This window comes from Dipodomys merriami, unplaced genomic scaffold (genome assembly GCF_024711535.1).
Source record: "Dipodomys merriami isolate MVZ:Mamm:240054 unplaced genomic scaffold, mDipMer1.0.p SCAF_1141, whole genome shotgun sequence".
Taxonomy (NCBI): Eukaryota; Metazoa; Chordata; class Mammalia; order Rodentia; family Heteromyidae; genus Dipodomys; species Dipodomys merriami.
In genome coordinates this window covers 59412-178245 of record NW_027202429.1, presented here as the reverse complement: position 1 = coordinate 178245, position 118834 = coordinate 59412, and the positions used below count along the sequence as shown (strand labels likewise).

General features: G+C 53.9%; 2 protein-coding genes and 1 long non-coding RNA gene across 3 annotated transcripts; 1 reads left to right on the top strand and 2 right to left on the bottom strand.

The window, feature by feature from the left end:
- Window positions 1-5927: 5927 nt before the first annotated feature.
- On the bottom strand, window positions 5928-15646 carry LOC138822760 (uncharacterized). Its single transcript, XR_011370616.1, has 3 exons — window positions 15332-15646; window positions 13619-13774; window positions 5928-9784 (listed from the first exon to the last, which is right to left on the bottom strand). It is a non-coding gene; the product is annotated as an uncharacterized lncRNA (long non-coding RNA).
- A 106-nt stretch (window positions 15647-15752) lies between these two features.
- On the top strand, window positions 15753-18994 carry LOC138822759 (chromatin accessibility complex protein 1). The gene is made up of 3 exons (XM_070015702.1): window positions 15753-15988; window positions 17501-17627; window positions 18084-18994. Exons 1-3 carry the CDS (start codon window positions 15842-15844, stop codon window positions 18197-18199), a joined length of 390 nt encoding a protein of 129 aa, XP_069871803.1. The 5' UTR covers window positions 15753-15841; the 3' UTR covers window positions 18200-18994.
- A 13472-nt stretch (window positions 18995-32466) lies between these two features.
- On the bottom strand, window positions 32467-102598 carry LOC138822758 (protein argonaute-2). Its single transcript, XM_070015701.1, has 19 exons — window positions 102449-102598; window positions 70048-70243; window positions 59817-59937; window positions 54451-54632; window positions 52610-52746; window positions 50795-50929; window positions 50096-50183; window positions 48865-49012; window positions 48295-48414; window positions 48048-48170; window positions 46001-46134; window positions 45020-45204; window positions 43944-44103; window positions 42734-42824; window positions 40907-41101; window positions 39303-39437; window positions 35202-35303; window positions 33242-33441; window positions 32467-33073 (listed from the first exon to the last, which is right to left on the bottom strand). Exons 1-19 carry the CDS (start codon window positions 102468-102470, stop codon window positions 32965-32967), a joined length of 2583 nt encoding a protein of 860 aa, XP_069871802.1. The 5' UTR covers window positions 102471-102598; the 3' UTR covers window positions 32467-32964.
- Window positions 102599-118834: the final 16236 nt, after the last annotated feature.

The following is a 118834-nucleotide window of genomic DNA, read 5'->3' as shown; positions in this document are numbered from 1 at the left end:
AATGAAACGCCGAGCCCGCCACTGGGGGTCTCCAACTGGCCAATCGCTGTCTCCGTGCTCACGCCGCCCTGGCCACGCCCCCTCCCTCCGCGTTGTTTCTCCCACCACCCTCCACCTCTATTCCCCCCCCCCTCCCTGCCAGCTCCGTGGAAACCCCGGGGCAGCGAATCCGGGGCTGCGCCTGGCCGGGAGTGCGCATGCTCCCTGCTCGGCCGCACCAGGACTTCACGTTCCCGCGGCGCCGGGGAGGGGGGGAAGATTTGAAAGCGATTGGTTGGGGGAACGGAAGCCAGGCTCCACCTGTCCCCGCCCACCCCGGCTCAACGCCTATCACGAGCCCGGAGGCTCGCTTTTCCCGGCCCTTTCCCAGTACAGTCCCCGCCCCGGCGCTGGGGGGGGGGCGACCCCCCCTCGACACACGGAACCTGTCGTTTACTAGGCTGAAAAAAAAAAAGACCCTGGGAGTTTCCGGAAGTGACGCTCGCGCAAGCGGAAGCAGAGAGGCCCAGAGCCTGTTGCCCTGGAAACCGAGCGACCCGCTTACGTGCGCGTGCGTCACGGCTCCTCGCCTGCCCGCGGCTGCGGGCGGCCGGGGGCGAGGGGGCCCCGCGCGGCCCGCTCTTGTGCCTTCCGTGGCTCTGCACACGCAGGTGTCGGTCCGCGGCCAGGCGGTGTGCGCACGGACTCGGGGGAACCGGGCTGCGCCTTGACCTCCCCCAGCCCGGCTGCCCTCCCCCGCCTCCCTCCCCGGCCTCCCTTCCCGCCCCCTCCTCGGCGTCCCCCTCCCCGCCGCCCCCCTCCCCACCCCCCCCCACCCGCGGCTCTGCGGGGCTCTCCGCCGCCCCGCCGTGATGGCGGTTCCTCCCCGCCCAGCGGCCGCCGCGTCGGCTCTTCCCTCGTCCTCCCGAAAGCACGCGTGCAGGCCGCGCAGAACCGCAGTCCCTGGTCACTCCGTGACACGCTGTTTCCTTAGTCCAAGAATGAAATGGTGCCTTGGTTGCATAATGAAAAAGGAGTCATTTAACCGCGCAGCTCAGTGTAGAGTGCGGGCCTGGCAGGCACGAAGCCGGGGTTCGATTCCTGGGCACCACACAACAGAAAAAGCCCCACGTGGCGCTGCGGCTCACCTGGTAGAGCGCTAGGCCCAGGGGCAGCGCCCAGGCCCCGAGTTCAACCCCAGGATTGACAGAGAGAGAGGGAGAGGACGCAGTTCTTTGTTCTCAAGAAGCTTGCTCGCCAGGAGCGGTGGCTCTGTCATCCTAGCTACTCAGGAGGCTGAGATCTGAGGATCAGGGTTCAAAGCCAGGCTGGGTAGGAAAGTCCTTGAGACTCCTATCTCCAATAAACCACCAGAAAACCAGAAGTGGCGCTGTGGCTGGAGTGGTAAAGCACTAGCCTTGAGCTGAAGAGCTGAGGGACAGCGCCCAGAGTTCGAGCACCAAGACAGACAAAAAAGGAAAGAAAAAAAGCTTGTCAATTTGAAGAACAATTTTTAGGTTTTGTACTTTTTAAGAGAATTGAGGCCGGAGACAGAGATTGATGCCTGTGATCCCAGCTACTCGGGAGGATGAGATCTGAGGATCCAGGTTCAAAGCCAGACAGGAAGGAAAGTCCTTGAGACTAATCTCCAATTAATCACCAAAAAGAAAAAAATCTGGAATGAGATCTGTGGCTCAAGTAATAGAGCACTAGCCTTGAGCAAAAAAAGCTCAGAGACAGTGCCAAGGCCCTGAGTTCAAGCTCCAAAGAGAAAAGGAGAGAGGAGAGGGGGATGGAAGGAGAGAGAGGAGAGTGAAAGAATTGGGAAAATCCTGACAGATTTGAAAAGCTGCAGTTTCACATTTGGCCACCAGGTGCCATAAGAAGCAAGTCACTATTCAAGAAAACAAACACCTACATCTGGGCAAAATTAGGATCTAATTGCCTCAAATTGCAACAGAAACTCAGGATTTTGTCACTGTGTCAGGGGAGTCAGGTCACTGTGTTCTGAGTAGACCTGATGGTGAGGAGGAATTCACAGGAGAGATGTAAATGAATTGGCTGCGTCCTAATTCTTGAGTTGGTTGATTTAAGAACTCATTATTGTATTACCTATGCTTTCTTACATTGTAAATCTCCTATGTTAAATATATATTAATGTAATAATGAGAAATGTTAGTTGTATACATTATGCTTTAACTCAAAATTCTACATACTTTCTGTATATCTTTTTTTTTTTTTTTTTTTTGGTTGGTTGTGGGGCTTGAACTCTGGGCCTGGGCAGTGTCCTTCAGCTCTTCAGCTCAAGGCTAGCGCTCTACCACTTGAGCCACAACACCACTTCTGGTTTTCTGGTGGTATCACAGACTTTCCTGCCTAGGCTGGCTTTAAACTGGGACCCTGAGATCTCAGCCTCCTGAGTAGCTTAGAGTTATAGGTGTGAGCCACCAGCGCCTGACCTTTCTGTGTATTTTAACTATTCCAGAAAAAATTTTTATTATCAAAGTTGTACAAGAGGGATTCATTCTGAGATTTCCACACTTGTATGCAATGAGGTGAGTCAAACTCACCTCTCCTCCATCTCTCTCTCTCTGTCCACCTCGCCCATCCTAAAACAATTTCAAAAGGTTTAGTTTTACATATACACATAATATACATCCTCAATCATTCTCTCCATTGTCCATTACCCCTCCCCCTACCACCTCCCAACAAAAAGTTTTATTCTTCTGTCACTTTTTAGTGTCTATTGATTGTACAAAGGGTTTTCAAGTTGACACTTCATTATGTTTTAGTCATATTACTCCCTATATTGCTCTTTTCTTCCATACCCTTACTCCTTAATGTTCAATGGCTTTCTGTAACTTACCTTATCCTATCTTTATTTATAATGTATTCCATAGTATTTGTTCTGTCTCTCCTCTTGATTCCTTCAATTAGACCAATCATTACCATCACATTGTACACACACAGATATACATATACAGATATAAATATGTGTGTGTGTGCGCGTGTGCATGCATGCACTCCAGTCCTGGGACAGGCATGAGCCACTGGTGCCTGGATAAAGTGATATTTTTATTTTTTGGGGGGTCCGATCGTGGGGCCTGAACTCTGGGCCTGGGTGCTGTCCCTCAGCCCTTCAGCTCAAGGCTAGCACTCTACCACTTGAGCCACAGCGCCACTTCTGGCTTTATTTTTTTTTTCTGCTTATGTGGTGCTGAGGAATCAAACTCAGGGCCTCGTGCATGCAAGGCAAGCGCTCTACCACTGAGCCACCTTCCCAGCCCTAATGTGATATTTTAAAAGAACAAATTGAAGCCATATGTTTGGTATCTGTTTACTCAAGAGGTTTATCCACATTATTCAAGTAGATTATTTCATGTAGGGTGTGTGTGTGTGTGTGTGTGTGTGTGTGATTTCTTGTCATTCCCTTTTTCTCAAAAGCATGCAACTAGGATTCCAAAGCTAGTAGTGGCTCAAGACTGAAATCCTAACTCTCAGGAGACTGAGATCTGAGGATCATGGTTCAAAGCCAGCCCAGGAAGGAAAGTCCATGAGACTCTTATCTCCAATTAACCACCAAAAAGCTGGAAGTAGAGCTGTGGTTCAAGTGGCAGAACACCAGCCCTGAGTGAAAAAAGCAAAAGGAGGGTTGGGAAGGTGGCTTAGTGGTAGAGTGCTTGCCTTGCATGCATGAGGCCCTGGGTTCGATTCCTCAGCACCACATAAGCAGAAAAAGCCGGAAGTGGTGCTGTAGTTCAAGTAGTAGAGTGCTAGCCTTGAGCTGAAGAGCTGAGGGACAGCGCCCAGGCCCAGAGTTCAGGCCCCACAACTGGCACACACACACACACACAAAAGCAAAAGGACAGTTACCAGGCCCTGAGTTCAAGCCCCAGGACCAGCATCAAAAAGGGGGAGAGAGGCAATGTGAATGTTGTCCACCAAACACGCAGCAGGACTTGTGATGCTCCTGCCAGACACATATAACTTGTCCCTCCACTTAAGGAAACTACAGACAAAACTAAAGGGAGACAGTCTACAAACCATTTGGCCTATGATCCTCTTAAGAATCAAAGTATGAAAGTCAAAGATAGGCTGAGTCATGATTCCAGATTAAATAAGATGGAGACATAAGGGGCTGGGAAGGTGGCTCAGTGGTAGAGTGCTTTCCTTGCATGCATGAGGCCCTGGGCTTGATTTCTCAGCACCACATAAGCAGAAAAAGCCAAAAGTGGTGCTGTGATTCAAGTGGTAGAGCACTAGCCTTGAGCTGAAGTGCTAAGGGACAGCGCCCAGGTCCAGAGTTCAAGCCCCACGACCGACAAAAAAAAAAGTATATACTACCCCTCTACACACACACACACACACACACACACACACACACACACACACACACAAATTGGAATAATTAATGAAAGTGAAACAGAACATGAATACCTCATGCTAGTAGCCTATCAGTGTCAATGTCTGCTTGTGAGGGCACCTGGTGGCTCTATAGGAGAATATCCTTGTTTGTGGAAAACACACTAAACTCTTCAAGCTAACAATGGGGTGTCAGGACAGCCACTTACTGTAAGATATTCAGGAAAATAAGTTTAGCCAGGTGCCAATGGCTCACACCTGTAATCCAAGCTACTCAGGAGGCCAAGATCTGAGGATCATGATCCAAAGCCAGCCTGGGCAGGAAAGTCTGTGATATTCTTATCTCCAACTAACCACAGAAAACCAGAGTGGTGCTATGGCTCAATTGGTAGAACACTCGCCTTAAGCTGAAGAGCTGAGGAACAGTGCCCAGGCCCAGAGTTCAAGCCCCATGACCAACAACAACAGCAAAAAAGTATCACTAGCCAGGCACCAGTGACTCGTGACTGTAATCCTAGCTACCCAGAAGGCTGAGATCTCAGCATCACAGTTTGAAGCCCCCTGAGCAGAAAAGTCTGAGAAACTCGATCTCCAATTAACCAGCAAAAAAGCTGTACTGGAGGCATGGTTCAAGTGGTAGAGCACCAGCTGTGAGCAAAAAAGCCAAGTGAGAATACATGGTTCAAGTTCCAGTACTGGCATTAAGAAAAATAAGTAAATAAACATTTAAAAGAACCTCTAGAAAGTGCCTTCCCCATGCTCCACTCCAGTGGCTATTAGGACATGTGGCCTCTGTTTTGTGCCTGTGAAATAAGTGTCTCTGGGAGCCCCATCCAGTACAGAGCCATGCTTCCTGCTTTTAGCCCCTCTGATCTGACCACTGAGGTTATTTAAATACAGTGTGGTGACGACTGCCTTTCATGCTAGCATTTGGAAGGCAGGAGCAGAAGATTGTGAATTTGAGGCCAGTATAGGCTACAGTGAGCTACAAACACGTAACGCAATATAGGAATTTCAATAAACACGTTTTAGAAACTTGAGGCTAGGGTAGAGCTCAGTTGTCCAGCTCTTACCTAGCACAGGAGGTCCTGGATTCCATCCCTAGTACTGCAAAAGACAGAACAAAGGCCTTCATGGGTCGGCGTTCCAAGGAAAGTGCAACAAGAGCCTGGGGCAGACTATAGCCAGATTCTGTGAGCCCACCCTCCACCTGGCCTCCACGCCAGCCTCCATTCTAGCAAGAATCTGCTCTCAGTCAAACCAGAAGCCCTTCCCCTACAGAGTGACCCCCGCCTGCCAGTTCAGTTGGATTAACAAGCACCCCCCACCCACTGTCTCCAATTAGTGACCTTCCTTGCGGCCACCACACCCCCATCCCTGTGTCTTGCTCGACCGTTATTGCAACAGTCTTGGTTCTTATCACAACAGTTTTTTTTTTTTTTTTTTTGCTTATGTGGTGCTGAGGAATCGAACCCAGGGCCTCATGCATGCAAGGCAAGCGCTCTACCACTGAGCCACCTTCCCAGCCCCTCACAACCATCTTGAATAACATCTTCTTTTGTTGTTGTTGTTGTTGTTGTTGCTGTTTTTTAAAATTTTTTATTGTAAAGATACTATACAGAGGGTTACAGTTACATGAGCAAGGTAATGAGTACACTTCCTATTGAGCATTGTTACCCCCTCCATTGTTTTCCCCAAATAACATCTTCTTGTCATTGTTTGTCTTGTCAGTCTTGGGGCTTGAACTCTGGGCCTTGAAGCTGTCCCTCAGCCCTTCAGTTCAAGGCAGTAGCATTGGACTCTCATGGACTTTCCTGCCCGGGCTGGCTTTGAACTGTGATCCTCAGATCTCATCCTCCTGAGTAGCTGGAATGACAGGTATAAGCCACCAGTAACCGGTTCCTCCTGTTATTCTAAGAAGAGCTCCCATGTTGAGGAAGTCCATGTCTCTCTGACTATATGATAGCCTTCACTTCACAAAGAAACTCACGATAGCCACAAAAATCTACTGTCTTTTTTTTTTTTTGTCGGTCGTGGGGCTTGAACTCTGGGCCTGAGCCCTGTCCCTCAGCTCTTCAGCTCAAGGCAAGCACTCTACCACTTGAGCCACAGCGCCACTTCCAGTTTTCAAGTGGTTTATTGGAGATAAGAGTCTCATGGACTTTCCTGCCCAGGCTCACTTTGAACCACGATCCTCAGATCTCAGCCTCCTGAGTAGCTAGGATTATAGGTGTGAGCCACTGGCACCCGGCAACAAAAACTTTTAAAACAAATTATTAGTGACTAGATTAATCACTCAAATATAGAGATAAGGCTAACAAATTCCCATAAAAATTCTCTAAATTTCTCATAAATTATGCAAAACTACTCTATAATTCCTCATGAAATTCACCATATTTAATGATTTTGCCTCACTGTCCCTCCAATTCTTCTAAGTATTTTAAAACAAATTCCCACATCATGTCATTTTACCACCACATAATTATAGTATAAAATTTATAATTTAGGGGGCTGGGAAGGTGGCTCAGTGGTAGAGCGCTTGCCTTGCATGCATGAGGCCCTGAGTTCGATTCCTCAGCACCACATAACCAGAAAAAAAAAAAAGCCAGAAGTGGTGATGTGGCTCAAGTGGTAGAGCGCTAACCTTGAGCTGAAGAGCTGCAGTACAGCGTCCCGGCCCAGAGTTCAGGCCCAGGACTGGACCAAAAAAAAAAAATTTTTTTTATAATTTACATACAAGTATCACAAAATATGCACAATTTTATATACAACTGCAAATCTAATTGCATCTAACACGTTGTGCCTATTTATTGTATCAAATTGTATCTAATAAATTATTACTATCCTTGTAGTAAAAAAAAGGTTACTAAATCCAGAGGCTGAATGGAGATGGTGAATAGGGTGCACATACTCAATATGTGCTTGTGAAAACGAAACAATGAAACTTGTTGAAACTATGTTGAAGTGAGTAGGAAGGAGTGAAGGAGGGGGTGATGTTGGCTACCTTGTAACGAAACCCCATAGTTCAACTAATGCACCAAAAAAATGTATTGAAAATGTCACTAAACTGGACACTAGCTGGACACAAGCCTGTAATCCTAGCTACTCAGGATGCTGAGATTTGAGGATCATGGTTCAAAGCCAGCCTGGGCAGGAAACTTCATGAGGCTCTTATCTTTAATAAACCACCAGAAAATAGCAAGTGGCACTGTGCCTTAAAGGGATAGAGCCCTAGACTTGTACATAAAAGCTTAAGGACAGCGCCCAGGCCCTGAATTCAAGGCCCAGGACTGACCGACCCTCCCCCACCCCCATCCCCCAAGAAAGAATTAATGTTCTTAACATTGCACCCTGCAAAAACTAACATGAGGGATAGCTCTCTTTTATTCAGTAACTAAAAGGCCATAACATAATTTTAAAAGACATCTATTAAAGGGGAAACAAGAGAAGGGAGAGCTTGGGTCCAGCAGGAGCTAAAGTGATACCTGTTTCATTAAGGGATTTGGTGTGAGGTGAGCAGCTTTGTTCCACCACCTGCTCCCTCCACTGTCCTGATGGTTAATATCAACTGTCAACTTGAAAAACACCCAGATTAGTAAAGCACTCTGACTTTAAACAGATTGAGGCTAGACAGATTCCCAACATGCTGGCACCAGGAACAAATGATGAAAGGGAGGCAAGGCCTAGTAGCAGGAAGTAGTTGGGTGAAGGGGCGGAGTCACACAGGAGGCAGAGGATTTCTGTCTGAGGCAGTTCCTGACCAAAACAACAACAGCTAGACCCTACCAAAAACAGAAGACTACTCAAAAAGGGCCAAGGACGGGAATTTGGCTTCATCTCTGTAAGTAGAAAAAAGCCAAGATGGGGCTGGGAAGGTGGCTCAGTGGCAGAACGCTTGCCTTGCATGCCTAAGGCCCTGGGTTCAATTCCTCAGCACCACATAAGCAAAAAGAAAAAAGGCGGAAGTGGCGCTGTGGCTCAAGTGGTAGAGTTCTACCCTTGAGCTGAAGAGATGAGGGACAGCATCCAAGCCCAGAGTTCAGGCCCCACGACTGGACACCCCCCCCCCAAAAAAAAAGCCAAGTTTCCTATCAGTGCTGGGAAAACTCAAAAACTTGTACATTCATTCATACAACGCAATGCTACTTACTGAAGAGCTCATGCAACAACATGGACCTAACCCACCCAATGCTGAGCCAAAGCAGGAAAGTGGAGTTCATGAGACCTGGCTCCACTTACATAGAGTACTGGAACAGACAACTAATCTAAGGTGCAAAAGACCAGACACAGACCCTCACAGATGTCCTCTTCCTCCCTTGACATGCAGCAGCCCACAGCAGCCCATCTTCTTTCTCTAGGCCCGGAGTATTTTTTTTTTTTTTTTTTTTGGTCAGTTATGGGGCTTGAATTTAGGGCCTGAGCACTGTCAGTGAGCTGCTTTTTAGCACTCTACTACTTTGAGTCACAGCACTACTTCTGGTTTTCTGGTGGTTAATTGGAGATAAGAATCTCACAGCTGATTTTGGGCTGAGAGCCTCAGATCTCCATCTCCCCAGTAGCTAGGATTACAGGCTGAGCCATCAGCACCCAGCTTTTTTTTTTTTAAGCTAGTACTGAGTCTTGAACTCGGGCCTGGGTGCTCTTCCTTAGCTTTTTTGCTCAAAGCTGGTGATCTACCCCTGGTGCCACAGCTCTACCCCAAGCTTGTGGTGGTTACTTGGACTCTCCTGCCCAGCTGGCTTTGAACCATAATCCTCAGATCCCAGCCTCCTCAATAGCTAGGATGGGAGCCGTGGGCACCCAGCAAGAAGCCTTGCAGTCTTTTAGAGATTATGAAGACAAGCAATAAAACAAAGAATGCTGGTATAATTTGTCAATCTGTAACTTCTTGTTGTAGACTGTTGCATCCTTCCCCCAATACCTCATACCCAGTACCTCAGGGCATGTCAGACAGAGCCTTTGAAGAGGAGAGTGTGTCAAAATGAAGCCATTAGAGAAGCAATATGCCTGGTGGCATAGAAGAGACACAGATGTGTACAGAGGTCAGGGACACAGGGATGGCCACTGGGGACATGAGGAAAGACTACTACAAGCAGTGAGAGTGGCTAAGGAAGAAGCTACCTGCTGGTCCCTCCCTCTCACCTTCAACCACCACGTTACACAGTGCGCCTCTGTTGTGAGGCCACCATCTTGGCTTTGGCAGCCCTCGTAAACCATGTGTGTGCGCTGAACACTACCAACCACCTTCCAAGTGTAGATGGCTTCCCTCCAAGATGTAGAGATGTAACCCGCTATCCCCCAAAGCTGCTGACACCCCAATCCCTAGGGACCGAGACTCTAACCCTCGCCGGCAGAAGGGACTTTACAGAGATGACTAAATCCAAGATTTCCAGTTAGATGATCGCTCACCAGCCCCGAGGGCCCAGCATCAGCACAAGGGTCCCTAGAAATGGGAGACAGAAGAGTCAGAGAAGTGAGGCCAGCTGTGGGTGCAGCTCAGTCACAAATAGCGCACTTGCCTAGCAACCTAACGCCCAGGGTTGTACCCTAGCATTGCAAACTAGAGCGCACGCGTGCGTGCGCACACACACACACACACCCCAAAAGCAGAGGCCACACACTCACACACTGCTGGTTACGAAGGAGGAAGAGGAGCACAGGAAATGAAGACAGAGCCTCTGGAAGCTGGAAAGAGTGAACTGCATTACCCTACAGCTTCCAGAAAGAACAGCATCTACATAAACCATATTTGGGGCTTTTGACACCACATTTTTCCCCCCAATCCTGGGGCTTGAACTCAGGCCTGGGCGCTGTCCCTGAACCTCTCTGTACTCAAGGCTACCACTCTATCACTTGAGCCACAGCAGCACTTCCAGCTTTTTCTGTTTATGAGGTACTGAGGAATCGAATCCAGGGTTTCATGTATGCTAGGCAAGCACTCTACCACTAAGCCACATTCTCAGCCCCATCTTAGATTTTAAGATAACTAAATTTGTACTGTTTAGGCAACCAAGATCATGGTTATATGTTACAGCAGCAAAGAACACCGATATGACAAGCATCTCACAGTAAGTAGAGAGTCAGGGTTTAAGCAGGGTCTGACAGACCCAAAGTCTACCACCTCTTTCTCCCTGATGCCCCTCTGCCTGCAGCAGCATCTCTGTATTCCAGGGCTAGTGCAGACCTCTGAGATCTGTAGCTACCTGGACCAAACCTGCTCAGGGCTGTGGCCACTTACAAAGCAGTTTCCCCAGGGAGGTGCTCACTCTGCCTGGGGCCCTCGGTCCTTGCTTACACCACAGTGAGCCTGGACAGATGCTGCTATCCTTCAACCTGCTGGATTTGCACACCCAACAGGGCTGCAGCTCCAGCCCCTCCGGCACCAGGCCAGCAATTCATGTCCTGATGTTGGACACCAGCCCCTGGGACCTGTCCTCAGTGCTGCTTCTAATCAAAGTGAGTGATGTCAGCCCTGGCTGGGCACAGTGTGTATACCTGGGATAAATTTCCTTTAAGAGAGACATGTCTGAGCCAGAGTTGGGACAGAGTGGGCCAGCACTTGGCTTTTTTTTAAAGCAGATATATGCATTTGTGAGGAGAGCTTGGTCTGGGCATGAAGCCAGTGAGCTTGACCTCCTGTGTGCCCCACTTTCTCACCCATGATCCAGACAGAGGCGTGAGGCCATGTCCCGGCCCACCGACCTGGGCTCCAAGCACATTTGTGTCAGGACAGCTTCAAGGATGCAGGGAGGACTGAAAAGCCCAGGCAGGAAGCAGGAAGACATTCATCTGCTGCTGCTGCCATCCCAAAGGACTGCAAACCTAGAGGCTTTGACAGCCCAAAGTGCCCTTTGCTCATGTCACAAGTACCAGACCTTGGTGATGTGCAGGTGGCAGTGTGGACCTAACTCAGTGCCAAATGGTGAGTCAGAGCTGGGCTACAAAAGCACGTCTGGTAGGTGAGAGCTGAGCTGCTGCCTTCCAGTGCTGGCCTCTGCCCTTTGTGGGCCTCGGGCATTACCTTCCTTGGACCTCAATTTCTAGAGCTATCAGACAGAGCTATGACAGTCAGGGTTAGAGGAGTTGGGTCAGCACTTGCTCAGCACAGGACCCACTAGCCAGTCCATTGTTTCTCTCTTATTTTGCTGTTGCAAAGAGCCACAGAGGGGGCTGGGAAGGTGGCTCAGTGGTAGAGCGCTTGTCTTGCATGCCTGAGGCCCTGGGTTTGATTCCTCAGCACCACATAAGCAAAAAGAAAAAAGCCAGAAGTGGTGCTGTGGCTCAAGTGGCAGAGCGCTAGCCTTGAGATGAAGAGCTGAGGGACAGCGCCCAGGCCCAGAGTTCAGACCCCATGACCGGAACCCCCCCCCCCAAAAAAAAAGAGCCACAGAGGGCTGGCGTGAATGCTAGCGGTCCACCCAGCAGGTGTGACCAGCAAGCTCCTGCAGTTTTCCGAGCCTCCTTTTTCCAAGTACAGAAGGAGAGGTAAGGCTGACTACAGGAGAAGCTACATTCTGTCCAAGACAAGCCTGGCACAGAGCCTGGCACAAAATAGGGATTCTCCTCTGACTGGACCATCTCCCCGTCCTGAGCCAGGTCAGTCCTACCCTGTCCCATGCAAAGTGACTTGGTACATATCCCCCAGGATCCTACTCCCAGCACGGATTCTGACCCATGCCATTGCTCAAACACCTCCCACACCAGCCTCTGCAGTGATTTCCCTAGGGCATGCGAGGTCTGACTGACTGTGGGAGGGGGTCTGGAGGGCACAGCATTCTCCACCCAGGGGGCCACCTCCTGAGACATCAGCACAGGACTCACGTGGGGACTGGCAGGAGTGGCCTGCCCTTCCCACTGACAGATGCCAACAAATTACAGTTAAAGATTCTTGGCTTCAGCTGGGCGCCAGTGGCTCACGCCTGTCATCCTAGCTACTCAGGAGGCTGAGATCTGAGGATCGTGGTTCAAAGCCAGCCAGAGCAGAAACATCAGTGAGACTCTTATCTCCAATAAACCACTCAGAAATAAACCACAGCACCAGGAGTGGTGCTGTGGTTCAAGCAGTAGAGCGCTCACCTTGAGCTAAAGAGCACAGGGACAGCGCCCAGGCCCAGAGTTCAAGCCCCACAACTGACAAAAAAAAAGAAGATTCTTGGCTTCATTACAGCCTCCAGTTGTCTCCATCTTGGTTCTCGGGACCCCTCTCTGCCCAGTCCTAACCCAACAGCACATAAAAAAGGTTGTAAACTCAATTTGTGTGGCAGAGATGTACCACAGAGGATCAAAGGTAAGTCTAACCTGAAGCTCTATCTGCTTAGAGGTCCCTCTGGGCTTGACTGACCTGACCTTTTACTTTCTGAAGTCTTCCCAAAGCAATGAGAAGCGAGGCCATCCACTGGGCTGGTGCTCGCCATTTGCATTGGGACGGCCACTGTGGCTGCCTGGCCATCAGGGGACAGCACATTGGACAGCTGTCACTTCACCAGGGTATATGTTATTGAGGCTGTCTCAAAGTATCAGTACATCCATCTGATAACCAGATTCAGATTCTCATTGTCTGTTTGTTTCCTAAAACCCTTCCAGCGACCAAGTACAGGCATTGTAATGTGTAATCTAGAGGCAGAAACCTCCCCTAGACTTTTCACACAGAGGGACTTAATAGCAAGAACGGTTTTCAATGTCACTGGCAGAGCTGGAGTGCCAAGGGGGAAGGGGGGGAACTCTGAGCACCGCTCAGGAGGCTGCCGAGTGGTCTTCTGCAACAGCTGAAACCGAGGCAGACAAGCCACTTCCCGGCCCTGCAACCCTCACCAGTATGCTCTGCCCAGGCACTGGTGCCGCTGGTCAGCACTGGACCACCAGGCTGACTTCTGAGCTGCTTTTCCTTTAGAACTCTTAATGTTCTTCCGCTGTTCTCAGGACAAAAGCTAAACTTCTTACCCACCTGCATGAGCTGACCACACCTGGATTTCACAGCACTCGCACCTTTGAGCTCCAGTAACACCAGCCTTTCTAGCTCCTCAAATTGCTTCAGCCCTCTTCCTCCGTGGATGTCCTTATTCAGGAAGCTCGCCTCATGCTAACACATAGCTCAGCAGTACAGTGTTTGCCTGGTATTCATTCCCCTGGTCAAATCCCAGGTTGATGTGGGGCAGGAGACACGCATCTTGTCTCAGCCTTTTTGCATGGCCAGCTCCTTTGGTGTCTACAGATCTGAGCAGAAGGCACTTCTCAGAGCCTATCTCCAGCACAGTTTTGTGGTCCTCATCGCACTTACCTGTGGAAATGCTGGTATTTATTTTTCAACCTGCCATAGGCCTGAAAGGTCTGTGGAGATGGGAACATGGCTGTCTGGCTCACTGGCTGTACTTTTGGGCCTTGCAGGGCCTAACATGACACAGGATGCCAGGTCTGCATCCACACATTCAGCAACCTGACAGAAGACATTCAGAAAATAATTAATTTCATCCGTACTGAGAGAACATGTACAGACCTTTGATTTTCTTGTTATGATTTCCTAAGCAATACAGTATACTATTTACAGGGCATCCCCATTGCATGTGGTATGATGAGTTACCCTAGTGATGATTTAAAGAACGATATACAGGAGAACGTGCATAGGTTCTATGCAAACATTACTTTTTTATGTAGAGGGCTTGGGCACATGCACATTGCAGTTTGTTTGTTTGTGGAAGATCCTGGAATCAGTCCCCAGGGGGATACTGAGGGACAACTGTACTTTGTGCTCATTTATTTGGGCTACAACCAAGGCTGCAGTGGTTGAGAAGACACTGAAACTTAACATGCTTCCACCCAAATCCCTGTGTGACTTGCCCCTCCCCAGGGCTGCCAATTCAGCACATAAAAATCATCTTTCTCACCTCTCTTCTTCATATTATCAAGTTCTCTGGACTCTGCTTCAAATTATATCCCAAGACATACCACCTCCCCTGATTCTTGAAAAAGTTCTATCTGACCACTCTACTTTTCCATAGGCTTCAACTCGGGAAAGAGTTGTAGTTTTAAGGACTGACCTGATTTGGTCCCTACCTTCTGCAGTTCTGAGTTCCCACCGTCTTGGCACACTGGCCTCACTCTTACCATTGCTTGCAGTTGTGATCACCTTCTACCTGGTCTTTCTGAGTCTGCCCTTATGCTGCCCAATCCACTCCACTCCACTCCAACCCCACCTGACTCACAGTAAGCAGTAAGAGGAAGGAATCTTTTCCTTAAGCTTTTTTTTTTTTTCTTCAGATTTTTATTATTAGCATACGTTAGTTGTACAAAGGAGAATTCATTGTGGCATTTCTATCCATGCATTCAATGTATGCCCATTAAACGCACATATCATTCTCCCTTGTCCTTCTCGCTTCTTAAATTTAACTGTTTTCAATGTTGTATTTTCATATGAACATATAGCGAATTTCAACCATGTTCACCCTCCTCATTCACTCTCCCTTCCCATTGATAGTACCCCACAACACAGCCTGTTTTTCAATTCCGTTATTCTATTGTTTAAACAAGTTTCACCATGGCATTTCCTACATGCACATATTTCAATCAGAAAAGTCCCAGGAGAGACACGTGTGTGTGTGTGTGTGTGTGTGTGTGTGTGTGTGACAGTATTGGGGTGTGAACTCAGGGCCTCGTGCTCGTGCTTAGTGTTTTCACTCAAGGCTCTACCACACGAGCCAGAGCTCGTGCCACAGACGTTTCTACCAGGGATGGCTTTGAACCATGAGCTCTGGAGAGACTTCACCTTCCCGACTGGCAAGCATCACAGGGTGAGCCACCAGGGCTGGCTTCCAGGGTATCTTCTACAAGTAAGGCCCGGCCCGCCACTTCTCCTCCTCAACAGCTTCCCGCTCCCCGCGGCCCGGCTCCTCCCGGGGGTCGCTGGGCTCCCCGGGAGGCGTCCAGCAGGCCGGGCGCCCACACCGGTCAGGGCCCCCCTCCCCTTCCTCTCTCTTCCCACGGGGGTTCTCATCACCATGGCAGCGTGGCATCTGCTCCCCTCGAGAGCCTCGTTTCCATCTCTTCGCTTTTCTCTTTTCTGAGACCGGGTGTCGCCATGGAACCCCACCGCCTGGCTCAAACCCAGCCTCGCCAGCTTGAGGGCTGCAAGCGGCACGCCGGGCATCAGTCTTTACGTCTGGGGTTGGACACTCTGCCTCCCGGTCGGCCCGAGCCCCACCACAGCCCCCGGATAACTGCACAGGCGCACGCCCCGGCAGCTCGCCCCGCGCGGGGACACCCTGCCTGGCGGCGTTCCCAGTCCCACAAGCCAGGCGCACTCGGCGCTCACGGCGCCTGCGCAGGAGAAAGCCCCGCCCCGCCCCGCCGCCAGCCGGACTCCCACGCTCTGCGCAACCGGGAGGGGCGGGCGCCGGGACCGGCGTCTGCGCAGGCGCGGGCGCGCGAGGCATCATGGGCGCCCCGGGCCGCCCGACGACTCCCACGGGACAGCGAGGCCAGCCGCGGGCCGCCCGGGCGCAGGAAGATGGCGGACGTGGCCCTCGGCAAGGATAAGTGCGGGGAGCAGCGGCTCGTGTCGCTACCGCTGTCCCGCATCCGAGTCATCATGAAGAGCTCCCCCGAGGTGTCCAGCATCAATCAGGAGGCCCTGGTGCTCACGGCCAAGGCCACGGTGAGGCGGCCCGCGCGCCCGGAGGCGCGGCGTGAGGGGGGGCGCCAGCGCCCTTAACGCTTCGCCTCGCAGGCTCGGCCACACGGCCGGCCCGGCCGCCGCGCTCGGAGCAGGCGCACGCCGGCCTTTCCCACGACTCCGGGCGCCCCTCCTCCCCGCCCCGCCCCGCCCCGCCCCCCCGCGCGGCTCCCGCCGTCCTTCGCGCGCCTTCTCGCCGCCCATCCGGGCCCCTCCCGCCGTCCCTCGCGCCCCCGCTCAGCGTCCATCCGGGCCCCTCCCGCCGGGCCCCGCCCCGCGCCGCCCTGTCCGCCGCTCCTGATGTGTCCGTGCCTTGTTTTCCCCCGGCGCCGCCCAGCTCGTGAAGGAATCGGACCTGCGCCTCGAGGGGCGCTGCGCTCCGGCGGTTGCTTTAGGTCGAGGAGAAAGGTGGAGGTGGGGTCATGGACTCCGCGGGATCGAAGGTTCCAGGCGTGGGCCTCACGCTGGACCTCGGGAGAAGTGGAAGCCCGGCCCTGCGCCCGGGCAGGCGTGGCTCTGCCCCGGGCCCCGGCCGCCAGCTCCGTGGTGGTGGTGTGCGCATCGGTTATTTTCAAGGCCCAGTCGGCGTCGACCTCGATCCTCCTATTTTTGTTTCCCCAAGTAGCTGGGATGCGCTCAAGCAGCACCCTTCTGCCAGGGCTGACCTCCAACCTCTGGGCTCCAAGAAGCTACGTTTAAGTAGCGGAGCCACTGCACTCCAGCCCCCCTTTGAGACAGGATCTGCCTGTATTATAGCCAAGCCTGGCGTGGGACCTGCCATCCATGCCCTGCCCAGGCCCTAGTGCTGGGAAGACATGCATGCACCACCACGTTGGCACAAATAAAATGTTCTGAGAATGTTGTGCTTTTTCGACTGTGGAGACTGGTCATTCGACATTTATGACTCGTTGTTCTTAATTAGCTGTAAATGTTCTCCCTAAGGTATACACCTAAACTAGACAATGCCTGCTGGCTCTCCCTCCAACTTTGTCACAGTAGTACTTGATTTTTTTCTTAACTTCAAAAGGTTGTCCTAAAGGGGTCCCATTTAACGTGTCCATCCAAGTGTCCAGTACTTCCTGTTCAGTCACCTCTCAGTTGCACTTACTTTCTGATCTCATCTGTAGTGATTTACAGTAATTGAAGGAATCAAGATAACTTAATCCTAATGTAAATTTTAGTGAAATAACATATTTAATGAAAAAGTTTTAAAATCAGAGCCAGGCACTGCCTGTAATTCTAGCTACTCAGGAGGCTGAGACCTGAGGATTGCAGTTCAAAGCCAGCCTGGGCAGGAAAGTTTGTGAGACTCATCCAATTAACCACCAGAAAACCGGAAGTGGCTGTGGCCAAGTGGTAGAGCACTTGCCTTGAGCAGAAGAGCACAGGGACAGCACCCAGACCCAGAGTTCAAGCCCCACAACAAAAATAAAATAAGCACTCTGGCAAGTTCTTCATGAACACTTTTCATTTGACTTCTCCATTTTGTTTTAGGAGCTCTTTGTTCAGTATCTAGCCAGCCATTCCTACAGACATGGCAGTGGGAAAGAAAAGAAAGCGCTGACTTACAGTGATTTGGCGAATACTGCGGAGGAATCAGAGACTTTTCAGTTTCTCGCAGGTACTTAATATTGGAAGTTTGGGTTAAGAAAAAGCATGCTTAGTAGCGACAGCCTTCTTCTGTTCCACCTGAATCACACAGTGGGCTGCTGTCTCCAGGGGCCTTTCAGTCTTGAGTGTGTTTCTTATCCCCTTTCTCCACCCCCCTTCCCCCAGTCCCTTTATGAGGAGAACAGGGAGGGGGAGCTCAGGGTGCAGCTGCGGGTCGTAGGTCTATCCTGGGGCAAGCCCAGTCTGACTTGGGTAGGCTGAGCACATTGCTCACAAAAATCAATGGGAAGAGCACCATGGTCTGTAGCAAGAGTCAGGAAATGCTAGTTGGTGGCATTTGACCACAGGGGGTCTGGATTTCATCTCCTTCTGGAACCTATTCTAGAGGTCAGGAACTAGTCCATTGTGAAATGTGTGTGGCTGTGTTCCTAGCTCATCTGCTGACGGAAGCTTCTGTGTTTTTAAGATATATTACCGAAGAAGATCTTAGCTAGTAAGTACCTGAAAATGCTTAAAGAGAAGCGGGAGGAAGAAGAAGAGAATGAGGATGATGAAAGCGGTAATGAGGAAGCGGAGTCCTAAGCCAGGACAGATGTGCTGTGAAGGAAGGTCAGCGTGTAAGGAGTTGCGGAGTGCAGCGCAGGCCTCTGCACCCGGCAAGCCCCCCTGCTCTCCCCCCCTCCCCGCCTGTCCCCTGCTGCCGCGCTGCTTCCATCTCACACTTCCAGCACGCTGGATTTCCTGGCTACGTTGGCATCTCCTGCACCTACACCACAGAGCCCGGGGCAGACAGCCCGACAGCAAGCAGCAGCGATGGCCTGCAGCACCTGCAGGCCTTCCGGAGGCGTGCTGGCAGCAGGCCACAGCTGGCACCCAAGCCCTGATGTGCAGTGTTCACCCATAACACATTCTGAACTTAGAAACAACTGGAAAGGCTTTACTAAATATGTAGTTGATACATAGAATGTGACCTGTGAATTTTTTTAAAAAATTGACTATTCACTTTTTATTGTAAGAAAGTATCCTGTCCTTTTCTATTAAACAGCTAGATGTATTTTGACAGTAGGCCCTTGTTCTAATGTCAAACCTGAAAATTCTTGTAAAACCTGAAAGCCGGCATTTGTTGGGAGTGTGCTTCGGGGTAGATCGCTCAGCTGGCCTGGGTGCCAGCAGGGCTCCCTAGCTTCTTTTGTTCCTGGAAAAAAAAAATTCAAATTATCAAGTGAAATATAAAAAGCTATTTTCTCCACACACAGAAATTGTTCTTTAATATTTTTGTAAATTGAAGATAATTTCTCATGCTTTGTTCTTTAAATACTAATTATTTTTACCATCTGTAGGAGAAAACTATTAAACCCTACTTTATTTTTAACACGGCGAATGTCTGACTCCTATCTTTTCACCAGCTCTTTTATTTATTTATTTATTTATTTATTTTTTGTCGGTTGTGGGGCCTGAACTCTGGGCCTGGGCGCTGTCCCTCAGCTCTTCAGCTCAAGGCTAGTCCTCTACCACTTGAGCCACAATGCCACTTCTGGTTTTCTGATGGTTTACTGGAGATGAGTCTCACCCACTTTCCTTCCCGGGCTGGCTTTGAACCGCAATCCTCAGATCTCAACCTTCTGAGAAGCTAGGATGACAGGCGTGAGTCACCAGCACCTGGCACCACAGCTCTTTTAAAAAGGGGTGGAGCCAGAACCTGTGGCTCTCTCTTGTAATCCTAGAAACTCAGGAGGCTGAGATCTGAGGATCATATTTCAAAGCTAGCTGGCACAAGAAAGTCCATAAGACTCTTTTCTCCAATTAACCAGAAAACCAGAAGTGGCATTGTGGGCCAAAGTGGTAGAGTGCTAGCCTTGAGTGTGAGAGCTTAGGGACAGTGTCCTGGCCCTGAACTCAAGCAAGCCCTGTTACTGACCAAAAAGGAGGGGTTGGTGTTGGTGGCTCAAACTGTAATCTGGCTGTTCAGGAGGCTGAGATAGGGAAAATCACCATTTGAGCCAGCTGAAAACTTTTCAAGACCCCCTTTGCTTTGGGTCAGTCATGGGGCTTGAACTCAGGACCTGGGCTCTGCCCTTGAGTTATTCTGCTTAAGGCTAGTGCTCTATCACTTTGAGCTAGCTCTACTTCTGTTTTTTCGGTGGTTAATTGGAGATGAGAGTATCACAGACTTTCCTGCCCTCCCTCTCTGCTCTGAACCGCAATGGTCAGAGCTCAGCCTCCTGAGTAGCTAGGACCAGCGCCCAGCCCGAAGACTTTTTTTTTTTTTTTTGCTGGACATTTTTAAACAACATAATTCAGTCGGGCGTTGGTTTGCCCTAGCTATTCAGAAGGCTGAGATCTGAGGATTGTGGTTTAAAGCCAGCCTGGGCAGGAAAGTCTGTGAGACTCTTTATTTTGGTCGGTCATAGGGCCTGAACTCTGGGCCTGAGAACTGTCCCTCAGCTCTTCAGCTCAAGACTAGGGCTTTACAACCTGAGCTACAGTGCCATTCTGGTTTTCTGGTGGTTTAGTGGAGATAAGAGTTTCAGGGACTTTCCTGCCCGGGCTGGCTTTGAACTGCAATCCTCAGATCTCAGCCTCCTGAGTAGCAAGGATTATAGGCGTGAGCCACCACTGCCCGGCTTAAAACTTTTTTTGGTCGGTCATGGGGCTTGAACTCTGGGCTTGAGAGCTGTCCCTCAGCTCTTCAGTTCAAGGTGAGTGCTCTACTGCTTGAGCCACACCGCCACTTCCTGTGAGACTCTTATCTCCAATAAGCCAATACAAAACAGGAAGTTGGTGCTGTGGCTCAAGCAGTAGAGCGCTCTCGAGTGTAGGGACAGCGCCCAAGCCCAGAGTTCAAGTCCCACAACTGACAAAAAAAACAAAACCCCGACATACTCAAGTATCATCAGCCTTTTTTTTTCTGTCAGTCGTGGGGCTTGCATCCTGGGCCTGGGCGCTGCCCCTCAGCTCTTCAGCTCAAGGCGAGCGCTCTACCACTTGAGCTTGAGCCACAGCCACTTCCAGTTTTGAGTGGTTTTTATTGGAGATAAGAGTTTCATGGACTTTCTTGACGGGGCTGGCTTTGAACTGTGATCCTCAGATCTCAGCCTCCTGAATAACTAGGATTACAGCATAAGCCACCAACGCCCAGCTCATCAGCCATTTATGCATATAAATCCTAGGCAGGACACCAGTGGCTCATGCCTGTAATCCTAACTACTCCAGAGGCTGAGATCTGGAGACACTGGTTTGAAGCCAGCCCAAGCAAAGTGCTTGAGACATCTCTCCAATTAGCCAGACCCTCAAAAACAAGTAAGAAGCTCCAAGTTTAAGCTCTGGTGATCACTGGCAAAAAAAGAAAAAAGTAAATTTTGGTCTGGGCTGTAGCTGAGCAGTTAGAAAGGCTTACCTATCCCGTCTAAAGCTCTGGACTCAAACCTGTGCTTCTTGACTCGTCTGTGGCACCACATATACACACAGAGAATAACATACTTAAGCTGTTAAAAAAAACCAAAATACAGGACTGGATTTGGCCAACGAAGTACGGTCTGTGGACCTTTTTCTTCCCAGCACGTGGTAGCCGTGGCATCAGGTGTACAGTGCTTGTCTGGCACCCATATTTGGCACAGTACATGTGAGGTTCATTCCTAAGGTTGCAGGTGACTGCCCATTCCTTTTCATGGCTGTGTACAACACCACTGTGTATGGGCTTAGAAGTCTGTGTTACTTTCCTGGGAACATGACATATAGTGTCCCATTTTCAGCATTTCTGGTGCTGATGGCAATAAATGGCTCCCAGCACACACTTGCCTGTGGGCTTTGTCAAACTGGGATTTTATTTCACTAATCAGCCATGAAGCCTACAGTGAAGTTTACAACAACGGACAAAGGCTGGGAAGGTGGCTCAGTGGTAGAGTGCTTGCCTTGCTTGCATGCATGAAGCCCTCGGTTCGACTCCTCAGCACCACATAAGCAGAAAAAGCAGGAAGTGGGGCTGAGGCTCAAGTGGTAGAGTGCTGGTCTGCAGCTAAAGAGCTAGGGGACAGCCCCCAGAGTTCAGGCCCCACAACCAACAACAACAACAATAAAAAACGGCTGAAGTGTTTTCCAAAGAGGCCATGGCATTTCGTCTTCTCACCAGCAGTGAATGAGCTCCAGTTGTGTTCTGCAGAACTTGGCATTGTTTCATGCTTCACAAGTCAGAATCTTGGACAGATAACGTGATTTGCAAACATCTCCCAGCCTGTGTGTTATGTTGTGCACTTAACTGCATCATTTGAAGAAAATTTCTCAATTTTGAGAAATCAGTTTGCCATTTTTTATGATCAGACCATGTTGCTTGTGTTCTAAAAACTCACCGCTAGACCCAGTCTCAATCTAATTTCCTTCCGTGTTGGTCTTTGAAGCACTAGGATGATCAAAGCGACTGATTTCATCCTGAGCACTGGCGCTCACACTGTCATCTAGCTGCTCAGGACGCTGAGATCTGAGGACTGCAGTTCAAAGCCAGCCCAGGCAGACAAATCCAAGACTCTTTATCTCCAAGTAACCCCCCCAAAACTTTAAAAAAACTGAAAGGGTGGATAAAGTAGTAGAAGGCCAGCCAGAAGCAAAAAAGCCAAGTAGGAGCAGAGACCTGGAGTGCAAGCCCCCAGTAGTGGCACAAAAAAACTTAATTAAAAGAAAAAATGATGGGGTGGGGCTGGGAAGCTGGCTCAGTGGTAGAATGCATGCATAAGGCCCTGGGTTCAATTCTTCAGTACCACATAAGCAGAAAGAGCTGGAAGTAGCACTGTGGCTCAAGTGGTAGAATGCTAGCGTTGAGCTGAAAAGCTGAGGGACAGCGCCCAGGCCCAGAGTTCAGGCCTCACGACCAACAACAACAACAAAAAAGATTTCATAAGACTTGTCTTTCTGGAGACAAGTGTTAACAATAACCAATATTTACAGGTACTAGAGGCTGAGCCTCTGATCTCTACGCTGACTCCAATCTTTGAAAATTTCAAAGCACATAACTGTACACATGTGTCCCGAGGCACTACGGAGTGACAGGACTAGGTGGAAGTCTAGGCTGGATCACTGTGACTGCAGTGTCCCCATGCAGTAGGAAATCCTCTGCTTAGCAGTCAAGGCCCATGGCAGTGAATTTTTCCTCTAGATCTTTCCTCCTCATTCATGCTTCCTCCCGGTCTCATGGAGCTGCTGTGTGGAATCCTTCCTGATCCATGAAATACTTGTCACCACATACTGTTTTCACATCTCTTTCTCTTCGATCAGTATACCAGCTGTTGCCCATTCAGTAAATGAATTAAAAACCAAAACAATTGTGAATCAGTAGAGCATGGTATCAAGTGTTCCTATTAACAAGCTCGGGAAGCTGAGTTTTATCCTTAAAGCAACTTTCCTTTCCCAGAGCTGAGTGTTTCATTTTTTTTTTTTTTCCCAGGAAAGATAGCAGAAGCCAAAACCAGCCAAGAGAAGGCTGGAGACAGGGCTTGGTGAGAGCCAGCACCTGCCTAGCAAGGCCCTGAGTTCAAAACCCAATACCACCAAAGAACCCCTCCCCCGCCCCAAAAACAACAATAACAAACACAGCTCAGGAGCAAGGCCACCAGAACTCCAAGGAGGGCCAACTCCAGGCAGTGACCAGGTCAAGAGCTGTGACGTGAATTCGTCCCCACACAACGTGGCTCAGCCTCACTCACCCATGACGGGTGCGAGGAACAGCTTTCCACTCTGGCCCGTCCGTGCTTGCTGGCGCGGGGACACGCACTCTCCGCATGCCATGTTTGCCCTCACTCCTGCCCAGCGCATCCCTCGTCCTGTGGTGCCTTGCTCTGTCCAGCCCTGAGGGTTGCCCTGGGCGGCTCTGAGTGCCTTCCTAAAGTCACACAAGAACGTGAGAATAAACTGGAGGCTTTGAAGAGGCAGCTGTAAATATGAGGAATTTTATTTCATTTTTTTTTTTTGCTGACATACTATGAGGCAAAACAAAATTGACACCATACAAAATAACTTTATAAAATATCATTCACATCATATTTTATCAGATTTACAGCATCTGTGCATGTTAGGGGTTATGGAAGAAGGTGAAAAAACACTATGCCAAACTTTTAGTATTAGTTTATATACACACAGTAAGAAACAGAACAAGTAACTGTTAGGGTTTCCCATGAATTTATTGCAAAAATAGTGCAAACTACTTAACCTAGTAAGCTGTAAAAACAAACGTGAAAAGGACCCAGCTAAGCTTAGAGATGACGGCGGATGCTCAGTGTCCGAGCATTGAGCTTTCTTCACCAGGCGTCTCGTCTGCGTACAGCGCCCCCACCAGGCCGGTGTGGTGAGTGCTGCTGCACGGCAGTGGTACCTTTAGGGTCGTGCTACTCACTCAATGGCAACGCGTGAGGTCTGGGGTTGAAAAGTTAAGATGCCATGACTTTTAGCTTTGAGCTTAGAAGCAAGGTATCCACCCTCTGGGTGACGTAGAGAAGGGAACGGAGGAAGCAGCGTGAACCGAAGGATCTGGAAATTACTGTCGGCTGACAAGCATACTCTTCTTCCTCAGGTGTGCATGGGGAAAGTATTCTAAAGAGGGCCACCTTTTGAACCAGATATTGCAGTAAGTTCAAAGAATAAAACAACAACAACAATGAATACTAACTCAAAGTTCTCTCTCAACAGTCTATTGGGGTCCAAAAGCATGTATCTAAACAAAATAACAAAAGCAAAACAAATGCTACATGTAAAAGCTAAGGAAACAAAATGCAGCATATACAGGTGCTTTTTCTTGAGGTACCTATAGAATAAACTTAATCACCTGCCCAAAGTACTCTTGCTAGAGGTTCAAACAAAATGCTTCCTGGTGAGCCAATGGTAGGGCGTTATTATTACAGAGAAAGTGCAACAAGGCTGGTCTTTATATGCAGCATACTAAAGGATGATCTACTCTTTATAAAATATAGCTTACGTGTCAACATGATGGAAGTTAAAAAATTAAAAACATTTAACTACAATCATCTTTTTTTTCACCTTCCTGTTTTGATTTGTTTGAGATCCTGCGGCAATAGCTTCCCCAAATCTTTCCAAGTTCTGCCACTAAGGAATGTTGTTCTCTTGTAAAATCCACAGATGTCCTTAAAAGAGTAAAACTATATACTACAGGAAAGATCCCTAACTTTTATTTCTTATTGGTATAAAATCAAATTCTTAAGACTCCAAAATATTGTTACCTCCAAAGAATTGAGTTAAAAAAGATTGCCACAGTAGGAAAAGTCTAGAATTGTAAACTGCCAAATAGAAAAGCATGGAAAGTCATTGGCCTCCTATCTTTTTTTTTTTTTTTTTTAACCTGTCGGAAAGCTTTTCTAACTCATGGGCCCCGGGGCCCACCGCTAACCACAGCCCTCTACCTGCCTCTCCCCAACTCTGAGCTTGACCCTGCCTCTGTCCACACAATTAGCACCTCCACCAGGTAGGCCAGGAGAGACAAGAGTGCACTTGCTGCTTAGGAAACTAAACTCAGAAAAGGCCAGAAGAGGGGCGTGAGCATTAAAAAGAGCAAGGATAAAAGTACTTGTGATTTTTTTTTTTTAAGTTTTGTTTTGTCCTTTTTGGCCGCCCCCGTCACTGGCACAGAAAATGAAGTGACAGCTATAATACATGCAGAGAAGAGCTTGGAATTTATTATTCATAAAATGGTAAATTTTCCTCCCCTTCCCACAGGGGGTGGTTGGGAATCCCAAACACTGTAGCAGTTGGCTGAAGAATCTACCAAGTGCCTTCCGACTGCCTTGTTTCCCTGCCTGCAGTCACAGAAACGGTTTGCTTCTATTCTGATTTTCTTAATGCATCAGGGATCAACATAAAAGGCACAAAATAAATAAAACTATTATTAAATAAACGGAAATTATGATTTCAAGTTTCATGTGGAGTTACATCTCATGGTTTGGTTACTTTTTTTTTCCAATTTAATTTGACAGACTTAGTAAATAGCACCCAACTGTTTAACTGAGGTAGATCCACATTGTAAAGAAAGCTGGGTCCCCTCCATTTTATGTGTAAATTGAAGATGTTCTCACCAGAACAAAAATCCTTTTTTAATCATCTTGCAGAAGCACTACCTGAAGAAAGCTTAGGGCACGAGCAGGTCTGCAGCCCCTCCTCCCCACTGTCCTCCAGCAGCACGAATACACCTGGGCTGGAGAAGACGCAGCAGACATTCCAAGGTGACCTTGAAAAGGTCTCTAGACTTTCAGAACTGACCGCCACAGAAATGCACAATGGTCTGTTTTCACCAAGCAACAGGAGAAAAGGGAGAAAAAGCTTCTTCCCGCAGAGACAAGACTCGCTGAACTATGCTATAGCATCCCGATCTGAACTGTTAAAACTCACTCTGCTTAATATTTTTGCATACTCTGTAACTCACAAATTTAAGATCTGATTAAGGCTTAATTTAAAGTGGCATTACCACCTAGCATCATGCAATAATGGACATCTTCCTGACAAAGAATGGTGTCAAATCAAAGACAATGAGGTGAAGCCTCAGGATTCGATGGAACAGTTGCTGTCATTTTAGAATTTTACAACCTGTGTATTAAATGAGAACCTCCATCGAAAGGCCAATGCACGTGCAGGGTCGTCTGTCTGGGAACTCTGGTTTTCTAGATCACAAGCCCAAGACATCGCCACTGCCCACGACAGGCAGAGCACTGCCCGAATGGAGGACTTTTGCTACTGGACTCCCAAGAAAACAGTAAACTTTAAGTGGTCATAATGCATTTCGTTTAAAATGTCGTGGAAAATATTTGAGCATGGGAAAAACACAGAAGGGGGGAGGTCCACCATGGGACTTAGAATTCATTTTTAGTTCTTTTTCAATTATTTTACAAAAATAAAACTAGCAACTGATAAAACTGAAGTGTACCACAGGTCAGCAGATTTGGACTTGAAGCCACATTCTATTCTTGTATGGATAGCCTCTGTGCTGCACTGAAATCTACGATTATTCTCTTTATACTTCTTTTTTAAAATAAAAACTTGCTTGCTTCAACAGTTATAGAACATCAATTCATACCTTTAATAACTACATTAAAATTCACCACCAAACTTAAGACTCAAATTCAATTATTTGGCTCTGAAGAAGAACTAAGCTGTCCAGCGCCCTTCCTCTGTAGGCAGGGCTCTTGTGGGTGTGGGGTTTTTGTTGTGGTTGTCTGTTTTCCTAAGGAATTGCCCCACACTTGGCTTGCCTGCACAGTGACAGTCAGCTTGCAGGGCCTGCGGAGCTGGGGTCCTGCACACGTGGCTGGCGCCACGCCACACACACCTGAGCAGCCAGCGGCTCCCCAAAGGTCCCAAAACGCAATGCAGCGCAGCCACGTGTCCCCAAGTGCCCTAGCACCGAGCGGCAGCCATGCCCAGGGCACACATCAACCCTTCCTGCACTGTATGCCTGAGGCCGGGACACAGCGAACCTGGCCTTCCTGTACCTTCTTAAACCACCAACGGCACCAAGACCTTCCCAAGACCTTCCTGCTTCTTCAAACAATCCACATTCTGCTCAGTGTGGCGCGGCACCTGGACTGGACTGGACCCCACCCCACCCTTGGGCGGGACGAGCAAGCACAGAGGGCGGCAAAACACTTCCCAGTCAGGGAGCAGGGGGCAGAGGAGGGGCCTCCTGCCCCCCAACAGGACTCTGAAAGACATGGAGGACCACACACAGAGCCTGGCACTGACCTCCAGGGCTGCTGGGCTCTCAGGTCATCTCACTCCACCCGCTGTCCCCTTGCCTGGACACGGAGGGGTCAGCACAGCGCGGGGCGGGGCTGGGCCAGGCCAGGCGCTGCTGGGCGGTGTCTTAGCTTCAGCTGTGCACTACCACACCAGGAGGGTTTACCACACCGCCCGCCCGCCTACGGTCAGGGCCCAAGCGGGGTCAGGGCGCCTGCGTTCTCATTCAAGCCCTAAAAGAAGTCTTGGCCAGAGCGCTAGCAGCCCCAGTGCTCTCGTTCTGCTAATGCCCGTGGGCACTGGTGCGCACCCCTGGCCAGCGGCTTGCGCTGCCTGCCTCGATGCCATGGCCCAGGCACCCACCCCGCTAGGTGGGGCAGGGGCACAGCAGTGAGGGGGGCAGAAGACTCCATGGTCAGCCAGCCGTGCGTCCACCCACCCATCTACAGGGCAACTCATGGGGTGCTCGCGACGCTGCTGAGATAGACAAACACAGAATGCCAGGCAGCGGGGGGCCCGGGGGACATGTTTCAGACAGCAGCACGGACCTGGCGCTCCTGAACAGCCTCCAGTGCCTAGCACTGGTGGGAACTCCTACTCAAACTGCAACCCCCTGCTCCTCCCAGGGAAAGGGTGCTGGGCTGGGCTAGAATGTTAGCTCGGGCCCTGGAAGTCAAAGGGCAGCTCCTCCGTTGTGACGGTGACACCTGACACCGGGGAGGAGGGGGAGCTAGCTTCAACCCACTCACGAGTAAATAGGGGAAAAAAAGTGCTTTCTTACACGAAGCGTGGGAGCATGAAGGTAGGTGGGGCACAGGCTGCTTCACCGCTCTGCTCCTGGCCCTGCCCTGAGCCAGGTGCCAGCCCGGGGCTGGGGGCGGGGGGCGGCGGGGACGGCGCTCCCAGAGGGAGAGCCGCACAGCTGACCATGCTGGCCTCTCTCACAGCCGGGCACCGTGGGCGGGGCGGGCCCGGGGGGGCACAGTATGGCACACACATATCCAAGCCAGAACTGAACAGAGATGCTCACAATTCAGTTTATTCAGGCAACAATTTGGCTACTTTCAGTGTGGATAGCTACACTTATGAGCAAACATGGATTGAGAATTTAGAGGTAGCTTTTATATGCATTTGTTTCTTTTTAACTAAAAGGTATTTAGAAACCACCTTCTGTAGTTATTTGGCTTAGCCAATACATTCACTTGAGACAATAAAATGGCAGAACACAGTAAAAGAAGCAAAGCAAGGGCACCACAATGGCACTGCAATCACACACACACACACATATGCACACTCACACGTTCGCACGCGCGCATGCACACACACACACACACACAGGAGGTTTGGGATTAAAAGCTCCTTTCTGTATCTGACACTGGGCATCTCAACCAGACAGAGTTCCTGTGTGGACGGGAGCATGTACCCTGAAACCAGCCACAGGCCGGGGGCCCCAGCGGGCACCTGGCCTCTCTGAAGGCACGCCACCAATGACAGCTGAACAGCAAAGTGACGTCATGGCCCGCGTGGGCCATCAGCAGGGCCCTGCACCCGCCGGCCATCTCAGCCAAGGGGCTGGACAGAACCAGAACCAGGTGCCTGGGAACATGACAACTACGAGAAATGAACCCACGAAAAGCATCCAGAAATTCACAATAAATGCTCATACTCCCCCCCCATGCACCGATAGGAAACGAGGCCGGACCAGCCAGGCCATCACAGCTGTGGAGGCCCGAGGCCCAAGACCAGACCAGAAGTCCGCACGATGAGCATGTAACACTGAAATGCATGGCGCAATCACCGAAGCAAAGCCACATCCCCTATTCACATCGCCTGCCATGGTGATCGCTCTGGATCACTTCCCACAAGCACAGCAGGCGCAGAGAGGCTGTCAGAAGATCAGTGCAATTGTTCTGAGCGGAGAACTTTGCCTTAGAGAGGCAGCATGCATGTCACAGATACCCTGCGACAAGAGACGCCCCTGTACCACAGCAAAACACATCACGCGAGCGCGCTGCGGGCAGCAGGGGAGGAGGGCCTCAGTGACTCCAGGGAAGGGGTTAAAATATAAAGCGAGTGTTTGCATTCCGCAGGAGAGGTCCATGGATGCCGAGGAGGGGTGTCTCCGCTACATTCCTTTTCTCATGCACAAGAGATGACAAGAGGTCACAGCAGGTTTCGTATGGCTTGTCTGGGCCACTGGCATTCTCACTAGGCGGGTTGGGACGGACACCCTCACGCGCCTCCTGGGACTCGGCGGAGGAAAATGCCCAAAAAATCCTTGACGCATGCAGCAGGCCAAGGTCGTGCAGGGGACGACCTGTCACCAGCGAGGGCTGCCACCCGCCCCCAGGGGCTCCCGGGGTGGCTGCCCAGCCCCAAAGGCCTCCCAGAGACACTCGGGGGCTCCAGACTGCAGGACCTGTGGCTGATCTACCCTTAAACACATCGTATCAAATATAGAATTTGACTGAAAAACTGCCTTGCAAAAATAAAATTTAAATCACTCCGCAGACCAATGCAAAAGCACACTGCTGCATATATAAGAAAAACAATTCATCCAGAAAAATCACATCTGTGGCTTTCAAAAAATAAATCCATTCGGCAAACTTGAAGGTAAACATCAGGTAATTATAAAAGCTGGGGGAAAAAAATGACCTCTACCATTATCCATCAGGTACCACATGCACCGGAATACCCATGTAGGCCAAGTCAAGCCAGAGCAACCAAGGAAAAAATAAATAGCAACACTTGCATTTAAAAACAATAAAATAACATACAACAACAAGAATAAGAACTGCCCTGCCCCTGCTGTGAGGCTCAACCAAGGAGCGGAGCTCTCCCTATGGGGTAAACATGTGGGCCAGCGGGCGGACAGCGCAGCTCCTTCCGGCCTGGCCACCCCTCTGGGGACCAGCAACCCTGGCCCCAAGCCCTTCCTTCAGTTTGGGGGTTGGGGGAAGATGAGGAGTGGCCAGCATCTAAATATGGAGGAGACAAAACAGACTCTAAAGTAGTATCAAAAAAGTGTGTGTGGAAAGACTTCAGAACAGGAAAGCAAAGCAGCCCAGCCCGGCCGCCTTCACAGGTCTGGTAGGAAGCAGGGAGATGCGCAGCTGGCCCGCGGTGGGGGTGGGGGTCTGCTGTGACCAGCGGCTCTCTGAATGCCTCCCGCCTCCCGGGGTGCCGCACAGCCCGGCTACCATGAGGCGGTGCCAGGGGGAGGGGCCTGCGTGGCTGGGAGTCCAGTTCCAAAATCCAATCCAGAGGCCTCTTTTGAAGAGACAGGCTAAATCCTAAATCCTACATTTCCTCGGAATGAGTCCCGTTTCCTACATCAGCTTTCTTTCTTTCTTTTTTTCACATTCAGTTTGCTTGAAGCAAGGCACACCTTACCTAACGGTGGGGTGGGGGCAAAGCCTCGGGCCGGCGGCTACAGAACAGACCTAGCTTTGCAGTTCGAGACTCATGCTTGTGGGGAAGGGCAAAGAGCGGGGGTCTGGTAGAAAATTGGGAAAACAATGATTTACCTGAGAAATTGAAACTACAGCCATTTAATTTCTACACGGTCAACAGACGTGTACAGGTGCACAGCGTCCTCATCGGCTGCTGGCCTGCGGATGTTTTGAATATGCAAAGTTCCACAAAACAAGCACAGGGCGAGGCGAGGCAGCCACTGAAAAGCTGCTTTATCTTCAAAATACTTTTTTTCCTTTTATGCCAGTGTTGGGGCTTGAACTCAGGGCCTTGAGCTCTCACTTGGCTTTTTTCACTCAAGACTGGCATCCTACCACTTTCAAAAATGATAAAAATGAAAAACAAAAAACAACAACAACGAAGAAAAACTTCTGATACTTTTCTTTGCCAGCCTCTGCACTCTTTCCTGGGCGCTCAGATGGCACTGGGGGAGGGGGAAGGGGAGGGGTGAGCCTCAGAACCCTGGCTGCACAAGGATGGCTAGAAGCACAGATGACAGCCTGGCCCAAGCACCTGACCAGGACATTTGCAGCAGGCCTGGGAATCTGCATTTGAGCCAGGCTCCCTCCCTCTGGCCTCCCCCTCTACCTTGGAGAGGTGTTCCCCAGTGATTCTGAGAACGGCTGAGCCCAACCTAATTTCAGAGTCTAAAAGCTTACTGGTCAAAAGCTTCCCTCTTGAGGCCTACAGGCAAAGGCATACCCATACCCCCGGAGGACACACTCACATGCCACAGCCCCCACCACCACCTGGAGCCCAGGTGCAGGGGCCCGAGGAGGCTCCTGCCCCAGTGAGAGGAGGCTCACGGTGCCCAGGAAATGCCACGCAGGGGACGTGAGCAGGGAGGGGAGGTACAGAGTGCACAGTAGCACAGGGGACACCTGCCCTTCCTTAGCCCAAGTCTCACGCCCATGGGTACAAACACAAAGCGTCTACTTAGCACACCCTTCCACCATCCCTGGTCTCAAATGATGCACATCCTGCCCGCAAGGTCTGCGCCCTCCACCGGCCTAGGCACGGGGCTCATCTGCCAGGCAGGCTCCATCCCACCTCCAAGCCTGGCGAACGGAGCCGCCCGGCAGCTCCCCGCCTGCTTCGGTGCATAGATCTGAGGAAACTCGCCTCACCAAAGTGCACACCGCCCGCCTGAGGTCCGGGCTATGCGGCCCACGCCGGGGACAGACCACTGTCACATGAGCAAGTCAGCTGCATCTTCCTGTACGCAAGCACAAAGGGCCACAGAGGCACCAAGCCACGCCTGCTACGCAGGACAGGTCCCAAACAGCACCCCTAGTTCACAAAGGAAAACAGCGTCTACCTATCACATTAATACTGCAAACCAGATATATATTTTTTCTTTTACATTAAAAGACATTAACAGTGAAAAAGGATTGTACTGTATTTATCACCACAGACCCGTATTCTTTAGAAACTTTGGAAAATAAATGTCACAGTCCTGTAGGACAAATCTTGTGATTAGACTGTCGGTATATTGTCTTTCTTCTCTCTTTTTTTTTTAAATAAACTTTCATTAAAACGGCACTTGTCTGCCAATCTCTCTGGGCCATCACTGCTGTAAACACGCGTGACCCTCCCAGGCCGCTGCTCCGCGGAGCGCACGTGGCGTGTCGGGCGGGGGGCCCCTTCCCCCCCCCCCCCCCCCCCCCGCCACACGGAACTCAACTCTAGGGATGTCAGAAGGTTCAAGGCTTTAAAACCCCTATCGTGCTTCATGTTGCTTCCCTCTCCCAACAATTTCATAAAGAATCATGTGTTAAAAACAAGTAAATTGAATGACCAAATAAATTAAAATGTTTTAAAGCCCTGAGTTCATAAACTGGTTTTAGGGGATATTTTTTTTTTCTTTTTTTTTTTTTTTTTTAGGAAACACGGGACTCTATTTTAATAAGCAGCTTCTAGATTTTGGCAAACCATATTTCCTACGATAATGGGGGTCTCTTACAGGTCTGCAGTTCAAAATCCAAGTCTGAAATCTGGGACGGAAGGCATTCTGGAAAATGAAGAATTGAGTAACACCAATGACGTCTCATGTTCGATGCTGGCTGTGGCGGAAGGGCTGGGCGGCTGTTGGTCTGAGTAGCTGGTCTCGTGTGAATCCGTGGGCATCACGCACCGCTCAACGCTACACATCAGGCAAAGTACATGGTGCGCAGTGTGTCCTGGTGGACCTGGACCGCCTTGGCCAGGGCCTGGTGGTCGCGCCCGTTGCTCTGCCCAGAGGTATGGCTTCCTTCGGCACTGTGGGGACACCGAGGAGAGGGAGAGTGAGGCCAGGGTCGCAGCAGCTAGAATGGGAGCAGAGGCCCCAAGGTGCCGGCACCCAGGGACTCCGGTGCCCATTGCTGCCACCCACTCTGAAGACAGCCACCCCATCAAGAAGCGAACCCTCCCCGCCACAACAGTCACCTGTCGTGTTCTTTATCCACCAGATGGTACCTGGCCCGGAAGGCCACCAGGTGAGCGTAGTAGGCTGGCGCTGGGATGGACACGGAGCGCGTACAGCGCACGTAGGTGTGACACAGCTGGTAGGTGAGAATCTGCAGCTCATCCGAGGAGAAGCGATTGTCATCCCAAAGGACGTGGTAGTGAGAGGGCCTGCTGGTCCCCTGCAGGCCAAGCAGAGCACTGCCGGTCAAACACGGGGTGGAGGGGGCGGGGAGTGGGGGGGTGGCGGGGGTCCTTTCTGGAGAAGGCCACGGAAGAATGAATAACTAGATCAAGGTTCAAAGCCAGCCTCCTGGGGCAGGAAACCTGAGGACATTCTTTATACCAGTTAACAAGCAAAAAAGCCAGAAATGGAGTTGTGGCTCAAATGGTAAAGCACCAGCCTTGGAAGTAAGCAAAAGGTTCACAGTCTAGAGACCTTATTAAACCCCCAAAGAACTAAGGCAAGCAGGATAGGGAGTGTGGCTCAAGTGGTGGAGTATCTGCCTAGAAAGTGCAAAACCCCAAATTCAAATCACACTGAGACCAAAAAGGAGTTTTAATATTAAAAAATAGATGAACTGAGGACAATGTGCCTGGATATGTTAAATATTTTATGTTTTATTGATAACCGCAAGAAGAAAAAGCAAAAAAAACTCTCCGCTGAAAGGTGCACATGGAAAAGGATTTTCTAAAGGGAGTTCTCCCTCCTGGAGGAGGCCGTGGGGCCCGGCCCTAGCGCCTCCGCCCTGCCCCACTTCACCTCACCAGGAGGCCAATCCGCAAGACAAGCCTACAGCAGCCTATTCATCTGGCAGACGGACGGATGGAGAGGCTTTCTTTCCAGGCACACCCGACACTGCGGACTCAGTGCAGGCAGTCTACGTCTGAGTGGGTAGTTTGGCTCTCCAGGGCACAGCCACGCAGCGCCAGCCTGCGGGCCTTTCCACCAGCGGTGTGGTGTCCCTGTTACGAAGTCCTTGAGCAGAACAACAGGCCAAAGAGGCCTTGGAGGGAGGGGCCTGCTGGCCAGGACAGAAACCACAGAGGGTGGTCACAAAAAGGGCAAAGACTGAGAGCCCACACAGCCAGCCTCCACGTGGCAATCTTGGCAGCCTGGCCTCTGGACAGGACAAGGAGCAAGGAGCGGTAGCAGGACGTCTGTGCCCCTCCCACGGACACAGGTCCTGTCACACAGTCCTCTGGCTCTCAGGATGAATCCAAAATGGGCTGTGGGTGGGAAGACTTTATATTTTTGAAGGGACTGTGACAGTTCATAGCAAATTCTCAAGTTAGAGTAGGATGGGGCTGGATTTAAGTCTTTCCTTGGCCTTAGAAAAATCGAGAGCCTTCCATAATTACGTGGGCATACAGCCGGGGCGCCTCTCATCCCCGGGTGACGAGGCAGAGCTGGTGGCTCAGCTCCAAGGACACATGCGGCACTTCAGTGGTCATGCTTATGTGGCTCCCTCTTGGCCAGATGTAGGCGTCCCTCCCCTGGGAGCTCAGGGGAGCCAGTGGGTGCCCGTCTTCTGCGCCCATCACCCCGCCAGGGTGGTCTGCCATGCCCAGCCCGCATCAGCAGTGAGGACTCATCTTCTAGCTCACAAACTCCAGATATGCGACTTCCCTTATCCCCCACAAGCATCCCGGCCCTGGCCCTCACCGCTCGTGGGCCCCATCGCATGTAAAACAGGATGTCGTCCACGGGAGCCCGTGGGGGCCTCTGGTGGCCAGCCCCAACTTCCGCCCAGCTCAGATCCTCAGCTCCCAGGAGTCCAGCTCGGGCCTGTCCCCAGGCAGAGCACAGCTGCGCAGGGTTGCAGCCTTATCTGTATGGCTCACGCCAATTCCAGTGCCCAGCAGAGCTCCAGAGCTCGCCGCACACATGGACAGTGTGGCATATGCCACACATTCTGTCCACGGGGACCCTGGTCCTCACCTGGATGCCGGCGTGGCTGCACAGGTAGAAATCAAACTCTGTCGGGTGGGTGATTTTTGTGTCCACCGTGGTGCCTGCTGGAATGTTCCCACTCTTCCCAACCTGCAGCAACACAGCAGCCTCGTCAGATGTGGTAGGTGGGTGGGCAGCACAGGCGTGGCAGGTGGCGGTGGCGGGCACCACAGCGAGCGCCGCCTGTCCTCAGCTGGCCCGTGTGAGCTTTCAAAATGTGTTAATGCATTCGCTCAGCGGGGCAGTGCTAAAACAAAACCAGTACTGACAACAGAAAACACCCGCAAACTGCCATTTGGGCTATTGTTCCCATTTCAGGCTGCATGAGTTAAAGTGTAGTTTAATTCAGTACCCACAAGATTTTATGAGTTTTTGGTGATCACCGGGGCTATTTTGATCTGAAGCCAAGATGGAAACTGCCAGCCACACGCAGGGCCGGGGTCTTCCCTGCACTGATTAGGCCCCAGAGCACGCTCTCCCGGCTCTGGAGGCAGGAGGCAGGAGCCGGGCCACAGAGGGCCACAGATGTCCGCATTAGAGCCTCGGTGGTGCCAGCGGCTTCTGGAGGACAGGCGGTTTTAGAGCTCTCAAAATCAGATGGGGGAGAAGTAGTTACTCAACCAGGTAACTATGCAATGGCTCCGCCCCACCCCAAGCCAGCCACGCCCTAGAGAGCTTTAGTTGTAAATGGCTTTAGACAGCACACAAAAGACAGCCGCACTGCCGCGTGCCTCTTTACATTAAGTTCTTTCCAATTTTACTTGACTCTCAGGTGTCTAAGAAGGACTCAAGAATTTAGAAACTGCTGGGCGCTGGTGGCTCACGCCTGTAATCCTAGCTACTCAGGAGGCTGAGATCTGAGGATCACGGTTCAAAGCCAGCCCGGGCAGGAGAGACCGTGAGACTCCTATCTCCATTAAACCACCAGAAAAACGGAAGTGGCGCTGTAGCTCAAGTGGTAGAGTGCACCACATAAGCAGAAAAAGCCAAAAGTGGTGCTGTGATTCAAGTGGTAGAGTGCTAGCCTTGAGCTGAAGAGCTGAGGGACAGCGCCCAGGCCCAGAGTTCAAGCCCCACGACCGACAAAAAAAAAAAAAAAAAAAATTTAGAAACTGTGGCACCTTTGTATCTATCCTAGATCCATCCTACCCTGTCTGCACGGACTTAACACTCCACGCACACAGTTAGTGGAGCTTCTCACCCGTGTAAGTGTGAAATGGTCCCAAACTGGAAACATTTCAAATACCCACATGAAGACACAGGGAAGATTCTACACCTGACCCCTTGACAGGTGACAGAGAAAACACAGGTAAACAGAAAGACTGTGCACATTAATGACCTACTGTTTAGACCTCATTATGCACATGCAAACGCTAAAAAAATAAAGTACACACTACTCACTACCAGAGTATTGGATTGGCTCAGAGATTTTATATATAACATAAATGTATATATATATATATATATATATATATATATATATATATTATACATATATACATATATAACATACACATATATAATATATAACATATATATGTTATATATATGTATATCACAAACCAGCTACTGGCTGGTTTTGCATAATGTTACAATTTTGAGACATGTCCATGATACAGCTCATTAGCATTCCTTTGCTGTGAATATTAATATGTGAACAGAGTCATCATGTCTTGTGCTGTTGGACGGATACATCTTAATTTTTTTCTCATACTGCTAACAGTATAGCCATCAAATATTATTATTATAGCAAGTACTTATTTTAGTATAACAGAGTTCGAGGAGGGAGAAATGGAGATGAGAAACATTTCCTGCTCCCCACGCAGGGACTGGGAATGAGACTCCCACAAATGATTCTATTCACAGCTTCTTGGGTTCAGACTCATGCGTTTCTTGCAGTTACACACCCAGAATTGCCAGCTGGTTATCATTTGTACTCCCTTCCACAACACACACCAGCTTCTGCAGGGATGATGCCAGGGACGGTCCGTGTTGTGTTAGCTCTCACGACCTCCTGCTCCTGCCTGGAGGTGGGGCAGAGGCCAGCGGGGCCCCTGAGCATGAGCCCCAACGGGTGGGGCTCAGATGCCTGCGGGCAAACACACACAAGTTCATATTCTCTGTCCCTTGCAGCTTTGGGGACACGTCTCTCAGGATGAGCAAGCAACTTCCCCTCGTTCCCGGCAGGCTGTAGGGCTGTCAAGCTGGTTGTGCAGCGCTCTGGACACCAAACACTGGGACTGCAGGAGTTGATGACAATGAGTGGATTTATCTTCTTGAGCTGACTTTAGGAATATATAATTCCACAAACACCAATACCCGTTCTTGAGTGTCCAGATAGACCCACATCCCATGACTGCACGTTCTGTCTTCTCTGCAGCTGTGGCTCCTTTCCTGCTCCCAGTACGGGTGTGGTATACTCTTGCTTGCAGCTGGGTCTACAGGAGCCCCTTGGTAGCCATGGTTTCCTGGCTCCAAGAAGAACCACCATGGAGTTGCTCAGAGCCCAGCGTTGCAGGGGATGCTCCTCCCATTCACCTGCTTCCTCTACACATGGAGCCTTCCAGGCCGGCTTGATGCTCACTGTCACTTCACTTAAGCGCAACCCTTTTTACCTTGCTCTTTGGGAGGCAGGCTCTCACAGAACAAACAGCAACACTGCGCACACTGCAGGTCTAAGTACAATGGGGCCACCCACTCCTGCTCAGCTGACCAACTGCACCGCAATCCACGTGTGGAAATTCAATTTCTTTGGATTAAATAAATTAGTATTGGGGCTGGGAAGGTGGCTTGGTGGTAAAATGCTTGACTCACATGCATGAGGCCCTGGGTTTGATTTCTCAGCACCACATAAAAAAAGCCAGAAATGGCTCTGTGGCTCAAGTGGTAGAGCGCTAGCCTTGAGCTGAAGAGCTGAGGGACAGCGCCCAGACCCAGAGTTCAAGCCCCATGACTGACTAAATAAATATTACTCCTTTTTGACATCATTTGGTCAAAACCCCATATAATGAAGGAGTCTTATTGTATTTTCAAGCATGTTTGATTTTCATCTCCTCACTGTACCCTCATTTTCTATTTCCACTGCTGTCCAATCTGGGGAGTAGGCTGGGGTACAGGTGTGTGGGGTGGGCAGAGGTGAGCCGGGCACTGCAGCTTCCCCTCCACGCCCTGGGCGGAGGCTGCCTTCCCCTTCCCGCCTGTCTTCCCAGGCTGCCAGACCGTGGGGTTTTGTTAGTGTGAGGTGCTCGTGAACATTCTTCAGTGTTTGCTTGGCTGCAAGTGCCCCACCATTTTCACGGTCATGACATGACACGTTCAGTGCTTCACACCTGGCTGAAAGCTGTGCTCTTGAGCTTCACGTTCACTGCTGACTTCACGTTCACTGTGGTTGTGTCCGGCTCTGAGCACCATTCACCCAGGCCAGGACACGAGCTGGAACCCTGGGGGCTCCAGGCGCACAGCTGTTGGGAGGCTGGGTTCACTCTTCCAGTGCTCGGAGCTCGCTCTTTTCACCTGCTTCAGTCGCTCACATGTCCGTGTACAATCACCCTGTGATAGTAGGGCTTCTCAATGTCTCTTTGAAAGCTGCTCAGCCTTTGCCTTTTCTCCCATTGAATGTCAGTGTAACGCTAGTTGGCTAGCTGGCTGTGTGGCTTCAGGACCACCCCTCACCCCCCCACCGCTGCGGCCTCCTGCTGGCCAGCTCCTTCCTCTAGCTGTGGAGCCCTTGTGGCCCTCGTGGCCCGTGGAGGGAGGGAGCACGGCATGTTCCTCAGTGTGCAGCTGCAGGCCATGCTCTTGGCCTGTGGGTGCAGAGCTGTGGCGGCGGCTGGCTGAGCCTAGGGCCCCCCAGGATGTGCAACCATTGCTGGGTGGGCCAGCTCCACCATTCGGCTGGCTCCTTCTCAGAGCTCTCTCCCAAGGAGTGACAGCTCATGCCTAGGCTGTCCCAAGTCTGCAGATTGACTAAGACTTCTCAGGAAAGCAAGCACCCTGCCTGAGTCCCCGTCACAACCCTCGGAGGACAGGCGCCATGAAAGCCAGGCCAGAGGCGGCCTGCGGGGAGGCTGAGCCTCACCGGGCACTCACCCGCTCGTTCTTGTCAGTGCAGAAGAGCCGTGTGTGGTGCCTCTTCTGCACCACGATGAATGTGATCCCCGGCTGGTAGTCCTTCTCCAGCTTGATGCAGGCCTCGCGGATGGCCAGCAACTCATGGTGGAGGACCTACGAGGGAGGGAGAGCAGGAGGACCGGGCTAAGGCACCTCGTGCTACCTAAAGATGAACCCCCGAACAATGTGTCCCACTAGCCGACACAGGCTAGACAGCTCCGTTCCGCGGGCATGTCACTGGTGTGCAACCTTCCCTCTGGAGCTTACGTTCTCATGACAGCGCCACATCACCCGGGGCCAGTTAGAAAGTGCAGGACAAGTGCTTGGCACAGCATTAGAACCTTCTTCACAGTCGGTAAACGGTGCCCGTGCCCCTCACAGTGATGAGGCACTACCAGACGTGTTAGCCCCTTGCTAGCCTTGTTTGTCTATTATGAAGAGGAAGGTAAGATCTGATAGAAAACTCTCTGGAGCTGGATTTGAGTTCAAATCGGTCTCTGCCATCACATAGTGCGATATAACCTGGGAAGACCATGAACTGACCTCCAATTCCTTCACTTAAAGGGCGAGCCTCATGCAGCGTGAGGCACACACCCGTTACTTATCTGCGGGGGGTACTGGGGCTCAAAGCCCTTCTTAGGCAGGCACTGTACCACTTCCGCCAAAGGTCAGCTTCCGACTGTAATCCTCCTTCCTACGGTTGACCACATGGCCAACTTGTGTTGTTGAGAGGAATGGTCCTGCTAACTTTTAGCCAAGCCCTCCTGAAACTGAAGTTCTCCCAATCTTAGCTTCTTAGTAGCTGAGATTACAGGATTGGGTCACTGCACCCTGCAAGAACCAGCCACTTTAGGTTTTAGTTGTTACTTGCCCAGGCTGGCCTCACACTCCTGGACTCAATTGCTTGTCCTACTGGAGCCTCCTGAGTAGCAACAGTCACAAACAAAAACCGTGCTAAAATGTTTCAGAAACACCTGGCATTCTGGAGGCGGACAACTCAGTCACAGGGGTTCTGGGAGATGATGTGTTTACCGGGGTGCCAGTGGAGGAGGCAGGAAGGAGGGCTGGGGTGCAGGGAGCCATGAGCCCAGCAACAAACAGAGACTGGGCATAAGAGGCCGCACAGAGGAGAAGCGCGCGCGGCTCCTGCGGGGTGGAGTTGAGGCTCCCAGGATCTCGTCACCCAGGGCCTGAGAAACCAAGTGCTCCATGTTGCTCCGTGGAGTTTTCTCCAGCACCAGGCCTCTCCCCATCCCCACTTATTTTCTGCCTTCGCCGTGACCACATCTCAGCTAGCCACCTGCTGCAGGCACAGCGGATGCCGCCCGACACGCTATGGGTCCAACCAGTGTCAGGGGCTGTATGGTCTCTGTGAGTCCGCACCCCAACTGGCCTTCCACAGGGTGACAGCCCACAGTGGGAGGAGAGCGGCTGCATCCATCCTTGCATTAGCAAGCGGGGAAATGACCCCACAGAGACCAGGTGTGTCGGACGAGGCACTGGTGTGTGTGCAAGCGCGTGTGTACGCACGGGGGTGTGCAGGTGCGATGGCCCCGCCACGTCCAGGCAGGAGCACGGCCTACCTGCTGGAACTGGCCCTCGGAGACACCGTCACGGTAGAAGATGATGCGGGTGGGCTTGAAGCGTGTAGACTTGTAGAACTGGATGAGCAGCTCACGCACCATGGCTGCCAGGTCCTGGATGATCTCCTGCCGGTGCTGCTGCACGCGCACCGTGGCACAGTAGCGGTTGGGGTGTGCGTCCATGCTGCCCACAACCTGCAGAGACAAGTGATGAGCCCAGGACAAGGGCTCCTGGGCTGCTTTCTGCCTTCTTCCGCCGGCAGGCGAGCAGAGCTTCTCAGAGGTCCAGCCCAGCAAAGGCCAATACCACTCGTGACTTTCTTTGGGTGTGTGGAGCAAGGGTTCCTAAGTACATCCTAAAGAACCGAAGTCATGCCAAGGAACGCAAGGAAAGCAGACCGGTATTCTACATGCTCGGCTGCAGACAGCAGCCTCTCATCCAGCCAAAGGAAGCTACGGGACAGGCTGTAGCTCAAGACCAAATGGTTTTCCAACTCAACACACATTATCTCGTGTCTTTGGCACCCAGGAAGGGCAGGGCCTCTGATGGCAGGCCGCCGCTAAGGGTCAGGGTGACAGCGTGAGCACAGCGCGGCTGGGAGCCGTGCATGGAGGCCCGAGTCCCTGCTCGTGGGGAACGCGCTGCCGGAAATGCCCCGTGCCCCCAGCTCGCCCTTCTGGGGCAACCACTTCTCTCTCAATCTAAGTAAAAATAAACAGCCTGACAGGCTGTCAACAGAAAAACACTGACTTAAACAGAAGCCCCTTGTGATGGGGAGCTGTGAGCGCCGGAAGGACAGACTCTGCTCTCAAGGATTCGATGAGCACTATCTGAGCCTCCGGTGCCAGAGCCGCACCTTCCTTACGCTCACCTGTCCAGAAGGAAGCTAACGGGGACCAGGGGAGGCCAGGCCAGAACCTGCCGAGCCAAGCAGCTGAGACCTCCGCACGCCGGAGCCCACTTCCTCCTCTGTAAGCCAGAGCACAGGGATGGCAGGGAGGAAGGAAAGGGCCGGGAACGCAGCTCACACGGGGCGTGTGGACACTGTGACTAAGGCCATACAAGGTGTGCAGCACGCTTGAAAGGTATGCGAGTGTACAGGGCACACGTGGAGGCTTTGTCTCGCCAGGGCGTTCACCACGCTGGCTGCATGGCGTGGGTATCTGATTGGGCCTCGCCACACTGGCTTCCCCAATGATCACAGGTGAGCAGGAGAAAGCGCACAATGGCAGAGCAGCGGAGGCGGCAGCCGTCTCCAGGCTGTGCGGGGTTCAGGGTCGAGGGTGGGGCTTCCCTCACTCAGGGTGCTGGGGTTACCATATCCAAGGCCTACACACCCCATGGGGCCTTTGATTCCAGTTCTCAACCTGGGCTTTCTCTAAGATCCTTCTCCCTGGGAGGCCAAAGCATCTCAGGAGGTTTCAGATGAACGAGAACGAAAACCACCCATGCACTCAGTGTTCCCAGCCACAGAGCTGGTGTCCCCGGCCAGGCTCCCGAAACACGCTCTGCATTCCAAACTAGAAAACCTCGCTATTCAGAGCACGGGTTTGGCTCAGCCCTTTTACATCCACCCCGTGTGGCCACAGTGCCGAGCACCTCCTGCTGAGCCAGGAGCCATCCCACTCCTCTGTGAAGCCCTGAGCTCTGCCAGCCACGGTGCCGGTGGCAGGACCCAAGCTGGCAGAGACCAGCACCCCTGAGAGCCCTCCACAGCTTGCCAGCACCCTCCCAACACTGACTTGCCCCCAGAACCTCCCCCACGCCCTTCAGAAAGACTCCCTGCCGAGGCCGCAGAGGGCCTGGAGTAAAGCGCTGGCACTCACGGCAGCGATGGACGGCTTCTTCCCGTCCCCAGCAGGCGGGTGGGTGACATCGGCTCCGAGAAAGATCACAGGCTGCTGGAACACAGGAGGCCTGCAGGGAGGCGGGAAGAGGGGGCTGAGGCGGGAGACCTGGCACAGGGACCTGGGACCCACACTGCCCGTCTTTTCAGCTGGTACAAATGGGCAGTGCAGCTTTGTAACATAACACAACGGTCCACCAGAAAACCTCCCAGAAGCAACTGAGTCCAAGGATGTGCCACAGAACAGCCCAGGACAGAGGGAGAGGAGCAGAACGCCCCCACCACAAGACCGACTAGGCCATGGTGCCGGGGATGGGGACCAGGCACGGAGGGCCCAGCACCCCACACCTCTACCTCCCTGCAGGCCCGGTATCACCTCTCGCCCTCCAGCCACTTGCTCTGAGTGAGGGAGGGGCTGCGAGGAGGCTGCGTAGCATCATTCCCTCTCTTTCCCCGCTTCCTCAGGCCGCTGCCTTCCCCGTCAGCCCCCAGGTGCTTCTTCACGCCACTGGAGAACATAGAACATTAGACACGACCGTGTTCTCCCCGAGGCCAGTGCGCAGTGCAGGCAGAGTGGGGCAGTGACCCTGACCCCGATGATCTCAATGCACTCAAGCGAGGGCTCCGCCCCTCCGCAGCGTCCTACCGCAGGCCTGCTCAGCCCTGTGCCACGGGCTCTGCTCCAGGAACCCCAAAGCCGCTTCCCTGGACACCTGGAGTCTGACCACATGCTACCTTCTAGAAAGACCCTCCAGCCTACCTGGAGCCCAGCCCCTCACCTCGTGAGTTCACCCTCCCACCAAGGGGACACAGATCACATGGACATCAGGCAAGTGCTCGATAAACACAAGAGCAGCAAGAGGCTCCCCATCTCTGTGGGCCCTCAATCATGGCCACAGGCTTGTGTGGGTGGACCCAGCCCCCCATGGACCGCACCACGCCACCGACTCCTGTCGGCTCGATGGCTCTGCCTGGCCAGTGGTCGCACTTGGCCATGGGTCAGGAGTAAACCCCAGGCCTGCTCTGCTCCAGGGTGTCCAGGATGGTGCTCGGCCTACACCCATTGCACAGCGCCCCTCACCGGCCGCACCGGCCCCTCACCCTCCGCACCCCGCAGGGTGGGGCTCCCACGGGGCAGGGCTCCCTCACCCCGCACCCCACAGGGCGGGGCTCCCTCAGGGCTCCCTCACCTGCCCTGGGGCAGCAGGATGTTGTTGACGCCCCCCAGCTTAACGTTGATCTTCAGGCAGAGGTTGGACAGCGTCTGTGGCGTGGTTCGCTGCACGTTCTTCATCTGCACGCACTGCGTGGCCATGCCCAACACCGTGTCTCCCACACGCTTGACTTCGGCTGTGGGGTTTCAAGGGGCACATGCTGCAGCGCCCACAGGAGCCCGGCCCTGCCCGACCGAGGCACCGGTAGACGCTGCTGATGGATGGACGGAGCGTGGCTGGGCACTGGCCGTGTGGTTCTGGCACCACTGTGCCCCACACAGGGAGGCCGGGCGCCTCCCCTGACCCCTCCAGTTGGTGCCTTGAAGCCATTTAAAACGCGGCCCAGGCCCAGGGCGGGCGGGCAGAAGCCGGAGCCTGGCATTCCTGTGCAGGAATGCCACCTCCTGTCACAGAACATGGCTGGGTGGATAAAAATAAAAACACCAGCTCCTCAGAGGCCTTGGCAAAGGCGGCGTGACATCAAAGCACCTCTGGGCCCACTGACCCTGCAGCTCTGTTCCCGGGCAACACTGGCCACTGGTGGTGCGTCAACACCCGCACCTTCTCCTTCCTTGCTTGGAGGCTAAAGTGGGAGTTGTGAGTAGGGCTTGGGGCTCCAGGGGCCTGCAAAGCGCCTCTGGCCAGTGGGGAATCGGGAATCATTGGGAATCGTTCCGGCTGCACCTACCAAGCAGGAGCTGCTTCCATCTGCTCCCCATCTCCCTCCCTGCTCCCCAGGTTCTCCTGCCAAAGCCCCTGGGCCAGGAGCCTCACCCCTCCCGCCGTGGGAGGCTGAACCCACGGCTGAACCGTGGCTACAGGTTAACCGTCCTCTGGCAGGATGTGAGGGACCTCAGTGCATGCACCCAGGGTGATCTTCACCCACCACATCACATCCCAGCTGTCCTCCGCCCCCCCTCCCCCGCCCCTCCAAGCCCAGCTCTGTGGCCTCAGACAAGAAGCTGACCTAAGCTATCAGAACTCCCCTTCTTCCAGCCTCATGAGAGGCTTAGGCTGCGCCCCACTTAGAGCGTCCCGGCTCTGAAGCCTACCGTAAACAGGGGTCTTGCCAGGCAGGATGACGACCACGAGCTGCAGGCCGGCATAGGTGTTCTTCAGGTGACGGAACATGGGCTCCACGCTGTCCGCGCCCTGGGCGTACTTACAGAAGCAGGGCTGGCCCTGGATGGGCATCCCCGCATCTCTCGAGATCTTTCTGAGCTGCTCTGTGAAGGATCTGAAGGAGAAGGTCCACTTCACTAACACGCACAGCAAGTGACAACAAATGCACAGTGCCACCACGGCCCTAAGGAATGGCACCCACCAACGAGGCCGGAAGCGTGTCTACAGAGGGTAGACGTAAGGTGCCTCCTTTCTTTTGGGGAGACAGGCTCTTGCAAAGTAGACGGGCTGGCTCTGAACTTTCATTTCAATCCTCCCGCCTCAGCCCCTAACGTACATGAGTGGGCCACCACCCCAAGTCCCGGACAAAGCCAGAAACCCAAGTCCCAGCTCATGACTAGCGTAAGTTAAGTGGGGTGAAGAGACTACAATCCACCCCTCCCACAAGCCAGCGAGGTGATAGAAAACAGCCTCAGATCTCAGTTCTCTTACCAATGGCCTCTGGCGTAGCTGAGAATACAGACAGGAACCACTACACCTTGTTTCCTGAGGTGGGATCTTGCTAACTTTGTGCCAGGATTGGCCTCAAACTGAAACCTTCCTAATTTTCAACTCCGAAATACCTGAGACTCAGCTTCTGCCTATACTTTCCAACTTCCCGTACAGGGGCTGCACTGCTCATCTGCAGTCCGTAACACTTGGAATCTCAATTCCCGAGAGCCACAACTCAGGTGACCTCAGACCTAGACCAGTCTAACCCAGACAGGAGCTCTTGGTCAGGCAATGACTGACAATCTCCCACATCAGAACCCAGGTGACGGCCCCACCCCACCAGGTGGACCTTCTTGTTAGTCACCAATCCCTGCCTGTCCAGCAGGGCGAAGGCTGGGCGTGTCTGGAAGCGGGCTTACTTAAGGTGGACTTCGGTGCACTGGCGCTGGGGTGCAAAGCAGGCGATGGCCCACACCTTGATCTCAATGCCTGTGTGGAACTGCTTGTTCCTCATGTCCCACACGCCCTGCACAGGGGTGGCGATCGCTTTGTTCTGCAAACAGCACCAAGTTGAGAGTGAGCAACAAGTGAGAACAAGTGGGAAACAGGGGCCCCGTCAGTTTGCTTTGACAGTGCTGGAGCTCGATCATGACCGTGCTGCCGTGCCCCTTACCAGCCTGGCACAGGAAAAGGGAGAGATGATGCATGGAGGAGAGTTCCTGTGGCATCAGAATTCTCTCCCCAGGGGCGCCCAAGGAGCTAGGACCTCCCTCTGCGTGTGTCTGCACACCCACTGTGCACATGCACACACACACACACCCTCCCCCTGCAGTCACACCATCCCACTGTCCTCCCTCCCGTCCATCCTTCCCCTTCCCAGTCGGTCTACTGTCTGTCCGTGCATGACCGAGCCCTTCTGCTTGGCCACTGTGCCAGGCACAGAAGCCATCTCCATTTCCAAGAGAAATCTGCCGAAAGAAAGACGCCATGAAATCTGACCGCCCTCATGTGGCTCTCCAGGAGGGGCTATCTAGAGGAGCAAAGCTGTTGTCCTAGAACTGCGTGGGCCACTACAGAACACAGACTTGCCAGAGTTGGTGTCTCACCAGCCTCTCACATGGCCTCCCAGGAGCCCCCTCACAGGCCGAGTGTGGTCAAGTGCGGCAAGCCTGGCGCTGGGCTGCGCGTGCACCACAGGGCAGCACTCTCCCATGCGGTGTCTCAGTCCCACCTGCCTGGAGCTGGGACAATGAAACGTGTCTCCAGACGCTGCCAGGCACCCCTGGGGCAAAGCCAGGCAGCCCCGGGGCAAAGCCACCGGGTTAAGCCTCTGCTGCCCATGGTGCTTCATTTCTCCACTGAGAGTACTGCCAGTGACAGGGGACAAGGCGTAGGACAGGTGGTGTGGGTGTTCCTGCCAATAAAATGCTGCAGAAATGCCTTTGCAACTCTACTCATTCCCATTCAATACACAGAACCGCAGCCTTGGATTCAAACCTCAGCGTTCAAACACAAGCATGCAATGTGTAAGAGAGAAAAAAAAAAAGTAGAATACATTGCTACAGGCCTCAGGACTGGGATGGAACGGCAGCAGGCTGGGGAAGGGACGAAGGCCGGTAGAGCCTTCTCCAGCACCAGCTGCTGATTAGTCTACGCCTCAGGAGCCCAGGCCCCAGGAAGAGGCCCTGGCTCCCAGGACTGCCAGCCACACTGGTCCCCAAGGAACTCTGCTCCCAGAGGGAGTAAGAGCATTGCAGTTGTAGGGGCCAGGACTCCGAGTCACACGTAAAGACTAGAAGTTGAGTGTTACACCCATCACTGGAGCGCTGCAGAGCCGGGGCAGGTTCTCAGCCAGCCCGTGCCATGTAAGAAGACTGTTCTCAAAAACAAACAAAAACTCTAACTTGGCTTGCTACCAAGTACCCGCAAAGCAGAAAGTTAAACACCAGGAAAACAGGATAAAACTCTAGAAAATAGCTCAGCTCTGGTAGAGAACTTAGCACAGGAAGAAAAGCGCCTTGATGGGAAAGAGTAGTGTTTTGAAAACATTCAAAATAATTCCAGCATCTTTCCAAAAATACGGCATCGCCAAGTCTTCATGAAATCTCAGGCCTCAAAGGTGCTGTCCAGCCAGGGCCCAGGGGCTGAGCCCTGGAGGACCGTGGTTAGAAGCCAGCCCAGGCAGCAACGCCATCTCCAGTTAACCAGCAAAATGCCAAGTGGCTCAAGTGATAGAGTAGCCATGAGCAAGCAAGCTGAGGGGGAGTGCAAGGCCCCGAGTTCAAACCCTAGCACCATGAAAGAAGGAAGAAAGGAAGAACGCAAGCAAGCAGGCAGGCACAACTTGGAGCAGGAATCCTGGACCGACGGTCTGTCTGCACCGCAGTTACCGACAAGGAACAGAAAGAGCTGACTGCCGTCCCACCAGTACCAGGCAGGCTCACCTGCCCCCCATGCCACACCTACCCTGCCCCCATACAGGATGGAGGGTGGCTGCAGGACCCTCCCCGTCACATCTGTCATCTCATCTTTGACCATGATTCCAAATTCACGGACATAGGGGTCGGTGTTGAAGCTTGCACTTCGCATCTTGAAAAGGGAAAAAGAGAAGGTGGGGTCAAATGGGGTAGGGTCCTCTGTCCACTCCAGCATCCGGTCTATCCAAAGCCTGGCTGCCCCACCCCATGACTGACCCCAAGAACACAGTGCTTACCAATTTACTGATCTCCTCCTGCCGATCGGGGGCTGACCTGGCCGTTGCTCTGATCATGGTTGAGGTCTGATTGTCCGTTAACTTTTTTATACATCTCTGTCCCGCCACTATGTTACAGACCTAGGAGAGGACACAGTCACCACCTGCTGGGGAGCCAGTGGGGGATGGGATGGGGGAGGGGGAGGGGGGGAGACAAGGGAAGCAGGCTGCCCAAGGCCTTCTGGCTCTCTGTGGAAGGTGCTCTACCCGAGTCAGTGCGACCCAAAACCGCACAGCCTGGCACCAGTTTGCCAGAGGAGCAGGGGTCCCACCTGAGAGCTCTGGCTCTCCCTAGACCTTGGTGGATGCTAGCGTGAAATGCGCATGATCCGGGCTGCCCAAAGAGCAGCCACTGCAAAACAAAGGCCCTCCTGGGGCCCCCAGAAAGTGACCCTTGAGGAAAGAGTTAAAACCACTGCTTTCAATCATGATTCTCCTGGTTACTTCCCTGGGCTACCATCCAGCCTGCCTTGTTCTCCTGCCCAGTGGGGAGAGGGCTGTCAGGGGTGAGGGTGGTGCTGGGCCACTTGCCTCCAAGGGAAGGTAGGTGTGTTTCTGCTCCTGCCCGACTTGTAAACATGGGAGGTGGGGGTAGCGCAGAACCAGCTTGTGCCTGTCCTTGAAGTACTGGGCCACCGTGCACTCCACCGTCTGCCCGCTCTCCTGCTGCAGCGGGAACCTGGCGGGGAGGGAGGCAGAGTGCTGACAGCAACGTCCCTGGATCTGGAGAACGAGCCCGGGAGCGCGCACAGCCTGGCGGCCGCCTATGTGCCCATTCTGCCTGCCAGGCTGACCTGTGGAAAACACTGGAAACCAAGTCCTGACCGGAGAATGGCAGGGCCCTCCACTCGCACTGCCCCTAACCTGTAGGTCACAGACAAGCGACCATCACACACTTCCCTAACACCTACAATCTAGAGAGAATTCAGGATAATGAAGACGAATCCAGAAAAGCCACCGTGGCACTGAGGCACTGCACCTAGGGCTGTGGTGCCCAGCGGAAGTGCCCGGGGGAAATGAGATCTAGGCAGGACCAGCTTGGGGAGCACCCACACCGCTCCCGCGGGGGAGCCGTGGCCTCTATGCGTGGTAGGAGCAGATGCAGGCTCAGGAAGGCAGGCCTCCAGCTGGGGACAGGCCGCACAGCCCGGCCTTTCCTGCTCTGTTCGGACTATCAAGGGATGGTTGCCTCAGTCCAGGGAAAGGAGGTGACGGGCACACACCTCACCAGTCTCAGCCTGCTGCCAAATAAGGCCCAGCCACCTTGGGAGTGCCGCAATTGTCCATGTAAGCAACCACGGGTAGAGCACTTTTTCTACAGAGCCACAGTCAACAGATGACAATATGGACTGGGACACCAAATGGCTCTTTTTTCTTTTTTTGTCGGTCGTGGGGCCTGACCTCTGGATATGGTGCTGTCCCTCAGCTCTTCAGCTCAAGGCTAACGCTCTACCACTTGAGCCACAGCGCCAATTCCAGCGTTTTCTGCTTATGTGGTACTGAGGAATCGAACCCAGGGCCTCAGGCATGCAAGGCACGCACTCTACCACTGAGCCACCTTCCCAGCCCACCACACGGTTCTTGCAGTGGAGAAAGACACACGGGCCGCCAGCATGGCAGTGGGGGCTGGTCCAGGCCTGGCTGAGGCCCAGGCCCACATGAGACACTGCAAAGGAGCTTGGGGACCCCTGAGGCCTGAGCTGGGGCTCTGGGTCCCTGCAGCCACAGTCCCGAGTGGGAAAGGAATGGAGGGCCGTCTTACGTCTGGTGGCTGGCAGGCCGCCGGGTGACGTTGCAGACGCGGTACTTCCTCTTCATCTGCCCACAGTGCGTGATCTCCACCTTTAGACCTGTGAGGCAAGCAGCAGGCGTCAGCCCCCGCTACCTGCTCTGTGTCAGAGGCAAGGCTCAGGACCGCAGCGACACACCAGTTCCGGGGGGCACGGAGCCACAAGGACACCCAGGCTAGGTCTACCTTGCCCTCCACAACGTCTCCTGCCCGTCAGAGCCCCGGTGTGGGATGCAGTGCGCAGATTCATAGCTCCGCCCCAAGGGCGGGGCCTGGGCTCCCCACAGGCCATCTCCATAACTCAGGCTGCTTTCTGTTAAACAGCCAAAACCAGTGCTGTGTTGCCCGCTGAAGGAGCAGCCTGGAAACCCCGGGTCTGAAATGGCCGAGATGAAGGCCAGGCTGAATGGGGCCCGTACCAGTGTAAGGGGCATGGGCCTTGGGAGTGGGCTGCAGGTCACCACACTGTTGGGCCAAGGGCACATCTACTCCTCCCATCTGATCTGCACCCAAACACCACTGAAGTCACCACTCCTGCTGTTCCCATTGCGCCTCACTTCCGTTACCTCCCCCGAGACCCCTTCCGTCCACCACCAATACCCCCTCAACAAGCCAAGAGAGGCTCAGGGGGGCTGCCCAGCCCACAATGCCTCTTAGCTGGTGTGTCATTACCTTTAATTTCTTTGGTAAACTTTACCCTTTGGGAATCTGTCAGAGGTTTTTGTTGTTCTTCAATACTTTTAAAATCCAAAACTTCACAAACAAACTCAATCACCGGCTGTGCCTTGTAAAACGCCGTGGCCGACACTGCAGGCAGGAACAGAAAGAAGCAAAGATACAACGTCAGTGGTAGGTAGCACTCGGAAGAGGACAGAGAGCCTGACAGATGTGGAGAGGCTTCCGCAGGCCAGTGTCCGGGCAGAGGACACACAGCCTCCCCTCCTCTGAGCTCATCCTCCAATTGTGGGTGTTTTGATTTTCATTGATGCCAGTGCTGGGGCTTTGTATTCAGGGCCTTCGTGCTTTCCCCGAGCTTTTAAAAAGTTCATGGCTAGTGCTATACCACTTGAGCCATAGTTCCACTCGCAGCTTTTTCGGTAGGGCATTGGAGTTAAGTGTCTCATGGGCTTTTCTGCTTCCAACTGCTTCCCTCTCTCAGCTTTCCAAGTAGCTGGGATTACAGGCGTTAGCCACTGGCACCTGGTTTCATCCTCTAGTCTTTGAGGTGAGAAAGCCCACATCTCACACCCAATGCCCAAGAAGATGCTGAGCCAGCGGGGACGTCCACATTCCTGTGCCAGAGCGTAAGGGGTTGGCTGAATCTAAAGATGAACTCGCTTCCTAACCTATCTGAACAGATCCCCACAGTGCAATCCTCAGACTTGAGAGTTTTTCCTGACCATCTCTGCACAGATTTCTGAACTCCGACCTTTTGTGTAGCTGTTTAGGAATAGACGCCTATCTGAGCAAGATCCACCATCTAGGCCTTGATAGAATTATTTGAAAATAAGTAACTCTTAGTCGGGTACTAGTGCCTCACATCACTAATCCTAGCTGCTCAGGATCTGAGGCTCACAGTTGAAAGCCAGCCTGAACAGGAAAGTCTGTGAAACTCATCTCCAATTAATCACCAAAAAATTGGAAGTGGAGCTGTGGCTCAAGTAGTAGAGCACTACTGTTGAGCAAGGAAAACTCGGGCACAGCATCCAGACCTTGAGTTTAATAAGCCCCAGGAATTACACATGCGCACATATGTGTACACAAACACACTCAAATGAGAAGAGCACATTGGCCTATAGCAGAGGGGAAGTGGGGGTCTTCTGAGGGAGAGGAGCAGTGTCTCTTATGGTTTAGATATAGTGTACCCCAAAAGGCTCATATGCCAAATGAAGACTTGGTCCCCAAAGCAATAGTCAGAAGTAGGGCTCTTGGGAAGTAACTGGATCATGGAAATTTTTTTTTTTTTTTTTTTTTTTTGTCGGTCGTGGGGCTTGAACTCTGGGCCTGGACGCTGTCCCTCAGCTCTTCAGCTCAAGGCAAGCGCTCTACCACTTGAGCTACAGCGCCAGTTCTGGTTTTCTGGTGGTTTATTGGAGATAGGAGTCTCACGGTCTTTCCTGCCCAGGCTGGCTTTGAACCGCGATCCTCAGATCTCAGCCTCCTGAGTAGCTAGGATTACAGGCGTGAGCCACCAGCGCCCGGCTGGATCATGGAAATTTTGATATCAATCGATTCCTCCCTTCATGGAATTCTAATATCATGGCACTGATGAGAGCTGGGGCCTGGCCTGAGGAGTAGGTCTTGTGGGGACATCCTCCCCACCCGTCTATGGGGCTGGGCCCTCCCAGGAATCCTGACACCCGTGTGAGAACCGCTGTCTCAGGCTCGGACACCACAGAGGAGACACCGGCCAGCTGCCACGAGGCTGACATCCATGGAGGCCGCAGCCGGCCCGGTCGCGGGGGCCTCCCATCCTCACCAACTCACCATCGATGTTCAGCATCATTTTCCAAAGAGAAGGTCGGACGGACTGATGGAAGCCGAACCACACCTCTCGGCCCCCGCCAAGCGGGTTGGAGCAGCCCTCAGACGCAGTGAAGAAGGAACGGCCCACCGGGGTGTACCTGCAAGCCAGAGGCCACTGAGCGCACGCACGCGTGGCCACAGGGGGCCGCAGCCCCACACCCCCTCTGCCACCACAGGCTGCACACAAGATCGTTCTGGTTTACCCTATGAAATCCTGCTCGTGGCAGAGCGCTCCAGCCTGCGCTCATGGCTGACGTGGAGGGACAGGAGAGTGACTTGCAACTTCACATCAATGTTTAGTATACCACACGGCGGGGGGGGGGGGGGGGGGGGGAGATAAACACAACCCAGAGGCCTTTCTTCCAGGGTCAAGAGCCAACATGCGCATTGCTTAGGGACACAACACACAACACAGGCTCACTCTCCACAACAGTCACCTGGGGAGCCAGAAACAGCCACAGCCCAGGCCTTGGGATAGACGGAGTCGCCGCTCTGTGGGCTCCTAACCCTAGCCTAGCTACCCTCATTTAAGATCTTCATTCTCACCTTTTAACCTTCCAGTATGGGCAGCTGAGCACATGGCCACAAATCCACAGCAGAGCTGTGGGCCCCAGGCCTCAGGGAGACCGCTGCTAGCTAAGCTCTGGTTGGCTACTGTCTGGAGTGCAGTGTCTCTGATCTCAGGGCTTGAGCTTGCACACAGAGATGCAGAGGGACAGGAAGGTCCACATGGGACATCTCCGACCTTATTCAGGTGCGCCCAGCCACCCACACAGGATAGTGTGGTCCAGTGGGCTCCCCCCGTGGGCGGCTGGGCCTCCACCCTTTCCCACCCAACACAGGGCCACGGGACCCTGGGTGGGCAGTTCCACGGCAACAAAGCCAGGCAAGATGGTCTATGCATTTCCTACTTGAGATATGTAGTTTTTCCTCCCTGACTATACAATTAATGAGAATGGTCCAAAGGAATTCAGGAAAAAAAAAAACTCATAGTAATGCCTGCCACTCGAGTAAAAATAGACTCTATTCTGGCAGCGGCCTGTCTCCCTCCTGCCAAGGGTTCTAAGCACCGATTCGATTACATGCTGGGCCTTGCCAGGGGTGGCAGCCGGTCTTGGCTTTGTCACCTCTACACCTAAAGCGTGGCTCCACGCTGGTTCTCTAGCAGTCAGGAAGAGCAAGGAAGAGCCCCAGCTCTCTTCTGAACACCCCGGCCACGCCTGCAGGTTTCAGCTTTCGGTCTCTGCTCTCTCTGGCCCTCAGGTCTTGTGTGTGTGAGCACACGTGTGCGTGCGGCACAGTGTGAGGGCCACATGTGGACCTCGTGCACCGGCCTTGCTTCCACACACGTTTCATGAAATTTCTACCCACAACCAGGCAAGGCGACGGCATGTGTACCTCCCACTCGCAGAGGTGCCAAGCACCGTCATCTGTGGCCCTCCCTGGAATTCAGGCAGGAGCGTGAACACTGCTGGTGCTGCCGTGGAGAAGGTTCCCCTAGGGTGGCACATTGATCTGCTCCAGGCACCAAACAGAGAACAGTGGCAGGGCCACCAAAGCGATGCCCACATCGGAGTGTGTCAACAATGGAGGCACAGACAGGGAGGTGGGAGGGGCTTCCACGCTCAGCTGAGGATGCCCATGACTTTTCAATGAAATGTTTCCATCTCATATAAAATGCACCGCTGGTCTTGTCTTCCCCACAGAACACCCACATGGCCGTCACCCCTGGCTGGTCTGTCCGGGTCTCTCAGCTCTGTTCGCACTTGCTGACAGGTAGCTGCTCCACACGCTGGTCTCACCTCATTGAGGGCAAATGCCGCATGACCACGTCCAGCGCCTGGATCGTCTCAAAGGGCACACTGGGCAGCCGTCCCGAAAGTGCATCGTGTAACGCCTGCAGGCTCACGCAGGACACCCACTTGATGGACACCTTGAAGATGCGGTCCTTGCCTTCCCCCGGCAGCGTGACCTCCAGCTCCATCTGCACACACAAAGACACGTGGTCACTCCTCCCCGGAAGCCTCCGGGACAGGCTGGGCACGGTCAACCCCGAGACACTGCCAGGCTGGAGAAGCTGAGCGCGGGCCTCCGCACGGCAGCATGGCACTCGGAATGTGATCAAGAACCTGGATTTTCAGCACTACTAATTTTAAGCCCCTGTCGGTTACACAGGGAGAGAGCACCTGTTACACCTCTACACATTTGTGCCACCGCTTCCCCCTGTCAATTTCTTTTTTCTTTTTGTCCATCATAGGGCTTGAACTCAGGGCCTGGGTGCTCTCCCTGAGCTTTTTTTGTTCAAAGCTAGCGCTCTACCACTCTGAGCAATAGCTAAACTTCCAGTTTTCAAGTTGTTAACTGGAGACAAGAATCTTACAGACTTTTCTGCCCGGAATGGCTTTGAACCACAATGCTCAGATCTCAGCCTCCTGAGTAGCTAGAATTACAGGCGTGAGCCACCAGGGCCCGGCTGTCTCGTAACGTCTAATGAATTCAGTCCTGGCGGCCAGCACAGGGGCTGGCAGGCCCTCCACACTCACTCCTCTGGACCACCTGCACGTGCCCAGCTGCCTCTATGCCCGGCTGCGTTCACCTGCCTGCCTGGCACCTGACGCAGCGCCATGCTGGCTCACCACTGGGCCCTGAACACCTCCAAATGCGGCGCTCAGGCCCCTCGGGTGACTCCATGCAGCTTTGTCAGCTGCTGCTGACATAGCCCCCCGTTTCTAGAACAGCGTTCTGACAGGCCACGGACTATGTGCACTTTTTGTCCTTAAAGGCCCAAATATCCCAACAACAGGGCTCACCCCAGCCTGGTGTTCTGTCACAGCCTAGAGGCCAGACGCACCCTGTGTCTACAGTTTTTCACACAGCGCCGCTACCTACTCACACCTGTGCTTCACTGTTTTAAGTACCCAACACACTTACTGGCTTGCTGGCCTACTCACCCACCAGCTCACACCTGCTCATCCTTAGAGCCAGAGACCTCCGAGGACTTGGGGATGGGATGGGATAGGGGTGGGGGTGGGGGGAGGGAGGTGTTAGGGTTTGTGTGTTTGTGTGTCCTGCTACATTTTCCTCAATCATCCCCCACAAGTGCAACGGACAGACTGCATGCTGCCACCTGCAGAGATGCTGGCATCTTCACCAGCCCTAGGTGAGGTTCACCTTAGACAGAATGGACTTCAAACATCTTAACACAGAGGAAATGCAACAGTATCCTGACATGATTAACTTCGCTAACAACCCGTTATCCTTCCATCTGCTCCACCTCCACTGTGAAGAACGGCCCGGCAGATTGCAGTCTGTGCGACTTTAACTCCAATTAACTGCTTAAAAAGCCAGAATTGGAGGAGCAATGGCACAAAAAACTCACGGACAGTACATCTAGCCTCAGGACAGATGGACAGACAGATGGACGGACAGACACCCAAGTCTCCCAGACCACGGGGCAGAACGATGAGGCCAGAGTGTGACCAAGGCCTGGCCTGCCAGGCTGGGGGAGGGGAGGTCCACTGCAGACCCGCAGAGACCTGGTTTCTATGACAGAATGCCTGCTGCCAGGGCAGCAAGAACGAGCCCTTCCTTCCACTGTGCAGAAAATGGCCTGACGCCATGTGGCAGTGATCACAAATGAAAGCCTGGCACTACCAACACTGGGGGCACTGCGAGCCCCCGTTTCTACCACACCAGTGGGGAGAGAGCAAGGGTATTCCCCATGCTAGCACAGGCTTACTGACATTGTTCAGAACATTCCAGTCCTGTGTGTTTTCTCAGTCTCATACTGCAAGCTGCAAAGTGCAGCCTGGACTGCGCCTTCCCGTGTGCCAGTCTGGTGTGCCGTCCCACCCATGGGGCATGGTAGCTTGGGGCTCTCTGGAGAGCTGGCCTCACCTGTGTCCGTGGCCAATCACACAGCACCCCAGGGGCCCCACCTAGAAGTGCAGCTGCAGTCCCCACTGGCCTCGGCCACCGCCAGGCCAGCCTGCCAGCTCTACCAGGCAGAGTCCGCCTGGGGGAGCTCAGGTCCAGGAACACGGAGGCAGAGGGAAGACCCGCTGGGTACTGCGACACTCAACGAAACCAGAGGTGTGGGGGGGGGGAGGGGCTGGGAGGCAGCTGGCACCAGCGGGTGCCAGTGCCACAGGACTCCTGGTCCTGGCACACATACCGCGCCCACTCAGCCAGGCCAGAGCAGCTGCAGGGCTCCCTGCCTGGGCACCAATGACTGAAGCACTTCGGGGTCTTTGACACACAACACCCAACCTTCAGAACCACAGGGGAACGGGCACCTCCTGGCACCAAAACTAGTGTTAGCCAGGGCATCAAGTGAAGTACTGGAACCCACAGGCACCGGCAGGGGACAGGGCAGGTGCTGGGGCGGCCTCCAGGCACCTGGACCCCCGTGGTGCTATGACCCTTCCTCCTTGCCCTGCCTGCAGGCCTGGCACACCTTGGCCTCCTGGCCAGCAGACGCCTTCCCCCAGACACCTGCAGGGACTCCTGTGGCTGTGGATGGCTGGGCCCAGACACACCTGGAGGTGAACAGGCACCAGAACGTGTGGCAGTAGTCCTATGTGTGGCTGAACTCCCCCACAGCAAGCTGTTTCTGGGCAGAGTGTGTGCAGCTGTGTGCCCACTTGAGCTGTACCCAAGCCATCCAGCCAGGGCTCCGGCACCTCTCCCTGACCAGAAGGCTGCACATCTCCAGTGGGTGGTCTGATCAGCAGAGGCGGGCTGGACCAGAGCCAGGGACATCACCTTGTGTTTCTGAGAAAGGGCACAAAGCACTGGATTCTGAGCAACTTGCACAACCAAGTCTATGTCTTTGGCCCAGTGCTCACAGGAGCTCAGCAGGTGGGGCTGGTCTTCCAGAAGCCAGAAGCCAGGCAGGCAGGTGAATTCCTTATGGGAACCCTCCCCAGGAAGAGCGTGTAACAAGGATGCTGTGTAGGCACCTGTACTCACAGCCCCAGCCCCCGCTGAGTCTCTGCGCAGGTGCCAGACTACTGGACTCTTGGTGATTTCTCTCCTACTACAGGCCAGGCAAAGAACACAGGGCAAGTGAGAAAATAGAAGCCCTGCAGAAATGGGGGCCCAGAGGAGGGGCTGGAGCCTCAGGACTGTCACAGGACTTGACATGCAAGGGGGAGAAACATAACCCCATGCCTGCTGCGTGTGGGCAGTGCACCAGCTCCTTCCAGCTGGTCAGCCTGACAAGGGCAGCCAGGGTGGAGTTAAGAGACGCTGAATGTCACCGGGCATTAGCCGGGGCATGAAGGACTCACAGGGAGCGGGTACCCCCAAAACGTTCTTCATGCAAGTGAGGGCGGTGGAGGAGCTCTGTACCCACTTTCTGCCAGGGGCTCACTATCACCCTGTGGTGTGGGACCAGAGAGGAGGCAACTGGCACTGGCAGAGAACTCAGCCCCAAAATGAAAACCTGCCCTCCACTCTGCCTGGGAGGCTGTGGAGGCCTGGCAGGGAGAGGGCGCTTCCTTCGCCCCAGCCCAAGATGCTTGCTCCCCACGACAATGTGAAATTTAACACGAGACCCCTCCCTACCCGAGGACACTCTCCACTGCCTCCTCCCAGTGCCTAGTCGTAATATATACACACATGAAACTGGGAACAGCTCCTGCTATGCTTTTTTTCTTTTCTTTTTTTGGTTGGTTGTAAGACTTGAACTCTGGGTCCTCAGCTCTTCAGCTCAAGGTAAGCACTCTACCTACCACTAGAGCTACAGCACCACTTCCGGTTTTCTAAGTGGTTCATTGGAGATAAAAGTCTCACAGACTTTCCCTGCCCAGGCTGGCTTTGAACCGTGATCCTCAGATCTCAGCCTCCTAAGTAGCTAGGGTTACAGGTGTGAGCCACTGATGCCCGGCATGCTTTTCTTTCTTATATAACTTTCAACAAAAATAAGCGGGCAAGTGAGCAGCTGAGCTGGGGGCTCACAGCTGTAATCCTCGCTACTCCAGAGGCTAAGATCTGAAGATCAGGAAAGTCTGTGAGACTCTTATTCCCAATTAACCAGCAGAAAGTCAGAGTGGTCTAGCACCAGCCTTGACAAAAAAAACTCAGGAACAGCGCTCAGGCTCTGAATGCAACCCAACGTAAATGCACATGGAGCCAATGAAATGTGAACTGTATGATGGGTGAACGTGACATTCAGAGCAAGTTAATTCGCAAGGGGAGCTCCTACCCCTCGGACTCACACTGACCTGGATCCCCCTCCAATTTCGGGTGCATGGCTCATCACCTCAGGGCGCCATTGGTAACCCAGGTACCACTGGTAGCCTGAGGAGCGCCATGCTGTTCAGAGCTGTGACTGGTCACTTGGTCTTTGCCCTGTCCTCTTATGTGGTGGTGCTGAGGAATCAGATCCAGGGCCTCATGCATGCAAGGCAAGCACTCTACCACTTAGCCACCTTCCCAGCCTGCCCCGTCCTCTTGCATGGAGATGCGGGGCAAAAACACTGGGTGCCCTCATCCTGGATGCTGCTGGACACACAGACAGGCCTCTAGGACGCAAGGAGCTCACGCCTTTAAGATGAAGGGGAAAAGCCTCAACATCCTTGTGTCTATAGAAAATGTGGTCCCTCACTTCTCCCTAAAAAATGCACATCCTCGCCAGCGGTGACCACCTGGAGCTCTGTTCTACCCCAGGGTTGTTGAGGAGACAATCAACCCTACCTGGGCTGGTTTCCCAGTTACCTCTGAGCTCGCCCTGCCCCTCCTTTGCAGCCCTGCAATCCCTGCCATCACCCAGGAGCAAATTCCTGTGGAAGTGACAACTTCTGGACAGAAACTGTACCACTTTGTAAATCAAGCTGCCACAGGATAAACAGGGCAGAAGGCGACGTGTTACTGTAACCACCATTCCACGGGCGACTGATCTTCCTCATCCCAATTCAGATGAGTCGTTGGCTAAGAAGCATGTTCACCAGTGTGCTGCCAGCAACACGGCTCCCCGTGCCAGCACAGGCTGCACCCCGCTTTGTCGGCAAGGAGGGGAGGGAAGTGCTGGGAATTTGTACTCACCCCCCACTACCGAAACCATGTCGTGGGGAAGGTAAGTTTAATGGCTCTCCCGCGATGCACAGCAATCATTAACTACTTTGTAAAGCGAGTTTCACTCCAGCACCCCACACTACGGCCTTACCTTATCCCTCCCGATTGGAAGGGGCATCGCCGTGTAAAGATTCTTCCTTCCATCGAACACTGGCTTCCGATCCCCAAAGATCTGTGTTTTAAAGTGCTGGACCATGTGCTCCACTATTTCCCTGAAACAGACAAAGACAGCATCCAGGCACAGTGTCAACAGTCGGGAAGCTACACAGGAAGGGCGGTGTTCTCACCGGTTCCTAAGCCTCCCTGTAACAACAGGAGCTAAGTCACAGGACTCAGGGCTCTTCCGCAAGGACTGTCCACCCAGGGCCTCACATGGGTTTATGTACGTGTGCGTGGTCACGCTATCACGGGAGAACTTACTAAGGTGCTGCACGTGCAGACAGCAAAACTTCTAGAAGGTCTGAAAGAAAGGCTCTTGGGGGCAGATCGATCAGCGTGGACGCCATGCACCCTGCCTCTGCAAGGGGTGAGTCATCTTCCGCTACAAGGACATCACACGAGACACAGGCAGGCTTGGCCTCTGGTGCTCACACCTGCAATCCGAGCTACTCAGGGAGCTGAGATCTGAGGATCGCAGTTCAAACCCAGTCAGAACAGGAAAAGTCCATGAGACTCTTATCTCCAAATAATCACCAAAAAACTGGAAATGAAGCTGTGGCCCAAGTGGTAGAGTCCCTGCCTTAAGCAAAAATCTCAGAGACAGCATCCAGGCTCTGAATTCAAGTCTCAGTACAGGCATACACACAAAAAGCAAGTTGGGGAGTGGCTGGCTCCTTACATCTGGACCCTGTTATGAGGCCTTCAAGTTGTCTCAAAGACCAGTCCAAGCCCGGCGCTGGTGGCTCACGCCTGTAATCCTAGCTACTCAGAAGGCTGAGATCTGAGGATCTCGGTTCAAAGCCAGCCCGGGCAGGGGAGACCGTGAGACTCCTATCTCCAATAAACCACCAGAAACCGGAAGTGGTGCTGTAGCTCAAGTGGTAGAGCGCTCGCCTTGAGCCGAAGAGCTGAGGGACAGCGCCCAGGCCCAGAGTTCAAGCCCCACAACCGACAAAAAAAAAAAAAAAAAAAAAAAAAAAAAAGACCAGTCCAGTCTGCCCAAGCTAGCTGCCAAACTGCCCACAGAGGAGCCACAGCAACAGATGTCTGCCACCCTAAACCCCAGGCGGTGACTGCAGCACAAGCCTGCCTGCCGCCTTCCGAGAGGCTGCCCTGTGTGCCCCGCGAAGCGGCCCAGGTCGCCCCTCTTGTGCCGCCTCATCCCCCAGCACTGGAAGCCAGAACACGCTCCACGGGTGGGCAGAAGGGCTTGGCTGTCCCAGTGCTGAGCCCGAGGCGCCCGTCCACCTCTGCCTTCCTTGCAGGTCATCTTCCCCTGGCACGTCTCCCCTGACGTTTTGGCTGGTTCTGTGGAATTCCAAGTCAGCTCCCCAGCAGCCTGCCTCCACCCTGCCTGGCCCCAGGGCCCCTCACGGAGGGACAGGCAGAGGACCCCCACAGCTCCGCACTTCGGGGGCGGGAGAGGTGGCCTCTCAGCTCTGCCCCTGGAACCTCTGCTCGGGCAGTGGGACGGCCCTTGGGGAGCAGAAGTCCTCCTTCCATGCCCTTCTGGGAACTAGAGGCACAGATCAGCTCAGGCTATCCTTCATCAAAACCGGCTTTGCCCAGCTGGCCTTCTACAAGCCTCAGGGGTCAGGCTGGCGCTTGCCCCCGGCGGTGCCCCGCCAGGCCTGACCGGGAGATGCCCTCCCGAGGGTGGCAGTTGGGCTTCACCTCAGTGGAACCAGCAGTCATCGTAACACAATCTGGTCAAAAGCAAGGAGAGGCCGGCCAGAGCACTGGAGAGCGGGCTGTGTGCCAGAGCTGAGCACCATGATGGCAGAGGTGACCAGGCTGTGGCACACAGACAAGCAACTCACGGTGGACTGGGCACCCGAACGGACCCAGCGTCAGACGGGAATAAGAACTTTCCAGCCACCAGCGCATCACTCCACATTCCTGCTCTCCCCCGCCGGGAGGGCCAGCACCTGGGGATAGAACGACCATGGCACGCACCAGGGTGGCCGGCACCGCGCCAGCTCCCAGCACAGCGTGCAGCCATGGAAGGATGCTGGTCAGCCAGGCCTCGCCCAACAGGACACAGGCCAACGGGGAGGCAGCAGACGGTCCCGCCCACGGCCACCTGTGTCCACGCTGCCCCAGCACCCGAAGACCCGCGTGACCCTCCTGGCTCCGGGGCCTGCCTGCCCAGCAAAGCAGCGCTGCATGGTTTGCTTTCCTGTGAGGTCCTCCAGGAAAAATTGTCCCTTCTCTTATTTTCTCTCCCTGCAAAAGGGCACACAGACCTTCCCCCTTTGTTCTTGGTGCAAGACTGAACCACGGCTCCCCTAGAAGTCCTCGCCAGGCATGCGTAACCCAGGTAATCGGTAATCGGTGCACCTGGGACAGCGGGAGGCCCCAGGCTCTGAGTCACCTCCACATCCACTGTGGCCACACCTCCTCCTCAGTCTCCTCTCTCCATCGTCCCTTCTCTCTGCACACCTAGATCTGCCTGGGCCATATGGTGGTCTCCTTTTGGCAACCCTGTACTTCCCAAGTGACAAGAACTGGTAATTAAGCCACATCCCTTCGCCGATGGTGAACCAGAGCATGACCGACGTGAGCAGAGGGGGGACCCCCCCCGACGGTGTCCCCCCCCCACTGTGTGTGTGTGGGCAGCCTGCCACTCACGTGCTGGCTTGCCAGAGTTTCAGCCACAGGCGCACCCTTCAGCCAACATAAACTCTGCCTTTTGAGCTGGGTGTCCTGATTCACAGGACACCTCCACATCCCCAGCTGTTTCTAACACGTGGGCCGGGGAGACTGGCTGTGGTGGACGGCCACACAGCTGACCAAACCTCACGCAGGGACCACCCTGTACGCACAGACCCCAAGCATGGAACAGGAAAAGCTCCTCCTTTTCTTTGAAATTGACTTTTAAGTGGCTTTTTATTTGGGGGGGGGGGGGTTCATAGCAGTGTTAGAGTCGTCAGCCAGTACCTTTCATTTTGTAGTAAGCACTTAGAATAATGAGGTATAGAATACTGGATTTTCTCTTGTTGCTATTGTTTTGGGGTTTTATTTGGCGCCAGTCCTGGGGCTTGAACTTAGGGCCTGGGTTCCATCTCTTAGCTTTTTTTGTTCAAGGCTAGTACTCTATAACTTCAGCCACACAGCTCCACTTCCAGCTTTTTGGTGGTTAATTGGAGATAAATCTCATGGACTTTCCTGCCTGGGCTGGCTTTGAACCACAATCCTTAGATCTTAGCCTTGAGTACCTAGGATTACTGGTATGAGCCACCAGTGCCCAGCTCTAATAGTGCTATTTTAACAAATGTACCTGGCTGCTTTCTACCAGCCCTCCACCCAGAGGTGGAGGGCGGGGCCTTCCAGATACCCCCGGTATGGCTGTCCTGGGTAAGTGTCTCTGCGCCACAGCCACACTGGAAGCTAAGGGCTGGAACTCCACAACTCCAGTGTCCCCCGTGCACGGGCACTGCAGAGCTCAGAGGCAGTGCTGTCTCCTCAGGACTTCATACCAAGCCCACCGCTGCCCGGCTGAGCACCAGGGCTGCCGGCCAGGAGCCCTGCGCTCCATGAGAGGCAGGAGCTGAGTCTACCACGAGAGCAGCACACATGCCGAACAGCTGTACCCGAGTGGAGCCCAGGCGCCGCCATGGGGCTTTGGGAAGCACAGAACGCTACCTCTGCCATCTTCTACACTGCGGGTGACCATGGTGATACTGAGACAGCAGCTGTGCTAACACACACAAAATGCTGAAGAGCATGTAACAGGGCGGTAGGTCTCAGGCTGTCCCAAAGTGGCTGGGCTGGCTCTGGCTACAGCTTGGTAGCTGCAAGCTGTGATCACACCTAAGTACCACACCGGCACGGCACATGCCATAATGCTGCAGCAGGAGAGGCCAAAAGATAGCCCGTGGCGATCACCCTCTGCTACACAATGGCCACAACCACATCCACAAAGACAGTTGCTTGCACGCTGTGCGGACGCGTGATAGGAACCTGTTACCTCACCATTCCAAAGCCAGGAGCTGTGGGTGCCTTCCCCTTCATTCCACTCAAAAAGCAGGCCGGCAATCCCATTTGTGGGGAGTCACAAGCATGAGACAAAAGGAGAACCCCAAAAAGACCTGCAGGAAGGAAGGAAAGACGCTCTGCGGGCTGTGGTGCCCCAGGGCTGCGCCCCAGCTTCAGCTTCATGCAGCAGCACTAGGATGCACGCGGTAAAGGCCTTCACCTAACTCTCATCAAATTCTGGCCAAGTCCAGCTGTTCAGTTTGACAGATGTGGGAGGTATTATATCCTCTGAAGTCTATTCTTTCTTGGGAAGGAGGAAATCTTCAGCACAAAGCATGCAGCCCATGGGCACAAGCATGCACAAAGGGCATCTAGTCTATCTGCAGGAGATGGCCCCAGGTGAAGTAACAGCTCCCCCTGGCCTCCAGCACCACAACAAGGAAGAGAACACAGGAGGCAGCTGCCTTTGGCACGAAGAAACTTGTGGTTGCTGAGAGAAGGGAACCATGTGGGCCAAGCCCTACACCACCTGCCAAGCTCCAGCCCAAAGGTTAGACTCTGGAAAGTAAGGGCCCAAGAGATAAGCAGTGGATGCAGAGCTGCAGAGGGTAGGAATACCCTACAGGGCACCAGCTACTCACCTGTTGTGTAATGGCAGCTAACAAAGTACTAAAGGGAAGCCAGGCACAGAAGCAGATCTGGAGCTGGCTGAACGAAGCATGTAGCCGATTCCTACAAATATATTCACGGTCATCAAGAAAATAATGTGAGTGCCAGGACGGAGAAATCATGAGTGTCAATGTGAGGCAGAACAGAGGTCCGGTATCCATGACACCACCACTGGATGGGCACGGGGCAGAGTGCTGGGGACCGCGCAACGGAGGCATGCGGCTGGAGAGAGGGGCAGAGCCGCTGGAGTCCAAACCACAGGCCCTGTCCAGAAGCCAACACAGGTGGTCTACTGCTCGTGACTGGCAATTCCACACAGGAGAAAACAAGGCAGCAAAAGAGACTGGAAGAGGGGGCGGGGAAGGTGGCTCAGTGGTAGAGCGCTTGCCTTGCACGCATGAGGCCCTGGGTTTGATTCCTCAGCACCCCATAAGCAAAAAGAAAAAAGCCGGAAGTGGCGCTGTGGCTCAAATGGTAGAGCGCTAGCCTTGAGCTGAAGAGCTGAGGGACAGCGCCCAGGCCCAGAGTTCAGGCTCCACGACTGGACCAAACAAACAAACAAACAAACAAACATTCCCTACAACAAAACTCTAGGCCTATGTCCATCTCAATGACAGATTCTATCAACATGTAAGGAAGAAATAACATCAATCTTGGGGCTGGGAATGTGGCTTAGTGGTAGAGTGCTTGCCTAGCATGCATGAAGCCCTGGTTCGATTCCTCAGTACCACATAAACAGGAAAAGCTGGCAGGGGTGCTATAGCTCAAGCGGTAGAGTGCCGGCCTTGAGCAAAAGAAGCTCAGAGACAGTGCCCAGGCCCTGAGTTCAAGCCCCAGGGCTGGCAAAAAAAAAAAAAAAATTACATGAAGCTTTCATTTCAGCTTCTGTGTGCAGGAGGGATCACCAGATGCCTTAATACAGTATTATAACCCTGAATCCAAAAGAAAAAAAAAATGACAAGAAAAAATGACAGTATCAGTGTCCCCACAGACACAGTTCTCAACAGCAACAAACTCCATCTTCACCACACAGAAATAATATATCAAGACTTTTAGAAATATAGTTGTCTAACAACTAACGAACAAAAGCAAACTCATCGCAACAGTGAAAATGTGGTTAACTCAACAGACACAGAAAAGGCATTTGAGAAAATTCAACTTCAAGGTAGGATTATTCTCAGCATATCAGGAGAAGAATGATGGCATTATTATTTCAAAAAGGCAAAGGCTCCATAAAAACTAAAGCGTTCTAATGAAGAACCAGTTTGGACGTCTGACTCAAGACTTGACACAAAACTACAGTTTAGTGAAAGGGGACATAGCTTAGAGGGCAGAATGCATAGCTTAGGGGCAGGATGCATCTCTTGAGCTTGTCAAGCGGCCCACCAGGTCCCTGGTGCCCCGGGGAACCTCAAAAAGCCAAACCAAAACAAGTTACAGTTGACAAGATTAGGTTCAGGCTACTGACCTAAAGAACAGAAAGAAGCGCATTGGGAATCAGTCTCCCCTCCCCCCTCCCCACAGTTAATTTTCCTTTCCCAAAGGTCCATGGTAAGTCGAGAAAACCCTTATACTTCATTCATATTGAACATACACACACACACACACACACACACACACACACACACACACACACACACACACACACACACACACACACACACACACACACACACATATTCAGGATGGATCTGACTCAAAATATACAAGCCCAAACCGTAATTCTCCTTAAAACAAACAGAAAATTATCTTTAAAACCTTTTGAGGCCCAGACTCCCACAAGGGGACCTGCCTCTTCAGCCATCTCTTAACATGTACAAACTGGATTCCAGCAAGACGGAAACATCTGGCCCTGCACTGGTGGTTCCTGCAATCCTACTCAGGAGATCTGAGGATCAAAGTTCAAGGCCAGCCCAGGCAGGAAAGTCTCCAATTAACTACCAGAAAACCACAAGTGGCAGTGGGCCACAAAGTGGCAGAGCTCTAGCCTTCAGCCAAAGAGCTCAGGGACAGTGTGCCTAGGACCAGGGTTCACGCCCTATGACTAGAAGAAAAAAAATTTACCATGATGAAATTTCTAATACAACAATATGAAAGAAAAGAAAAGAAAAGAAGAAAAGCAAGTAACATGAAAGCAAAGCAGGCTGTTTGGAAAGCAGGTACGGGGAGGGGCAGTGAAGAGGGTGAATCTGTCTGAGCTCATTATGTTATGAAAATAGAATAAAGAACCATGTGGAAGTTAAGGAGGGGAAGAGGAGGTTGATTTCGAAACATTGTATATACTTGTAGAGCTGTCACAATGAAACCTCTCTAACAAAACTAAAGTATGCTAATAAACTAGCAGCAAGAAGAAGTATGATTGACAAAACTATATATTCATATATATTTAGAAAAGAAAAAGGCTAAGAAATGTTTTAACCACTATTAAGCAAAAGAAAATAGGGGCTGGGAAGGTGGCTCAGTGGTAGAGCGCTTGCCTTGCATGCATGAGGCCCTGGGTTCGATTCCTCAGCACCACATATGCAAAAAAAAAAAGCTGGAAGTGGCGCTGTGGCTCAAGTGGTAGAGCGCTAGCCTTGAGCTGAAGAGCTGAGGAACAGTGCCCAGGCCCCACGACCGGACCCAAAAAAAAAAAGAAAAAGAAAAAGAAAAATAGCATACTTCAGACTGGAAGGAAAAATTCCAACATACTAATTATTGAAATAAACTCCAGGAAATGGAAACATTTTTTTGTTGTTGTTCTTGTTGGTAGTGGTATTTGTTCTTTGTTTTTCTTTTAGGTGGGACACACAGGGGTACAGACATTGAGGGGGGGAAGGGTGAACAAAAAATGCAGCATAGTATTCAGTACATTCTATCTGGAAAATGACCTACGTAACTTGTGTAAGCATTATGCCCACCTTTGGTCCTCACCTCCACCCAGGCCTGAGCTCCTCCCTGCCCTGGACTTCCGGACTTCCGGCCATACGGCTGACCCCTCCCCCTCTCCGCCCAGACCCACCTGAACTCCCACCTACCTCAGGTCCTACCCTTCTGACCCCACTGCCACCTAGATAGTAGAGCTCCAGAAGAAATATGGTTCCTCTAATAAACCTTGTAATAATCTTTCTCCTGTGCCTGCCTGCCTCCGCCTGGTCCCCTGGGATCGATGTGACGGATCCTTTCAACTTGTGGACAGGGAGGGGAAAACCAGGGAAAAGTGAAGGAACAACGGTAACACTGTTCAAAAACAAATGTACTCATGACCTGACTTATGAAATTATAAACCCCCTATATAACACCTTAATAATGGCAATAAAACTGCATTAAAAATAAAATGATGGGGCTGGGAAGGTGGCTCAGTGGTAGAGTGCTTGCCTTGCATGCATGAGGCCCTGGGTTCGATTCCTCAGCACCATAAGCAGAAAAAGCCTCAAGTGGCACTGTGGTTCAAGTGGTAGGTGGTGCACTAGCTTTGAGCTGAAGAGCTGAGGGATGGTGCCCAGACCCAGAGTTCAGGCCCCATGACCAACAAAATAAATAAATAAATAAACTTAATTAAGTAAATAACGTTCAATAGGAAAAAGAAAAGAGGGAGGGAGGGAGGGAGGGAGAGATCCCAACATAGAGGCTTGCACTTAGGATCTGCTAAGTGCTCCTACATATCAACAGAAGGAGGAACATCCAGACGGTTCACTAGGAAGATAGAACACTAACACATGAATGTAATGTGAATCTAAGCATAAGGAAAGATGTTTGTCAATTACCAACAAAATTAAAAACCGACGGCTGGAATTGTGGCTCAGAGCACCCGTTGGCAAGCAAGAAGCCCTCAGTTCAACCCCCACTAAATAATAATAATAATAATAATAATAATAACAACCATGATAAATTGCAACACATCCACCAAAACAGCAACAATCAGAGCAGACTGGCCATATCAGGTGCCAGTGATGGTGTTAGAGCCACCAGAACTCTGCAAGTTCAAGCCCCAGCCCTGGCAGAATAAGAAGAAAAAAAATGACCTCCAGGAAATGGAAAAATTAAAAACGAAAAGTTCCTGCTTTTTTGCTGGGACCATTGGCTCAAGCTTATAATTCTAGCTACCTCAGGAGATCATAGTTGGAGATAGCCTGGGCAGGAAAGTCTGTGAGACTCTTGTCTCCAATTAACCACCAAAAAACTGGACATAGAGCTGTGGCTCAAGTGGTAGGGTGTTACCCTTGAGCACAGAACCCTGCCCCAGGAGCTCCAGGCCCAGGACCACAACACACATACAAAATAGTTCTTGCTTTTGACTTGGGTCTTCTTGATTCTTCTGCTAAGGCAATATCAGCAAAAAGAGAAAGGGAAAGAGGAACTGCTTTGAGATGAGGAAGGATTTTTGAACAGAAAAATTGTGCCTTAACTGATTGATTAAGCCTCATCTCAGATTGTTCAAAGAACAGAGGGTAGTTTTGGGTTTTTTAGAGATTGCTTTTAAGGTCACCTTATGTAAATATACCTTACCCTCCTCAAATTAGCCAATCACAAGCAGACTGTGAACCTGAGCTCAACCAATCCAAGCAGAGGGGCAGGGCCTCCTGTGTCAGGGATAAATAGGGAATAGCCTGCCTGCTCCAGAGTTTGCTTGCCAGATTTCTGGCTGATGGCACACTCTTTGGTGCAGAAGTTCTGTATATTGTGCCTGAGACAATTCTTTGTCTCTATGTCTATTGTTGTGATTCTGGTGTCTCCTGGGAAAGTGTATGTCCACCAGAAAAATGAACAAAAATATAAATAGCAGCCGGGCGCTGATGGCTCACGCCTGTAATCCTAGCTACTCAGGAGGCTGAGATCTGAGGATCACGGTTCAAAGCCAGCCCGGGCAGGAGAGACCGTGAGACTCCTATCTCCAATAAACCACCAGAAAACCGGAAGTGGCGCTGTAGCTCAAGTGGTAGAGCGCTCGCCTTGAGCTGAAGAGCTGAGGGACAGCGCCCAGGCCCAGAGTTCAAGCCCCACGACCGACCAAAAAAAAAAAAAAATATATATATATATATATATATATATAACAATAGCAGATCTACGTACAAAGATACCAGTCTAAATCACCCAAGTGCATATAAGAAAATAGAACATTAAATTAGGAAACATAGAATATTTCTTAGTAATAAAAAATAAGTTTCCAAAAAAAATAGGTTTCCAAAAAAATAAGGCCAAATAAAATAAGTGAGATCCAAAGAGACACTGTTCACTGCTTAGTTTCTACAAACAGGAAAAAAAATTCATGGTGACAGAAATCAGAACCCAGTGTGACTTTGGGGACAGGGAAGTGTCTAGAAGAGGACAGTAGGTAGACACACCTGTCAACCTCACTGAGCAGAACTGACAGTGTATTTCACTGTACGAAAATTACACCTCATTACAAAAACATTTTTCCAAAAACAAATGCAACTGAAACTGGGAGAAAAGTTAAGGATGCGCCCAGCATTGTTTTTCTGTGTTCTCAGACCACCCACATAAATCAAACACTAAAGAAAGATGGGATTAAGTACCTGTTAACTCTCCTTGGGCATTTCTCAGGCTTGATATCCAATTCATAGTGATAGATGTCAATTTTGGGGATGTCCATTTCAAAGAAGTTGGCCTGTAGTTTGATTGTTCTTCCCGAGGTCCCGAAGTCGGGCCGCGGTGGAGGCTTGAAGGCATATCCTGGGATAGGTGTTGCTGAAGGGGCAGGAGAGGCAAGCACTGCATGAAGAGGGAGAAGTCCATTAGAAGGAGGGCAGATTTGTTCCTTGGTGCTCTAACACAGCGCCTACCCCTCCCCTGGAGTCAGCCACCCTCAGCCCAGGGCTTCTAACAGTTCCCACTCTTCCCTCTCTGCTTCTATTTGCTCCTTCTAGAAACAGAAAGTCCCCCTTACCCCTCCCCCCTATGCCAGCAGCTCAAGGGACCCTGGAGTGTAGCTCGGATGGCTCCTTGGAATGCAACACTGCAAGCCCCTCATTTCCAAAGGCTCTCAGTGTCCTCTCCTGGCTTGTCCATCCCTGTGCTGGGATTCCTCTGCCCGGACCCCTTCGCATCTCGTTGGAGGCTCGGGGGTTGGCACCGCGGTGGTCAGCAGCTGCTCCCCCTCCCCCACCTTGCTCTTCTCACCAGGGCCCCATCCCTTCTGTCCACTCCTCTGCCTGACCCAGTTGGCAAGGGGCATTTTACCCTGTGGACCTGGAATGGGTTTGGGTCTGTTTCTAGGCACCGGCCTCTGGCCTGCTCACCAGGGTCCCTGCCAGCCTCCCGACCTGGTCTCAGGCTAACAGAGCCTCCCTAGCCGGCAGAGCCCACCTTTCCTACAATGCGTCCCAGCCCAGCCCGGCCCTCCCCGCCCACAATCCCTGCCAGCCCTGCTGTCACCACGCTTGCCATCCACCTCCCCAGGGTCTGAAGAGTCACCAAGGGAGGCCAGGGAGCATTTCACCAGCCCCTTCCACCAACACTCAAGGAAGTTCTCACAGGCAGAGAGGGCTCCCAAAGTCACTCAGAAAGCACCATCTTAATGACCAGAGTCACCCAAGTCCAGCTATGACACAGGCCAACGTGCTGGGCCCTTGGGAGCACCGCCCCCCCACCCCGGAAACCACACCTCCAACCCCGCATCTCACAGGGGAGGCATGGAAACACCCCCCACTGTCAACTACACACATCAGAGCAAGCCCTGGGCCACCACATCCCCAGTGGGAACCTAGGGGAGAGACGAGCCGTGAGCCCCGGGTCCATATCCCCAGTCAAGGCCATGCCCCCGGCTGCTACCAACTGCAGACTCAATGCTTTCTACATCAACAGTCCCAGAAACACCAAGCCGATCCCAACTTCCAGGAATTCCTGTATTAGTAGAGTAGAAGCTGTGAATTTGACAATCTTGTTTTAATCTTTAATCAAGTAGCTTTCGTTCAAAACAAAATTAAAAGTCCAAGGCTGGGGTCAGAGATCAGATGGTAAGCACTTGCCTTGCAAGCTGAAGCCTTGTGTTCAACCCCAAATCCAGGGGGAAAAAACTCCCATGTACTTCCATCCCAGTTGACATTCACTAGGAAAAAGGCAAGAGCCACGTTCCTGGAAGGCCAGGGTGGCCCTGACTGTGCTACTTGGTTTTCTAAGAGAAAATGAAATGTGTTCAAGCGTGGTGGATCTCAGCTTCATTCAGGTCTCTCCTCAACCACCTGCCACAAATGGCACAGCAGACCAGCCACGCATGCTCCCTCCACAGCCCGCCCCACGCCTTCAGAGCTGGGGTGGCCAGAGAAGAGACTCCACAATGTGCCTGACCCCAAAAAGCTCCGCCTTGGCAGGCAGGCCACGCTCCGTCCTTCCCACCACCATCCATCCAGATGGGCTCCGCAATTCTATCAGGACCCAGAAGGGCAGAGCAAAGAGCCCACCAGACAGACACCTAGGCCTGCCTGCGTGTGGTCTCCACCTGTCCCACCAGAGTAAGCTCAGAAGGTCAAGACAAACACGAGAATCCACTCATTACCTGACTTAGGACACCGTAACCCCTCTGCACAACACTTTAATGCAAGCTACACACACACTCACTATGACAAGACAGCGTGGCGCTGGTGCTCATGCTTGTAATCCTAGCTACTTAGGAGGCTGAGATCTGAGGATTGTAGGGCAAAGCCAGCCTGGGCAGGAAAAGTCCATGGAACTCTTAACTCCAATTAATTGGCAAAAAAAAAAAAAAATCTGGAAATACAGCTTGTGGCTCAAGAGGTAGAGGGCCAGCCTTGAGAGAAGAAAAAAAAGCCAAGAAAGAGTACAAGGCCCTGAGTTCAAGCCCCAGTACAGCAACCCCCCTCCCCAAACAAGTAAAGCCAGTCAAGTCACAGTTATGGTGGGGGTGTCCCAAGAAACTCCCAGGCTTGTGCCCCCCACACAGAAGAGATAAACACCCTTTATCGGACAGGTTCCAGTTTACAAAACACCACATTACCAATCTGAACCTCAACAGCCAAGGGCAAAGGCTTCACTACCAAAAGTGGGCCTCTTGTGGGGCTGGGAAGGTGGCTCGGTGGTAGAGCGCTTGCCTTGCATGCCTGAGGCCCTGGGTTCGATTTCCTAGTACCACATAAGCAAAAAGAAAAAAAGCCAGAAGTGATACTGTGGCTCAAGTGGTAGAGCGCTAGCCTTGAGCTGAAGAGCTGAGGGACAGCGCCCAGGCTCAGAGTTCAGGCCCCACGACCAGACCCCCAAAAAACAAAAGTGGGCCTCTCGTGGCAGCCTGGGCCCTGCTCCGAGCCCACGCCCATGTCCACCTCGTTCTCCGAAGGGGCCTCCCCCATTCCGTGAGGCTCAGGAGAAAAGGCCGGCAGGCAGTACATGCTGCTAATGTGAGCAAAGGAGGAAATGTAAAAGTACTATGTCTTCTGCTTTGGGAAAAAGGAAAATACAGACACTCCACTGGAGACCCACGGAATATAGAATCCCGGTAAAGCCATGTAAGCTTTCCAGGGAGAGACCCGAGACCCTGCCTGGGGTGGGGTGTGAACCTCATCCAACACAGAACCCCACAGGAGAGGAGCCCGGGGTCCAAGGCAGGAAAGGAGTAGCCGTTTCCACAGGGAATAGGGTGCCAATGTACAAATGACGGCGCCAAAGTCCGAGATCATAGATGGCCTTGAAGGTCAGCTCTGCCATGAGACCCGCTTCCTGTCAGCTCCTGGCTGGGCACTGGGGAACGTTCCCTAGAGCGCAGGCTGAGTTCTCTACCTGCGTCACAGGGCTGCATTCCCCACATCTACATTCCACCTCAGCCAGTGCCTGCCCCAGGCCCACCTGCTCCCCCCAACCCCGACCCCCGGACCCGGAGCAAACACCCACTGTGCCTCCCCAGACCACAGGCAGACACCCATTCATCCCATGCCTGGGCTGGCTTTAAACATCTCTGAATGTTTCCGCCTTGCCTCTGGAAACTTTGGAGACGTGAGGGCAGCTCCTGCTTTTCCACCCAGGATTTCATGCCCCTGCATGGCTACCGTGGGACCAGACCCCAGGAGGGGCGGCGCTGCGCTCTGCATTTGGCTGCGCGCACACACGTATGCGCGCCCCCTGCTTGCCGCTCCTCCCCAGCGGGATCCCCGCAGGCAGATTCTCCAGGCCCACACCCAGCACGGTGCCAGGGGCAGAGCAGGCACCCGCCGAGTGTTTGCCCACACGCCGGTCACGGAGCACATTTTGTTTAAGGTTCCATTTTTGGAGCCACATCTCAAACAGCAAAAGGAAGTAGAGAGTGAGTAATGACTTCCCGTGTGAGCAACTGCCTGAGGGGCAGCCTGGTACACACGGCACAAGCGAAAACCAAAAGTCCTGGTGTTTGAAGCAGATGCCAAGAGTGGCGGCTGTGAGCAAGGCCTCAGCCGGGAAGCCGCCCCCGGGGGGTCTCCCCACAGCTCAGCACTGCGCTGTGGCTCTGCTTCAGCCTTTCCTCTAAGGGAGGGGCCAGGACAATGACTCGGGGCCCAGTATCCTCCAGAGGGGACCCCATGCTGTCAGCAGGTCTCAGGGGTCCCGGGGAGCCACACGCATGTCGTATGACTACCACAGGACACCCAGGCCCCCAGTACGGGGGGCTCCCCCTCTAGAGTGGTTCTAGAGGGGCCACCGCTAACCGGGTGGGTGGACATCCATCCCCACCGAGTCCCCCTGGGGGTGTCCCACTAGTGGAGTGGATTTCAGCAAGACCAGGGCCAGGTATCTGCCTTTCTTTCTTTCTTTCTTTCTTTCTTTCTTTCTTTCTTTCTTTTTTTGGGGGGGGGTTGGTCGTGGGGCCTGAACTCTGGGCCTGGGCACTGTGCCTCAGCTCTTCAGCTCAAGGTGAGTGCTCTACCACTTGAGCCACAGCACCCCATCTGGCCTTTTCTGTTTATGTGGTGCTGAGGAATCAAACCTAGGGCCTCAGGCATGCAAGGCAAGCACTCTACCACTGAGCCACCTTCCCAGCCCCGCCTCCCCTTTTTTGGTCGTGGGTCTTGAACTCTGGGCCTAGGCGCTGTCCCTCAGCTCTTCAGTTCAAGACAAGCGCTCAACTGCTTGAGCCACAACACAACTCCAGTTTTCTGGTGGTTAACTGGAGGTAAGAGTCTCACAGATTTTCTTGCCCGGGCTGGCTTTGAACCATGATCCTCAGATCTCAGCCTCCTGAGTAGCCACCAGCACCCAGCTGATCTGCCTGCTCTTAAGCAGTTTTCAGGCCCCTGGGAAGAGATGCTCCTACAGAAAATGGTGGCTCAGTACACGCAGCACAAGTTAGAACCACATGCACCCCTTCCTCCTGTGGGGACCTGGGAGGTCCAGCAGGTGAGAGCATCCACGGTGCAGGTAGCACCGGAGGGGTGGAGCACACCCTGGAATGAATGAGCGGGAGGCCCGGCAGGTGTGAGAGCATCCAGCTCACCCCCCCACGGCAGTCAGGCACGGTGGGCCCACCTACCTCCCCCTGCTCCCCCCCGCAGGAGGATCATCTGTGCCCAGCACCCCCACTCCGGGCTCTGAACAGAGAAGTCAGGCCATGGGTCCTCCCACGACGCAATCCCTCCACTACGGCACCCTACCCGGCTCAGGCCGCAGCTGGGTCTTCCCAGCCAGCCCCACGGGCAGTGCCAGCAAGGGAGAGGGAAGAGCTGGATGCAGAGACTATCGCTTCTTCACCGCCGTGCAGTCTTTAGCCCACTTGTTCATGGGGCGGTGGTTTCTGTGGGGATTTGTGTTGGGGGATTTAGTTTTTTGAGTTCTAGGTATATTTTGGATTTGAGGCCCTTGTCTGATGTATGGCCAGAGAAGATCTTCTCCCCGTCTATGTGTTATTTATCTTGCTAGCTATGTCCTTTGCCATGCAGAAGCTCTGTAGTTTAATGCAGTCCCATTTTCCCAGGCTTTCTTTGATTTGTTGTGATTCTGGGTCTTTATTAAGTAGGTTTGAACTGTGCCAAGGAATCCTAGTGTTTGCCCTTCCTGTAATATTTTTGGGGTATCTGCTTTTACCTGGAGGAAGCAAGGCAGTGTATCAATATGAACTCCAAGAATCGGAAACAAGAGGTTTTTACTATGTAGTGTATGTAGTTATTTCTCCCCTCCCCCCTCCTGTTTTCTGTACCTTGTGTCTTGTATATTAGTTTATTTGATCAGGGGGAGGGAAAGGGAATCACAGAAACAGTAAGACAAAGGATGAACTAATGCAACATTGATACTCAATTGACACTATGTTGGAAATGAACTTCACAACTTGGCGGGGGAGGGGAGTAGGGAGGGGAAAGCGGGAGAAAATGAGGGATGGGGTAACAGTGTTTAAAGACAAATGCCCTCACTGCCTCACTTATGTAACTGGAACCCCCCATGCTCATCACCTTCTCAAGAAAGATTTTAAAAAAAACAAGCCATTGCAGAAACCAGTGGAGGAAAGCAGCATGCCCAGAGCACCATGCTGAGAGGCAATCCTTGCAGATGCCCCTATACAATGCCCTGGCAGGAGCCGCCCACCCCTACCCTGGGGCCCACCAGGCAGCTCAGAGACTCGCCCTCACTCGGCCCCTGCTGCCAGCCCCTGCTCAGCACGGACATGTCCATACACCGCTGCCCCTTGGGTCAGGCAGTCATGGCCCGCAGCCTCACAGCCTACAGGCTAAAGAGCCTCACCAACCCGGAGCCCTGCAGCCCGGAGCCCTGCGGACCAGCGCAGCACACCAGCGAGCACTGCCAGGCGCCTGGGGAGCCAAAGGCTGTCCCCGATCTCCCTCCTGCTGCCCACTCCCACCCCTACTCCGACCTTTTCCTCCAAACAAGGTTGTGAGATACCCCCCCACTTTGATGCATAGTGTCTTGTGCTCCTCAAAAATTCCCCGGACAGCCGGGCGCTGGTGGCTCACGCCTGTAATCCTAGCTACTCAGGAGGCTGAGATCTGAGGATCGCGGTTCAAAGCCAGCCCGGGCAGGAGAGACCGTGAGACTCCGATCTCCAATAAACCACCAGAAAACTGGAAGTGGCGCTGTAGCTCAAGTGGTAGAGCGCTCGCCTTGAGCTGAAGAGCTGAGGGACAGCGCCCAGGCCCAGAGTTCAAGCCCCTAGGCCGACAAAAAAAAAAAAAAAAAAAAAAAAATCCCCGGACACACTGGCCCACCTCTCCCTGCTTCCACCGCTCGCTGCCCGAAGTCTGCTCGGCCAGCTCCATCCAGCGATGGCCCTCACCACAGCTCGGCCACGAGTCCACATGACCCTCTGAAGGCCAGCGAGGCGGGCAGCGGTGCAAAGTCACCCTGGAGCCAGAGGCTAGAGCCACACGAGGCCCTCAGGGGCCGCCCTGGACGGAAAACAAGGTGTGTGAGGCCAGCGGGACCCAGGGCCACGGCCAAGGCCCACACGGCCCCTGCCCAGCAACACTCAGCATCAACACCGTCCAGCACTTCCATCCACCCGCTAAAGGGCCCCGTCATTAACGGCGACCGAAGAACCCCGGGCTGCTTCATTACACACCGACGCGGACCGCCAAGTATCAGCAAGACCAGGTTCACTGGTCATTATGCGCTGTTTTCCTTGAAATTCAGCAAAAGGGGCTCACCCAACTGTCTTGAGCGACTGTCAGAGAGCCGCCGCCGCCGCCTCCTCCTCCTCCTCCTCCTCCTCCTCCTCCTCCTCCTCCTCCTCCTCCTCCTCCTCTCTCTGACCGCAGAAGCTGCTGTTAGGGGGAATCCTGAGAATCCAGATCTGCCCTCCAGCACTGTGTCGCCCGTGCGTGGCAGGAGCCACCTCTGATGCCCGGCTCCTGGCCAGCAGGCCTAGCAGGGACTCCGCTGCCATCACCAGAGCTGCACGGATGCGCGCCGAGTTCCCGACTGACCAGCCGCATGACCACCGGGCTCTCCGGCATGTGGTCAGCCCACAGCCTGCTGGGGCACAGGCAGGGCTCTGGGCTGGGAACCCCAGGGCAGAGGTCCTGGGGCACCACACCAGGGTGGTAGGGCGCTGCAGGGTCAGCCATCACAGGGTTGAGGTAGAGCCCGGTACCCAGACCATTCAAGTAGACGGAGCTGACAGGTTAGGCAGGCACACATCTCAAGTCTGCTGGGTAAGAACGTCTTGTCACCTCATCTTATTTCTCAGCCATCAGGCTTCTATTAAGGACCTACTGTGCGAGGAGCATGCCCCCCCCCCGCTGAGCACCAAGTCCCTGACCATAGCTGACACATGACACATCTTAGGACTTGGAGGTGAACGTCACCTTGGAAACCAGGGGAGGAAATAGCTCACGCCTCCCAGCAGACTTGCTCTGAGTCACTGGGTGCTAGAGACAGGGCCAAAGCTTGATCTAGGGGGTGTGGCCCCAGCAGGGGAGACTTCACAGAAGGGAGGTGACTGGCTGCGGGCTTCCTGTCACTGCCTCTTACTATGAGTCACATGACCTTTAAAACCAGACCCAGCCGCATGACTGCTCCGTCCTGGGGAATCGGAAGGCTCCTTATGAAAACCTAAGCCGTTAGATGACTCAATTAGCTAAGACCATGATTTTGAGGGCAAGCAGCAGTGGCCACTAATAAGTGGGCCTAGGGCCCAGGGCTTTCCTTCGGGAAGTGGGACCAGAGCCTCCCCCGACCCGTACCCCAGGTTCTTTCTAGATCTGTGTTCAGCACACTAGGCAGCCTCTATAGAAACTGGGAAGGCCTAAGAAAGCAACAGAGAGAACTCAGGGGGCTGGGAGCGCTGTGCACGCCCTGGGCCAGTCTCCCGTGGACACCCTCTCCTCCGTGGCTCAGGTTGGCCTCACCATGGAGAAGCCTCTGGAGACTTGGGTTGGGTGAGGTCGGGGTCCTCCGAGGGAGAACAGCCAAGCACCAGGGCTATCAGGCCTGCACTGCTCATGGGGGCCTCTGGGCAGGACAGACCCTAACTGCTCCAGAGAGAGGGAGGGCCAGGCCATCAAGACCCAGGACACGCGGTGACAGTTCACCTGTTGTCTACACGGGCCAGGCCGAACTGCACAAAACAGAAGAAAAACAGGTTTTGTTTTGTTTTTTTCATTTTAGGCTTGAACAGGGAATTCAGAATGTGCTAAGAAGGCAGCTGGCAACATCTGCTCAGGGAGCTCAAGGGAGAATATGACAAGCGCGCTCCACACTCCATCCAGGGCTGGAGGCCTCACCCCTAGCAACCGCCACTAGCCAACTGTGAACAAAGAACACCCGCCAAAGCCCGCCCGCACCCAGGCAAGTGGGTTCTGTGCAGCCCACGCCAAGGCGCACAACAGCGACTGACGTCACAGCTGCAGCCAGAAACCTCCCTGTCTCAAAGTCAACCTGAAGCAAGCTTGGAAGCTGCTAAGCGAGCAAAGCCGAGAGCAAGGCCCCAGCTCCCAGACCTAGAGACACTGCTGAAGCTGAAAGACGAGAGGGAAACACTCCAGGAGGAACGCCCCCCCCACGCCCCTCCCCAACAACCCTCCAGGGACAGGGGAGCCCCGAGGGCTCTGGGTGCCAGTGCTGCACAGCAAGTTCCCGGAACACAACACAGACAACGCCAGCATCCGCGCTGGGAAGAGACGGGCGTCCTCACAGGCTGGACGGCCCCTCCACATTTGCATGAGGTGACGTGGCTCCAGCCAGCGCCCTGGTCCTCTCTCCTGCGGGGCTTTCTGGTGGGGACTGAAGGAGAGGGGAAGGCCTGTGCGGACCACCCCAGCCACCTCTGACCTGTGGGTATCATCTTTGGAGAGGGTGACAGTTCCTGGAAGGCTTCACTTCTGTCCTCCCTCTCGGGCGGGCAAAGCCAGTGGCAGTTGGCCTGAGGGCTCCTGAGCAGGGGTGCGGCCACACCTGCCGTGAAGGGAAGCTGGCTTGTGCTGAGGGTGCAGGGACCATGCCTCTGTTCTGCTCCTCTGGCTGAATGAACAGTGCCCTGGGTGTGTCCTGACCTGGCATGACTAAGTGTGAGCCCAGAGCGGCTTCCGTTAACATAGAATGCGTGTGCGGCCGCCTAGGCCCCACTGCCCTTGCTCCCTTCTGGGCAAACTCCACCCACTGGGAGGGTGGGACCCCAGACTCAGCCCTGTGGCCCATCCCACGTCCTGTGAGCCAACCTCCCCTCAGCTCCGAGAGCCGGGACGGCCACACCCACCCCCTACCCCCAGACCACGCCAAGCAACTCCTGCACAGAGCCCGCAACGCTGGTGTGCCAGAGGAAGTTCTGCCACCCCCTGTCCTACCTAGGAGCACACACAGGCGTGTACACACAGGAGTGCAACGGTGAAGCACACGCATGATTATACAAAGGATAATTAAGCACACTGATGATTAGAAAACCAGCAGTCTATAGACCACAATAAGGACAACTTGCCTTGTGAAGGTTAAAATGTGTTTGTGACTGTAGGTATCACTATTCCACAATACTGTGAAGTATGTGAAATTTATGTAATCACCTAATCTCAATTAAGGAAAAAAAGTGAGAGAAGGGATGGGTTAGGAGAGATGGGTGACAATGCTGTCAGACACTTTATACTCATATACTGTTTTCTAGAATGGGAACTTTTTTCTAGAATGGCAACTACTTAATAATAAAAAAATAGAAAGAAAAAAGAAAAAGAAAACCGGCAGTGAGCCCACTAAGGAAAGTTCCCGAGACCCTTATCTCCAATTAACCACCAAAAAGCCAAAAGTGGAACTGTGACTCGTGGCAGACAAAACTCAAGGCCAGTGCCCAGGCCCTGAGTTCAAGCCCCAGCGCCTGCGCGCATACACACACACACACACACACACGCACACACACACGCACGCACGCACGCACGCACGCAGATTCTAACGTCCTCTTCCTGCTGCCATGGCCACTGCTACCGCTCGCTAAGACCTCTGCCGCCTCCTTCGGGGAGTGGGCCCGGCCCGCCAGCCTTGGCGTCTGTGGTCTGGGGCCTTGTCCACCTGCACCCACCACCGCCCTGCCTTCACTGCACTTCCGCAGCACCTCAGTCCTAACCATCCCAGAGTAAAGGTGAGGATGGGAAAATCAGGAAGATGTCTTCCACGATCTTGTTTGTGCCATATATGCTTCCTATAATCACCCCCCACGGCCTCCCCGTCCTGGTTTCCAGGATCCTGTATCACGTGATTCTCAGGCTCGTACGGAAGCCGGAAGCATGCACACACGCACGCACACACGCACAGCCACAGCATCTATTCCCCCTAGGATAAAAGTCAGATTTGGAGGGACTGGTAATATAGCCGTCACAGGGCGCCTGAGTCAACACCTGTACTCCACAAGTCCCAGGGGTGAAGCTTTCCTTACCCTCAGCCCAGAAGTCACAACTCCCGGAGGGGATACTTAAAGACAGAATCCCTAATCCCTCCCACCAGACATTTGAAAAGTCACTTCTAAACACCACCATACCAGCCGGTCCCATGGAGGTACAATTTTCTAGCCAGAATAACTGTTCACGGGTGAAGTGTGGAAAATAAAGTACACAGGACCCCAGGACTGCTAGGTTTCTCCCAGCAAAGAACTCAGGTTATGCTGGAACATGCTGGAACCCTCTGGAATGCTGAATAATGGTAACTGCACAGGTCATACTGTGGGCTGTGCAGACACACAGAGCCCTGGTTATCACAGAAATGGCACAGTTACAGAACTGTCCCACTGAGCCCGGCTCCGGCAACAGGCTGATTTCATTTCTTGCTTTCTGTGGAGCGGAAGACGAGGCTCTCCTGCTTCCACAGCCCTTGTTTGGCCCACCACTGGGGCCTGGCAAGGCCTGGCATCCGGGAAACTGAGCCCCGTATAGCACAAGCTAGAACCCCAATATCACCAAGCAGCCGGACAATACCTCAAAGTGACATTGGCCTTGGATAAACAGGCTCGGGAAATGACCCAGGTGGATGTTTTCTTCATATTAAAACTCCCACAGCTGGGCCTCAGAGTTAGTACCTGAGTGATCGCACGCCTGTCATCCTAGCTACGTAGGAGGCTGAGATCTGAGGATCATGGTTCAAAGCCAGCCTGAATAGCAAAGTCTGTAAAATTCTTATCTCCAATTAACCATCAAAACACAAATGAACAAACAAAAACCTGGCAGAAGTGGAGCTGTGGCTTGAGGGGTACAGCACCCAGAACCCTCCTGGGACTGGAGGACACCCTCGTGTCCAGCCACCCGGGAGTCCTGGCCGTGGCAGCTGGTCCTGTGCAGCCACACCGCTATCTCATTGCTGAACACCTCCACCTGCCCCAAGGCCGCCCCAGCCCTCTCCTCCCAGCCCAGATGCCACCCGGCCCTCTCTCTCTCGGGATCTCCGTGTCATCAGGGGAATCGTGGCCCCTGGTCGGCTGGGGCCCGGCGCCTTCCCGCAGCAGGACGGCGGCGCATGCACGCCAGAGATCTCCGACGGTCACCTGGACTGCCTTCACAGACTTCGTGGACACCCACCCTCCCCAGAAAACTGACCCAGCTACTCAGCTTCCGTGGACACGGGCTGTCGGATGGCCTGCTCCCCGCCCACAGCACAGGTGTGATTGTTCCACATCACGGGGGGTCATGGGGAGGTGGGGGGCTTGCAGGAACGCTTCCTGACTCTGCTCACCCTTCTGGAATCCCGCCTCCTGAGAAAGCAGCCACCAACCCAGGACGGCCTGGCTGTCCACAGAGAGGCCCAGCCGAGCTGCCCGACACCCACGGGGGTCACAAAGACCAGACACAGCAGCGAGTGCAGTCTTAAGCCGGTTTTGAGGAGCACCAGGAAATGAGGCAATGGGAAATATCCACCCGGGGGACGCGAGCGTGCCTACCCAAAAGGCCCCAGGCACGCCACCCCGCTGGGGGGGCACTTCGGCCGTGAGGTCACCCTTAATGAGCTAACCAAAACCAGGGAACAGCCAAGTGCCCACTAGCGGGACAAATTTTTTTTTCAAACCAAGCACAAAGAAAAGGAGATCTCTAGCCGGGCGCCAGTGGTTCACATCTGTCATCCTAACAACTCAGGAGGCAGAGATCTGAACGTCACAGTTCAAAGCCAGCCCCGGCAGGAAAAGTCCGTTGAGACTTTTATCTTCAATAAACCACCAGAAAACCGGAAGTGGCACTGTGGCTCAAATGGTAGAGTGCTCGCCTTGAGCTGAAGAGCTGAGAGACAGCACCCAAGCCCAGAGTTCAAGCCTCACAACTGACAAGAAGAAAGGGAAAGGAGATCTGAGCCCCCCCCCCCCCGCCGCCTGTCATCCAAGGAATGGCTGTGGTCATGGTCACAGCGCTGTACCCCTCGGACGTTCACACAGCTATTTATGGATCAGTGGTGGATGGACTTGCCTCAACCCTGCAGGTCAGGAAATGAGAGGGGCCTCCGCTGACACTTCGGGGGGCCAATAGGACCATGAAATCATCCTGATGCGGTCCATCTGTCAGCCGAGCACATGCTACTGTATTTACAACTCTGCAAGTTCACTAAAAACTGGCAAGAATTTCCCCAAATCATAAATGTGGAGACGTTTAAATGTCTCCTGCAGAACATGCAAGTGTTTGAATTCACCTGCGGTCAAGCTGGGGGATTCTGACCCCAGGGAGAGGACAGACACCCTCAGAGGACATTTCCAGAGCAGGATGGGCGTGTACAGCTCCAGCCCCTGGGAGTAGGCCGGGTGCACCGACCAGACACAGGACAGACCTCAGGGAAGAAGAGCAACAGGCAGCCCATATGGCCCATGACAGTGACCTGTCATCCTGGCTGGGCTTTAAGGCGTACCCCGTCAGCAACCTCGTAAGTATGAAAACAAAGTATGCCCAATGGCAAATGAATGGCTAAATGGAGGGTGGCACTTATCCTGAGAGGTGCGATGAGGGCAGTGCTGGCCACGGGTTTCCACTCTGTGAGCCACCACACACCATGGGGGAGGGGACCTGGGGACACAGCTGCCCTGGCCACAGCACCTGTCTGTGTTCTGTGGGTTACGTGTGCGCGTCCACCATCCAACCACCAGCTGTCCATGGCAGAGTCCCTCACAGCCTCCCCTCCACGGGAGACATTCCCCCTTGGCCTGGGAGAAGCCACGCTGCTCTACCTTGAGAAAACAAAGCTGTGGCCTTTTCAGATGTCAGTGTCAGACAGACAAGCCAATCGAGAGATAGGCCTTTCAGTCAGGCACCAGTCTCACGCCTGTAATCCTAGATACTCAGGAAGCTGAAATCTGACGATCATGGTCTGAAGCCAGCCCAATCAGGAAAGTCTGGACTCATCTCCAATTCACCACCAAAAAGTGTAAAGTGGGGCTGTGGTTCAAGTGGTAGAATGCTAGCCCTGATTAAAAAAAAAAAAAAAAAAAAAAAAAGCTCAGGGACAGGACCCAAGCCCCAGTTGAGGCTTCCTGTTGGCCGCACCCCAAGCCCAGTGCCCCCCACCCCTGGCCCTGGGCACAGGGACCCAGGGTGTCTGCAGCGTTTTGTGGCCTGGTGGTCACAACCCTGGAACTGCTTCCCCAGGAGAAGCACCAGGCAACACTACCCGGTGCACCTCGTTCAACCCAGGGCTGTCAGACAGCACAGCCAGCAGCTCTCTCTCAGCCCTGACCCGAGGCCCCCCAGCAGCCACCGCCCGGGCAGAGAGCCAACCAGACAGTGGCCTCTCATTCCTTCAGCCCACAGAGCCTCCTGGAGCACGTGGGCAGGCAGGGCACGGGGGAGCCCGCCCCCCTCATGTCATCCGATCTTCCCTGCAGCTTCCCCCGCCAAGAAAACCACTGCATCCTGGGCTGTGCCCCGCCAGCTGAGCTGCTGTGGTTTGCGGGCCTCAGTCCACCGCTCCTGGAAAAGCCTTGCATGTGTCTGTCCACAGGGGAGCCAGACAAAGCAGGGAGGGCAGGGAGGTAGGGAGGGAGGGCTCTCTGCCAGGCCACTCCTCCCACTCCTCCCAGGAGCTGGGCAGGGCCACCTGCTGAGCCAACATGGCACCTGAATGCACCCTGCAGCGGCTAACAAGCCCTCACCCAGCCCACCAAGGCCTCGACCCCTCCCATCTCCACCCCAGGCACCCTGGCTGCCCAGTCCGGCCCGGTACCAACACCTCAGTGCCAAGGGGGTGCCCCCAGCCCTCACTCCCATGTGCCACTCCAATGGGAGCAGCAGTGTGTGGCTGAGTGGCTGAAATCCAGGGAGCCATGAGGTGGGGCAGAGCTGTGGCCAGGCTCCACACCACGCAGCCGCCCGCTGAGCGCCTCGGAGGATGATGGGAGCTATTTATAGGAGACAGCTCTGAGCAGGTCGCAGGAGGAACTTCAGTGTGCCCACACAGGCTCTCGCCCAGTCCTTTCCTGCTGACCGCCCCCCCCCATCCTCCTCAGCTTCCTGGCATCAGAAACAGCGTGGGGCACGGCCGGCTGGCCTCTGGGTGCTCAACAGTGCAAGGTGGAGGAGAAGAGGGAGGGAGGGAGGCAGCCAAGGCAGGACAGAGCGCAGGGAGGCCAGCAGGGAAGGCCGGCAGGGAGGGCCGGGCACCAGGCCTGGCAGGAGATGGTCAGCTCCATCCTTGTCCCTGGGCTGGGGGTGCAGGACACACGCAGTGACACCACTCTCCCAGTCTCACCTGAGCACCCCAACACCAGGACCCCGGTGGGTGTCTGGCTGCTCTGTGGGGAGCGAAGGGGATGCAAGCGGGAGGCTTCCTTTGTAAATGAGGCTCAAGGCAGCACCCACAAACACACGGAACCCAGCAATACCTTGCGTGTCAACAGTAGTGGCGGGCATCGTCAGATCGCTCTCTCGAGCGACACCCCAAATGCCATTCGTGTGAATTAAGAGAAAGAAACAGCACCCACGCGGCCGGGAAAGGCAGAGCGGCTCTCGGGCTCACCTCCACTTCCCCACAAAGCTCGGCAGAACTCAGCTGAGCCACAGCCCGGCCCTGGGGGACTTCCTGCTCCCCCCACACCAACGATGTGAGGGATCTTCCCCCCGACAGCTCCCCAGGCTTAAGTCTCCCCCCACACACACTTACTCCCCGCCACTCCTACAGGTAAGCAGAGCCTCCACATCAGGTGAAAGCGTTTGCACCTCAGCTCTGACAACTCCGAGGACAGCTGTGTGACCCCAGAGCTGCTTAGAACTAACGTGCGGCTCAGGTTTCTCACACACACATGGCTGTCGGGCAGAATTCAGGATGCTTCCAATCCAGCAGTTCTCAAAGTACATTGTGGAACTCCAGGGTCTCCCCGAGCTCTAATCCTTGTGTCTGCCCCGCTGACAACTGGGCTGAGGGCCGAATGTAGGGTGAGCTACCCCACCATACTCTCAGCCACTGGACCTGACTCCACAGAAAGAAAAAATAAATCAGCTTTGCTGAGCACAGTGGTGCACGCCCATAGTTCTAGCACTCAGGAGGCCAAGGCAGGAGGATCGTGCATTTGAGGCTAGTAGTGTAAATGACATGGCAGGTTCTGAGGGCCATGCTGAGCTTATGCACCCGGAGCTGACCACGGCCTCTGTCTGTGGGAGGCGGGAGAGGCAGGCATTTTCCTCAAAAGTGAAACAAGCAACCTCCCTAACCACTTTGGAAAAAACAGTTCAGGTATGTGCAGCAACTAACAAAATCAAGCTTTCCCATGAAAATTAGAATTAAATACTTGAAGTAAAAAACATTTATATGGGCCACTGTGAGATGGAAAAAGCTTCTAAATACACTAAAGAGACCAGCGGGGGTGTTCCTGAGCTTTTGAGTATTCCTTATCCAAAATCGTCAGAAGTATCTCCGATATGCCAGTGGGCCTGGGTAATTAATGTGCTACCTGGGGACATAATCCATTCCTACTTTTTTTTTTTTTTTTTTTTGTCGGTCATGTGGCTTGAACTCTGGGCCTGAGCGCTGTCCCTCAGCTCTTCAGCTCAAGGCGAGCGCTCTACCACTTGAGCTACAGCGCCACTTCCGGTTTGCTGGTGGTTTATTGGAGATAGGAGTCTCACAGTCTCTCCTGCCCGGGCTGGCTTTGAACCGCGATCCTCAGATCTCAGCCTCCTGAGTAGCTAGGATTACAGGCGTGAGCCACCAGTGCCCGGCTTTTTTTTTTGGGGGGGGGGGGGGGAGTCAGGTCGTGGGGCCTGAACTCTGGGCCTGGGTGCTGTCCCTCAGCTCTTCAGCTCAAGGATAGCACTCTACCACTTGAGCCACAGCGCCACTTCTCTACCACTTGAGCCATGGTGCCACTTCCGGCTTTTTTCTTTTTGCTTAGGTGGTGCTGAGGAATCGAACCCAGGGCCTCAGGTATGCAAGGCAAGCGCTCTACCACTGAGCCACCTTCCCAGCCCCTAACTCAGTTTTAATATATCACATACAGTAAGTACTGCCAGACATGACTCACAGCAGTGAAACAGTGGAAGAGCACAGGAGTTCCTGAGCACACAGGACGTAAGAGCAGCCCCTGAATGTGGGTCCTCATCCCAGAGCAAACACAAGCCTCTCCCAGCTGTGATCCCGCTAGGAGGGGATTTGAACAACTGGCTGCTTTTGGCTATCACCAACACTCAAGAGAGAGCAAGGGGGAGGGGTCTGTGCAGATGCTGATCGCCCGCAATCCTGTCATCTAATCACCAGGGCAGACATCCTGAGCATATCTTTTTTTTTTTTTTTTAGAAATGTGGCAAATTGTCATGTTGCCTCCAACTTAATCCAACCCCTTCAGTTTAAACAACCATTTACTGAGCACTTGGCTCAAAAGACAGCAAACACCATTCACTTCAAAATACATAAAACGACACCAGGGGAAAGAGATGAGCAAACAGGTCTTAGCTGAGTGGGGCGCCTCTCCACACCTGGCTGTGGGCGTGGAGAGCAGAAGACCGGCCACCGCTCACTTCCACCCTGCCACCCAGGACCTACTAAGCCAGGTGAGTGCATCACCCAAACACCAGCCACACGCCGCAGCTTTCCAGCTTTCCGTCCTCTCCCCACAGCTTTCCCCCCCTTAAAGTTTAACCTTTTAAAGAGGACTTGGGCTCCATAGTTAAGCCCTTGCCCTCAGGGCAGGGGCCCTGGGTGTGTTTTGTTGTTGTTGTTTTCATTTCTATACTGGAGCTTGAGCTTAAGGCCCTAGGGCCCCTTAGCCTTTTCCCCCAAGGCTGTTGATCTACTGTCTACTAGTGCACAGCTCCACTGCTAAGAGTCCTGTAGACTTTAATTGCCTGGGCTGGCTTTGAACCTCCATCTTCTCAGGTCTCAGCCTGCTGAGCAGCTAGGACGACAGGCATGAGCCATGGGTGCCTGGCAAGGCCCTGGATTTGACCCCAGCATGGCGAACAAACAAAAAGCCACCGAGCCCCAGAGCCCTCGTGCTCCAGGTGGGGCCTCTCCAGCGCAGCGCTGATGCTGATGGAGTACAGCCGAGCGCGGAGACACCCCGGGGCGGGGGACACCTCGCTGTGGCCACAGGCCTGGCTGTACAACCGGTGCACTCTCCCACTCTCATCGGTGATCCGCTGTCTCCTTAGGACCCCCTCCACCCAGTGCAGACAGGGAATGACAGAGCCAGGAACTGTGCTTCCGCCAGGCTTCCATCCTACTCCCCATGCGAGCATCCCCCCATCCTCCCCACGCAGCAGACAGCGCGGGGGGGGGGGGGGGGCGGCTGGAGAAAGGCCCAAGGGAAACCTGATGGTTGGCAGGGACCCCAGTGAGCGTGCTTGCTGAAACCCTGTTAAAACCACACCAAGCAAGAGCAGAGCCCAAGTCCATTCATTTTCTCGAAATAGCATCAAACAAACAAACAAAAAAAAACACACACAACCATCCACTCAGCCGATTGTTCTTTAATTAAAGCCTAGAAACTCCAAACCCATTAAGTTCCACGTCTATTTTTTCCCCTTTTGTTCCTTTATGAAGCTATGAAGCTTGCTCTATTTCAAAGAATTCCCTCATAAAGGTCTGAATGTCTCTGCGGAGTCCTGACCCTGCTACCACCAGTCCTGAGTGCAACCCCCAGGCCACACCCCGTTGGTGACGCACCAGCCAAGTCCTGGCTCCGGAGCTAGTTGGGCTTGAGTAAGGAAGGGGTCCACAGCCCGAGCTCTCTGCTTGCTCTCAGATGACAGCAAGCCTCTCACACGCACTCCCCCCCACACACACGCACTCACCACCCCCTCTCCTCTTCCAAGGTCTGGCCTGAATTAGAAGGCACCATGGAGTTTCAGCACTCAAGTATCTGCTCTGTCTCTTCTATACCTTGTTTACACAGTAGCATCCACAATGTTGGAGCAAACAACAGGGACCAAATGACGGGGTACACCAAAAGCTATTGGTCCACATTTAACCAAAGCCTCAGATGAGAAACAGGTGCCCGGCTGGCTCCTCCTCGTGGCTGGCCATCTCTCCCATGCCACCAAGGCACACACTGGGGCACAGGCTGGAGCAGTGGGTGTGTCTGGGGGACAAAGTGGGGGCGCACTGCATCACCCTCAGTTCCACTGCCCCACTGTCCAGCTAAAGATGGACTGCCACAGGGGCCCTGGCCACAGCTCCCTCGGCCCACTCCCCCCAGGCGGCGCTGGCACACCGCTCAGGATGACCAGTAACACGCTCACCACAACAACGACGTAGTTTAACCCAGTCAGACTGACAACTGCAATTGCATGATACAAACAGGCGTCGCTCTATGCCACAGAACAATGCAGTCCATGGCTGATAGTTCTTGGGAGTCGTGTTACGATATACAATTTTGCATAAGCACGTGGTAGCAATCAAGGACTAGGAGCGGTGCCGTTAGAACCCCCACCAGCGAGTGGGGGACAGATCCAGGGAGCAAAGCTGGGTATGAGCCCATGGGAAAGCCCACTGCTGGCCACCCTCCGGGCAGTGCCCAGCCAGAAGGGCTCAGCACAGCGCTCAGGGTCCGCCTGTGACTGACCACACCGAAGCACACGTCAAGGCATCCTGTTCTCACACTAAGCATCGGGACTTCCCTTCCTGAGCACACACGTGTACAAGCTCCCACCCCATGCTCCCGCAAAGCTCAGCTCTCCACTGCCAACCACACTAAGTCATGGCCAGCCCCATTCCTCCTAAGAGCTCCACTTTTACATGGCTTTCCATCACACAACTGCCAGGGGACCCCTTGGTACCCCAGCATATGGCTCTCACATTTTTTTGAGGGGAAGGGGGATTGTTGGGCTTGAACTCTGGGCCTGGGTGCTGTCCCTCAGCTCTTCAGCTCAAGGCTAGCGCTCTACCACTTGAGCCACAGCGACACTTCTGGCTTTTTCTGCTTATGTGGTGCTGAGGAATTGAACCCAGGGCCTCATGCACGCAAGGCAAGCACTCTACCACTGAGCCACCTTCCCAGCCCATGAAGTTATTTTTTTTTTTTTTTTTGATCAGTCATGGGGCTTGAACTCTGGGCTTGGGCGCTGTCCCTCAGCTCTTGGCAAGAACTGTATCGCTTGAGCCTCAGCGCCACTTCCGGTTTTCTAGTGGTTTATTGGAGGTAGGAGTCTCACAGTCTCTCCTGCCCGGGCTGGCTTTGAACTATGACCCTCAGATCTCAGCCTCCTGAGTAGCTAGGATTACAGGCGTGAGCCACCAGCGCCCGGCTCAGTTATTTCTTACAAATAATATTTATGGTGATTTTGTCTCTTCTTATTTGCCTATCTTCTAAGTTCTCTGAAATGAGTATGCATTTCTTTTTACCATGAAGGACAGCTTGTAAGGAAGGAGAAAAGGAAGGGAAAGAGGAAATAAAGGGGAGAGGGAGGGGAGGGGAAGAAGAGAAGAGGAGGAAGGAGGATGATTCAGGGAGGCTCTGAATCAGAGGCAGCTGAGCTGTGCTCACACTTAGGCCCCGGTAAGTGTGCAGGGCCCTCCCTTCAGATAAAGCCGCTGGCATCTTACCCGTGGGCTGCCTGGAACTTATAGGTGCCACGCACAGCTCCCATCACCCTGGCTGCACGCACGGGGCATCGCAGCAGATGCCTCTGGCCTGCGGCAGCCACTGCTGCCAAGTGCTGTCCGGGCTCCGCTGGCACATCCCTGGTAGCAGCCGGTGGTTCAGGCAACTCTAACCTGCGGCGCGCACCACCAGGGATGGGCAACTCACCAGTGGACAGAGAGAGGGCTTGGAGCCTCCTAAGCCGGCGCAGGCCTCAGCGCAGCACAGGGGCCACCTCATCTTCACCCAGGATCACAACCGTCACCACAAACGCTTCACCAAGCCTCTGACACTCAGGACACCAGGTATCTGTGGGGTCAGGGAAGAGGGCCCCAAGGCCAGGCCAGGGCCCTGGGCCACGAGAATGCCCACAGCTGTGTGTCAGCCACCCTCCAGGGCAGAGGAGAAAGGGACCAGCCCAGCCACCCGGGAAAGCAGCACCCGCCGGTACTGCAAAGAAACAGGCAGAGCAGGCGCACACCAGCAGCCACGGGAAGGTCAGATCGCGATCCTAAAACTACTTCCATGCAGGCTTGGTCTGAAGGGCGACAGACGGGCTTCAAGCAAAGGCCGAACTATCTACTAGCTGATAAAGAAATTCCGAACTGGAAGGGTTACAGTTAACTGAGCACTGTGGTGCTGGATTTGAATTGCAAATGTTAGTACAAACTCATGGCTTTTAACAATGAATACAGAAGGTGGGCACAGATGCTGGTGTGCCTGTGCACACGTATCCTGGCTGTGTCAACAAGAAGATCGGCAGAACCCAGCAGCAGCAAGCACCCTGGGCCCAGATGGGTGGAACCAGCCAGCAGCACTGATGCCCCAAGCCCACTCTCTGCGATCAACCTTCCTAGGAAAACCCCGTTAGGAACCCGGGCCCATGGCAGCGCAGAAGAGTCGGGGAAATGCCAGACTGGAGGAGCAGGGCCAGAAGATAAAGGGCCCCGTGGATAGTCACCAAACCTGATGGACACAATAGGCACCCTGCTGGAAGGGGTTCCAGAAGCAGGCACAGGATACCCAGAAAATGGACAACGATCGACAAATAGCCAAAGTTGCAGGTGAGGTCAGACCTCTGCCTTGAAGGGACATTAAAGGGGCCTCCTGGTCCCCCAACTACTCTACTCATTTTCCTATTAAGGCTGAAATCATTTCACAGTCAAAAAAGAGACATAGTAACTTTTTTTTTTTTTTTTGGTCGGTCGTGGGGCTTGAACTCTGGGCCTGGGCGCTGTCCCTCAGCTCTTCAGCTCAAGGCGAGCGCTCTACCACTAGAGCTACCACTTCCGGTTTTCTGGTGGTTTATTGGAGATAGGAGTCTCACGGTCTCTCCTGCCCCGGCTGGCTTTGAACCACGATCCTCAGATCTCAGCCTCCTGAGTAGCTAGGATTACAGGTGTGAGCCACCAGCGCCCGGCGAGACATTGTAACTTATACAGGACTCTAGGCATTAACAGTGAGACAGGACAGAAAGGCACAATGCCTACATTGCATCTGATTATATATCATCGAAATGAACTCCAGAACAAGGAAATGAGATTATTTTCCTGTTTTTGTTTTCTTGTTCTGTTTGTTCATTTATGTCTTCCTGAGTGTCAGGAGAGGCACAGAAATGGAGAAAGCAAGCGTGAACAAATACAGCGGGGGTGCTCACTAGTCACTACGTGGAAAATGAACTGTACAACTTGTGGGTGGGGATGAGAGAAAAACTGGGAGAGTGAGGGAAGGGGAGACACTGTCCCCCCAAAATATACTCTACCTGACTTAGGTAACTATAACCCCTCTGTACATCACTTTTATAGTAACAACTAAATGTTTTTAAAGAATATAAAGAAAATCACATGAATAGTTAGAATCTTAATTTTAAAGAGAATAACATTTCTGAGGATGGGGACGTAGCTGGGTGTAGCGCCTGAGAGGCCCCGGCTAAATCCCCAGAGGAGCAGGGAGGAAATGAGCAGGCAGCAACGATACTGGGCCTCACCCGGACGCCAGATGACCACGCACATGAAGTCTTCACGTCTTCTCCTCTACTTTGTGCACTTCAAGTGTTCGTTCCTCAACAAGTCCTTCCTATTTTTTTCAGTCCTCGTCTGTGCCGTCAGTGAACTGCATGCATTCACGCTACAGCACTGCCAGATGCATGGCCGCCTACTCTGTCTGAGCCCTCACCCGTGTCCCAGCTACTGGGCAAGGGGGGATCAGGTGCCCCCGAGTCCACTCGGCCAATCAAGGCAGGCCAAGCCCCCATCAAAGATCTCTCGCATTAGACCCAGGCCTCTCATGGCATTCCAGACTCTGTTTTGGTTTTTGCCATTAAATTGTGCTTTGTTTTCCCAAACCTCGTCACAGTCTCGGTCTAGTCTCCCGTGACGCTCCCCAGCGCTTCTTCAAGCCCCTTCTCTTTTTTGGAGTAGAGGAGCCTGTGTGGATGGGCCCACGGCTGTGAGGCGCAGACCACAGGCTGGCTGGGCTGGGGGGCAAGCTGCAGAGACGCTGACCCCTCGCGGCCAGGCCTGCAGAAGCTAAGTGACTTGGCAGAGCTCACACTGCTGGTTGGTGGTGGAAGAGGTTTTTGCCATTTAACTGTTTATATTCTGATTCCAAATGGGCTACATTGTACACAAAAGAATGAATGTGCCTTGTACCACTTAGGTCCCTCTGAGAAAAATGGACAAAGCTAGGATTTTCCCCCTTAAAATGGTTTACTACATAAGAGCTTCACTTTCTTTTTTTTTTTCTTTTTGTTTTTTTTTTGGTCAGTCGTGGGGGCTGAACTCTGGGCCTGGGCACACACTGTCCCTCAGCTCTTCAGCTCAAGGCTAGCGCTCTACCACTTGCGCCACAACACCACTTCAAAATTTTTTTCTGCTTATGTGGTGCTGAGGAATCGAACCCAAGTCCTCATGCATTCAAGGCAAGCACTCTACCACTGAGCCACCTTCCCAGCCCAAGAGCTTCATTTTCTAAAACACTTAGATGCCACTCAAGTATTGGCAAGGATATAGAAAAGCCACAACCTTCCCTGTATCACTAGTGAGAACAGAAAAATAGTGCTGCACCCGGGCGGCGGTGGCTCACGCCTGTCATCCTAGCTATTCAGGAGGCTGAGATCTGAGGATCGCAGTTCAAAACCAGCCTGGGCAGGACGACAAAATGCGGCTGAGATGGAAGGGAAGAGGGAAAAGCAAGCAAGCAATGAGGGTTTGACCCAGGCTGAACCACGAACCCAGAGCACACCCTGCAAAGCAAAGACAGCCCGGCACAAGAGCTCACGGCTGCGCTCCGAGAGCAGGTGAACCGCGCGGCGGAGGCACCAACGCTCGGACTGGAGGCGGAGGGGGCCCAGGGAATGTCTGGGTACCAGCCAAGCGAAGTTCTGGGTGCCTGACGCCCCACTTTTAAGTGTTGTTACATGAATTTCACCTTCAGTGTTTTCTCTAAGACAGGTTTTGTTTTGTTTTGTTTTGTTGGGGGGGATCCGGTCGTGGGGCCTGAATTCTGGGCCTGGGCGCTGTCCCTCAGCTCTTCAGCTCAAGGCTAGTGCTCTACCACTTGAGCCATAACACCACTTCCGGCTTTTTTCTTTTTGCTTGTGTGGTGCTGAGGAATCGATCCCAGGGCCTCAGGCATGCAAGGCAAGCGCTCTACCACTGAGCCACCTTCCCAGCCCCTAAGACAGGTTTTGAAAGAAGTCCTTCCCTCTGAAACGCTGCCCCTTTTTCTTCGGCTAACTACACCCATGCTGGCGAGGTGCACACGGCCGCTGGGTCAGACTGCAGGGGGAGGTGAGGACGGACTTCCCAGGGGCTGTGTCCCGGGAGGCCAACACTGAGGTCAAGGTCACGGCTTTCCAAGACCCTTGCCACTTGTCATTCCAGAACCACACTTCCCATAAACCTGCCCTGGACTCCCGCCTGGTGCCCGGGGCCACTCATGACGCTGTGTCTTGGGCCACAACTTCAGCTTCACCTCAGCGGCGCTGCCAGGGGCCACCCTGCCCCCAGGGCACCGCCTGAGCAGCTGCCAGGTGGCGGGCGCTGATAGCACGCCACCGCTCCCCGGCCAGCCATGCGCCGGCCACCAGTGCCATCTCAGGAGAGGGCCACTAGGGAGAGATAACCCAGTGGGCGAACCCCAAATCTGCCAGGGGGGCGGCGCAGTGTGTGCCTTGTGCACACCAAGTCACAGGGGCTCTCGGCAGCACTTCTATGTACTTCGCAACATTTACCGGGGTATAGAATCGTGTCCCAAGACATCCATGTTTTCCTTGACTCAACTCTAGGATCTCAACCTTAGCTGAGGCTAAGGCTCATCAGCTCCCTATCAAAGGCCGCTTAGTGCTGGGACACCCCGGTACAGCACGCAGGAGCCAGAGGCTCGGGACCACGCCCTGCGCAAGGAGAGTGGCGGCAGAGGGCGGGGCCCCCGTGAGGAAAATACACTGGGTGCCAAAAGTCAGGGACTAGAACTTTTCTCTTCCCCTGGACTTCAGAGAATCCGCTCGAGTCTGCCTAGCTGTTGTAGAGGTCTGCCCCTACCGCACCTTCCTGCGGCCCCACTGGGCAGCCCCGGCTCAGCCCCCACCAGATTCCCATCCTACTGGTCCCCCACAATGGTCCTGCTTGTGCCCCCCTCCCTACCCTTCCTGCCTTAGTGTACACCCAAACCCAATGTGGCCAGGGTGAGATCTTATTTGTAGCAGAAACAGAACACCAGGGTCAGAGATCAAGGGTAAGGGAAGGCAAGACACCAGATGGGGGGGGGGGGCGCCAGACCTCAGGTATGTGTGTGTGGCACCCACAACATGAAGTACCAGGCCCCTAATGTGTGACATCAAACCCAGCCCAGGAGCTCAACAGGTGCGGGCATCCCAACTGCACCCACAGAGAACCAGGCTGCGTGGGCCCTGCGGCCCTGCGGCGTGTCGCTGCCTGGTCACAGGCCAGGGGCTGCATCCTCTCCCAAGGTGGTTATTTCCTGCAGCATGTGTCAATCCAAGGACAAGCGATGGAACTGTGTTTGAACAGGGCTCAGGAAGGACCAAGACCAACTTTGCACAAAGAAGCCAGCCATCCCGTCTGGCTGGGTGCAGGGCAACTGCACGCTGCTCTTCCAGGTCCTGAAAACACTCCCACACTGGCACCGCACCGCCATCCTCCTCCAGGCAGGCCTCCCTGCCTCCACGATGACCCCTTGGGTTATTTTAAGCAGGTGGTGACTCTCAGCCCCCTCTCCCCTGCTCAGCCCTCCAGAAGGCCGACCCACAAAGTCCCCTCCCCTAGTCCCTGCTCCTGTCCAGAGCCCTGCTGCGGGGAATGCAGACCACAGCCTCCCCCCCCAGCTCCCGCCACCCCTCCCCTCCCCAACTGCTGACGGCGGCTCTCTTTGAGCAGATGTGAGACTCCAGGGTGACCTGCATGGACTGGCTCCTCCAACCACGCCTGCTCTCACCCGTGTCCTTTCCTCCGCACAGCTGCTCCAGGTATTCCGCCAGGGAACCCCACCCCAGCCGCCTATGCACAGCTTTCTTGGTTCTACATTTCTACTGCCAGGTCCGAGGATGACTGGTTGTGTGCACGGGGTCCTCAAGTGCCCCAGAACATTCCCAAGAAAATAAGACAAGGTGCAGCATTGCTAGGGAGTGGCCACGAGCCAGAACAGGGCCTCTCCCCCCTGCCCGGGCTGACTGCGCCTAGCTGGAGAGCCGGCATGGCCGCCGTGCGGGGTGGCCGGAAATCCCTGCCTCCTCTCAGGCGCTGAGCTCCATCCTCCGAGTGCCGCGCAAAGCATGCCAGGCCAGGCCACGGCTCCAGCCAGTGCCCATCTAGCTCCAGGCACCGCGGCCTGGTGTCCGGTCTGCGATGACACAATGCAGGGCCAAGCCTGGCGTGGAGGCCAAGCACTGACTTTCTGCAGTCACCGCTGCCCCCCGCCAGCGCCTAGCCAGCGCCACAGTGCGGACATGGCCCGCTCACGTCCCTCTCCTTCCCCACCGCAGAGTAAAGACCCACAGTCCTATACCCAAGGGAGAGGAAGAGCGCCCACCTGCCTGCCTGTCGCTCAAGTCCAGGCCCGTGGAGCCTGCTCCGCGCTGCCTTCCTCACCCTGCCCCGGCCCCACCTCCACCAGCCTGCGCCTGACAAGGGCATCCCAGAGGAAGCCGGGTGCCCAGCCCTGGGCTGGGGCCGAGGCCGCCGCCCTGGAGGCCATCACAGCACCGCCCTGGCTTCCGCCTTGGCCTCTCCCCACCTTTTACTGCTATCATGCCATTGATTCCTTTGTTCCCACAAAAAGGGAAATAAATGATGTCACTGCTTGCCAGTGCTGAGGCCAGCCTGGCCCTCGCCATCTCCGGGAGCCTGGCTGTCCCCTCACTTTCTGCTCGGCCCCTTTCATGTCTGGGGCCAGGCTCAGGAGAGCACAGGGTCACGGCCCCCAGAATACCGAGCGCCACACCACCACACCCCACGCACACCAGCACCAGCCTTGCATCGGGTGCGTGAACACGGCAGAAGGCCATCCCGCAGCACAGCCTGAGAAGGAAACGAGTGAAGCACACTGGGGGGCCTCAGACCACAAGCTCCAGTACCCTGGGTTCGAGCTCTGCCACTTACAGAAACGTGACACAGAAGACAAAAGCCCCAGCCATGTCACTCAGCAAGCAAGGAGGAGGAAGAGGAGGGGGGGAGGAGGAGAATAAGAGGAGGAATAAGAGGAAGAGGAGAGGAGGAGGAGGAGGAGGAGAAGGAGGAGGAGGACGAGGAGGAGGAGGAGGAAGAAGAAGAAGAAGAAGAAGAAGAAGAAGAAGAAGAAGAAGAAGAAGAAGAAGAAGAAGAAGAAGAAGAAGAAAAAGAAGAAGAGGAGAAAGAAGAAAGAGTTCTCTGCCCTTTTGGTGCACGTAGGACCAGAGGCCATGGTAACTCCCAGCGCACACAGAAGTCAGAGCAGAGGCTGGGCAGGTGGCTCAGTGGTGGAGCGCTTGCCTAACATGCCTGAAGCCCTGGGCTCGATTCCTCAGTATCACACACACAGAAAAAGCCAGAAGTGGAGCTGTGGCTCAAGCGGTAGAGTGCTAGCATGTTAGCCTTGAGCCAAAGAAGCTCAGGGACAGCGCCCAGGCCCAGAGTTCAAGCCCCAGGAGTCGCAAAAAGAAAAAAGAAAGAAAAGAAAAAGCAATCTGAGCAGGAGTGATGTGGGCAACCCGCCGAGGCGGCGCCGTGGGCCCCGCAGCAGGATTCTCACAGAACGGCAACATTCGCAGGATGATCCAGCAAAGCTGGAGCAGCCCTCTGACTCTGGACCCGACGCTGGACCCGGAGCCGCCGGGCCGGGCAGGGCTCAGCCTGGGCCTCTGACTGCGCATGGCTGTGGGCAGCCCTGCCGCAGAGTCTCTCAGCCCCAACCCCACCTTCTCCTGGCCTTGCTAAGCCTTGGCTGGTGCCCTCAGCACCCCAAACCCCACAGCACAGTAAGCCCAAGCCTCCCCAGAACCCATCAGCGACTATGTCAACGATCCGCTGTCAGCGCTTCTCCGTGACCCCTGGGTCACGGGTCAAAGGCGCCCTGACAGCGGGCGGGACGTGGGCACTGGCACAGTCAGGCATCAACACCAACAGCGCCTGCCTCCTCTAGGGAAGGTGGCCGCTGGGACACGCGTGATGGAGTTGGTGAGGAGATCAGGTCTCCTCCACCCTCTAAGGCGGGAGCTGGGCCCCATTCACCCCACACCCACGGGGGCCTGTCACCAACTCTGCTTTCCAGAAAGAGAGCCGAGGACAGAGCCGCACCACTCACCCAAGGCACGGGGCTGGCCAGGAGCATGGGGTCTGGATTCAACATCCGCCTAGGGAAACTGAGTCTTCATTCAGCCCAAGTGCGAAGAACAGAGGCACCAGGTGCTACAAAAGGGCCCAACAGGGGCCCTGCCCCTGCATCCAGAGCTCCTGCCCAATCAGGGCAGTTTCCGCTTCCTGCTGCTATCTTCTTCAGCTCTCCCATACACGCCCTACCTGTGTGCATGCACAAGCACAACCCATCACACCCGAGTTGCTGTGGAGACCTAAGTGAGTTTTCTGATGTCTGGCTGCGTGCACCTGGCAAGGGCTGGATGCAGGGAACTGTCAGTGTCCGTGTTCCCTGACTCAGGAATAAGAGGAGGCTCTCGCTTCCGGGCAGGCCAGCATGGGGGGAGGAGGGTCCCCTAGTTCTCTCCCTAGACAATCAGCCGCACCCAGCTGCCCCAGCCCCCTCCCCTGGACCCTCCACAGTGGGGTCCACCCCTCTCCCACCCAAGCCCACCATCAGGAGCAGGCACAAGCTGACCGTGCTACACACCAACCCGCGCAGCTCCGTCCTGGAGGAGCAAACATTTGAGGGTGAAGCTGTGCCTGTGCCCCTCACCACCCCCAGCATCCGGCGCGATGCTTAGCACAGTGCGCATGCTCTGAAGAAACCCAATTTGGGACCTCGGTGCTCACTTTGACACATTACACAGGAAATGCTGCAGGCCCACAGCATGGCGGCCGGGAGCCAAGCTGGGCATGCAGGACTTGAACCCAGGCCCTACTGTCCCTGCCCAGCCTAGAGAAAGCTCTTCTAGCCTCTTCATTCCCCGGGAATGTTCTCAAGATTGGCAGGGCAAATGTATAGCTCTCCATTAGCCGAGGACCACATGCATCAGATTAGAGCAGCACCCAGCTCCGCTAGCACACACAAGAGAATGGTTGACTCTCGCAGAGGGCAAATGCCCACAGCACAGACAGGAGCACGGGGTGGGGGGTGATGACCTTGAGAAAGGAAGCTTACAAATGACCCTCCCTTGCCCAGCTTGCCCGCCGACATTCTGTGTCTATGTGTGCACACGTGTTTGAACGCATGCACCAACCTGGGACTTGAATTTAGGGCCTGCGTGCTGTCCCTGAGCTATTTTGCTCTATTCTTAGCACTCTACCACAGCTGGCTTCAAACCCCAACCCTCCGATCTTAGCTCCCGAGTAGCGAGGATGACAGGAGTGAGTGAGGCCCAGGCCCTGGCTGGGGAAGCCTGCCCTGCCCACAGACGCGCTGCCGCTCCAGACCGTGACCGCAGTCTTCAGTGCACTGCTGCAAGGGCACAGCCCGGCCCTGGGATATCACAAGACTCCCAGGAAGCCCTTGGTCTCAGTTGTCCAAAGCTGCTGGGGGTTTGGAGCCCCCCAGCCTGGAGTCCGAGGCCACCGCGCTGGGGGCCTGCAGGCCCAGCAAGCGCCCTGCCATTTCCCAGAGCGGCGCCCGGCACTGGACGCTCCATGGAGGCGAACTCGCAGCACAGTGAGAGCGAAGAACAGCGGCCCCAAGTCCTCAAGGTTCTGGGGGGGGGGGGGTGTGGGAAGGTGGCTCAGTGGTAGCGTGCTTGCCCTGCATGCATGAAGCCCTGGGTTCCATTCCTCAGCACCACATAAGCAGAAAAGGCCGGAAGTGTGCTGTGGCTCAAGAAATAGAGCCCTAGCCTTGAGCTGAAGAGCTGAGGGACAGCGCCAGGCCCAGAGTTCAAGCCGCACGACTGACAAAAAAAAAGGTTCGGGAGGGCAGGGAATGGAGATGGAGTCCCCCAAAGCAAGATGTGGAAGTAACAGGCCACAACTGGGGTGCCGAGTGTGGCTGGGTGCCAGCAGTCCCCAACGTGGACCAGATAGGGGACCCAGTGGGGCAAGGCTGTGAGGCGCTGACGGGCAGGAAAGGATAAGAGAAGGGTGGGGTGCAGGCCAGAACCTGCTCTGCACCCCCACACCTGAGCCCAAGCATCTAACGTCAACCACCACCAACACCCACAAGGACCAACAGGAATACTGGGTTGGGGGTGTAGCCTTCAGGTAGAGCACCTGCCCAGCATGTACAAGACCCTGGGTTCCACCCCAGGGCTCCACAAATAACATGGCTTCTTAAGCTTGTGCAATCCTTAGGAGTCCAGGCTTTCCCACCTCTGGACACTGCAGTTCTTCTGTATGGTGTATGTATTGGGGGAAGGGGCACTCACTGCCCAGCCAGCCAACCACACTGCCAGGCCTCAGGGCCTCAGCAGCTGCCTGGGCACAGACCCGAGAGGGCAGGAGATGGCCGCATCCATGTGAGGGGGAAGAAGTGGGTATCAATCCTGCTTACACAACTGGCCTCACGTCTGAACCCTCACAGAGGTTACTTTGTAGCAAACGGGAGGTGTACACAGGAGTGCCAGCCAGCCAAACCCCGACACCAGGGGCAGGAGGTCACCCCCTCCCTGGATACAGTTTCAGCTCTGCCTCTTCCCATGGAGACAGGTGCGGGATTTCAGATTTCACGCAGGTAACGCCGTTCGTCACGGCCACCGTACCCTCTCCATCTTAAACTGACTTTGCATAAATTGCTCAGCAAGTATTACTGGAAGCGGCAACACTATGTGTAACTTTTCTACAGTTCAGGCCCAATGTCTCCTCATTATTCTACGGGAGGAAATGCAGGACAAGCCTGGCTCCAACAACGCCTTTTAGGCAAAATTAAAAGCCTCGGCGCGGAGTCCAACTGAACTGGGCCGGGACCTAACAATTCCAGCACGCGGCCACACCTGAGCCTGGGGCGGCTCCATCGCCAGGAGCCAGGCTCGTCGCCCCCGGCAGCGCTCGGTCTGCTCCTCCCCAGGCCAGGATCTCAGAGTCCTGCGCCACTGCAGCCATTTTCCAAGCCGGGAATGCCCCAAAATGACCCTGGAGATGCGCGAAACCGCTCTTCAAGACGCACCGGGCGGGGCGGGGCGGGGCGGGGCTCCAGCGGGTTAGGAAGGAGTTCACACAAACCAACAAAAACACCGGAGGGAGACCAGCCCGCGGCCCCCGCGAGCCCGCGGCCCCGCGCGGGGTGCGCCGCGGACGGGGCGGGTGCGGCCCCAGCCCGGCTCCCGGCCCCCCATCCAGTCAGTCTGGGCCGGGGTCTGGAGGGACTGGCGGCGCCCGGCCCGCCGGGGCCGAAGGCGGCACACACAAAGCCCGGGAGGCGGGCTGCACCTTCCCGCCGCGTCGCCACCAACTCGCGCGGCCCGGCGCGGCTCTCACGGGCCGGGCGCCTCCGCCGTGCCGCTCATCTCTGGAAGGTTCTCCGGCTGCGCGGCCGGGCGGCCCGGGAGGGAGGGCAGCCGCAGACACCCGCCCCGGGGCGGACGTGGGCACCTCCCGGGCGCGGGGCTCACCCGGCCCTCACGAGCCGTTCGGAGCCCCGAAGGCCGGGAAAGTTGTTCGCAGAGCCGGGGGAGGCGAGGCGACGCCGGGGAGGGCGCGGGATCCGCCGGGCACGGAAACCAGGCGCCCGGAGCCGTCTCGGGGATCCGGTCCGGGGCCGCGGGGCCCCGCGCACCGCTCGGGGAGGCGGCGCGCCGGCGAACCCCGCGGCGGACAAAGGGGGCGGCGGGCGGCGGGGCCCGGCCGCGGGGAGCCACGTGCCCGGCGGGAGCAGGCGGCCGCCCGCCGCTCCGCACCCACCGGGGCACGGCGCTAAGTTTTCTGGAACTTTTCCAGGGAAGGAGAGGCGGCCGGCAGGAAGGGGCGCTCGGGAGGGCAGCCGCGGTGGAGACCGCGTGTCCGGCGCGCGAACCAGGCCCGCGCGGTGCGGGTGCCCGGGGCGCGAGTCCGCTCGGAGCCGCCGCCGAGCGGCGGTGCCCAGGCTTCCCCGCCGCGCGGGGCCGGAGAGCCACCCCGAGCGCCGCGGCCCGCGCCCGCCCCGCCGCGCGCCCGGCCCCGCGCCCCGGTCCCCGGAGCCCGGCCCCCGGCGCGCCCGGGAAGGCGAGGCCGCGCCAGGCGGGCCTCGGGCCTACACGCGCCGCGCCGGCTCCGCCGTGCTGCCGCCGGGCCCCGGGCCGGGACGCGAGCCCGAGGCGCCTGGAGGGCCCAGGCCGCGCGGGAAGCCCGGGCCGCTCCGGGGGGCCCCGGAGCCGCGGGGCGGAGGCGGCGACGCGCCCGGCGCCCGCGATCCTCCCGCCCTCCCCCCCACCCCGACCCCGGGAACGCGGCCCGGGCGCGAGGACTCACCGGGGCCGGCTCCCGAGTACATGGTGGCGCCGCCGAGGGGCTCCGGGGCCGAGGGGCGGCCGCGCGCGCGCCACGGGCCCCGACGCCGCGAGCCGCGAGGGAGCCGCCGGCCGCACGATCCGCCCCGGCGCGGCCGCCTCGCCAAACAGGTTTACCCGACGCGGCCGGGGCGGCGGGCGGAGGCGGCGGCGGGCGGCGCGGAGGGGGAGGGGTGGAGGGAGGCGGCCGCGGAGGAGGGGCGCCGGGAGGGGGGGAGCGGGGAGGGCGGGGGGCGGGGCGCCGGAGGGAGGGGCGGAGGCGGGCCGGGCGGAGGCGCGCGCCCTGGCGGGCGGGGCGCACGGGCGCGGCGCGGGAGCCGAGCTCCGGGGCGCGGGGCAGGACCCCGCGGGCTCCCGGGACCGCGTCGTCCGTCTCCCCGGCGAGCCCCCGCGAGGGAGCCCGGGCCGCGCCGCCGCGTTGCCCGCGCCCAGGCTGCGCGGGAGGTGTGGGTCGGGCGAGCCGGGCGCGTCCGGAGTGGGACCCGCGTCCTGCGGCGGCGCCGCCTGGAAGTTATCAGCGAGGCTGGGCTGTGGGGCTGCTCCCCGGCCCCCGCCCGCCCCCGCCCCCGCCCCCGCCCCCGCCCTCCGGCTGCCACTCCAGCACCGCCCGGCCCTCGCGCGGGCCCACACCGCCATCTCCCGGCGCGGCCCGGGATCCCAGGAAACCCGTGGGAAGCACCTAGAGAGTGCGGGACTGTTCTCCCGAGTTCCTGCCGCGGCGGGTGTGGTGGGAGCCCGCACCCCGCCCGGCCTGGAGGGCCTTCCGACCCCGGCCGGGCCTCGCGCCGTCGGCGCCGCGGCCTCGCTCCGCTCCGCGCCCTGCGAACGCTGGCGGCCTCGTGCCGGGCGCGAGGCCCGTGTAGGGCCCGGGCCGCCCACCCCGCCCGAGACCCCGTCCCCACGCGCAGAACCGGAGCTGCACTGGAACCACCGCGGCCAGGGCGGCGCGCGCGCCTCCGCGGGCCTGGGCCGGGCGGCTGCTCCCCTTCAAACCCCGGCTCCCCTTGGGCTGGGAAGGGGGCTCAGTGGTAGAGCGCGTGCCTTGCATGCATGAGGCCCTGGGTTCGATTCCTCAGCACCACAGAAGCAGAAAAAGCTGGAAGTGGCGCTGTGGCTCAAGTGGTAGAGCGCTAGCCTTGAGCTGAAGAGCTGAGGGACAGCGCCCAGGCCCAGAGTTCAGGCCCACGACCGACAAACCCCGCCCCCCCCAAAAAAAAGAGTCTCTTACAGGCCGGGCACCGTGGCTCACGTCTGTCATCCTAGCTACTCAAGAGGCTGAGTTCTGAGGATTGTGGTTCAAAGCCAGCCCAGGCAGGAAAGTCCATGAGACTCTTATCTCCATTAACCACTAGAAAACCGAAAGTGGTGCTGTGGCTCAAGTGGTAGAGCGCTCGCTTTGAGCTGAAGAGCGCAGGGACAGCGCCCAGGCCGACCCCCAAAAACAAGAACAAAAAAAAGTCTCATAGACTTTCCTCCCTCGGCCTCCCAGCCCGGCTCCCGGCTAAGCACTCTCGCTCTTGGCCAGGGCTTCGTTGTGTCCCTTCTCTGCTAAGACGAAGCCTGGTCGCCCCCTGCTGGCGAAGAGGCGCCATTGCTGCCTGTCTGTCCCCTTCCGAGCCCCGCACCCAGGGAATCTGGGGCTCACAAAGCCCTTTTCCTAGGCGGCCGCTCCTGTCCTAAATCCAGCCCTGCCCTGCAGCCTGTCTCCACTCCTCAACAGCAGCCATCTCCCCTGCCTCTGCACCCGGGAGCCCGTGACGCCCGTCCATAACCAACCTCGAACTCCCCCCCCCAACCCGGAGACTCCCGGACCCAGAACCTTCTGCAGTGCTTGCTGCTCTACACCGCAGACCCGGGGCCCCTGGGGACCGAGCTGGGTCCCCCGCTCACTGGATTTAGGCTGCTGGTGCTGTGATAAGGCAGAGAGGTGAGGAGGCCGTGCCACACGGGAAGGGGAGGCCAAGCAAGGCGTGCTGGCAGGCTGGTGCGACTCCTTCAGACTAGAATGCAAGCACAGGGATAAGCCAGACACCCCAAGCACACAGCGCACCGTTAACGAGGCCTTAGGAGATCAAGTGGAGAGGTAACAGGCTAAAGAGCGCTGCACAAGTTTGTTGACCCAGGCCTTGTCGGAGTCTTTGGAAGACGGGAGGCATGGAGGCTCTGCAGAGGAGGAAGGGAGCAGACGTGGTGGCTTGCTTCGGTTGCTGTCAGCAAATACCATGGGCTATCTCCAGACAGTAGAGGCTCCTTGAGCTGGGGGTCCAGAGGCGCCCCCGCTGGCTGAGCATTGGTGAGGAGGTCCTGGCCTGGCGGGCAGAGGGGGCAGACGCCACATGAGACCAAGAAAGCTGCTGGCGGGGTCGCTTTGAGTACAGCCACTGCTACCACTGCAGAGCCGGTCCGCAGCCTCAGTGACGCCCAGGCCCCACCGGCCGCTCCACACGAGCTGTGGGCTATGAGCCCCAGACCCTGGAGCAGGCAGCCCCTGCCCATCAGCTACAGGGCATGCGGGCCCTGAGGTACCTGGAGGGGCCGGTTTGCCTGCGGGCTAGGCCAGGCTGCAGTCCTCCCCAGCCCTTGGCTTCCACCTGGTAAGAGGCTCTGAATAAAAGTGTTACTTGTTGCGGAACGGTGATGGCTCACGCCTGTCATCCTAGCTACTCAGGAGGCTGAGATCTGAGGATCACGGTTCAAACAGTCTGGGCAGGAAAGTCCACGAAACTCTTTTTTTTTTTTTCTGGCAGGTCGTGGGGCTTGAACTCTGGGCCTGGGCGCTGTCCCTCAGCTCTTCAGCTCAAGGCCAGCGCTCTACCACTTGAGCCACAGTGCCACTTCCAGCTTTTTCTGCTTATGTGGTGCTGAGGAATCGAACCCAGGGCCTCAAGCATGCAAGGCCAGCACTCTACCACTGAGCCACCTTCCCAGCCCCAAGTCCACGAAACTCTTATCTCCAATTAACCACCAGAAAACCAGAAGTGGCACTCTGGCTCAAGTGGTAGAGCGCTCTTCTTGAGCTGAAGAGCTGAGGAACAGCGCCCAGGCCCAGAATTAAGCCCCACAACCAACAGAAAAAAAGAAAAAAGTATTAATTGGCCTCAGTAAAACATGAGGAACAGCCAGGTGCCAGTGGCTCACACTTATAATCCAAACTACTTAAGAGGCTGAGATCTGAGCATCAAGGTTTGAAGCCAGCCTGGGAAGGAAAGTCCCTGAGGCTCTTATCCAATTAACTACCCAAAAGCCAGAAGTGGCACTGTGGCTCAAGTAGTAGAGTGCCAGCCTTGAGCAAATAAGCTCAGGGACAGTTCCCAGGCCCCGAGTTCAAGCCCCAGGACTGGCAGGCTCGCACATGTACACACACTAAACATGTAGCACCTTGGAGCCACTTATTTTAAAATTTATAATTTAGTTTTATGCGTGCATCTATACAGGAATGTTTATAGAAACTTAATTTGTAACAGATGGAAACTGGAAACAACCAGAAGTCTTCATCGGTGAGTGAATTATCAGAGGAGCTGGGGCCCAGCTACACTGTTGGAGCACTACTCAGCCAGAAAAAGGAATTAGTGATGGAAACCTTAAGGAAGCTGGAGTGTGAACCAAAAACAAGACTAGAGAAGCTACACCCTGTGTTGTTCCTTCACACACGTTCTCAGAATAACAAAGGTCCAGAAACAGAACCGATCAGTGGTTGCCCGTGCTAAAAATGAGTATGTGGGAGTGTCACCTTCACTGCATGGGTGACAGTATCCTGGAGTGCATGTAACAAGGTTTTGTAAGATGTCACCACGAGGAACGCTGAGGACCCTGACACCTGTTATTTATTGTATGTGACTCTACAGTTGTTCCAGAGTAGTTAATTTTGAAAAGCACTTGGTCTAGAGAATATAGCTCAGATTTCTTGAATAAGACAATAAAGGGACTAGGAAGGTGGCTCAGTGCTTGCCTCGCATGCATGAGGCCCTGAGTTCAATTCCTCAGCACCACATAAGCAAAAAAAGCTGGAAGTGGTGCTGTGGCTCAAGTGGTAGAGTGCTCACCTTGAGCTGAAGAGCTAAGGGACAGCGCCCAGCCCCAGAGTTCAAGCACCATAACCAAAAAGACAATAAAAATACTATCAGCTCAGATATCTTGTGTGTGTGTGTGTGTGTGTGTGTGTGTGTGTGTGTACATGTGCACACGTGCCAGCCCCTGTGGACAACTCAGGGCCTGAGTGCTGTCCCTGAGCTTCTTTTGCTCAAGGCTAGTGCTCTACCATTTACTCCACAGCTCCACTTCTGGCTTTTTTGGTGCTTACTTTGTTTGTTTGTTTTTTTTGGGTCCGGTCGTGGGGCCTGAACTCTGGGCCTGGGCGCTGTCCCTCAGCTCTTCAGCTCAAGGCTAGCGCTCTACCACTTTAGCCACAGCGCCACTCCAGCTTTTTTCTTTTTGCTTATGTGGTGCTGAGGAATCGAACCCAGGGCCTCAGGCATGCAAGGCAATCGCTCTACCACTGAGCCATCTTCCCAGCCCCGGTGCTTACTTTGGAGAGAAGAGTATCACAGACTGCTGGGCACTGGTGGCTCATGCCTGTAATCCTAGCTACTCAGGAGGCTGAGTTCTGAGGATCGCGGTTCAAAGCCAGCCCGGGCAGGAAAGACTGTGAACTCCTATCTCCAATAAACCATCAGAAAACTGAAAGTGGCGCTGTAGCTCAAGTGGTAGAGCGCTCACCTTGAGCTGAAGAGCTGAGGGACAGTGCTCAGGCCCAGAGTTCAAGCCCCATGACTGACAAAAAAAAAAAAAAAAAGAGTGTCACAGACTTTCCTGCCGGGGCTGGCTTTGAATTGTGATCGTCAGATCTCAGCCTCCTGAAAAGCTAGGGTTACAGGTGTGAGCCACTGGCACCCAGTGGGTTTGCTGGGTTTTGTTGTTGTTGTTGTTGTTTTGGATCTTGCTTGCATGCAAGGCAAGCGCTCTACCACTAAGCCACCTTCCCAGCCCTGCTGGGCTTTTTTAAATAGTTGTTGTTGGTGGTTTTAGAAAGAAAAATGAGGGGCTGGGAAGGTGGCTCAGTAGTAGAGCACTTGCCTTGCATGCATGAGGCCCTGGGTTCGATTCCTCAGCACCACATATGCAAAAAGAAAAAGCTGGAAGTGGTGCTGTGGCTCAAGTGGTAGAGCGCTAGCCTTGAGCTGAAGAGCTGAGGGACAGCGCCCAGGCCCTGAGTTCAGGCCCCACCACTGGACCCCCCCCCCCAAAAAAAAAAGAAAAATGATAACACAGTATGAAAATGGGCAAAACACTTGAACAGACTCAAGAGAGAATCGAGGGCTGAGGGCGTGGCTCACGCCCGGGTCCTTAGTTCAAACCCTGGGCAATCGGGAAACTATGAGATGGCACTAACCCCAAGTGCTGGGCGCAGGGGAACGGGAGCCATCATCAGCTGGCGGGCACAGGAGCCGCGGCGGTGCTCGTCCTAGCGCTGGGCTGGGCGGGAGATGAGCTTCACTGGGCCGCTGGGCGGGAGATGAGCTTCACTGGGCCGGTAAAGGCTTCGTTCTGCAGCTCCTCCTGCTTCATCACCACCAATCCACTCCCCGCCCCCGGCTCCCCAAGGGGCCTTGGACTGGAGCACGCCACACCCAGACTTCTACTGCTTTGGGGGACAAGACTTTGGGCATCAAGAAAGATTGAGGGGTGACTGACTCCTTGGGTACAGCCCCCCACGTCACTCTACCCTGCTGCGGGCTGGGACAATGTCCTGCACCTTCAGCAGTTGGAAGTTAGGCCGCGCTAACCCACAACGTGCGCCCTCTCCTTTGAGGGGCGCTGGGGCGGAGGAGCCGCCGTGCCGGGCTGGCCGGCCGGCACTTTCCACTGGTTTTTGTTGTTGTTGGGTTTTTTGGCCAGTCCTGGGGCTTGAACTCAGGGCCTGGGCACTGTCTGTGAGCTTCTTTTTGCTCAAGGCTAGCAACTCATTTGAGCCATAGCACCACTTCTGGACTTTTCTGTGTCTGTGGTAGAGGAATCAAGCCAGGGCTTCATGCATGCTAGGCGAGCACTCTACCACTGAGCCACCTTCCCAGCCCTCCACCAACTCGTGATAAAGACCAGGCTACAATCCGGCAGCTCTGAGCCCAGGTCATGAAATGACCCCAGTGGGAGCGTGGGGTGACGTGGGGGGAGATGGCCTGGCATGTCACTGGCATGTCACTGGATTCTCCCACCCACCACACCCCAAGCCCTCGCCAGGAGAGGCAGCCAGACCGAGGGGCATCTGCACGCCACACAGCCTGCACACAGGTGTCGGCGCTGTTGGGAGTGTCCCCTAAATTCATGTGCCAAGGAGCTGCGGGCCTGGGCGCTTCTCAGCCCTGCTGTGGAGCCAGGATGGCGGCAAGGGCAAATGATGGCTGGCAGAGCTCTCTGAGGCCGAGCATGAGGCCCGGCAGGGCAGCTTCCCAGGGAGGAGGAAGGGGGAGGCGTAGCAGAGGCCTGGAGTGTTAGAGAGCAGCGCTGGAAACTAACAAGGCCAAGAGTTTGAGAGCAGCCTGAAGCCAGCCTCAGCAACACCTTACCTTCCCCTCCTCCCTCGAACTCAAATGCCAGCACCCTTCTCGGGCTCTGAATGCCCAGGCTGTGTGCATAGCCACCCAGTGCCATCCAGCGCCCAAGCCTGCCTGCTCTCTTCACTTCCATACCCCCAGGCCCGCCGTTCCCCCCACCCCCACCCCCGGCCCAGCGTGCCCTGCCTGTCCAGAGCAGCCTGCCACAGCGGCTTTGTTTTCAGTTTCAAGGACACAGGTGACATGGGAGCGGAAATCTGCCCGACCCAAAGGTCACTGATAAAAAGAAATAAAAACAGACTTTGAAGGGTACACCTGTAATCCCAGCACTCTGGAGGCTAAGGCAGGAGGATCGCCAGGTCAGGCCAGCCCAGGCTCTACAGCAAGACAGACCTGAGAGAGCCCTTCCACTGCCGGATGATCAGGAGGCTGAATCTGCACCCGTCCCCCCATCTTCCCCCCCCCCCCCCGCTCCCTCCGCCCCAGACAGTGAGGATAAATTCCCATTGTTTTTACAGTGCTGGGGGGGGGAGGGGAAGCAAATCCAGGACCTGGCACACATTACACAAGCACCACCCCTGAGCCCCACCTGCAGCCCAATTCATTCCCTGCCTCCTCCTTCCCTTCATCTCTCCCTTCCTTCCTCCCTCCCTCCCTCTCCTTCTCACCATCCTCCTGCCTCGGCTTCCCCACCCCTCCAGGGTGGCTGGGTCACTTCTGTCCCTGGACACCCCAGCTTCTGTCCAGTACACAGTATTCTGTGACAGAAACCAAGGACCTCGCAGGGAGGGCTCTGGCGCTGAGGGGGGAGGGAGGAGTCTGGCTCCGTGGCTTTTTGCTTCCTGACGGCAGACTGAGTGTGTATCCACCACTGGAAGGACTGACCGCCCTGTTAGCAAACACGCCTCTGCAAACCTGCCAAGCACTAGAGGTCAGCCCTGTAATCCTGGCTACTCAGGAGGAACTGTGATCCTCAGACCGCCATTTGAAGCCAGCCTGGGCAGAAGAGTTGTAGGATGTTATCTCCAATGAACCACCAAAAAGCTGGAAGTAGAGCTGTGGCTCAAATGGTTGAGTGAAAAATCTAAGGCCCTGAGTTCAAGTCCTAGTACCCGCACACAGAAAAGATCCTCTGCAAACCTGGCATGAAACTTCCTCTGGCCCAAGTACCTGTTCTAGGTACTGCTTGAGTGTTTACCCATCCAATCCTCTCCCTATAGATGGGAAACTGAGGCAGGGGGACTGCACAGCAGGCTTGGGCCACACCTTGTTCCCTAACATCCTCTGAATGACCTCACTTCAGTAATTTTCCATTTTGGTCACAAGCCTCTATGAGCCGAAGCACTCTGCCCACTTCTATACATTAAGTTGATCCCTATAAGGTTACATTCAAAGAATACGACTTCCGGCACATTGTAAACATTGACACTGAAAATAAAAACTGTGATGGGAGTTTAAAGTATGTCACTCGATGGGATATAAATGCTGGGTTTGATGTTGCATATGATCTTTAGAACAACATAAGTAAGCTGGCCATGGGTAGCTCACACCTGTAATCCTAGCTACGCAGGAGGTTGAGATCGTGGTTCAAAGCCAGCCTGGGCAGGAAAGTCCATGAGACTTTTTTTGGGGGGGTCCGGTTGTGGGGCCTGAACTCTGGGCCTGGGCGCTGTCCCTCAGCTCTTCAGCTCAAGGCTAGCGCTCTACCACTTGAGCCACAGCACCACTTCCAGCTTTTTTCTTTTTGCTTATGTGGTGCTGAGGAATGGAACCCAGGGCCTCATGCATGCAAGGCAAGCGCTCTACCACTGAGCCACCTTCCCATCCCCCCATGAGACTTTTTTTTTTTTTTGGTCTGGTCGTGGGGCCTGAACTCTGGGTCTGGGCGCTGTCCCTCAGCTCTTCAGCTCAAGGCCAGCGCTCTACCACTTGAGCCACAGCGCCACTTCCAGCTTTTTTCTTTTTGCTTATGTGGTGCTGAAGAATCGAACCCAGGGCCTCAGGCATGCAAGGCAAGCGCTCTACCACTGAGCCACCTTCCCAGCACCTCCCTCCCCCCCCATGAGACTTTTATCTCCAATGAACCACCAGAAAACTGGAAGTGGCGCTGTGGCTCAAGTGGTAGAGCACTAGCCTTGAGCTGAAGAGCTGAGGGCCAGTGCCCAGCTCCAGAGTTCAAGCCCCTCAACTGACCAAAACAAAACAAAACAACAACAACACAAAAACCCCACAAGACTCACTCCTTTCAGCTGGAGATGTGTGACAGCTTTGCTCACAAGCCAACATTTCTATCTCAGTTCTCACACAGGTGTTTGTTTTTTGTTTCTTGGGTCCGGTCGTGGGGCCTGAACTCTGGGCCTGGGCGCTGTCCCTCAGCTCTTCAGCTCAAAGCTAGCGCTCTACCACTTGAGCCACAGCGCCACTTCTGGCTTTTTTTTTTGCTTGTGTGGTGCTAAGGAATCGAACCCAGTACCTCAGGCATGCAAGGCAAGTGCTCTACCACTGAGCCACCTTCCCAGCCCCAGAGCCACCTTCCCAGCCCCTCTTCCACAGGTTTTATCCTCAGGTACCAGTGTCAGGTTTGAAAGCTTTGTTGATCTCTTCAACAAAAAATAGTTATGACCAGGCACCAGTGGCTCATGCCTGTAATCCTGGCTACTCAGGAGGCTGAGATCTGAGGAGTCAGCTTTAAGCCAGCCCTGGCAGGAAAGTCCAGGGACTATTCAATTACCAAAAATAGCCAGCAGTGGAGCTATGGCTCCACTTTGAGCAAAAAAGCTCAGGGACAACACCGAGGTTAAGCCCCAGGACCACTTGAGCCACAGCACCGCTTCCATCTTTTTGGTGGTTAATTGGAGATAAGAGTCTCATGGACTTGCCTGCCCATACTGGCTTTGAACCATAATCCTTAGCTAGGATTGTAGGCATCCTGCCAGATCTCAACCTTGTAAGTAGCTAAGACTACAGGTATGCGCTATCAGTACCCATCTTGGAAGAATCTTTCAAAGAAATGAATCTGCCTTTCTTTTTCTATGCCTTTATCTACTACTCACTGCTGGGTAGGGGCAGTGCTCTTTGCCAGTTGTGTCCCTATCTCTTTTTTTTGTGTGTGTGATGCCGTCACTGAGAGACAGCTCTGCTTCCTGAAACAGCAGAGGGCAATGGGAAGAAATTGTGTTGTGTGATTCTATGCTGGAACCACTTCCAAGCTACAGGCCCCAACGCTACCCAAAAGCATGGCAGTCGGGGACTCAGTGGTCAGCAAGGTGGTAAAAACGAAGAATGGGAGACTGGAGTTCATGGTTCACACCTGTCATCCGAGCTATTCAGGAAGATGAGAGGATCGTGGTTCAGGAAAGTCTGTGAAACTCTTATCTCCAATTAACCACCAAAAAGTCAGAAGTGGAGGGCTGGGAATGTGGCCTAGTGGTAGAGTGCCTTGCATGCATGAAGCCCTGGGTTTGATTCCTCAGTACCACATAAAGAAAAAGCTGGAAAGAGCTGTGGCTCAAGTGGTACAATGCTAGCCTTGAGCAACAGAAACTCAGGTAGAGTGCCCAGGCCCTGAGTTCAAGCCCCAGAACTGGCCAAAAAACAAAACAGACATGGAGTTGTGGCTCAAATGGTAGATAGAGAACTAGCTTTGAGCAGAAGCAGCTCAGAGACAGTACCCAGTCTCTAAATTTAAGTCCCAGGACCAGTTTGCACATACACACACCCACTAGCATAGAGCAGGGCTCGATTGGCTTAAATGGTAGAGCTGAGTAAGCAAACAGAACAAGCATGAGACCTGAGCTCAAACCCCAGCTCAAACCCCAGTACTGACTGCCAAAAGACACTTTGAGGAAAACCAAGAAGGCAAGTGATAGAATGAGAGATGTTTGTTATAAACAACTGGCAAAGTCCTTGTATCCAGGATATAAAATGTACCATGACAAACCAATAATAAAAATTAACTACTTAATTTTAGGTACAAGACCTGAGTAGACATTCCGCAAAGAAAACAGACGAATGGCCAAGAGGCACACAATCAAGGTGCTTACCACAATCACTATGAGGAAAACCACAATGAAGTTCCATCAGCAACCACTAGAATGGTGAACAAGCAGCAGACTGCCTATACCAAGTCTTGAGAGGATGCAGACCATGTGGAACTCTTGCATGTTCTTTTTTTTTGGGGGGGGGTCCGGTCATGGGGCCTGAACCCTGGGCCTGGGCACTGTCCCTCAGCTCTTCAGCTCAAGGCTAGCGCTCTACCACTTGAGCCACAGCACCACTTCCGGCTTTTTTCTTTTTGCTTATGTGGTGCTGAGGAATTGAACCCAGGGCCTCAGGCATGCAAGGCCTGAGCCACCTTCCCAGCCCTCTTGCATGTTCTTGAAGTATAAAATGTCAGCTATCCTCTGGAACAGTCTGTTTCTAATAAAAGTAAGTATGTTTAACCTGTGACCAGCAATTCCACTCCAGGAATTTACTCAACAAATGAAGATATGCCAGGTGCCAGTGGCTCATACCCAGCTACTCTGGAGGCTGAGATCTGAAGATCTCAGTTCAAAGCCAGCCTGGTCAGGAAAGTCCGTGATACTCTTATCATCACGTTGCCACTAAAAAAAGCCAGAAATGGACCTGTGGTTCAAGTGGTAGAGCACTAGCCTTGATCAAAAAAGCTAAGGAACAGTGTCCAGGCTCTGGATTCAAGTCCCAGTACAGGCAGGCACACAGACACAGAAATACACACAAAGGAAAAAGAAAAAAAAAAGTGTACCCGAAAGACTGGCAGACAAACATTCACAGCCATTTTATTCATTGAGCCTGGATACCATTTATATAAGTGGTGTCACCTAAAGGGCCTCATGTCCCCAGCTGGTGGCTCTAGTCACCTCTTTGAGAGGAGACTGTGACATAGTCAAGAGATTCATGGTATCATGAGTGGGAGTGGTAGAAACAGTGGGAGGCGGAGCCTGATGAGCAGAAGTGGATCACTGGGGGAGTGGCTTTGAACGGCACCTCCTATCATGTGGCCCCCTCAGCTCTCTGCTTCCCATGAAGCAGACAGCTCTGCTCCAGCACGCCTTCCGTCTCCATGCTTTTTTCAGTCTCACCACTACCCACAGGACCGGAGACCTGGAAAACCATGAGGCAAAGGAGATTGTTCCTCCTTTAAGTTATTTATCTTGAGTAATGAAAAGCTAACACATGCCCCAAGTAGGAAAACAATGCAGCTGGATGGATTCTCCTCCTCAACAAAATGCCGATTCTATTTTAGGTACCCACTAAGTATCACTCAGCAATGGAAGAAAAATGACAATCACAACACCCTAAAACATCTCAAAAACATGTCGGGTGAAAGACATTAGATACAAAGAATACTCTGTGCTTCAATTGGTGAGAACTTCTCTCTCTTTTTTTTGTTGGTGGGGCTTGAACTCTGGAACTGGGCGCTGTCCCTTAGCTCTTCAGCTCAAGGCGAGTGCTCCACTGCTTGAGCCACAGCGCCACTTCCAGTTTTCTAGTAGTCTATTGGAGTTAAGAGTCTCACAGACTTTCCTGCCTGAGCTGGCTTTGAACTGTGATCATCAAATTTCAGCCCCCTGGGTAGCTAGGATGACAGCCCTCAGTGTCCAGCTTAGTGAGAATTTTCAAACAAGCAAATACTAACCAAATTATAATAGATATCAGATTATTTGCCCACTAGGGCAAATAAAAATGTACTCAGCTTACTGTGAGAGAAGCAAACTTTTCTATCAAAGGGAAGTGCCATCTTTCAGATTCTTGCTAAGCCCCATTTGTCCACAAAATTTGCCCACCAAGATTAAAGCCCTCAAGACTGGGCCCAGACTTGTACTCTAAGATGTAGTGTGAGTTCCCTCCCCTGAGCTGTGGCATGAATACATGGCAGGCCTGCCCTGGACCAGTTTGAATAGAGGGGCAGGGCCACTACATTAAGGATAAAACCCAGGCAACTGCCCACCCAGCACTTGCTTGCTTAGATTTTTGTCAGCAGTATGCCCTTCTGTACAAGTAAACTTTACCTTGGCGAGTTTGAGTTGGTGCTCTTATTCCTGCATGGCACCCCAATAGCTTGAGGCTTTTTTTTTTTTTTTTGTCAGTCATGGCGCTTGAACTCTGGGCCTAGGCACTGTCCCTGAGCTTTTCAACTCAAGGGAAGTGCTCTACCACTTGAGACACAGTGCCACTTCTGGTTTTCTGGTGGTTAATTGAAGATAAGAGTTTCACGGCCTTTCCTGCCTGGGCTGGCTTTGAACCATGATCCTCAGATCTCAGCCTCCTCAGTATCTAGGATTACCGGTTTCTTGAGGCATTTCTAACAGTTGCATGTGTGCACAATTGTCAAAGCTCACGGAACTACACTGTACAGAGTTATTTCAGCTTTTAAAAAAAGACTCAATTGTCTACCTGGGCTGGCTTCAAATTTCAATTCTCAGATCTCAGCCTCCTCAGTGACTGGGATTACAGGTGTGAGCCACTGGTACCTGGTCTATATTATTTAATGCCTATGCATTATAAAAGAGATTGGGCCCAGTTTTCGTTTTTGTTTTTTTTTTGGTCCAGTCATGGGGCCTGAACTCTGGGCCTGGGCGCTGTCCCTCAGCTCTTCAGCTCAAGGCTAGCGCTCTACCATTTGAGCCACAGTGCCATATCCAGCTTTTTTCTTTTTGCTTATGTGGTGCTGAGGAATTGAACCCAGGGCCTCATGCATGCAAGGCAAGCGCTCTACCACTGAGCCACCTTCCCAGCCCTGGGCCCAGTTTTAACTGGTTTTCAGCGTGGTATATACAGGGGTGTTTCTTAAAAACTGATAGTCCCAGAAAACCTTGCAGGAAAATGTCTGAGTTATTATCACTAAGCTCACTATTCTTTGAAGATGCTATTTTCTACTACCATAGTCTGGGGTACTGAAGCTTGAACTCGGGGTCTTGCACTTGTTACATAGATACTGTAATGAGATAAATGCCTCCCTCCCTTTTATGTACTTTTTTTTGAGTTGGGTCTTGCTTCGTGTCTGGGTGCCTGCCTGAACTGTAGTCCTACTTATCTGCTTCCTGCCACAGCTGGATGACAGGTGTGTGCCATCATCATGCCAAGCTATGGGTTGAAAGATTACCTGTGCCTTTTTGCCTGGACTGTGGTGCTCTTGATCTCAGCCTGGAAACCAGCTAGGATTACAGCACAGGATTGATAGATGTGTGGACAGGGAAATTATTTAATTTTTTTGGGTCCGGTCGTGGGGCCTGAACTCTGGGCTTGGGCGCTGTCCCTCAGCTCTTCAGCTCAAGACTAGCACTCTACCACTAGAGCCACAGTGTCACTTCTGGCTTTTTTTTTTTCTGCTTATGTGGTGCTGAGGAATCGAACCCAGGGCCTCATACATGCAAGGCAAGCACTCTACCACTGAGCCACCTTCCCAGCCCAGGGAAATTATTTTTAACCACTATCAAAAAGGGCTACACTCAGAAGTCAAAGCCAGAAAGTAAACTGAAAGTGCAGTTAAACTCTCCCAGCAAATCTTTTTTTGATGTCTCCTTACAAGATCAGGAGACATAGAAGGGGCTATCTAAATCTTCCTTGTAAGTGATAAAAATCTGGGGACTCTATTGACTGGGTAGTTTCAATGAAAGCCATGTCTGACAAAAGGCCCTGGAGGTATCTGGGTTGTAGATGAACCTCACCCATCCTTCCTATCTTCCTGTACCCAATTCTCCCTTTTTAACCTGAAATCTATGTCTGAATCCTGGAGATGGCTGAAGGCCTACTGTCCTCTGGGGCTGCCGTGTAATAAATGTCTTATTTGGCATATGGGGATTCTGCACTGGGGCCTGGGACCTATCATCCCAGTTTCAGTTCAGACGCCCAGAGGAAACCCAGGTAGGTAAGGGAGAGCCTCCTTCAGCTCGGTGGGCATACTGAAGGGTGGTCCTGTCCTGTGGGTCGAGTGACCCCCGAGGCCTTAGGCTCTGGGTGGTGGCATGCGCGAGGCCCACTGAAACACAGGTGGCCTTCAGCACTTGCTCTGCCAGCCACGCCTTCCCCTTTCCCCACCTTTCCCCATCTGTGAGGTGACTACATTTATAACACTTCAAAGGAAATCTAGAAGGTAGATTTTGACAACCTTTTCCACATCTGGGTTTGTAACTTCAGCTCATTTCCTGACTTTGGGGTCTGGCCCTTTTGACATTGGCAGAACATAATGTGACCTTAGCTCATCCATCTGCTCTGTGCCTGCAGTTCCAGCCGCTTGGGAGGCAGTTCCAGGCCGGTTTGGACAAGGCTAGGGACACCTTATCTCCAAAACACAGCACAAAGACGAAAGGGGTGTGGGTCAAGTGGGAGAGCTCCACTTCTGACAATACAGTTCTAAACACTTCTTAAACCACAATGGAGCCAGGTGCTGTGGCTCACTCCCATAACCCTACTCAGGAGGATGAGATCTAAGGATCACAGTTTGAAGCCAGCTGTGCCAGACAACTTTCAAATCCTATTAACCAGCAAAAAGATGGAAGTGGGGTGTATCTCAAGTGGTACAGCACCATATATGTGGAAAAAGTCAAGCAAGAGCTCAAGGCCTACACACACACACACACACACACACACACACACACACACACACACACACACACACACACACACACACACACACACACACACACACACACACACACACACACACACACACACACACACTGGCATGTTCCTAAGCAATCTTGGCTCAAATAGAAAGCCTTAAGGCAAACAATGAAGAGCTGATTTGAATGAAAAGGAAAACTTGGACATAGCTAAAACAATGCTGAAATGCACTATATGCATTAGAAATGGCCAGGGCACTGGTGGCTCATGCCTGTAATCCCAGCTACTCAGGAGGCTGAGATCTGAAGATCAAGGTTGGAAGCCAGCCCATTTAGTAATCTGTGAAGCTCTTATCTCCAATTAACCATCAAAAAGCTGGAAGTAGAGGTGTGAATCAAGTGATGAGTGCTAGCCTTGAGCAAAAAAAGTTCAGGGAAGTCAGGCACCAGTAGCTCACTCCTGTAATCCCAGCTACTCAGGAGGCTGAGATCTGAGGATTGAGGTTCGAAGCCAGGACAAACAGAAAAATCACTATGAGACTATTATCTCCAATAAACCACTCAAAAACCTCAAGTGGTGCTGCGGCTCAAGGGGTAGAGCACTATCCTTGAGCATAAAGAGGCTCAGGAACAGCAACCAGTCCTCACGACCAAAAAAAAAAAAAAAAGCTCAGGGACAATGAATGCCCAGGCCCTGAGTTCAAACCTCAGGACTCTCACAAAAAGAAGAAAAAAAATTTTTTGAACTTAATAATCTAAGTTCCTGTCTCAAGAAAACAGGGCTGTGAATATAGCTCAGTGGTAGAGACAGAGATAATGCGCATAGGGCTCTATGCATAGAACAACCAAACCAAACCCAACCAAAATGGACAAAATCCTTCAGATGGAGGAAAACAATAAAGAGCTGAAAAGTACAGTAAGAGAAAAACTAGAGAAACAAAAGAGCTACTTGGAACAGATAAATCAAATCACAAACATCAAGATCAACAAAGCAAAGACAGATTTATTACCAGGAGTGGACGATGCAATTTCAGGAATGAGTGACTATCACTACAGACCCTACAGGCATCACCGAACAGTGAGCTGCTCTACACAGCTGACAACACAGACAAACACATGTACTCTCTGAGCACAGGCAAACCCTTCAATATGAAATGATGATATGAGTGCTTTCCTTTTTTCCTTTTTAATCTAGGTCTGATACCGAGACTT

Bases quoted from the DNA above. Each gene is read 5' to 3' on its own strand.
- LOC138822758 (XM_070015701.1), bottom strand. From the start codon at position 102,470: ATGTACTCGGGAGCCGGCCCCG. The intron at 33,442-35,201 runs GTGAGGACCAGG...CTTGGCCTGCAG, and splicing joins GCAGCCACGCCGGCATCCAG to GGGACCAGCAGGCCCTCTCA. The intron at 33,074-33,241 runs GTGACTGTTGTG...GTGTCCCCACAG, and splicing joins GTGGATAAAGAACACGACAG to TGCCGAAGGAAGCCATACCT.
- LOC138822759 (XM_070015702.1), top strand. From the start codon at position 15,842: ATGGCGGACGTGGCCCTCGGCAAGGATAAGTGCGGGGAGCAGCGGCTC. The intron at 15,989-17,500 runs GTGAGGCGGCCC...ATTTTGTTTTAG, and splicing joins TGCTCACGGCCAAGGCCACG to GAGCTCTTTGTTCAGTATCT. The intron at 17,628-18,083 runs GTACTTAATATT...TGTGTTTTTAAG, and splicing joins GACTTTTCAGTTTCTCGCAG to ATATATTACCGAAGAAGATC.